The sequence below is a fragment of the Mya arenaria genome, chromosome 4 (assembly GCF_026914265.1).
Source record: "Mya arenaria isolate MELC-2E11 chromosome 4, ASM2691426v1".
Classification (NCBI taxonomy): Eukaryota; Metazoa; Mollusca; class Bivalvia; order Myida; family Myidae; genus Mya; species Mya arenaria.
In genome coordinates this window covers 50253461-50354712 of record NC_069125.1, presented here as the reverse complement: position 1 = coordinate 50354712, position 101252 = coordinate 50253461, and the positions used below count along the sequence as shown (strand labels likewise).

Here is a 101252-nt window from a genome sequence, read left to right as displayed (position 1 = left end):
AAATGTCAAAACTCGATGGATTTTACTGTTTTTCTTCCTTTCTGAACTAAGAATCACCTGTTTTATACAAAATTATTATTGATATAACTACCTTAATAGTTATTTCAATGAATTTATATCCGTATTACTAATAAATGAAATGCATCACTGTTCTAATAACCTACATAGAAGTTAGAAATGATCATAGTCATCATAAATGCACAGGTTTATACTTCGATTTGCATTATTAACAATGATAAATTCGTTTTATCTATACGAATATTCTTTTTGTGACCATTTGTAATATGCTATTAGATCATTTATCTAAAATCAATAAAAAATGTAATTCAAATCAACTGAGTTGTCTTTTTTACTAACAGTATGTCCAAAAAAAACCTCAAAAGCGAATGTATATTTTCGGATTTAAAACTTTACGCACATGAAGGAAACATTTTCAAAATAACAATAAATCGCATGATATCGTCAATATTATGCACTTATAGTCATAACGATAGTTCTTGTTTTAAGACTTACGGAAAATATACGTATATTATATACTGTTACATATTAAGACATTTGGAGGGTTAAAATAGTCTACTGAGAGGACTGTTTGTTATCAAACAAATACAAAAGAAAACAGCATAATTTGAGCAAAATGACAGTATTTCGGATTTCCTATATTTCAGTTCTGAGAAACATGTTTTGTGTTAAATGTATAAAAAAACGTAATTGCCAAGTTTTCTATAATAATCAGAGTAAATTTGGCACTCTAACATAACGCATCTAACAGTCTTGACTCTCACATTATGTCCGACAAGTATTTCATTTTTTTTTTATATTATCAATAACAATATCCATTAGGGACAATTAGCTTGGGGATTAGTACCATTTAAAACAAACATTAATGATAACAAAGTAGGCCGAAAGGACCAGGCCGAAATGATAACTAGGCCGAATCGACCTGAAACAAATGAACACAAGGTACAAGTCTATATACGATCAGATACCACTAAATGAAATTCTTATATATTCTATAGTCAATTGACCAGTTTGTGCCCGAAATAAAACGGATGTCTAGTGTTTTACAACCGCCATGACCACCTATGGGAAGAAAGTTCAACTTGTGTACTAAATTTAAACAACGTTAGAAAAAAAGTTACGTTTCTGATTAAAGAAAAAAAAGATTAGTTCAACGTAGCCACTACGTTTTGGATTAAGTGACCACATCCGGTGCAAATGTACAACAATGCGGTAAAAATGTAGTCATTGATTCTCCAAAAATTCATTTTTTTAAAAACAATTTCACCTAAAGTCAAGAAACCTTGGTAAATTGTTATTTGGGTTATGAAGTTTTTCACCCTTGGTTTCGTCTCCCGCTGCACTTAGTAAAACCAGAATTAAGGACCTTGAATTAGAACGTTATGGCATTTCTGGACTTGAGTCGCTCAAAACTTTATAACCTACAGTCAAGAAACCAAAGGGAAATGCTAATGGGGTGATGAAGTTGTGCACCTATGGTTTCGTTTCCCGCTGCTTTTGATAAAACTAGAGTTATGGCCCTTGAAGCAGCAAAAAAATAGTATTGGCGGGATGTTATTTAGGTGATGAAGGTTTACATGTGTTTGTTGTCGTTTTGATGTCGTTGCGCAAAGTATATCGAGAATTATGGTTCTTGTGAAAGCAATTGGTATTTTATGACTTGTGTCACTCTAGAAATTATATCATCTAGAGTCAAATTACCTTGTGGGAGTTTTGTTCAGGCGATGACGGTATGTTCCTTTGGTTTTTGTTTCTCGCTGCACATAGTATATCCAGAGTTTTAGTTCTTGAAAAAGCAAAAAAGGGGCTTTTATAACACAATGCAGCCAGAATGTCAGCCCTTTAACTAGCAAAACTTGGAAGTTTTTTTTATTGGTTGAACTTGTGGCACTAATATCTTCAAAATTATTAGTCATAAACTCATGACATCTTGCAGAAAGGTATTTGATGGTATAAAGTTGTGGGACTTATAACTTTGATGCACATTTGGACAAGCATGGACACAATAATGGCCGTGCACTTTTGAGAAACGCGGCATGAGGGGGCATTCGTTTGATATGGACACATTTCATTGTATGATCAGTATATTTTAACTTGGAAAAATAATGAGTTTGAATTTAATAATTGAAATAAGAGGATTACTTTTCATGTTTACCAAAACTGTTCTTTGTAAATTTAGATGTCTAAAGTAAGCCAAAGTACATTCTTAAATTGGAATTTGATTAATAAAAAATGGTTTATTGTGATTATCATTATGATAATTTCCATCTAAAGCATAAACACTTAAAGAAGTAAATATTACGCAATGTATTGAAGGAAAAAAATAGTGAACTTAGCTTAATCCTGTTATAAGGGTCTTATGAAGTTTCAAGAAATTGGGGCCAGGCGTGTAACTGACTGTACGAAAATACGCAGTTGCGTAAATTTTGACAGGTCCAAGTTTTTGTCATACCAAAACCCCCGAATTTGAAGTAAAACCCGAAGGGGGTAGGGGGTGAAGGAGTTAATGCTGCCCGTCATCGATCTGCGTAATCCCAAATTTCCAGTACTTATTTTGTCATCGTTCTTAAACATTCTATGTCAAGTTATGGAGTTAAATAATGATAATGATGTATTTATTTTGTTTCTTTGTTTTACTGTTATAATTTGTTGCGTATACCAAGTTTATTTATTTACTGTTTAATGTTTTGCCATAAGTATGTCTGCTATCTCTCTTTTGCGCGTGATCCATGAGAATAAATAAAACTTTAAAAAAACTTGTCACGACTTCCATTTCATCGAAAAATAGACTATTTAAAAAAAAATCAAACATATCATTTAAAACTAAAGACATAGTTACACAAAATACCAAGGTTGCAAGTTTTACTTTAAATGTCATGATTTATATCACACTTGAATATAACTTTTTCTATTTAAAATATGCATATCTCCAATGATCTCTCACTGGCACATTTGAAAAACAAAAGTTGTATTTCGTTTTATCTCTACAAAAAGTTGTCTTTTTACAGATAGATTAATGTTTTTTTTTATCGTTGACAATGTAATGAGGATCTCACCTACAGTACAAGATAATGCTAGAGAAATATACAGTTAAGACGCCGTTGTTGTTATTCACGGCCAATATAGGGATACATTTCGTCAATAAATTATAACACAAGGTTGTATAATGTAACCTCTAACAAACATCCCACAAAGGATCAGACCGAACGAGGGCCCCCATTGTTAAAAAAGTTACCAGTTTTAGTAACATCCTATATGTTACAATTTTAGGGTTTGAGCTAAAGATATAGAAAGGGTCTGCACCCTGTCCCTTTTCGGTAGCGTACTTTTGCCGTCATGGCGACCAGCATGTGCAGCCTTTTGCCTTCATAGAATTTAATGATTCAGACGCCTGCCCCCCATAGCAGCACCCTGTCCCCCTTAGCAGCACCCTGTCCCCCTAAGCAGCATCCTGTCCCCTTTAGCAGCAGCATCCTGCCCCCCTAAGCAGCACCCTGTCCCCCTTAGCAGCATCCTGTCCCCCTTAGCAGCATCCTGTCCCCCTAAGCAGCACCCTGTCCCCCATAGCAGCATCCCGTCCCCCTAAGCAGCACCCTGTTCCTTTAGCAGCACCCTGCCCCTCCTAAGCAGCACCCTGTCCCCCTTACCCTGTCCCCCTAAGCAGCATCCTGTCCCCCTAAGTAACACCTTGTCCCCCTAAGCAGCACCCTGTCCCCCTTAGCAGCACCCTGTCCCCCTTAGCAACACCCTGGCCCCCATAGCAGCATCCTGTCCCCCTTAGCAGCACCCTGCCCCCCTTAGCAGCATCCTGTCCCCCATAGCAGCACCCTGCCCCCCTTAGCAGCATCCTGTTCACCCTGTCCCCCTTAGCAGCATCCTGTCCCCCTAAGCAGCACCCTGTCCCCCTTAGCAGCACCCTGTCCCCCTTATCAGCACCCTGTCCCCCTAAGCAGCACCCTGTCCCCATAAGCAGCACCCTGTCCCCCTTAGCAGCATCCTGTCCCCCTAAGCAGCACCCTGTCCCCCTTAGCAGCACTCTGTCCGCCTTAGCAGCACCCTGCCCCCCTTAGCAGCACCCTGCCCCCTTAGCAGCACCCTGTCCCCCTGCCCCCCTTAGCAGCACCCTGTCCCCCTAAGCAGCACCCTGTCCCCTTAGCAGCATCCTGTCCCCCTAAGCAGCACCCTGTCCCCCTAAGCAGCACCCTGTCCCCTTAGCAGCACCCTGTCCCCCTTAACAGCATCCTGCCCCCCTCAGCAGCACCCTGTCCCCCTTAGCAGCATCCTGTTCCCCTTAGCAGCACCCTGCCCCCCTTAGCAGCACCCTGCCCCCTTAGCAGCACCCTGCCCCCTTAGCAGCACCCTGCCCCCCCCCCCCCCCCCCCTAAGCAGCACCCTGTCCCCCTTAGCAGCACCCTGTCCCACTTAGCAGCACCCTGTCCCCTTAGCAGCACCCTGTCCCCCTTAGCAGCATCCTGTCCCCCATAGCAGCATTCTGTCCCCTTTTGCAGCACCCTGCCCCCCTTAGCAGCACCCTGCCCCCCTAAGCAGCACCCTGTCCCCCTTAGCCGAGCCACACCCTGTCCCCCTTAGCAGCACCCTGTCCCCCTGAGCAGCACCCTGTCCCCCTTAGCAGCACCCTGTCCCCCTTAGCAGCATCCTGTCCCCCTAAGCAGCACCCTGTCCCCTTAGCAGCACCCTGTCCCCCTTAGCAGCAACCTGTCCCCCCTTAGCAGCAAACCTGACTAAATCTACACAAGTTCGTGAAAGCTAAGTATAACACAATATAGTGTTAACGTTTATTTTCAACATACATAGTTTGATTCACATTATTGTTTGTAATTATGAGGGTGTCCACATTCCCCCTGCCCTGCGGCATACAAAAATGGTGTGACGCCCTCATGAATCTGACTCTGTACAAATATTTAATTATAAAGTTGTGTACATTAACATGACTGACATCATGTGTCTGCTCCCGCTTCATGGAATGCACCATGTTTTTTTAAGTACAAGGAACATGCTTTTATTCTTTAAGTAGTCATGCATTATGAATAAGTAGTCATTTAAAAACCTGTATCTAAACAGTTTAAGAACCGTTTATATCACATTTTTGCTAAGATGCTTTCAAAGAATCAATTTTAAATATTTGTCAAACAATTAAATGAAAGAAGTTACAAGCTATCTTCTAAATTCTAAGTAATTTAATATATTTGTGTACATATAATCATTTATACATTTATACAATATACATTTGTGCATAAAATCACAATCAGTTCAGGTAGCTATCTCAAGTAATGAATTACCAGTAGGAGGTAAATCAAGTGGTATTTGAAGTATCATATATTAAAATTTAGAACAATACCAAACTGACTGAAACTTAATTATATCGGTACATGTATTTACAAAATACAGTAACACTTATGTTGCTTTCACAACACTCAAAAATGACTCCTCACTTATTATTCATTAAACCTGAGTAGCATAATTTGGTACTTATATACATGTGTTCGTACAAACAAATTGTTGAACAAAAATCTTATTTCTACCCAATGGATAGTTAAGGATAATGGCAATACTAGCTCAAGTTTAAAAACTTAAATAATTTATACAACATTATAAATGAAAGATTATGGCAATACTAGCTCAAGTTTTAAAAACTTGACCAGATCAGTTCTCTGAAGGCAAAACAAAAACGATTATTTTATGAAACAAAAAAAAAAGTGAAATAATTTATATAACATTATAAATGAAAGATAATGGCAATACTAGCTTAACTTAAAAAACTTGAAAAGATCAGTTCTCTGAAGGCAAAACAACAAAAAAAAGATTATTTTATGAAACAAAAATAAATTTGTGAAATAATTTATACAACATTATAAAGAAACACGACAGTGAAAGTTCAGAACAAACATCCAAAGTTCTATTTCCTGAATAATCCCAGCATGAAACCTCTAAGAACTTGTACAGTGGAGTTGACAGTACACAATAAACAGCTTCATGAGAACGATAACTTACCAAGATAAAAGGCTTGCAGAGTGAAAGCCAACAGTCTTTCCTTGAAAAGGGCCATAACTCAATAGTTGATAGTGATTATTAGTTATTCAAGTTTTTCAATTCTGACCAAAATTGAAGTTTTTGCACTACTATGATGATGATGGCTTCAATACCAATAATATGACAATAACTCACATCTTTTAGCTTTGCTAGCAAAACAATATTACAATAGTAGTTTATGACAGTTGAAAATAATCAGAAATTAATAGCATAATTTTTTTTGCTCTATCAACCCCAACTGTTTGCTCAACACACAAACAATCAACTGTTTGGTATTTTGATTATTTTTTAAATGAAACATGATACTTATGTTTTATAGTATAATCTACACTTGTTGGGTTTTTTTGTAAGCAAATGGCATAACCTCCATATTGTGATCTCTTTTATAACCCTAACTGTAGTACCTTCTGACTTTGCAAGGTATTTTTTTAATATTTCCTTTGCCATAGCAATAATAATTTTTGTTGCTTATAACAGAAACTTATATTTCCCATTTCGTTTCCTAAGCACATGTGAAGAACTTATCAACACTGCCAAAAGTAATACCTAAAATATGTTGCTTTTTCTGGCCACACAATAAAACCAGCATGCTTACTTCATAAACCATGGCCGGCATGTTTTCCAGAAGGACATTCACAACATTTCTGTTTCCTTAGCAACTTAAATTTTTGTCCAGCGAAATTTAAAATGACATGCTTATTCTCTTCGAGATCATGGACTTCCCACTTGTGACGTTTTCTTGAACTAGCGGAATTGTAACTAATAACAAAATCCTGTTGCACAAAAAAGACTTTGTGAACCAGTGAACATAATTTTTACATTTAAGTATTTTTGAAAAACTTGCTTTATAACCTATTATCAAACAGAATAGTTATAAAATATCTGTTAACCGGGATACATTGACTTGAAACAATTTATTATACAAAACAATCAAATGTGAGTTCAGTGAAAACATCTTTGATCAATATACAAATGGTTCAGTATCCTTCATTACGAGGTCACTTTCACTTCCACACGGCAAATGGGACATGTTGCATTTTTCTGGAAAACAAAAAATGTGCAATTGATAATTAATACTTTTCCTTAAACAGAATGCTAAACGTTAATTGCTTCTGCATCAGTTAGGTAAAATTGAAGAATTATTAGGCCAACCAATTAAGCAGACAAAACTGCACTATTCATAACATTAAATATGTTGCTCATTTATACATAATTTGGTGATCTTTGACTTAATATCTGTCAGACTGTGTCATTACAACTCTCTCACAATAAATGCATCAAATACCGCACTTGCACTTGATTCCCATGCATCAAATACAGCACTTGCACTTGATTCCCATGCATCAAATACCGCACTTGCACTTGATTCCCATGCATCAAATACCGCACTTGCACTTGATTCCCATGCATCAAATACCGCACTTGCACTTGATTCCCATGCATCAAATACCGCACTTGCACTTGATTCCTATGCATCAAATACCGCACTTGTACTTGATTCCCATGCATCAAATACCGCACTTGCACTTGATTCCCATGCATCAAATACCGAACTTGCACTTGATTCCCATGCATCAAATACCGCACTTGCACTTGATTCCCATGCATCAAATACCGCACTTGCACTTGATTCCCATGCATCAAATACCGCACTTGCACTTGATTCCCATGCATCAAATACCGCACTTGCACTTGATTCCCATGCATCAAATACCGCACTTGCACTTGATTCCCATGCATCAAATACCGCACTTGCACTTGATTCCCATGCATCAAATACCGCACTTGCACTTGATTCCCATGCATCAAATACCGCACTTGCACTTGATTCCCATGCATCAAATACCGCACTTGCACTTGATTCCCATATCAGTATTTACAAACATCTTTCTATCTGGCATAAGGCATTCATGAGGCATAAACCAGTGATCCAGACATTTTACATGTAAAGCCTTGATTTCGATTTTGAAATGAAAACCATATTGCAGCAATTACTATACCTATGTAAAAAAAACAATCATTGCATAATACTATTGATCAGTGATCTTAAAGTTATCAATAATTAGGCAAAGGAAAAAGTCTCATTAATTAAAAATGCACCTACACAGATCCACTGGTCAATGCAGAGGGAAAAGTCTCATTAATTATAAATGCACCTACACAGATCCACTGGTCAATGCAGAGGGAAAAGTCTCATTAATTATAAATGCACCTACACAGATCCACTGGTCAATGCAGAGGGAAAAGTCTCATTAATTATAAATGCACCTACACAGATCCACTAGTCAATGCAGAGGGAAAAGTCTCATTAATTATAAATGCACCTACACAGATCCACTGGTCAATGCAGAGGGAAAAGTCTCATTAATTATAAATGAACCTACACAGATCCACTGGACAATGCAGAGGGAAAAGTCTCATTAATTATAAATGCACCTACACAGATCCACTGGTCAATGCAGAGGGAAAAGTCTCATTAATCATAAATGCACCTACACAGATCCACTGGTCAATGCAGAGGGAAAAGTCTCATTAATTAAAAATGCACCTACACAGATCCACTGGTCAATGCAGAGGGAAAAGTCTCATTAATTATAAATGCACCTACACAGATCCACTGGTCAATGCAGAGGGAAAAGTCTCATTAATCATAAATGCACCTACACAGATCCACTGGTCAATGCAGAGGGAAAAGTCTCATTAATTAAAAATGCACCTACACAGATCCACTGGTCAATGCAGAGGGAAAAGTCTCATTAATCATAAATGCACCTACACAGATCCACTGGTCAATGCAGAGGGAAAAGTCTCATTAATTAAAAATGCACCTACACAGATCCACTGGACAATGCAGAGGGAAAAGTCTCATTAATTATAAATGCACCTACACAGATCCACTGGTCAATGCAGAGGGAAAAGTCTCATTAATTATAAATGCACCTACACAGATCCACTGGACAATGCAGAGGGAAAAGTCTCATTAATCATCAATGCACCTACACAGATCCACTGGTCAATGCAGAGGGAAAAGTCTCATTAATTAAAAATGCACCTACACGGATCCACTGGACAATGCAGAGGGAAAAGTCTCATTAATTATAAATGCACCTACATGGATCCACTGGTCAATGCAGAGGGAAAAGTCTCATTAATCATAAATGCACCTACACAGATCCACTGGTCAATGCAGAGGGAAAAGTCTCATTAATTATAAATGCACCTACACAGATCCACTGGTCAATGCAGAGGGAAAAGTCTCATTAATCATAAATGCACCTACACAGATCCACTGGTCAATGCAGAGGGAAAAGTCTCATTAATCATAAATGCACCTACACAGATCCACTGGTCAATGCAGAGGGAAAAGTCTCATTAATCATAAATGCACCTACACAGATCCACTGGTCAATGCAGAGGGAAAAGTCTCATTAATCATAAATGCACCTACACAGATCCACTGGTCAATGCAGAGGGAAAAGTCTCATTAATTATAAATGCACCTACAAAGATCCACTGGTCAATGCAGAGGGAAAAGTCTCATTAATTATAAATGCACCTACACAGATCCACTGGTCAATGCAGAGGGAAGTCTCATTAATTATAAATGCACCTACACAGATCCACTGGTCAATGCAGAGGGAAGTCTCATTAATTATAAATGCACCTACACAGATCCACTGGTCAATGCAGAGGGAAAAGTCTCATTAATCATAAATGCACCTACACAGATCCACTGGTCAATGCAGAGGGAAAAGTCTCATTAATTAAAAATGCACCTACACAGATCCACTGGTCAATGCAGAGGGAAAAGTCTCATTAATTAAAAATGCACCTACACAGATCCACTGGTCAATGCAAAGGGAAAAGTCTCATTAATTATAAATGCACCTACACAGATCCACTGGTCAATGCAGAGGGAAAAGTCTCACTTATTATAAATGCACCTACACAGATCCACTGGTCAATGAAGAGGGAAAAGTCTCACTTATTATAAATGCACCTACACAGATCCACTGGTCAATGTAGAGGGAAAAGTCTCATTAATCATAAATGCACCTACACAGATCCACTGGTCAATGCAGAGGGAAAAGTCTCATTAATTAAAAATGCACCTACACAGATCCACTGGTCAATGCAGAGGGAAAAGTCTCATTAATTAACAAGAGGGCCAAATGGCCCTAAATCGCTCACCTGTCATATATTGCACATTCTTCCATTATATACAAATATTTAAAACCTAAGCCTATGAACACGGGGCGTAGCCAATTTTGACCCCAGGGCTAAAGTTTGATCAATCTTAATAGTGGTCCGATAAACGATGCTTCATACCAAATATCTAAGGCCTTCGCCTTTTGGTTTCGGAGAAGAAGATTTTTTAAGTTTTCATCATATACATATATAAGGAAACCCATGACCGCCCGGGTGGGGCCATTTTTTTGACCCCAGGGCCAAAGATTGAACAATATTGGTACAAGTCAACTAGATGATATACCATGCCAAATATCTAAGCTCTTGTCACTACTTGATTTTACGTGTGTATCTATATATGTATATTTGTTATTAATTGTTGTATGTGGCCCATATTGAAAATTGGTATGTGTACTAAATATGTTATCCAGTTTAAATTCAGACGTTACTTGTCTTTGTGACTTCGGAGAAGATTTTTTAAGTTTTCACTATAACACATATAGAGAAAACCCATCAGCCCCGGGGTGTGGCCAATTTTGACCCCAGGGCCATAATTTGAACAAACTTTGTAGAGGTCCACTAGACGATGAATCATGCCAAATATCTAAGCTCTAGTCCAAGTAAGTTCAGAGGAGAAGATTTTTGAAGTTTTCACTATAAACATATAGAGAAAACCCATGACCCCCCAAGGGAGTGGGCCATTTTTGACCCCAAGGCCATAATTTGAACAATCTTTGTAGAGGTCCACTAGACGATGAATCATGCCAAATATCTAAGCTCTAGTCCAAGTAAGTTCAGAGGAGAATATTTTTGAAGTTTTAACTATAAACATATAGAAAATAACCTAACCCCCCGGGGCGGGGCCAATTTTGACCCCAAGGCCATAATTTGAACAATCTTTGTAGAGGTCCACTAGACGATGAATCATGCCAAATATCTAAGCTCTAAGCAACGTAAGTTCAGAGGAGATTTTTGAATTTTTTTACTATAAACATATAGAGAAAACCCATGACCTCCCAGGGGCGGGGCCAATATTGACCCCAGGGCCATAATTTGAACAATCTTTGTAGAGGTCCACTAGACGATGAATCATGCTAAATATCTAAGCTCTAGTCCAAGTAAGTTCAGTGGAGAAGATTTTTGAAGTTTTCACTATAAACATATCAAGTATACCCATGACCCCCCCAGGGCGGGGCCAATTTTGACCCCAAGGCCATAATTTGAACAATCTTTGTAGAGGTCCACTAGACGATGAATCATGCCAAATATCTAAGCACTAGTCCAAGTAAGTTCAAAGGAGAAGATTTTTGAAGTTTTCACTATAAACATATAGAGAAAACCCATGACCCCCCGGGGCGGGGCCAATTTTGACCCCAAGGCCATAATTTGAACAATCTTTGTAGAGGTCCACTAGATGATGAATCATGCCAAATATCTAAGCTCTAGTCCAAGTAAGTTCAGAGGAGAAGATTTTTGAAGTTTTCACTATAAACATATAGAGAAAACCCATGACCCCCCGGGGCGGGGCCAATTTTGACCCAAGGGCCATAATTTGGTAGAGGACCATTTGGTGATCCTACCTACCATATATCAACAGCCTAAGCCTTGTGGTTTGGGAGAAGAAGATTTTCCTTTTGGTTGCCATGGCAACCAGAGTTCTGCATGGAATTGAATTCTTTGAACAACTTTGATAGAAGACCACCCAAGGAACATCCCTATGAAGTTTTATTAATATTGGCCCAGCGATTAAGGAGGAGATGTCTTTTAAGTAAATTGTTGATGGACGACGCACGCCGGACGCCGGACAAAAGGCGATCACAAAAGCTCACCTTGTCACAAAGTGACAGGTGAGCTAAAAATGCACCTACACAGATCCACTGGTCAATGCAGAGGGAAAAGTATCATTAATTATAAATGCACCTACACGGATCCACTGGTCAATGCAGAGGGAAAAGTCTCATTAATTAAAAATGCACCTACACAGATCCACTGGTCAATGCAGAGGGAAAAGTCTCATTAATTATAAATGCACCTACACAGATCCACTGGTCAATGCATAGGGAAAAGTCTCATTAATTATAAATGCACCTACACAGATCCACTGGTCAATGCAGAGGGAAAAGTCTCATTAATTATAAATGCACCTACACAGATCCACTGGTCAATGCAGAGGGAAAAGTCTCATTAATTATAAATGCACCTACACAGATCCACTGGTCAATGCATAGGGAAAAGTCTCATTAATTATAAATGCACCTACACAGATCCACTGGTCAATGCAGAGGGAAAAGTCTCATTAATTAAAAATGCACCTACACAGATCCACTGGTCAATGCAGAGGGAAAAGTCTCATTAATCATAAATGCACCTACACAGATCCACTGGTCAATGCAGAGGGAAAAGTCTCATTAATCAAAAATGCACCTACACAGATCCACTGGTCAATGCATAGGGAAAAGTCTCATCCACTGGTCAATGCAGAGGGAAAAGTCTCATTAATTATAAATGCACCTACACAGATCCACTGGTCAATACAGACAGAATGGAAGGAATGGAAGCAGGGCAGAATTTTCTGGGGGTCGCCCTCCTCATACTCCGCCATACATATATTACATTCTTCCACCTGGGAGTCTGTCCGTCTGTATGAGACCACAGGTAGTCGACAACACTCCCCCTTAGTTAAGCCCTTGTCTTTCACTTCTCCCAGTGTCTCAGCAAGCCGCATCAAGTCCTGAATAAAGATATTGAGTTGAGTGATAATAAATTAAATTATGACATTTGGAGTTGATATTAACTAGAACTTCATGATACATCTGGCAAGTACGGTTCTTATGGCTTATGCATATGATATATGTAATGACTTTGATTCAGCATAACTGAATAACAAGACAGAGTCAGATCTTATAAATATAAGAATGATGTTTGATAATTGTCAATTATATTGCTCAGTTCAAAAGCTCTCTAGAGCTCATGTTATTCTGTTTTGTATTGTCATCTCTAGCTCATGTTATACTGTTTTGTATTGCCATCTCTAGAGCTCATGTTATACTGTTTTGTATTGCCATCTCTAGAGCTCATATAATACTGTTTTGTATTGCCATCTCTATAGCTTATATAATACTGTTTGTATTGCCATCTCTAGAGCTCATGTTATACTGTTTTGTATTGCCATCTCTAGAGCTCATGTTATACTGTTTTGTATTGCCATCTCTATGGCTCATATAATACTGTTTGTATTGCCATCTCTAGAGCTCATGTTATACAGTTTTGTATTGCCATCTCTATAGCTCATATAATACTGTTTGTATTGCCAACTCTAGAGCTAATGCTTTCCTGTTTTGTATTGCCATCTCTAACTCATGTAATACTGCTTTGTATTGCCATCTCTATAGCTCATATAATACTGTTTGTATTGCCATTTCTATCTCATGTTATACTGTTTTGTATTGCCATCTCTATGGCTTATATAATACTGTTTGTATTGCCATTTCTATCTCATGTAATACTGCTTTGTATTGCCATCTCTATAGCTCATATAATACTGTTTGTATTGCCATTTCTATCTCATGTTATACTGTTTTGTATTGCTATCCCTATAGCCAATATAATACTGTTTGTATTGCCATCCCTAGCTCATGTTATACTATTTTGTATTGCCATCTCTAGAGCTCATGTTATACTGTTTTGTATTGCCATCTCTACGGCTCATGTTGTAGTTTTGTATTGCCATCTCTACATCTCATGTCATACTGTATTGTATTGCAATCTCTATAGCTCATGTTATACTGTATTGTATTGCCATCCCTTCATCTCATGTTATACTGTATTGCATTGCCAACTCTAGAGCTCATGTTATACTGTATTGCATTGCCATCTCTAAATTCACTTCATGGATAAGGGTAGACTTTAAGCCATGATCATTCAATGTTTCACAATACTGAACGCTTAGTAAATAAGCCAACAGTAGTAATATGTTTCTTATTTTTAATTTTTTCCATAAAAATTAATTCCAACGTTAAATTGAGAGAGTACCTCATAATCATTTCCTTGACCATTAGGACTGGCAAGGAAGATGTTTCCCAAACCATGTCTTCGCTGACGGCCATGCCCCTGTGTATGAAATTGTATATATGTATGATTCAGTTTCAACCACTTTCTCGCTTACAGCATTTTTTTCTTTATATCAACAATTAAGTTATACTAAGAAAAAACAATTAATATAATAACTTCGCCCTTGCACAAAAGTCAGGCAATGAAATGAGATTTCTAGAAACAGATTTATTTTTTTCTACTCGTGTTGAGATACCCAATAAACACTTTATCTCTTAAAGTGAATATTTTCATCAACACCTTTGATTAGAAACACTGAATGGCTCGTACAGAAGTTTAAGTGACTTACACGTCTCTGATGTTGAACTGTTCTCTCTGAAAACAAGGTGAATAAGAACATTAAGAATGCTCTCATTAAACAAGAGGCCCATAAGGGCCTATGCTCTACTAGCATGGCTCTTGTGGTCATTTTCAATCCAGAGCATGTATGTATGGGTAAAAGGCAACAAACATATAGTTCATGTTTTGTGTCTGGGTTACCTGAAAACGTTGCACGTTCAACATCTGAGGACAGAAAGTGTTGTAAGCAGATTAGTTGCATGAACAATTTTATTATGTGCCAAGTAAAGGTCATCTGAGGAAAAAATAATAATTTGATTTCAAAACTGTACGGTCAAAATTTCATTTCTGTAGCTTTAAAAATAAAAAAAGTTGGTCAAAAGGTCAAAGTCAAGGTCATCCGAGGACAACATTGATGCTTGTTTGCAAAACTGTACACGTGGTCCTAATATCATTGCTGTAGCTTTAAAATTAAAAAAGAAGATCAAAAGGGGTGGGGCCAGCTTTGGCCCCGAGGGCATAATTTCAACTGTTTTGCTAGACAGTCATCATATGATGCTCCACAACAAATATCAAAGGTATGAGCCTTGTGGTTTGAAACAAGAGGATTTTGAACAAATTTCTTAAATAAGTCTCTAGGAAACTTGTGACCACCGGGGCAGCGCCAGTTTTGACCCGAGGGGCATAATCTGAACAACCATGGTAGCAGACCACTAAATTATGCCTTATTCAAAATAGCAAGTGTCTGCATAGCTGGTTCAGACAAAAAGATTTTCAAACATTCCCAATTTAAGTATACCAAACCTGTAAACCTCGGGGGAAGGCCAGGAATGACCCCAGGAGCATAATTTGAACAAAAATTCGCAAACAATTGATCTTAGATGGATGTGCGAACACACAAAAAGATTTTCAAACATTTACAAATTGAAGTATACCAAACCTGTGAACCCTGGGACATGTCCAGTAATGACCCCAGGGGCATAATTTAAACAAACATTCACAACCAATTTTGTTTAGATGAATGTGAGAACTACAGACACTTTGGCCAATAGAGCTAAAAAAAATGGCCTTTGGCCTTTCAACAAGAACTAGGCAAAGTAATTCACAAAATCAACTGCAGAACCAAATAAGCAAGTTGTCTCCCTTTCATCCTAGACTTGACTTTACATGTTAACTTGGCTAAAAATAGACAAATTCGGTCATGCAGACTTGGCTTAAAATAGGTTAGCTAAAAATAGTATTTCTTTAAAACTTTCAAGGCCCACAATCTAGGCAAGCATGGGTGGATCTGGCTGGTTTTCGAAAGTAATCAGGCTCTGATTGATATCTAAATACTGTACAAGTTTCATTAAGATACAATCAAACATGAAGACTGTATCGTGTTCACAAGCAATTGTTTACAGACACACGGATGCACATACTACGTACACATTACTATGGCATTAGCACTTCTGGCCTTTGGCCAGTAGAGCTAAAAAAGAGTACATGAAATGTATTCTCCAAACGATTTTATACCATTATTAAAATGTAATTTGCTTTATAACTAAAATGACCAAAATGTCATTATAAGCACATCTTGAAATGATTAAGAAGACATACCGGTAATATCATAACATGTTTTCAAAATGGTTAGCAGATTTGCTCATAATACTGCTCTGTTACCCATCAAAAGAATATAGAACCAGTTTGCTAGAGAAAGGTTTACTAATCTAGTTTTGTTCTATTAATGCTTAGAGCACTCACCAAAGTTCCCTATAAGCTCAAGAAGCTGAAAAAGACACAAAAGAGAAATAATCACCACCATAATCATTGAATTTGATTGTGAATGGTAAAATAATATATATTCAGGAAACAACAAAAGGAAAGTACTTTCCCTTGGCATTTAGTAAGGGTTTTAGCCAGGTTATAAAAAGGACAGGTAACTTCAGAATAGGGACATGGTGCTAAGGCAGAAAAGGACAGGTAACTTCAGAATAGGGACATGGTGCTAAGGCAGAAAAGGGCACATTGTATCCCGCTGTGAAGAACTTGAACATAATGAAATTGACAGAATGGGGACTCTGTTTAATTGAATTAACATTATGTTTCAACAGCCAAAATTTTAAAATTTGTATGTATATATTCATGTTATAAGTTTGAATCAGAACATAACAAATATTTGACAGTTTTAAGCATTTTATTCTATGAGGGCAGAAGGATTCCCATGCTGGTCAATGAGGGCAGGACAGGGTGGAGCACCATTCCATAACTCTTTAGCTAAGACCCCATAAGTCCATAACTCTTTAGCTAAGACCCCATAAGTCCATAACTCTTCAGCTAAAACAACTGACAACACACCTTCACTAACATTCTTCTGTTTATTGGAAGAGTATATACCAGTCAGAGAAAAATACTATAAATTTGCACAAGTATTGATAATATCAGTCATTTTACCACTAAGTTACAGTGAAGTGTGTATATACATCTGTAAAAATATACATCAGGAAACCTACTTCATTAGTAGCTGATGACTGAAGCAATCTGGTGACTGGCTCCCTATGGGTACCTAAAAACACACAAACATATATCTAAGTTTAGGTATCTAATGTATAAATAAGCTTGTCATGTCATTAAGGCCTGAGGTAATAATGCTAAATTTTGATGCCTAGTCACCCCATATAATTTTACTTACATGTACATGTAATTAAATCACAAAAAAACATTGATAAGAGTTATTGCAGTTTATATTTTTGATCTTTATTTCAACTGAAATCAGACATGAAGCGGATTATTTTTCAAATTTTCAAGTCCAAAAAAAATATATGTCATCTTCTTTTCAGTCTAATATTTACACTTTCGTTCTCAACCGTGACTTCCTTTCAAATGATAACAAAATAATATGGGGTCAACAGACATCCCAAACTCACAGGGTGGTAAATCAGATACCTTATAACATCACCATTGTCCAACATTAATAAGCCTGCAATTGGGATAATTATTGTTTTAGCATCAAATTAATCAGAAAACAAAAATTATGAAACTGATAAAGTGTATCATTTGACATTGATCATTCCTGATATGCTTCTGAAAATCAATACATTTGCACTTTAATAATTTAATAATACTCATAACCCGGACCCCAATATCATGAAAATACTCGAGTCAAATCTCAATCTCAGTCAAAAATATTTTTTTATCAAATTACAGCATCATATGATTCATATGATTCAAACATGACGTAAATGTTTTACCTCTTTAAAATGGCATTCTCTCATTCATTATGTTGATAAAATAAATTGGTAAATATTTTATAGAAAAAAAATTAGAGCAAAAATTGTACTTGAGTCCAATTTATTATTTTTGAGTTTTACTCAAGTACATTTTGTGCTGTAAAATCTTTTTTTTGGAGAAAATTGAGCAATCATGTTAATCAACATTATGCACGTGAGAATGACTGTGCTTTTAAAAATAGTAAAACATTAGTAAGTTTTAATAATGTCATAATGTAATGTGGAAAAATGAGTTGAGATTGAGATCGAGATTTGACTAAAGTATTTTCGTGATATTGGGGTATATTTGTTTGTTTTCTTTCATCAAAATTGTACACATCCCATTTAGTTCTACATTAATACCTTGATATTGATGAAGTATGTATGATAAATATAACATTCCTTTACAACATCTACCAGTAAGTAAACTGAGGACACTGAAATAACTACATATACACACCACCCCTCTGTCTAGAGTTCCTGGAGCGTGGCCGTACAGGAGAGTACATGTGCCATTCATGGCCCCCTGTCTGGAGCTCAGAGGGTGGGGATAAGGCGAACATGGGGTCGAATGTCTCATTTGGAACAGGTTCATGACTGCTGGTTGTATCTTGCAGAGCTATGGCGTATTCCCTATCCATCTCTTCCTGTTAAAGATGTAAATTAAAATTCTGTAATACTGATTCAAAAAACACAAAACCATACATTGTATGTGGCTATCTGTGTTTTGATTTTTCTACAAAGTCACTCTGTAATTCATAACAGCTTTCACAAAATATGAACTATGCCAATAGAATATACTCATGCATAAACCCCAAATCTGTTTAAAACTTATAGTTTCTTTTACAAGTAATGATTTCAGAAAATCTGTTTATCATACATGGCCTGGGGACATATGCAATAAACATCTAACAGTCTGCCCGAGGAAATATGAAACATGGAAAGAAATGATAGTGTTTTTCTGATAAATTGATTGGTTGCGTCTGAAATCAGCAATAATAGATTATATCTGGCAAAAATATATCATTTATTTAACCAGCACGCTGATTTTCTTCAATCCTCTCTTTATTTGCATTTGGTTAATTTCAGCCATTTTTCTCCTTTGAATTCATTTATATATTTGGAGGTTTTTATCGTTCACAATATGGCCGAAAGCGACAATAACACTAATAAACTTCAAACATACACATAAGCATAGCAAACGACAATTAAGCAATTGCCAAAAACCAATTGTACTATCGATAATTGGTTATTTGAGTGGAACCAACTATCTATAGTCAAACTAGAACCGATTCCCAACATTTATCAATTGGTATGCTTGATAATGTGAGTGTCGTGTTGTAATGCAACAGCAACAGTGGACCAACCTGTAGTCTCTTGGCCATAGCTTCATCACTCTCATGCTGCCTGATCTGATCAAGAGCTGCCTTTGTTTTCGGTGTCACTGAAACCGATCCAGTTAAGTCTATAGTTGCATGGTCATCTACCCTTCCCAAGGGATGGTCTGTAATACAATTGTAAATCTGCTCTTTGTAGTTTTATCTGTTTATTCACATTGAAAGGAAATGCATTCAAAAATCAATGCTGTAACAGAAATAAGTCACAGAGTCTGTTACACTGTTGAATGGTCCTTTTTTTAAATTTTAAATTTAAATTCATTCAACATTCAAAATTAACCTGACGAGTCAGCATGACATCATCTTGCTCATGATATTCGGACTTGAACTATTTATTTGAAAAGTAACTATTTATTATTACAAACCTTGTGGTACAGAACTTGCTGTTGAGGAGGCTCTGGTAGATACCCTTTTTCTTCTACCAATAGCACCTGAAGACTCCTTCGATTTCTTTTCCAGCCTCCGAGCCCTAACTGCTGGCCGAGCACTGAATATGGGCGATATAGACACACGATGGTTTGGACCCGTTGCTGACTTTGTTGGCGTACATGTGTCTAAGTTTAAAGGCAAAACTGACACCAATGGGTCACTGCATGAAGTAATAGTGGATGTCCTCTCACACATCAAGGAATCTGAGCTACTATGAGGCAAACTATGAGACTTTGGCACTGCACAGTCACTAGCAATAAAAGCTGGTGGAGCTTTTCTTTTCTTGGTAACTGTTTTATGTTTTAACAAGCTAAGTATTTCATTATCTGAGTCTGATTCTGAGCTTGAACTTGGCCAACCATATGACTGTTTTGGTTTCTTTCTTCTCATCGTTTCTTTTGACAAAAATATTGTTTTATCTATTTTTCTTTTACTGGTACCATTTTCTTCATTTGCAGAAGAAGAGGAATTATCAACTGCCTTGGGGGCAGAATTCTTCATTCGAATGGAAATTTTCATTGGTGAAATTAAAGTTGAAGAATTATCCACAGCTTCGGGTGTTGATTTTTTCATATGAATAGAAAGTTTTGTTGGTGAAATTAGAGTTGAACTTTTTACAAACCCATTAACGGGCCTATTCATATTACTATCAGAAAGCTCCCCAGCTGACTTCATTTTTGAGTCTCCGTAGGAATTATTGAAAGTACATGTACTAGCAATATTTACTTTGGGTCTTTTAAATGGGGATGATTTGAGCTTTTCCTTTTGCTTTTTGGATTTAAGAGCTTCTGCCCTTCTTAATGCGAAGTCAGACTGTCCCGGCAAAGGAAGGAATGGGGAAGATCCTGAGTGAAACTTGCTTGGAGACCGCTCTGAATCATCATCAATGTGAGGTAGGTTGTCTTCAAGAATAGCAGCATGCCTTTGCTTATGAAGAACCGGTATGGAACGTTTTGTCAATGGACTGAAGATAATAATGACATATTTTCTTTAAACTGAAAAAGGTATGTTAAACAGGGTATTAGACTGGTAAGACAAAGTAATTATACTAATTGATGGGGGTTAAAACCAGAAAGTAACAAAAACCTCTGTTTTTAATGTCACTTGGTACCTTCTGGTAGCAACCACACAAATTATATCCATTAGCAAAGGTTAATGTTGGATCTGTATCAGACTTTGATTCATATAGAATGTTATCTAATCTTAAGATTCTTAAATGTTTATAGGGCAATAAGTATTCTTTGTTCATTTAAAATTCATCATAGGTTCTCCGTAATCTTGAGTTTCTTCCCCATCCAGGGTGTTTATCTAAAACCTCTCTGTCTCATTATGGACAGTGGTATTGGTTCTATTCTTGAAAACAATCTTCAATCTTAATGATCAATGTTGTCACTAATGCATGAGCAAAAACACTGTCCAGTCAAATAAACTTACGGTATTATTTACAGTTGATATTACTATTAGACTGGTATATTTAGACTAGAATGTACCTTGGTGTGTCAGGCACCAAAATCACATCATCCTCATCCATCTTTCTGATCAAGATTTGTGTAAGCTGCAATGATAATCTGAAAATTGAATGATTCAGTCTTTCTTATTTTATATTCTACATATACATATATTCTCCCTCCTACTCTAGCAACCCCAGACCATTTTGTTAAATATAGCTTATTCATGAAAACTATCATGCAGCTCATTAAGACCTTTACAGAACATTTTGGATTCTTTAAGTATCTAAATAAAAATAAAAGTTATGGCATTTTTAAATCGACAATTTCTGGCAGCTTTTATGAATTTTTGCCCGTATCTGGGACCAATTACTTTAATCCTACTCTCCGAATACATAGAAAATTATCATTTTTACATTTTTATTTACATGTTTGTTTAACCTGCCTTTTTTCTTCATGGTTGCTTTTTACCACTTATTAATTTATCCGTAGTAATCAATGGTCATAAACTTATTTATTACGCCTATAAGTGTAAATCCTTCATCAAGTTAATTAAAACACCATTTTATACATGCACTGAACTGAATAAACACATTCTATCGGCTTCAGAGTCAAAGAGTCACACTGTGTGACATCACATAACTTACAGTTATACCCACGAGGATCTCGTGGAGAGCATGGACATTGCTATGCAGGATTAATGTATAACTGTACGATTATTGCTTCATATAGTCTATAAGTGTGGTACAAGTTTGAGAGTTTATTGGCAGATCGTTTTACAAACATGTCATGTCAATGTTTTCTTAATCCCTTGATTGCCCTTGTTGATTGTTTAATCCTCAAATAAATATATCACACTTCCTTTTAAACAGGCAATAAATTGTTTAGGATGGGTAGTAACTAATTAAATTGTCACAGTGGTGTATACGGTTAGGTAATCTAGCCAGGCATTGAAAAGAGAAAATCAATAATCTTCGTCTGTGAAACTTGGTAACTATGAAAGTTATGATTGATGTCCTTTGGGTGTCTGAAAATTAGGTAGGCAAAATAAATTATTTTGGGAAATAATTATGGGTGTCCAAATATTTAGTGTCCGAACTCTTAGGTGAATTACGGTTACTTTAATCGAAAAATATTTTTGTTGAAATTATAAACGTCTTACGATATACCGTATCCCGATCTTCAACTGCCGTTTTAACCCGTATATACTCGATCAATATGACGCGAGTAACATCCCTTTCTACATAAATCTAAACAAACTCTCCAAACTCCGCGCAGTGTTACTTCCCTTGCAGTACAGTAATCACTGCCTTCACAAATATCACGTGATGATAGAAACGGCACGTGATTGCAATTTACAAAATGGACGGAACACCTTTAAAAGAAATTCCAGCAACATGTTTCATTTGTTTAGAAAATAAACGATTTTATTCCATAAAAGGAAAAAATGCAACGGAAGATTTGTTTTGGTTTTGCTTGCAATCCTGGTTCAAAACGTTCGATACATGTCTGAATAGCTAACAACACATCCATGTTGATATTGTAATTTGTAAATCCTACTTTCAATTTGAAAAAAGACCGAACATTTCCGAATGTTTTTTTTAATTGTTATTTTTTTATAAAACATATTATGCCTATCAACTGGCGTAAAGTAATTATTTAAGAAAGGATATAAGAATAAATATATATGATTAAAAAAAATGCCATTAAAAGTTTTCATCCAATTTTGGATGAAAATCTTGTGGTGGCAGTGATTACTGTACTGCAAGGGAAGTAACACTGCGCGGAGTTTGCAAACTCTCGTCTTGAAATTGACCTCAGAAAAAAAGTTCAAAAAATTGTTACTGGGTATTATACGCAGGCATTTTTTTGCATCAAAATCTGAGGGAAAAAAGTGTGTCTAATACCCAGTCATTTACGGTACATACACCAATGTCATCCCAGTTGTTCAGGGGTTCTAACAGCTATTTACTCCTGAAAAATGGCCAGGGTCTGATTAAGAATGATGAATTTTAGTCCAAATAATTGTACATGGACAGACTTTTTAACATGCCCAAAGCAGGGTGATGGGGCTTGTATCATTTTTATTCACAGACATAATATTCATTTTGTAGTACATCCTACTCAGGCTACTGGCTTTGATGCAAGTCTTTGGCAATAAAATTTATCTTATAGCTCTCAATCCTAAATTCAGGATTAATCCACCCGTCATGTTTAACCCTCCAGGTAGCGTTCTGTGTAGGTTTTTATGATAGATTACATAACAAGAAATGTCAAAATGATTAAGAAGTATCCATGAATTGAAGGTTCATTATCATTTAGTCCAAACAATTGTACGTTGACAGATTTTTTTTACGATTTTTGATACGACAAATCCTTCACATACAAATTGTTTTGTAGCAAAAGCGGGTAGTTGTTCCGATTGGGATTCCGGGTTAAAGCATATTGCGTCCATAAAATATCATAAAAACAAGAAATATTACTAAAAAATGTTATTTTATATTAGTTCCGTACAAAAAAAAAAATCCAACAAATAATTATGAGTTTGATTGGATTTTCTTCATTTCATTCTTTCAAAACATATCGCAAGGCTGCAGTTCAAAGTTTTACAACAATCAGAGCACTTCTGTCATGGCCGAGTTGTTACGATCGTATTTACGAGGTCTATCAGGAAGCTTGTCAGAGGTGGCCGAGTTATTACGATTGGGTCGAGTTGTTCCCCATAATTGTTGTCTGTGTCAGTCAAGTTTTGTTTTATTGGAAAGGTAGATCATGTGTTTAATGCTAGTTTTGAGCAAAATAGCTTTGTACTTACATGGTAAAATATGAATATAAACCTTTATTATCCATTTCAAACATAAAATACTTCACTAAAGACAATTTCAATATTTTTCAAACCCACCCAGATTTGGCACAAACCCGTTTAGACGTTAGGGATTGAAAGAATCCTGTATAACACGTCTATTATTTTAGACTATATTATCGTTATGCCACAAGTATAAAATAACTTTAATAGGTCTGTGTTCAGTGCTGTTTACACGGGGAAAATTGAAGATTTTAATTTGCTGTACTCTTTCCGACTAAAGAAAAACATGAGAATTTGACATTGAATTATGCTTGTTTGTCTAAAGACAATATAGTTATACCAACATATCGCACACCATTTTAAAGGTAATTGACTCTTCTTTCCATGTCACTTATTTAAAAATCGGTCGGTGGAATTACCGAAAATCCGAAAATCCCCGTAAATACCGAAAATCCCTTCCATTCTCTGAGGTATATAGCGTTTTCTTAAATACGCCCGGATTTACTACTTTATTGTGTTCGAATGTTGTATGCCGTAATTGTTGGAGGTTGGAGAGGGGTGGGGAAGCCTAGGGAGGGTGGGGATGGGGGTCGTGGTGACTAAAACCCGGGACCCCCTTTCATTTTCAAAAGTTCGTACAAAAGAAGAGTATGCGAGGAGGTTCTTACGCCGTTCCTTCAAAATTGCATTGTGTTTTAGTGGGTTGTATGCTGTATATCTTGGTGGTTGGAGAGGGGTGGGGGAGTCGGAGTAGTTGGGGTGGGGCAGGGAGTGATTAAACCCCGGGAACCCCATTCATATTTCTAAGTACATACACAAGAGTATGCAGTATGGTTTAAAACTGTATGGTGTTTAAGTGGGTTGTATGTCGTGGTTGAGGTTGGTTGGAGAGTGGTGGGGGAGTCGGAGGAGGGTGTGGTGGCTACGAAGAAGTCTCAAATACTACTTTCACATATCTCATTTCAAATTGTAGAGAGGTAAGGGAGGGTAGGGTCGTACCTTACCGTATACAAAAAAGTATGCGAGGGTGTGTACGCCGATATTTAATACTTCATTTTGGTCGTCCTGTATGCCAAAGTTGTTGGTGGGTGGAGGGGGGTGTGGAAGTCGGACGAGGGGGATGGCTAAATCCCGGGAAGTCCTTTTAATTTCATATATGTTAATGTTTTAACGACTAGTTCAATATCACATTTCATTGTGTTTGGTTGCTATTTGTATTTTAAGTATATCGTATATTGAATGCTTTAAAGGTGTATTATTTGTTATTGGTATTTCCTGTAATAAGTTATCCGTTTATTTCGTTGTAAAGCGCCTTTGAACGTGTGGTTAAAAATGGTGCTGTATAAGTTAATCGATAAATAATAATTGTGTATTGTGAACAAGTTGTGTGTCGAGAAAGGTGAATAATTGGTATCAAGCGGGAGTTGATTATATTCAAAGTCAAAGTCAAACACGGTTTATTCTCTCATACCATAAACATGACAAATGAGGTCCTATACAAAACATATATACATGGCGGCAGATATAATGTAAATTTCTAACTACAATTCATATGATAACCAATACGAGTATCGGACGGTCATTTACATGAAGCCAGAAAACATTATAGTCAAATCACAATGAATAAGGTTGTATCAATAGTAGAAATATTACCTTTGAATCACTTGTACATAAGAAAAAGAATATCTTACAATTGTGTGCCTAGTTTATACAATTGTTCTTATGTGTATCATAACGATTTGTATGTGTCTCAACTGTTATGTGGAATCGCTTGGTATGTTTCATTGCACAATCTCGCGAAGAAAGAAATGCAAATTGCACAATTTCACATAAATACCATCACTGTACCTAAATAAGAATCATCAACATATTTTAACATTTGTCATGACAATGATAGGAAAGTGTATTTAATGAATAAAGGCTTAATATAAGATTTAATATCATAAAGCATACTATTTAAATTCATACATGAAATATTCGTCTCAATATCGATATGGACATGTCATTGTGAGATATTGGTCCATGTCCGATACCTATCAGTTATGACACCCCGCTGTGACAGATTCTTATCGTGCGGTCAGTACTTGGAACCATGCTGTCACTGATGACTATAATACGATGTGTATTGAACCCCAATGGCGGTCAGGTTCAAAACGGGATGCTCCTGTGAACCAGAAATTAAATCTTGTATTTACACAAAGGAGTATTTGAAGATAAACTTTAAATATTCACTTATAATTATAATAGTTTTGTTCATCCTCACCTGATGTGAATAATTTTTTGAATGTATTTATGATTCTATTTCATATTATGTATAACCTATGTCATACCATGTGTTTGTTTATTTATTATTCATTTGTGGTTAAGAAGATGATGTACGTTGTACAAGTCTTAATAAAATATCTGTTCTGTTTTATTTACACGAAGGTAACAAGTAAGAGTACGCGGTGTATGAGAGAAACATCTGAAGTCGGAATATTTATTTCTTAATGCAGTGCAGTTCAAGAGTACATTGCACGTCAGTGTTTCTATATATATGTATGTTTTATCAATTATATTCGTATTGTTCTTGGTATAATATTGATATGTTTATAGTTAAAACTTAAAAAATCTCCTCCTCTTAACTTACTTGGACTAGAGCTTATATATTTGGCATGATTCATCAACCTAGTGGACCTATACAAAGTTTGTTCAAATAATGGCCCTGGGGTCAAAATTGGCCCCGCCCGGGGGGGGGGGGAGGTCATGGGTATTCTCTATATGTTTATAGTGAAAACTTAAAAAACTAAGGAAATCCAAGAGTGTGCGTTTAATTACGGAATGAGACTACTAAAAAATTACCTGGTATTTATGTAATGATTCCGTTCTGTTGACAGCAGGTGACAAGTATAACTAAGTTTGGCATGTTATTTTTACACAGGAAACGCTACCGTGTTGGCCCTACCATTGAGTGGCGACTTGACCCTTTTCACACCTGTCAAGTGTTAATGACATTACTACATGTTCCTATCAGGATGACGTACTGTATCATTTGCATATTATAGTTTCCCAAATAGACGATTACTCATATCGACATATAGACGTTGCATATATCGACACGTTCAATTAACGTTAAATAAATGTACTTCGTAATATATGACTATGTACCTTGGTATACGTTAAATTCAAATAATGTTCGGCCCTGGTTATTCATCTTGTGAGTTACGGTTGGAAGGCGCTGGTGCTAAAACAGCTTATTTTTAGAACAGCAACAACATGTAAAATACAAAGAATGTGAATGTTTCGGCAACCTAACTGTTTTCGCAGAATAGGATGATTATTTCAAAATAAGTATCGATTTCTTTCGGGATTAATTGATGAATATTTTTAACATTGCATAAGCAGTCCGTCTTAAAATAATACGAAATGAAAGTCCATAAGGGAAGGAGGTTATTTTCAATTAGACCAATTTTTTTATGATTTTTTGAAGATGCTGTTGCATTTCACTGTTCTCTGAAGCTGTAGTACGTAACAAATTAGGAATGTGTTGAAACTTCTTCAACTAAATGAGGGTAGGTTTTGGGTGGGGGTGGGGGATGGGCCATGACGAGAGCGCCTCCTCGTGGTGTGGCCTGGATATGGCACGGTGAATGAACAATCTGTTTTCATCTAAATTAGAAAAAATATATATATAATACAAATCTTTGGTCCAATTCAAGTCCACATTCATCCTGCCATAACTGAACGCTCTCATATGGTCGAAAATTAGCAAAATCACTTCGCTTAAGATCATCCTCTTTCATATCATATACCACTTCGGGACATATGGCATTTTAATAACCGCCTACTCAGCCCCCGAAGGTGAACAGACCTCGGCTTACGCCTCGGTCCATATACCCCTCCGATGGGTAAATGGCCTGTCCTTATTATGTCATATGGCCCTCAGTGGTGTATTATATTAAATTTCTTTAATATCGTAAACACTGACGTGCAACGTACTCTTGAACTGCATTACACTAAGAAATAAATATTCTGGCTTCCGATGTTTCTCTCATACACCGCGTACTCTTACTTGTTAAGATTTAATTTCTGGTTCACAGGAGCATTCCGTTTTGAACCAGAACGCCATTGATTGGGGTTCAATACACATGGTATTATAGTCATCAGTGACAGCATGGTTCCAGGTACTGACCGCACGATAAGAATCTGTCACAGCGGGGTGTCATTACTGATAGATAACAGACATGGACCAATATCTCACAATGACATGTCCATATCGATATTGAGACGAGTATTGCATGTAAGTATTTAAACGGTATGCTTTACGATATAAAATATTAAGATTATGCCTTTATTCATTAATAACACTTTCCTATCATGACCAATGTTAATATGATGTTGATGATTCGTATTTAGGTGCAGTGATGGTATTTAAGTGAAATTGTACAATTTGCATTTATTTCTTCGCGAGATTGTGCAATGAAAATTACAAAGCGATTCCACATAACAGTTGAGACACATACAATTCCTTATGATACACATAAGGACAATTGTATAATCAACTCCCGCTTGATACCAGTTATTCACCTTTCTCGACACACAACTTGTTCACAATACACAATTAATTATTATTTATCGATTAACTTATACAGCACCATTTCTATATACAAAACCGCTTTCAACAACATAAACTGATAACTAATTACAAGCAATATCAATACAAAAGCTATTAAACAATCAATGTGCGACATATTAAAAATCAGAAAATCAATAAAAAAATATAATGTGATATCAATTGAATTACTAGTTTGAAGTTAAAACATTAAATATCAATATCTACGATAACAAAATAACTCCAGCCCATGTAAAGTACACAACTTCTGTGTATCTTTATTACCGTCTGCTGTCTTATCAGATCGCACATTTAAGTGTCTTTTGGTTGGTTTTGATTACGTTTAAGTCACCCCAACACCGACTCCCCTTCCCCTCTCTACAACCAACTATGCCATACAAGCGATGACACTAATAATAAGTAATTACTCCCGGCGTACAAACCACCTCGCACACTCGATGTAAAATGAAAGGGGGTCCCGGGTTTTAGTCACCACGACCCCCACCCCCACCCTCCCCAGGCTTCCCCACCCCTCTCCAACCTCCAACAATTACGGCATACAACATTCGAACACAATAATGCAGTAAATCCGGGCGTATTAAAGAAAACGCTATATACCTCAGAGAATGGAAGGGATTTTCGGTATTTACGGGGATTTTCGGTATTTACGGGGATTTTCGGATTTTCGGTAATTCCACCGACCCTTTAAAAATGGATTGTTTATATGTTGGTTGAGAAATTTGCATAAAACTGGACTCTACCGTGAAATCGGGTAAGTTTGAGTTACATACCTTGTTTCTTTTTTGTATATCAAAGACACTAAATATCTTCAGATGTGTTGTTTATCTCATTGTATGTACCCAAAATGGTTTTAAACAATATTTTAGTGACAAACAATGATTCAGATGCCTGTGCGTTATGCCAGTGGACACACTTTTCCTCCCAGAAGTAGGACACCAGAACAAGTCAAATACCATGAAAAAAGATACATCAAAGCAGAAATCCAGGGTTGAAAATACGTACTACAAAACCATTACATGAAACAAGACACATACTATTACGCAATTTAATATCCGAAAAGTATTATCCGAATTCAAATATCACAGATAAAAATTGAACTGTCAAAAATACCACGCGGAACACATCATTTTAAAAAAAAATATCGATTACATACTTACTAAAAGTTAATGTAAGTAAATCGTTCAAAAAATCACCATGAATTAATGCCCACTTACCAAACTCTTGGCGGAAAAATTTATGTATCCGTTACAGGTTACAGTCGACCTGAAATTTACTGGTATGTGACAAACATGGTAGAAATCATTACATTGATATTGCTCTTTGGGAATGAGCGGATGTCATACATTGATATTTGGCTCATACAGAATCCATATAGAAGAAAACTATTCAAAGCGACGTAGCATATCTTAATAAGTATACTGGTACATATTTCCAGTTCCTGTGATACATACTGGTACAGTACAAGAAAATATTTCATTTGATACTTTTTAATTTTCATATGATATTTACATTTTGGTCCTTTTTAAGGTTTATCTGAACATATACATCATATTGGTATCAAAACAGAGTGCCTTATTAACTTTACAAATTTAATGGAAAACATATTAAGCGGAAAAAACAACTTAAGTAAGTAAGTAACTTACTAACTGCCGGTTAACTAGATAAGATTCGTTTTACCAGTTACATGCCTATAAATGTATTCCAGATTCAGGCGCTATCTAGTAAAAAATATGGTTTGAGAATTCCACTTAGTAAGTAACATACTAACTGGTTAACTAGTTAAGATTCGTGTTACCACTTACTTAGCGAAATTCGCAAATGATAAGTAGATAACCAGTGGTATAAATCTTTGATCCGCCCCTGGTTTTGAGGTTCATCGTTATATAGTATGCGGGAAGGTTCCTTCATGATATACGTTTGTCATGGCATTCATTGCTTCAATAACAGTAATTTGTTGAAATCACACCAAATGGCCACCCAACCCTCAAATCAGTTTGTTTTTAAATTAACAGTCATGTTTATGGAAAATAACTAATTGTAACAAGTACACACACTTATCCAGTAAATTCACATAAAACAACAGGAATGAAAAAAGACCACCTTGAATGAAAAGGAAACACGTGTTCTAAAGACGCATATACAGTGTATGCTATAATGTCCCTCGAGCCCATAATATCCTTTGGGGCGAACCAATCATTCGCCTCTAAGCATATGATAATTAATGCATGTATGGGGTTATCACCTTGGAACGGGCACACTATGAATTTAAACTAGTTTATGAGTACTCAACCTTCAACTTGTCCCAACATCAATATAAAAAGTAAATATACGATTAAACAGCCATCAACGAAGACATCATGAGCAACAGCCACATTAAACAGAGATACATTAATATTCAACCATCAAATATACGCTCTACATTAGGATCTGAAGTTGACGATAGAAGACCATCTTCTCGCGACCATCAGAGGCATACTTAATAAAAGTGAGAGTATAACTTTAATTTATCCGGTATTCACATGGGATGCCAATATTGTTACACTAAAACAATGCTGGCATCCCATATGAATATCACATAAATTTAACTTTTTTACTGGCTTTCATATTTCAATTATGTAAGTTATTCGCAGCGTAACACGATTTTGCACGTGCAATTTACCTTGGTTTCCGCTTAGACCAAGAGCTAAATAATATACAAAACTGGTTAGTAGATACGTACTTCAACTATTGACTGCTATCGAACATCATTCGGCCATTTTCATTGCTTTCGATAAAAAAATATGGCCGAGGAGCTCCGAATGATCGAACATCCGTATTAGCGGACTGGGTACACAGGGTTAATATTTGGAGTGGGTGAAATAGGTACAGGAGACTAAGCAGTGGTACATTTGTAGGGAACAGGTGTTTTTTTGTTAATTAGTCTTACTGAGTATGCAATGTGTTTACTTTTAGTTAAGTAAGTATCATTCTGTGGATGTGGCCATTTGAAGCGTTAATTTATCGAAGCTTCTGTCATAAATAAGCATATATCAAATATATAGATATGTATTTATCACAAATCAGTATTGTAATCAGGGATATGACATCATGGATCGCTTAACATCATCATCGTATTCAAGGATGTCCAAAGCCTCTGTCATTTTTATGCATGTATTAATGTTATCGTTATACATGGATGCATATAGATATTTGTTTTTATCACAAATCAGCATTGTAATCCGAATGCTGTCATCATGGAACGCTAAACATCATTTCCGTACTCCGGGATAGTTCATATCCTCTGTCATAAATATGCATACATCATGTTTCCTATTGTACATTAATAAAGAAGGAACAATATTCTCAAACTATTTCCCAAGCAAAAACAATTCCGGGTATGTAACAAATATTTTTGTTACGTCGCCAAACAGTAAATTTATTCCATTCAATTAGTGATATTGAACTAGAAACGCCGCCATGCGACTAAACCAGATTTTTAATATGGGCAGTCAGAAATTATAGCCAATAAATTTCTTGTATGAGTCTGGAAAAGTAGCAGCCTCAAGTAAATGGGCGAAAATCATTGTTCTATTTTGAGTTACAGTTACCTTGACATTTGCCCCACTCCACTCAAATGCATGCCTAAGCTATGTAGCACAAGCAATCCCATGCTAGCTCTTCACTTAAGCTACCTACACACAAACTTCCATCTATATCCATCGAGTCTTACTAAAGTTATATGGCAGAAACCATTTTTCTATTTAAGAATAGTGACCTTACCTTGCCCTTGCCCTAACCCCCTCAAAAGCAATTCAAAGCTAGCTCACCACATAAGCTACCTACACACCAACTTGCATTAATATCCATCTCAAATATAGTAATTGGGTAGAAAGCATTTTCTATTTTAAGTAACAATACGCTTGACATTGACCCCATCAATTCCAAGCTAGCTCTTTTCATTAGCTACATAGTTTTAACAATACTGACTTCACTCAGACAGTACTTTTTACTTAATGTCTGGTCCCTACCCCTAACACCCCCCTGTGCTAGTGTCAGTGTATTCATAAATCAGGTACGTGCTTATAGAAAACCCTGAGACAAAGTAATAACGCATGTAATTCTTTGACTTAGGACTCCGGAGGACTTCGGAAGCACTTCTTATCCTTGATTGGCGCAAATATTTACCAGAGGTATAAAGTATTGGTGCTTATTAACTTGACTTGAATCAAGAAAGAAGCACAGTCATGAACAAAAAACTTGAAAAAAAGTGATAATATAGTACAAAATAAGCAGTAACAAATGATGTTGAGCATTTTCTAAATGCTTTAAAAGCTAAATTTAAATGAAGGACCTTGAGTAAAGCAAATGGTAAGATCATATTACAGTTCTAATTAGTTGATATATAACAGTGAATGATGTTGACAAATAACTTTAATGGTATAAATTTGGTGTAAGTAATTTAGTTTTGGTCGTTTGTGCAGAAACCTGTTGTAGTTCATTGTTTAGCTGCACTCTCACAGATTGAACGTTTTATGACAACTTTTTTTTTGTCTTGGAACGAGCCAATTTATGCGAAAATGCATGTAAACCAGTCATATAAGACTGCTGACAAAACATTAGATCGCAGATTTTTATATTTATGTGAAAAAACTGAAGTTTTGTGCATTTTTCTTAAACCGTTAGTAACGCCTTTAGCCATAAAACATTAATTATCGAACGGAAATATGAAAATCTGCGATCTGATCTTTTGTCAGCAGTCATTTATCACTGGTTTGAAGATATATACCCAAAATAATATATACATGTATACCCAAATTTGCTCATTCCAAGACAAAAAAAGCTGTAAAACGATAAATTTGTGCAGCCTTAAACGAAACGTGAACATTATACGACTTTTTTTAATACCTAAAACAGTGTGGACATACCACGTGGTTTGTGACGTCACATTTGGTTAGTGAAGGAAGCAAAAAATACATCTCGATTCAGATAGGAATATCGCTGTTCGTTGATTTCATATCATTGTTTACAAAACATAGCGCAGGCTAAGGCTAAATGTACAACATACTCTGTTACTGAGCGATAATTTAGGGGGGGGGGGGGGGTAAAAAAAATGTGGGCATATGCTCAGAATGTATAAAATATTTTTGTTATAGCGAAAAGCCAATTACGTTTCTGGTCCAAAAATATGTTTATACATATATTAACCATGTTTGCCTTTAAAACGTAAGTTTCGGAATGCATATTCTATCCACAGGGTGTATTTATACCTACAAATGAGGCTCATATAATATAGAGATATGTAATGTTTGCGCTTTGTTATTACGAAAAGCAATGTTTTGAGGTACAATGGTCAACCTCTTTGTACCTCAAAACGAGCCCAATTAAAGCATGTTTTCCAATAATTGTTTGCAAAGACAGTAGATATGAGCATCGGTTATAATTTACAGCAATTTAAAGACATATATATGACATATATACGGATTAAATGTTTCGGATTAAAAGTACTCTCTTAACATGCTTGATCCATTTTTGTGATTATATATTCATGCAATTGTTGTGTACACGCAAACGCCCGATTTGATTCACTACCGAATCTATACTTATAAGTAAGGTTTAAGGCAAATTTTGCGAGTGCTTTTAACGATTTTACTAAGATTTGTGCCCAATATGAGGCGGTAAGGGGGCGTGTCCCATACAACACCCAGTCTATTTCATTTCAGTCTTGTGAGTACTAGATCCAGTCCAGCAATGATACCGTTACGGTTTTTTTTATCTTGTGAGGGGGGAACTATGATCATGTTTTTAGCGGAAAAACGGTGTTGCTATCGTTTTGCGTTCAACTTCGCGAGTTTTTTTATACGTGTTCACCAATTTTACCAGAGTGATGACAGCTTTAGAGTGTAATCTACATTACCTGTTCGGTGGTACTCCGCTAACGTCACCCTAGCGAGTCCAGACCCGTCGGAAAACGTTTTCCTTTCGTTTGGGTACTTACATTCCGCGAGCCATACACGATTCAACGAGTTTTCTTACAGTTGTGACTTATATGGTGTGGTAATTTGGCGTGTCCCCTACAACACCCGCTAGGTGGTATTCTGCCTTCTTCACTTTAGTGAGTACCAGACACAGCCGGAAACAGGTGTTCTATCATGTCCTGGGGTAAACTTTGCAAGTGTTTTTACTGAGTTAACGTGTTTTCCAACAGTAGCGACCAATATGGTAGGAAGCGTGTACTTCACCCTAATGAGTCCCAGAATCCGCTGGTTAAAGGGTTTTCTATTCTGTTAACCAAATTTTGCGAGTACCTTAAATCATTGTTCGAGTTTTCCAAGAGGGATGACCTATATTGATGGTAGGATGGTGTGTCCTCCAATACACTGACTAGGCAGTACTCCGCCGTTTTTTTTGTATTTGCGTGTATCATAAAATGCAGTTTTTATGCCAATCTTTGCGAGTGTTAATGGTGACATATATGTCCATGCAATATGGGGTGGTAGGTGGGTGTGTCTCCTACTTCACCTACTACGTGGTACTCCGTCTACTTAACTCTATTTAGTACGATGCTAGTAAGTACTCATATAATAGATCCAGCATGGAAATGGGTTTTCTAAAGTTTAAGGCCCAGCTAAAACTTTGTTTCAAACGAGTTAACAGGTTTTCCAAAAGTGGAGACCTACATGAGGTGGTAGAATGATATGTTCGCTACTACACCTTCTATGTTATAGTCTGCATACTTCACTTGAGTGTGTACCAGACCCAGCCAGAAAAACGAATTTCATACCGTTTAAAGCTGCACTCTCACAGATTGACCATTTTAATATGTTTTTTTTTGTTTTTTTGTCTTGGAAAGTGCAAATTTTTCGTAAATATCTGCAAATCAATGATATAAGATTGCTGACAAAAAATCAGATCGTAGATTTTCATATTTCCGTTCGAAAATTAATGTTTTATGGCTTAAACCGTTACTAACGGTTTAAGAAAAATGCATAAAACATCATTTTTTTGTACTTAAATATAAAAATCTGCGATCTGATTTTTTGTCAGCAGTCTTATATAACTGGTTTCTATGGATTGTCGCAAAAATTGGCTCGTTCCAAGACAAAAAAAGTTGTCAAAACGTTCAATCTGTTGGAGTGCAGCTTTAAGGTCCAACTTTGCGAGTGCTTTATCAAGTTTTCCCCATATTGTGACCTATATGGGATGGCATGTCCCCAACTATACCCACTACTATACGCCATCTCCATTCTAGTGATTAACATACAAAGCCAGAAGTTTGTGTCGAATTTGGGACAATTTTGCATGTGCCTCAAGTGAGATTTTCCGTGGTGTGGTGACGTATATTGGGTGGCATATGGGCGTGACCCATTCCACACAAAGGTAATATTTGCGCATTGCTAAAACAAAGTGTTTGAGATAAAAACATAATCTGGATGAAAATATTTCCTCTGGGACCAATTTTTCGAAAGTTCTTAAGTCCCTTATAAAAGCATTTAGCTAAGCTTACTATTTTTGTTCATCAATAATTTGCGTAATATTTACTACTTTAAGAACGTTTATACTTTATATAGAAATTATCCTTATGATTATCAAAATAAACCATTTCCATTTATAAAAATTCAATTTAAGTAATATTTTGGCTAATTGGAATAAGCTTCTTATAAGCCTTTTAAGCTTAAGCAGTTTCGAGAAATTTGGGCCTGAACATATTCTCTGGCCGGAAACTAACGTTCGGCCGGAAAACTTCTCAAACTGTGAACCACAACGGCATTCGGAGCTCCTCGGCCATTTTATCGAAAACAACCTCGGATGTATTTGGACGGTTTACATACTCAAAAAGTGGTACGTTTAAGTCCGCTGCAAGTAGATCGCGTAGTAATTTTATTTAGCAGTTAAACTTTGTGACTTAACTCTTGGGATTCTTTATTATGTTTGCAATAATACAATTCAATGGCAATCAATTTAAACTTAGATCAATAAATACAACTCTAAAACACTACATTTAATTAATGATATAATTCAAAATTTTACGAACTACTTCAACTGATGTACCTGCATACATCCGAGGTTGTTTTTGAAAAAAAATGGCCGAGGAGTTCCGAATGCCACAACGGGTCCTTTGCAATGGCGACGGGCCTCAATAACTCGTGAGAAAATATCGTTTGTTAAGTTATACCCATCATTTCCGGTGCTTAATGTTATATTCTATATAACAGCTTGGATTGTTTGGATTTTTGCCAAGTAAGGGGATACTTTCGTAGAACTAAAACACACCAACTTTCTTGTCATTATGTGTTTGTTTTGTATTTATACTTATACTATTCTGCACCCCCACCCCCTCGATAAGTAGCGCCGAGATAATAAAAAAAAAAAAAAAAAATTAAGCCACACACACCTGAAATATGGCATACTGTGGAATTAAACTGTGGATCGAAAGGATCACGCTAACATTCCGTTATATAATTATAGCATTGAATGCATGTAGGCCTATTCGTGGTAAATGTCAAGTTTACACATATCTAAAAATAACACGCTCAAATGATTATACTGTACTTACCTCGTACATGGTGCTGTGTAAGTGTTTATAGCATTGTCACACGGGGGACCCCCATTTAACGTCCCTCCCGGAAGACGATTAGTATTTTTCGATGGGTCTGCCACCCTTATATTGCGAGTCATGTGTGTGACCACTAGACCACGGATCCGCCACATTTTCTGAATGACACACTTAACAGTGAAATTCAAACAGACAATATACCAGTGATTTATAGGTTAATTGGCATTAACCGTTAAATGACTGTCTACTAAATCATACATAATATGTATGACCAAGATATAGCACGCACATAAATCAGATATGTGGTCTAACAACATGTTAACCACCCGATAAGGCAGACGACCGACGTACAGTGTGTTTTTTCCCACTTTTAAGGGAACGCTAGCGGGTCCCTTTGATAGAGGGAAAATAGTGTCCTAGATGAATGACACTGTATTGCTAAATGTTAATACCACACTTCGTTCTCCTCTGAAAATGTTATACTTTTACTACCATCCTGTTTGTTATCGCTATAAACTTTGTAAGTTTTTTATGCGAAATAAACTACTATTGTATTGTATTGTATTGCTACAATAACTAAATGTTAAACGGTCAATGATCCTCTAAAAAAGGATATGTTTTTTACCTTGGCAGGGGAATGGAAAAATACAGTCGTACCCGCTGGCTCGAAATCGCTTGGCTCGAAATCCTCGTTGCTTCGATCTAGATGTACAGGACCGATTTCTTTAATGCACCAGTCAATTGCAACCACGCCCCCCCCCATGTCCGGGGATAGCCGGGGAAATGTGCCGTGGTTTTACTATCCAGGTGGCCGCGCAGTTCTGGGTGCATGCGGGGGCTTTGTCTTCGCGTCAAACATAGCGGGAAATGGGCCTTATCTAGGGTAACTGGGGTGCGGGGGCATTTGACGGGGATTTTACCAGCAGTTCGTCCCCGCAGAGCGCGGATTTTACCCGTGCTTGGCTAGACCGAAAGTCAAAGTTCCCTCTATTCCCCGGACCTGGGGGAGGGAGCGGGGTTACAATTGACTGGTGCATAAACTGAAGGTAAACTTGTCGCTTGGCTCGGATTTTCCGAGGATATTTTCGCCGGTCCCTGGGAGTTCGAGCGAACGGGGTTGGACTGTATATACATTGTAAGAAAGGGGAATGGGCCGATTTTAGGCCCCAAAAAGGGCCGTAAAACACAGATTGACCCTCAGATAATTATTTGATGGTGTTGTGAAAAAATGTTTCGAATACATGTAAAAACAACATGGACCGTATTCAAAAAGCATATCAAAAAAATCCTCAATTATACTTGGCAACACTACTACTAGTAGTAGTATTACTACCACCACTACTACTAATAATAATAATAATAATCATATCCGGGTAGTATTCACAATGGAAGTGTCAAGTTAACAAAGCATCACTAGGTGTACTGTAGCTAAAATTTGATCAGTTTTCCAATACCACAATTGCCTTTTTGTCTTATTTAACAACCAGAGTGCATTTTGCTATATTATCATTATTATGTCAAAGTTTAGTACGAAATTGAAAAATAGCTTTTTGATATTTCTAAAGACATATAATGGCACAGAAATTTGGGAGTGGCCAGGAGAGTGGTCACCTCGGATTGAAAACCGATTCTGGTCAATTCGACTTGCTAACTATGTGTGTTGACTACGCACTACCTTTCTAGCGGTGTGTTCATATAATTATCATGTTCGTTACTTTAGACGGTTACGGTACGAACATACACACTATATGGCGTATAGTACTTTTTATGCTAATATAAAACACTACACATTCCCTTATGTATGGACACTGCCTCAAACAATCTTAGCAGTGTTTGTTTGCAAAACGGGCAAGGCAGTGCTTTTAATACATGTAGTTTATTTCTTTTTTGTCCACTACATTTAACTGTTAACAGCAGGAATATGAATTATAACAATAAAATTATTGTTCGAGGTTGTTAGATTTGGGAATTATGCTAATTAATGACGTTTAAAAACAAATAAATTTAACTCACCTGCAAATATTAAACCTGACTGCCAAACGACTTCTTTATACCACGCGCGCGCTTTTTCAGTTATTGCTGTAATGCAAAACATTGACGTCATAACTCCCGAGTTAAGTATTTTTTACTATTACTGCCCATTACTGCCGATAGTTGAATATCAAACGAAATACTGGGAAGTATATTAATATTTGTTTAACCATAAACTGAACTGTCTCTTATGTCCCAGTTAAATGAAAGTACTCACTTATTTTGTATTACTTTTTTTGTGTTAACATATCTTGACTACATGTACTGCCAATAGTTCTACTTAGTTTTGGCCAATGTTTAATTTCAAAGGACGAGGCCAAGACGTTGTTTTTTTATGTTGAAACAAGACCTGTCACAACCACAGGAATTTTACTAATTGTTTGGTCTTAAATAAAATATTAAAGTCATTATATAACCAAATACTGACAAAAACAAAATTTTCAGTCACCAGGTTTTTGTCCGAAATCGTGGTTTCTGTCAGTATATGGTCATATATTGACTTTACCATATCATGTAAGACCAAACAATGAGTCAATTTCTTGTGGTCACAACACCTTACACAAGCCCCCCCCCCCTTCGGCCTAATGACAGATTCGTACATAGAATCTAATAAGAATGTTGAATGAAAGGTTTGGATGATTAAAATACAATGTGTGATTCACAATTCTGGGGAATTTCTATTGAAATCCCACCACCCTCAATATATATAAGTTTATGTCTGATCTAGGAAGAATTGCAATGGAACCCATATGATCCTTGAGAGGAAAGCACCAATTGTTTGCGCGAAAAAAATGGTCTTAGACCATTTATCCAGATATAAGGTCTATGGGTCTAAGAAGTTTTTTTATTGCGATTGAAGTATTGTTAACTTTCTTGCATCAAAAACAAATTTCCAAGAAAATGTTCTTACATATATCATACAAAAGTATACCATACCAAATGTTTTTTTGATGTACTATGGGAACACAGAGCGTAGGAGTTAACATCAACGCTTGTCAATAAGAGACAGAACTCGATTGTTTAAGCAAAATGGTTATTGGCCTTGCTACATGTGTGCACAGTCTCACTGGTCATGTTTGAATATGTAATCACAAGGTTTCATGTGAATGTCTTGACTTGTTAGGAGTAATGGCAAAAGAAGTTTTTGACTCACTTTTCACACTATAAAGGCCCGTAACTTGACAATTAATAAAGCCAACATCATGAGCCTTGCTACCTGCGCATGTGCAGTTTGTATGAGGCATCATGTGTACCGAGTTGCATAAATATAGTACCCTGAATTGTTATTTGTTATGGCCAATTTCAATTATTGCACAATTTCTACTATCATGAGGCATAACTTTACAATTATTAAAGCCAGATTTATGTGCCTCGAAGTTCATGTGCGCATTTCATCTAGAAGCTTGTCTACCATGTTTCTCTCAGATATCTTTAACAGTATTTGAGTTCTGGCGAAGGTAAAAACTCTTGCAGTAGGACGCTGACACACCCGCCAACACTATGACAATAACTAGACAAGGAATTTATTTTTTAAAGGAATAAGGAGACCGTTGAGTTGCATACAGTTTAATAAATGTACATTTAGACAGTATATAATCTCTGACAATCATGTTCTTTGGAAAATGTTTTTCAGATGATATATAATACATGAAAAACATTGGAAAATACAGGTCAAACATTGCGTCCAGTAATGTGTAATCATTTGCTGAAATCTCTGTGGATGAAGCACTTGCACTATCATCATTATTTTTCTGAATAATGACTTCACTCTCCATTTATTACACAGATGGAATGTACCTAATTGATCTTAAATGAATATGTCATTGCCTCAGTTTTGACAACAATATATGTTTTAATTATAACAGAACAAGCAATGATTATACATGTAACGATGTACATTGTTTACACAATAAATTAACAAGAAAACATCAACAAACAGGTAACTGGAGAATACATATTACTGGCCATACAAATAATTATACCATCAAGTATATTGTAGATTCAATATACTCAATTCAGAAGAATTTTGTCAATATCAAATTTCAATTTCACCCCCCCCCCCCCATCATTAAATGAAAATACCCAATAAGCTGATGATTGTGAACATGTACAGGAGTGGTAGTCTTTGGTTATTTCTGGAAGCCAAATTATTTGAGGCACTAGTTCTTCATTCATGTACGCAAGATTTATATAAGCTTGCAAAGCTAACATATGAATCAGGCTACTAGATCAATAAGCACATACCCAGTGTCTGCATATGCATTAAAAGTGTAACCAATGTGTAATCAAGCCATCCCAAAAAAATAAAGTTCAAAATCATTTGACTTACAAACCAAAAACATTTAAAGAAAAGGTTGGAGGCTTTTATATAATTTTCATGTAATTAAAAAACATTCAATGGAAATAAAAATAACAGAACAAGTTACTGCTATTTTAAAATCCACTGTGTGAAAAATAAATGAAGAAGAAAAATAATCCATGAATATGAAAGCATTTTAGAGTATACAAACATAACATTTATTTTAATTCTAATGGTAACAAATTTTTGAACTGCAGACTAATCAATAACTCTAGCTGTGAAATTTAATATGTATGGATTTCGTAGAATTTACAAGTATAATTAGCAATTGAGGTATAACATGTACCTTGCATCTAGCACCTTCATGTACCTTGCATCTAGCACCTTCATCATCATATTGTGACTAGGAAGAAATATTGTGACCAGGCCCCAATATACCATATATACCAAAAATCAAACCTCAATCTCTGTCTCAAGTCGTTTTATCACATAAAAACATAATATGATTCAAAATCTTGTGTTTTTATTCATTTATTTTCTCATAGAATGTGTTGATAAAACATCATGTCAGTATTAAAAAAAATCTAGAGAAAAATGTACCTTAGTATGAATTGTACTCAATTACATTTTTTGCAGTGGAATATTTTTTCTTTGGAAAACTTGACCATTGTTATTTATCAATGAATTCTATGAGAGATGGACATGTAAATGCAAAAACAAATAATTTAGACTAAATATTTTGCCATGTGGTAAAATGACATGAGATCGAGACATGCACAAACAGAGCATCGTAAATTTTATTATTACAATCTTATGAATATTTTATAAACAAACTTCATGAATTGCATTTTCAACATATCAAGAGTGCTTTATTTCTTAATAATTTTGTATTTACAAAACATGAATATGAAATAGAAATGATACAATTGGTTTCATGATTATGATGTAATATGATAAACTATGGAACAAAAAATTAACAAGAACATTCTTACTTACAAGTACATGTATATAACACACTAAAAAGCACATTTAATCAGGCTGAACAGAACTGCCCTTAAGATAAATTATACAGCTATGATTCTTCAATGTTGAACGGTCATTTTGTTCATAAACTGAACCAACTAACAAGTGAATACATTTGTGGGCATATGTTGAACATTGTGTCCTATCACTACCTCTGTAAAACCAAATCACAGAGCATTCAACAACCAAAAAGTCCATCTGTAAGGTGTCTTCATTTAAACCAACATGAGCACTAATTGACAGAAGGAATGCTTAAATGCCAAAGCACAACTTGTTTCTTGTAGGCAACATTCTGATTGCTCCAAAAATATGGCCCTTGACCAGGGCTGTAACCATATCAACAGTCATTTTACAGCTCAATTGACCACGGTTGCAGGGTTGCCATTGTCTTGTAAAGAAGGGTTTCCTTTGAAAGACCAGCGGCCATAGTCACTGTGTATCTATTGCCATGAACCATGCTGATATGGCAAAACCTCATGAAAACAAATAGGAGGCCTCGACATCCATGTTGCCAAGGTCACTGTGTGTTTGTTACTATGATCACCATGTCATAGTTGCCTGGCAACAGGTCATTTGTGCACTTGAAGACCCTGGAAGCCATGTTTGGACAGTTGAGCGTCTTCAAATGCCTTTTGTCCCTCATCACCTGGAAATTAATACATTATCTTATTAAAAAATTTGCTAATCTGGCATTTCCTGCATACCTCATACTTTCATGATGTATTCTCCTACCACAGTCGTTACCTTTTAATATGTTTATTTATTCTATGAGGAACATGACTGAATATGAACAGAAATGCTGTCATTCTTTTACTGACACTGGATACTCTTAATTGACCCCTAACTTTCAAAAAGAAAGAACATTAGTGGATTCAGTGCTTTGTAGAGGGTGAGTACAAAATGGTCTTACCAAGAGAGAGGAGGGCCTTCTTTGCCTGGTTCTGCACGAGCTGTGATGAGTCTGACTGCCACAGGTACACTAGCTGCTCTTTACTCTCACTGGCCTGGAGAACAAAAATATTAAAAAAAATTAAGCTGGGAAGACTTCACGATATGGACAAAAACTAGGTCAGTAAAGTATCACTATCTTAAATATAACAAACTATATAGACATTACACATTCAGCAATTCAGCTGCATATCAAATATTTTCAAATCATTTTATTAGAGCATCTTGATATCAAAGTGCTCCAATGAAAGTTAAAAGACTGTGTGACAAAGCACCTACCTCCAAGATAGCGAGAGCTGCACACGCCCCGGCCCTGATCTGTGGCGTTCTATCCTCCAATCCCTCCACATACGTGACCATTGCTTTGTCCCGCCCCTCCTTCTTCTTCTGGATCAGGTTGAGGTACGAAACTGTTTCAGGAAGATCAAATTTAGCATGAATTTGTTGAATTCATAGGCATAACTTACATGTTATTCTTGTTCTATAAGATGAATCTCCTAAAATACAGATTCAATGTCAGAATGATTTAATCAAACAACTGGTTTTAAACTGCCTGTTCTACTTATATCATAATTGAAATTTCCATTAAGTTAACAAACATATTATTTTGGCCAGCATATTTTTATAGAATGTTCTACATGAGCTCCGACCAAATTTTGTCAAAACCAAATACAAGTTTAAGTTGTTGTTTTCTTTGCAAGTAGTTAGTCGTCTTACATGTAGTTGTCGAACAAAAAACAATTTATACTGTGTCACATCTTTCTGTAATGACGATTTTAACTTAAGCTAAGTATGGTTGTGTAAAATATTGGCCAATCAGAATCCTCTAAATTACGAACTGCTTTTCTTTTTTATCAAGATGTCGATGGCATCCGCTGTGAATGCCAGCAACAAGTCTTTGTCTAAGCATTTAAAACTGATGCTCATTGAAGGTGAAATCAAAATCTGTTGTCTGAGAATTGACCTATCCAGTACAATGTTGTTTCTGAAATCGATTCCCTGGTCTCAAAGCAAGATTTAAAATAGAAAACAAATAACGTATTGTTAACAGACAGACACAGACAGACATGAACTGGACTATTCAGTTTTAATAGAACTTCTGTTGAAATTGATTTTATTTTAGTCAGAGTGCTCAATATGAGAATTTTATTTTTTATTTCTATTAAGTCAAATCGACCAATTTTTTCTCTCCTAAATTGTCTATAAAGCATTTAATAAAAAGGGTTGGCCTAACCATTAATGAAACCACTTTGGTAAAACCTGATCACTTACTGATGCATTGTTCCACCTCCGTATCCATGGTAACTAAGAGCATGGCAATGACCTTGAGGCAGGGTGAGGAGGGCAGGGAGTCTCGCAGGGTCAGGATGGCCTTGATCACGATATCTGGATTGCCTGATGTAAGCTTCTCAACAAGTTTCACTGTAATAAAATTGAGCAAGTTGCATAGGTTCTAACAGAAAATACCGAAACATTGCGATATCATGTACAGTTGTAAGTTAAGTATCATTTACTCAACACTACATGTTTTTAAAGAAAAACAGTACATAGAAATGAAAGCTATATCCTAAGGTCATTTAACTCTTGACAACTACCGCACAACAAGAATAACGGAAAACTGGGCATAAAACAGTCAATATTATTCTGCACATTCATGGGATTTAGTTTGATTATTTGAACATTTAAAGCCCAGGTCATAACAAAGCTTTTTAGAATTTTACATAAATATTTCCAAAATTTATTCTTTCAAAAGATAAAATGTAATATTATTCAATATCCTAAAACCAATTAGAATTCCTTTTTACTTACCAATCAGCTTCTCTTTGATTGGTAAATAGATTAGTTTTTTCTTATTTTCCCTATTTAATTCAAAATGTGAGGTTTTTGAATACGCTCGAAAAATTAAGAATATTCTCCTAATTTCTAGCCGGAAGAAACACAAGTTTCAGGCATGTTTCAAGACAACTTACTCTCTTTAGCTACATTCTCAACATGTGAGAGACCCCCCTCATCAGTGAAGTACAGCATGAATTGATGAAGAGTGAGGGTGAACCAGCTGCGACCACGCTCAGCATTGTAGTCCGGAATGTCCAACACTCGCGTCAACACATGCTCACATACTGTAATGGAGGGTAGAATTGGTTTAATCATGAATATAACATGAACTATAGTAATTTGGGTACGAACCAGATCATCTCTATAGTATGGGTCCATTATAATAAACTGTCTCAAGTACTAAATTGTTTTTATTACATTCTTTTTACATAATCTATGGAAATAATTGTGAAATGTTTGAGCAATAATATATAGAGCAATTACTATTGTTCCTCTGCTAGACGGTCCGTTACAATAATGTTATGCTTATCAGTTCTGAGTCTTGACAGTTTGAATTGAGACCATTGGTAAACATTCACCAAGAACACATGCTCGGTGAATGGGAAAAAATTCAGCAATTAAGTACCGGTATTAGGAAAAAAATTGCCATTTGTGGTAAATAACAACAGCGGAAAAAAAAATGTTCCAATTATTTAAATATCAAGGCAAATATTGAACTATCAATACAGCTATAGCTAAGCCATGTACATTGTCCGCTAACCTCTGGTATGGTCAATGAGGAACTTCTCGGCAATGATGGAGGCATACTTTTGTTCCAGGGCCGAGAGAAGGCGGTCCGGGTGGATGTACAGGGTGTGTTCGTCGGTACACTTTACCCAGAACTCACGCAGGGACTTGTCCTCACAAATACTTGACATCACTGGGGAGAAGATTGGAGAGTTACTGATAATTCTATAACTATTAACTCATAATCTGATACCATCAAACATACCTGACATAATTGGGCAGAAAAAATGTAGAGCTGTTACAATGAGCAGAATGAGAATTCAGGGAAAATTGTAGGTAGATACACGGTTACAGTATACTTAATTGATACGAACATTAGGCTTTTAAATGAGCAAGTAGAATTCTTACACTGTTGCTCGGCAAACAATTTTTTTTCCAAAAGCTCTACTTTAACTTAAAACACATGATTTGAGCAAGCTTGTAAAGCTTGCAAGTTTATGCTTATTTCAACCACTGCTGATATCCAGTCCTGTTTACATGAGCTAGAACAGCAAAGTTATTACAAAGTCATGATTGAGCATATTCACATTACAAGCTGATGTAAAAGACCTTCATTTGCTTAAAGTTGGTAATTAATTACAAGAAATGGGTCAAGAGTTTTAGCTTTTATTGAATACAATTCATGCAGCACTAGACCCGGAGTATAACTGTTTTACCTGAATGAAGGTCTACAGAGGGGCCGGCCTTGGCTAGATTCAGGAGGCTCTCTATCACACCACACTGCTTCTCCAGCTTGTCCAGGGCGTATATCTCTCGACACTTCAGGGGACCAAATGCTCCCAGATTCTAATACAAAGAAGGAAAATTTAAAATTATGCTTGGTACTTCAAGCATAACAACATGTTAAAAGTCAGCTTTAAACAAGAATCTTGAAAACAAAACAGAAAAAGCTGAATGCAGTACTGTACAAATCATGAAATATATTATTCTTTAGAACTACAAAACTAACCTAAACAATTATTAACAAGAGGCTCTGAAATTACGTGATTTCTGATGATGGTTTAATACTAGTACACTTATGCAACTTATTTTTGTTGAACAGAAGTTCTGGTAAAAGGCAGTCCAAAACTTGCAGTTTGCATTGTATATAAAAGTTCACCTCAAGTAGTCTTTCACAGTAGGTGAAGTGGTAGAGGAGCGACTGGTCCACTTCTTCATTGCCTGTAGACGGAGGTACCGGGCTCGAGCCAACACTGGAGCCCAGCTGGGTGTCCTCGCTGAGTCGTTGGGCGAGGCTCTCAATGCCTGAGTCCCCCGTCTTTGCCGTGGACTCGGGGCTGCATAACACATCGTCAAAACTAGTCTTCGTGCCTCTGTAGGGGATAGGGGGGATAATATGTAGGCAAGGCATACTGGCTAATTGGGAAGAGCAATGTACCACGGTTATATGATATTTAATACTATGGCTGTGTAGGTTAAGTCAAGCTTTGTGATGGACTTTGAAAATATTTGAAAGAGGTTAGTCAATGTATCTAACAAGTTCTCTTGTAAGTATAATGTAATCTTGTTAGTACAATTTAGTTGTTATATCAACTTCATTACTTGTGAGTTGTTTAGTACATTGTAAATATAATCACGGATGTTGGTAAAGATACACATTCCTTTCATCAAAATTTCATGTTAATAATATTTGTGAGAGACTGCAGAACTTGCACTGTGAAGGGAGGGTCAGATTAAATTGCTTGGGTATTAGCTGTGATAAAAAAAAAGTGAATACAAAATGTGTAAGTACATTTAATATAATATGTGCTCCCTCATACCAATAATACAAGTAATACAATGTGGTAATAAGTGAAAGTTTAACAAGAGCATGGCGGGTGGAAGCCAATTATCATCTTTTTGTTTCCATTCCATAAAGGCGTATTACGCAATCATTACTAAAGCATGATGGACATTGCTACACATGTGGGCATTATCATTCGTAATGTGTGCAAAATGTATCATGTAAATATCTCAGATGTTTCATGAGCTATTCGCCTATGTTAGAGTTTTTGCATGCCATCAGCAGTAACACCAAAGCTAGCTAAAATTTCTAAAAGAATAGTTTTCATTGAAAACAGACCAAACCTAACATATAAATTATGCACAACATGACCAACAATAAAAATATTGCAATTAAGATACCAACATATACATAGAACATGCAAACATGACATGGACAAACATCTTGCCTTTCAGATCCCAATATGAACCATTAGTAGGTTAAACATGCATAACATGACATGAAATTGTGCAAATCAGATGTGTCGCCTAACGGAGGTACCCATTATATTTCTTTTAAAGGTCACCTTGACTTTTGACATATGAACCCCGAAATGAATATGGGTGGATATACTAGCAAAAACAATTCATTTAAAATTAAAACAATCAGAAGCAAAAGGGCCTTAATTATTTATAGTCAAAGTCACCATGACCTAAAGTTATGTGCATAAACAGTAAGACCCTACACCAAGCCATATAAAGTAATTGATCAGAAATGAAATTATTCTAGAAGATGTCAACATGACCTTGACCCATTGCAGGGTCATCTACTGACCATGACAAATGGGCATTCAAAGACTCTAAACCTAGATGCCCAGAGGTTTTTAATCGGATACAAAAATGATGCTAATAACACGTACGATGACAGACAAAGTGATCCCTATGTGTCTCCCATGCTTCGCAGGCGACACAAAAACATTGCAACTAAGATCCCAATATGTGCTGTTAGGATGAAGACAAATTCTTACACTGTGGGGGATTTAGGTGAATCTTCCATGTTCAAGAAATCGAAGGTCGCAAGTGCCTTCTTAACGAATTTGCTAAAGGAGAAAGCATTAACACTTAGCAAAGCTGGGTTGTAAGGCCAAATAGCAAAATCAAGCTTCTACAACTACATCCAGCTCTGATTAATATGAATGATACAGCTATCATTAAAGCAAAAATAATTATACAACACTTTCACAAACAAATTTGTTAATTCGGAAATCATGAGTTAATTCTCTCTTTCTAGGTAAGAACATCTAATATATTGTTATATTCAAGCATGAAAGGGCTTAGGTGATTGGTAAACATTCTTTTCAAAACTGCAATTTATAAGAGAAATGAATGTTTATTATCATTTTATCAGTACCTAAAGACATGTTTACAAATCTTTGAAGGAACTCAAGGCTATAAAATTATTATTGTCTAAATTTTAACATTTATCCACTTTCGCCCTTTCAAAAACAAATAGACTGTCCCTAAAGAAGAGAGACACTAAATTTTGATCAGTCCACTTACTCTGTAGGGGAGGTAGGATCTTCCTGGCCCTCTTCAGACTCAAGGAAATCGAAGGCCTCTAAGGCACTCTCTATCGAAACACTGATACTAGATGAACGGGAACTGTTCCGAAACTGCTTCTGCAATATTGAACAGTCAAGTTACTCCGGCAATCAAAAACAACGCTTTTAGACGTAAAAATTAGCATTTGCCTGCACTCCCATAACATTTGAAATTTACATAGCCGGCTTATTTACATTTGAGAAGCTAAGCAGAAGTGTCATAAATCTAGTTTGTTGATCCAAAAGTCTTACATGTAAATCTTTTTTTGGATTAAATCTATTTGCAATTTCTACTTAATGACATTATTTACTTAAGCAGTTTATATTGCAGCACACACATAACATAATAAAATTACAAAAACTTATATTTATAATAGTAATATAACTAAAATAACTTACTCGTATCAACTTTTGTGTAAATTTCACTAAATCCTCAAGCTTTTGTAACACTGGATACTGTCCATGGTAATCCTCCAAGGTTGAACTTAAGTTATGAATCACATCCTCAATGTTTAACACACAATTCTCATCCCCATGTGAACTGGGCATGGGTTGTGAGGTCATACTGGGATAGTGTAATACAGATGGCATTGAGGTCACTAGAGCACTATTTTGATTGGTTGATTGTGACGATGTCAGTGGTTGCACAGTTGTGTCCGTTGATGGCATGAATGCCGGGCTTGAGTGGAATCCGGCCTGCATGTGTCCACTTGTCTGAGCCAGGATTGGCCCCGTCTGTTGATAAGCTGCAGGCATGTGCTCACTTAATCTGGAGACGTGGGGACTGTCCAGGCCATGGTATGATGGCATGGCGTGCTGGGAGGATGAAGCCATGTTGGTCCGCAGAATGAAGTTGTCATCCTTTGTCTGGCTGATTTGTACATCACCTGACTGGCCTGGTTCCATGGAAGACTGAAATACATAAGAGAAGTGAGCAAAGATGTTCATGAGAAAAGTTTGTAAAACATGTAATGACATTTTGTCAAGATATTTTTTTACTAAGAATAACTCCAAAAATATTTTGCAAAATAAAAAGTAAGGGTCCTTATAGGTTTGATTATAAGAGTGTGCTATACATTTTTGTAATAGAAACTACACACACAAGTTTTTCAAACTATACATGAGCACTCTAGCACAAGTGACGTAACTGTTTTGTACCATGTTGTCAAGACAATATTTCATAACTATTGTGTGATGTAAGTGAATAGAATTGCAATTTATCCCAAAAATATATTTTTTATGGCACAGATAAGGTCTGCCTGGTTGTTACTGTTCCGATATTGGAGATAATGTGTGGTCAAAAACAAAGAAATCACCCTCAAACATGGTAAAAGCGTAAACACACTGGTGACGATATTTTAATAGGTGCTGCAATATTATCTGATTTTGTTTCTTCGAATTAGCCACTCATTAAGTACAGCAAATATCAATATCGCAGTAAATGTACCCCTGTATACTTATCAGAGTAAATGTACCCCTGTATACTTATCGGAGTTAATGTACCCCTGTATACTTATCGGAGTTAATGTACCCCTGTATACTTATCGGAGTAAATGTACCCCTGTATACTTATCGGAGTTAATGTACCCCTGTATACTTATCGGAGTAAATGTACCCCTGTATACTTATCGGAGTTAATGTACCCCTGTATACTTATCGGAGTTAATGTACCCCTGTATACTTATCGGAGTAAATGTACCCCTGTATACTTATCGGAGTTAATGTACCCCTGTATACTTACATACTGCCCATTGAGGCCTATAACGGAGACAGGGCGTCGTCTACCAGCTGAACCAGAAACTCTCATCTGTGGCTCCATGAACGCCTGCGACTCATCAACACCATCAAGGGGACTGGAAGGCACACACAAAAAGTGTAATAGATATTTGAAATGAGATATGATTACAAGGGAAATTATTTATATCTATAATCAATCACAGTATTTACATGCAAAAGACATAAAAACATGTTGTGGGAATAGAATAGATCATAGCAATTGTTTCATAAGATTATCAAACAAATTGAAAATCATATCAGAAATGGCAAGACAACACCAAGAAAATATCTAATAACTGACTACAAGAAATATAAAATCCTGATATTTCAATTAAGAGTGATAAAACTGTTAACATAGGAAAAAATCAACTATAAAAACAAAACAATCTTACTTCCAGGTGATGACAATGCTGAGTTTGAGTGATCCATTCACATTGATGCTAACAGTCATTAACTGAGGGTTGGCCGAGAAAAGGTCCTTTGTCTCACAACTCTTCTGCCCTAGTAACACTGACTTGAAGGCTCGAACTTCCAGACCCTGCCAGAAACAAATTGTAGTTTTGTAGAACATTTACTGACACACATTTATTTAGTAATGTCAATATGTGCAAGCTCATAATTAGGTCAGATCAATTTCTCTGGCATTTCATTGGGAAAAAATCACAAACTTCCAGACATGATGTTGCAGTGTTTAATCACCTGAGTTTATAAATGTGTAGCATTGGGCATACAGGCTCTGAACATTCAAATTCAGGTTGTTTTTTTACACTGCATTAATTTCAAGAATGTTAACCTGGTCACCAAATGAGTCGCTTACTTACACCAAGCCAAAAGTCATTAATTACTCGCTCCTGACACCTGAACGTCTGGCTTATCAGAGTTTAACATATTTCACAGGTGTGACAACTGTCAAACATCAACATATGTACCTTGATGTTGAAGATATCTCCGACAACTGCCTTGAAGTTGAACTCCGGTGTATCCCATTTCTGGTTCCCTGTCTTCTCAATGCGACCTTTTGTCTTCCACTTCTGTGTGCCATGTCGAACTGTCACCTCGAAAACATCCCCTGGACACAACCGGGCAAAACCCGCCATACCTGAGCAACAAAGTACAACACTTTATTTCGTATAGGAAGACACTTAATGGGTTGTCTTTCATTTCAAATATATTTTACAGTTTATAAAAAGCAATATAAATAGGGCTGTATTAAAGGTACACAGATTAGCAAATTCTTTGTGTGCTTGCTTGCGTGCGTGCGTGCGTGTACTAGATACAAGTAAAATTTCATTCTACATATCATTTTACAATTGAATGTGCTCATCATGTCTATACAACATAGTCAATTTCAACTACTATCTAGTATCTGAATTGATGGGTCATCACAATTATTGAGACTTGTCCCACCTTTCATTTCACAATTGAACATTCCCCGCTGGGCCTCAACATTGCCCATTTTAGATGTATAACCAGCTTACAAGGAACTAATTAACACAGCGGTTTGAATTAAGGCCCTTTCCCACCTTATTATAACAATTTTCTCCACCTTCCATTTTACAGTTGAACATTCCCATCAAGGCCTCCAACTGGGCGTCATCATTGCACATGTTCTGTATAACCAATTTAACAGAAACTAATTTACACAGCTCTCAGAATTAAGGCCCTTTCCCCCCTTGTAATTACAACTCTCCCCCACCTTTCATTTTACAGTTGAAGGTTCCCATCATAGCCTCAAGCTGGGCCTCAATATTGCACATGTTCTGCGTACATTCCTTGTAACCATACTTCACGTTAGAGAGGGTGTTTCGCTGGTTGCCAGGGGATGTCACGTACGCTCGGTGCATTGTACGAACACCTGAAGATAAAATAACCCTATCACTACAACACAATTTCATTCAACATTAAGAACTGTTTTACATTATTTACATCCTTGTACTTAACATTTTTGTTACAGTTTTGTTGGATCAGAGCTTGTATAATTATAAAGTGCATTTATTTTATTAGAGTCTGAAGACAGATGGTGTTCAGTCATAAAAGTTACAAATAAACTTAACTTTACATTATCAGTTGTTTACTTATTTATTTTAACATGATTGTGAAAACAGTTAAGAAATTATCTGAGTCATGTTTGAATACGTTTCCTGGGTAGTACACACAGCAACTCAAGTCATTTTTGAGAAGCAATGAAAACATGCCCTGGGCGTCTTGAACCCACAACGACTTGGTTGAGAATATCGACCTTCATAAATATAGAAATTCTGACTACTATTATATACAACAATTCAATTCCTGTAATATACGGACCTTCCCTCAGCTGTTGTTGCAGCAGGTAAAACTCGTGAAGCTCATCCAGCTACAAACAGAAGGAAGTGCTTTATCATACTTACAAATATATGTACACAATATAAAACACATTCTTTAACTTTAAAACAACTTTGTGCATTGTTGGATAGACTAAATGGGATCATACTTCATTACCCGACAAAGTGAAAATGAAGCAGAAAATATTATGATTTCTAAGGCAGTAATATCGGATCATATTTCAACCTTTTTTTATTTACAATGAATGAAATTTCGTATAAACAAACGTGCAAGTTACCTTAACCATTTTATAATTTTCCTCATTTCCAAAGATAAATTCTTAACTGACATTACCTTTGCAAGGTGGAACTCTAGTCTTTTGAGGTATCGCTCAGCTGATTTAACTTGCTGAAGACAAAAAATATAGTATAAAGTAATGTTTCAGCAGTAAGTAGAAGCAATTTAGTCAGCAACAAACAATAAAGAATATGATTACAGTAATGTCTGGATACCTGTATAGGAATTAAGCAGACATTAGTTAAAGACAAATAAATTCAGACCAAATCTTAATATAGTATAGTAGTAATTAGTATAGTTACAGGCTTTGAATCATTTACAACCCGTCAAGTTCACGAACTTATAATGGTCATACTTTAAGCAAAACTTGACACTTCATTTGGCAAAAGTTTGAAATATCAAAATATCTGTGTATCCTAATCACCTTTTTTTCACAAGTGAGTAGCTAAAACGGAGATTTCAGGATATTATCTATGTAACCTATCCATGACCTCAGAGCTAATGGTGGCAGGCACAAGTTTTCATTTCATATTAATAAACAAAACTTTACAATATTTTAATGCATCTTAATGCAAAACAAAACATTAAAGGACTGCTAATAACACGAAATAGAAACATGAAAGCAATTCATTACAACAACAAACATTCAATCTTGCTCAGACCATCCAATCAGGGGCGATCCCTCTAAATCTGACAAAGCTACTTGGCAGTGATTACTTTGCTATTTTATGAAAAGGTATCAATTTTGAAAAAACTTCTCATCTTCACACTTAATGAAACCAATTTATAAGCCGTATGTATACAGATAAGACATTAGGGAAACACTTTGTTGATAAAAAAGAACGCAATATCAAAATGAATTATCAAATACTTGACCTATTTATGTTATTAAAAACTCCCCAAACCAATGTATTTAATGGCCAAGCACACCAATACATGCATTTGATTGCTGTAGATTTTCAATAAACCAAAGTACAACGTTGCCTGACAAATAACAATTATCATCCATGCACAATATGTTTGTCAGTAGCTTGAATTAAATGGGTCAGTAGAAAATTACTGGTAGTTTCATCATGTTTCTTATGAAAGTATTAAAATAAAAAATCAATATGTCCAAAATAATGATTTTTTCAATGTGTTTTAATTTCTTGAAAACTTTACTTCTTTAAAAGGATTGTTATTGGGACATCATTTTCTTGACGATTTTTGAGAATAGCTTGATTCACATTTTCCAAAGTAACCATGGCTTTAGTCCCCACCTTAATTTCAATAACATACTTTTGTTGTTATGTCATGTTTGTGAAGCCAAATTTAGTATTTATTAAAACGTGCAATGCATGGTTTTACTTGTAACGTAATTTTATAGATATCATCATGCCATGTTCGGTATCCAATGAATTGAAATACGAAATGAAATAATAAAAGCAAATGTATGTCTAAAGGCCCATAATCATGCGATGCGATGTGATTCGTTATTTTCACAGATAAGAACAATTTTCCATTGTGTTTTTAATGAACACACACTAATGGGTTAAGTCTTGTTAATTCAAGCCATGACTAAAATAGATAAAATGCCATGTAAATACAACATAAACACTGAATAAATAACAAAGACATCCATTCCCTTTTACCTTGTCTGTTTCATGATGTTTTCCCTATAAACAAGGTCTTTTCAATTAAAACAAAATTGTGGTTGTCATAATTATTTTCTACTTTGATTATATGAGGGTTTTTTCAAATATTATCAACAGACAAAGGTGTGTTTTCTACAATTGGGTATGAATAAAAGCTAATATTCTGTATTGAAATAGCTGAAGATGGAATAAAGATATGTTACAAAATATTATGAAATATTTCTTACATCCAATTTCAAAGCTCTGTTGTTGCTGTTTCTTTTATTATAAAGCAACCAAAATACCAGAAAGCACAAAACCATTCACCCAAACAACTGCGCAAATCCAAAAGCACAAATAGATGTTCTTAGCTTCAGGCAAGAAATACACATGACATTCTAAGCCTGCTCTAGAAACAGTGTACATGGGTTGCCATGGGAACACAGGTGAAGGTCACTTGGAGAGGGTTAAGGTCACATACCTGTGATGTGGAGGTGCCCTCCGACTGGCGGTACTGTAACTGTTGTATGTCTTCCTTGGTAGCTTCTATAAACTCTCTGCAGAAGAAAACATTCAAATGATTCAAATTACCCAGTACATTTATTTGAAATAATATTTCGGGCTGAATCTAATCAATGACCATATCTTAGCATAGCTTTTTTTATTATAAAATCCATTTATATTTGCAAGAAAAAAGTTTAATTAATTTTGATTTATTGTAATCGAAATAGACTTTTGGATAAAGAAGTCTGGATTCTTAAACTATGGCTTGGCATCAATTTTTTTAACAAGCCCTGCTATATAAAAGTCAGAATTTGAGCAAGCCCGCAAGACATCTTACCAGTGTAGGGCTTGCGGGCCTGTATTAATTTCGAACACCAAATTTATGACTCTAATCTTTTCGTAATTTTGTTTTATTTATTATACATGATGTCATACACTTGTTGATAACTGGGGGTAAACAGTATAATGGTTAGTGACAGCACATATATTCTAAATGATTCATTAATCCAAAGTTGTATTTTTTACTATCATTGCATGTTAAAAATCTGAACAATTCATCAAAAGGCAATTTGGCATGGCAATTAATCAAGAAATAAATCACAACAAAACTACAGCAGAATATATGGCATTATTTTATCAGAGATGGAAGGTAACATTAATGCAACAAGGTGAACAAGATATAGATCCTGCTCATGAATAATCAATGAAGAATGACATCATATCTTCTGTAAAAATTTATACAGCAAATTACTCAAGCTGTTGCCTAGGCTTTAGTTCTATTTTGTCATTAATATTTTTGTAGAACAAATACAGTGATATAAATGATTTCCTCACGCAACATACATCTCACATATCAAACAAGAGCATCAAAACGCTAACACTCGTCTATATTACTTAGCTTGCAGAGGGGCAAAACTTCAAAATAAAATATGAAAGTCACAGTGATGACCTTGTGACATGTGGATTGTCAGGTTGAATGTGAATAACTGATAAACAATAAGATATGTTTGATGGTTTTTCTCACATAAATGACACCAGCTCTATGACAATACCTGAACTTTTTTCTTCTTAAAAAACAAACACGCTTTAAACCAACCTGACTCCTCTTTTGACACTGTGGAACATAAGCAGGGCTCTGTTAGGGCGGGGCACCTTCGGGACTTTGGGTGACTTCCGGAAACTGAAGCCAACTGCCCCTCGTGCTCCTGGAACAGGGCGTGGAGGTGGGACTGGGGATGCCCGGTGGTGGCGAAATGAGTCGCCCAAAACAACTGCTTGAGCTCCATCCTTGCGACCTGTAGGGCAATCTTGTATTTTATGTAGTCATCAACCATAATCACATGCTTATTTATCAGAGTCAGACACTAGAAATATGTGTTAAACTGATAAATAAGTCAATAGGCGAGTGCTGTTTATCGCTTCCTTTATGCAAAGTAACATTTGGACAGGATTGTTACCTTGGTTAGCCATGCCGTTGAATGACTGGCTGCGGGTTACAATGATTGCTGACTTTGGTCGCTGACGTTTGGCTTCCTGCACGTAGCGGTTACCGCGGTACTCCTGGTTACCTTGGTGATGACTAACATCCTGCTTTGTCATCGACGGAATGTCTGAAAATAGTCAGGAGACAGTTGTTCAGATGTTTTGGGGGCTATAAGGTGGGCATAACCTGTTCCCTTAAATATCTATATTAATATTTATACTAAATTTCTTGACAACAAATATTTCACACAATTGCAATCCAATTACACATATTCCTACTGATCAACGTTTTTCAATAACATCTTAAGAGTTTTAGAAGAGTTCAAGTTTCCAGGTTTTTAGAGCTAAAAAATATGATGAAAAAACTGCCAATACTAAAACTTACCTCATCCATATCTCCATGTAATGATTATAAAACAGCATTAGACTGTTACATTGCTTTGTAAATTGGTTCACAAAATTTCCTGTTAAAGTATCCAATTTCACAAAACTGAAACAATATTACCCTTTGTCACCACACAATTAAAACCTAAGTGCACAAACTTTAACATGGAAATTAATTAAAATAAGTTGAGCAGTTGACCTCCAAATAGCAATCAAACAGCCATATATATATATATATACATATCAAATTGAAAGTAATGAAATACCACAAAATTTTGAAGTTACTAAAAACTGCTAACCCTTTGTTTAAATATTGACATCAAGTTGACTCCTATCTGTAAACTATATCTCCCCAAACTCAAACTTATCAAATAAATACTGAAATGTTTGTAGGAATTTGACAAGATTATGGACATACGGTTAAAACAAACAATGTAATTTATAGTCTTCTAACAGAATTAAATGACCATAGATGCTCACCTTTGTTCCTTGTGGGTTAATCTGATGAATTAATAACAATCTAACTTTCATCCTTTTTTATACAGCAGACATATTAATTCATATCAAATTTTACATTTGCTATGCATTATCAAATTATTTTCAAGATTTCACAGAGACCCACCTTTGTTTCGTGTACGTTTCTTTCCAAGTATTGCCATCTTAGTATTATTAAAGCTATCACTTGAAATAAATGCACAAAAATATAATTCTAACTGTAAATAAACAGTTATCCTATGGAAATAAACAGTTAAAATTATGGTGATACTGTTTGTAAGGTAAAATTCATTATGAAGTCATGACATGATATTTTACAATATTAGGAAATAGCTGTTAGGTGTTGCCATTAATCAGAGCTAGTCACATCAAACTCAACTAATGTTTTAGTCATTTATTATCAGGTATGTGACTTTATTTGCCAATCAATAGAACGGCGCGCGACAAAAGGTCAAAGAGTCGGAAGGTAGAGTTGACAGGGATTCGCTCGATGTGTCATCGTCTTTTAATGCAAACAAAATAGCTGACAATCTTGTTTATAATTTCACGCTCCATCACGCATGCCTGACTTTTAAAAGTGGGATGATATATATTACACAATTAAAATGTTATCTAACAGGTTACAAATCACTGTGAAAATATTTAAAATGGTTTTGAAACTGACAGCAGATAATGTCTGTTCACAAAAAAATAATGTTAGTTGCAATATAATTACAGTTTCTCACTCTTTATGGGCTTCTTTATTCATACAAATGTGCTAAAATGATATCTGGGAATGTTTTAAATGGAGCCATGGAGTACTTTACATTAGATATTGCAAAAAAAACGATTTATTCAGTGTACTGTTAGAAATAAGTCTTGATTTAATTGTAAATATTCTGAATAAGAAAAGATATATTTTCGGCATTAAACTTAGCTTAAAGTATTCTCCATTGTTTTAAGTTATAATAACTTTAACCTATGTATTAAGTGTTAATTCAATTTCAATTTTGTTACAGGTTCCCTTTGACAATTAAAAATTAAAGAATAATTTGACTTATTCTTACCAAACAATGGTAATGTAGGGAAAACATGGCCATCTGTATTTTTAGACCGGTTCAATCTTTCAATTAATAAAAAGTTTATCCCAAAAACAATATCCTCTTAGCATTCACCATAATGAGCACTGAATATAATTCTTAATACTTAAATGTACTGTCAGTGTTAGGTATCTAAAAGTCAATGCAATATACGATCAGAACCTTTTAATACTTCCTGCCTCCAGAAAAGGATAGGAGGAACTTCAAGGATATGCAAGCATACAGGGGATGCAATTTAAGGTACAACACCCCCCCCCACCACCACCCCCTTAAACACTGAATATTCATGTCAATGTGATAATACTTACACTTACTGTCAGCATAGGGCATCGTATCACTACGGTACACATGAAGCACCTTACTGCCTGTCCCTGGTAAGTACAGGAACCGGGGTAAATTGCCCGCATACTGGGGACGCATGCTTAACAATGTTTTCTACACTGTCAGTGTTACTTTGTCCAAATGGTGTTGTTTCTCAATCCTTCTCAATGTTTCTAAATCTCTCTCAAAGTTTGTCGCTTTTCATTTCCATACATTCACATATTTTGTTCACATACGTTCTAATGTTGTTATTTCAATTTATTCCTTTTTCATTAATTTTACACATTTAGAACTTTCAATTTTATAAAATCCAAAATCATTCAACTTACTACAGCACACTTAATGAAAAAGACAAATAGGATCTCAATATGTCCAAGAAATCAGCAAAAATATTGTTTATGGTGTTTTTCCTAAGGCTGAAACAATAAATTATTCATATTATACACACAAATATCGCTCCACACCTTCTACAGGTTGCTCTCTGACCATTCATAACCATCTGCTCCAATAAACAGGCAGAAATGTGATATTCTATTCCAGCTGATATTGAAGACCAAAATCAAAGAAAATCAAGTAATTCAAACAACAGCAATCAACAGTCGAAACAACAATACCAAATTAGTTAATGCCATGTACCAATATTGTCATATTTTCAAACCCATGATTTCACTATGCCAACCAGATACCAGGTAAGAGTTATCTCCCCATTAATCACCAGAATCAAGCTCTGGATGTCCACCAGTCCCTACTATCTAAATAAATGAGTGTCAAATTCCTCAACTCAGAGTAAAGCTACCATTAATTGTACAGGATTATCATCTCAGTTGAAAGTTAATCCACTAACAGTGAAATTATCTTCATATTTTATTTTGCTAACAACATAAGAGTCTGAACAGGCTGACAACTGATAGTCAAAGAATAACAAACAGAAGTTTCAGTAGCAAGAGCTGGCCAACCAAGCGTAATTTCCTGAGAACTCTGGTCCAAAGTTCTGAACCAGACACAAGCTCAGCTTCACAGAAGATAGGGAAACCCAACCTATTGAAGCCTTCTTTGGAATTTTCTAATCAATCCAGGATTTGTCAGGCTTATACTTCAATGTCACAGACATCACAAGATCAGAGACACTCCAAGGGACAATCCTGCTGAAGGATGGCTGGAAAACTGGAAAGTCTCCCTGGAAATATTAATTGGTCCACTTAATCTGCCCTGGATTGTTTTGAGTTCCTTGCATTGACAAATATAAGACTGAGATGATTATACACAGGCAAACATATCTTTTGGCTTCCTAATTCAACAAACCAAATAAATCCCCAGACAATCACACATAATGTTTAAACAAAACAAACACTTGTGAAACTCAGATCAAGGTTTGATTGTGTTTTTTCTACCATTGTCTGGTAGGCAAATAGTTAGAATGTAATGATACAATTATAAGTAACAATCACTCTCAATAAATTCTTGTCTTGAAATTGATGATGTCATTCATCAAGTTTTTTAAAAAGGAATACACCCACATAATAACAATAATAATAATAATAATAATTATAACACTAAAAAAATAAATAATGAATTTATAAAATAATCATGAAGTCAATATTAAAGACATTGTCCAATTATGGACATTTTAATTGACAAATCCCAACTTGCCAAAGATTCACTTTTTGCCTATATAAACTCCTTTCTAGTCCAATTATTCTATAAAAGCGCTCACAGTGCAGCAACACTAACATTCCATTAATTCCATATATAATAATTATTCTAAAAATGTTGTCACCATGACCACAATTATCAGTTAACCATATAATGATGTAAGTCCTGTGTTGGAAGATGTCAAACTATCTTGTTACTGCTAATAAAAATGTCCTTGGGACATTGGTGTGAAACCACTGTCAATCAAATACAATAAAATGATATTACGCTTCATTAGAATAATTGTAAAAGTGTCATTCTAAAACAATAAGAAAGAAAATTGTATAGAAGGAGATGACAGAAGACTTCATGATTTAATCATGATTGCCCAGACACACTAATAAATTGAGACATCATAAAAATAGATTCAGTCTTTAAATCATTATTTTACATAAAGTCATGCAATTATTGCATTATTTCAAAAACATAAATTTCCATTCCATGTGTGTTTACGCTTCACTTTTCTCTATTGTCCAGCAATCATTCTATAGAAAAAACACATAAAATCCCCAAACATTCTGAAGAAAAAATTAAAGTAAATAAAATCCTCAAAATCAACCTTCAAATACTTTTGTCAAATTTAGTCCTTCTAGTCCGAAAATTGAAGGCAATAAAATTACCAACAGGAGCCAAAATAAACATGAGAGCCACTGGTGTCAAGCCGATGAAATAGTTGATCAACAACCAGATACCATCATATAATGATCTTCAAGTTAATGAAACATAATTACTGGTGTGGGCACGACAATGAACGGTTTTGGTTCAAACGCATCGCCATTTCACAGCCAGTCCTCTTCAAATGGTAGGACAACCATTGTCCGGTGTTTCAGGATCAGTAGCTTATAATTGCCATATCAAATGTCTTGTTAACTTTCAAATGAACCTTACACTTTATGAAAAAAATGCAATCTATACATAAATTAGAGTTGCTAATACACAGTTATCATTGTATTTTCAAGGCAGCCTAATTTCATTTTCATTTAAGGTATTGAACAAATTGAATTGACTTTCATGTATGAACATTTCAGTACAAAGCAACTAGAAACCTAGCTGGTAACGGAATTAATTCTACCATTTAATTCTATATTATCCAATGAAATTATCCGAAAGTGAGAAACACCATTTAATTAACTGACTCTTATGACCATCAAGAGTTGGAAGACAAATGATCAAGTCAAGCCAGACCAGTGCTCACCCAACCTGACTCATTGAGGTAACAGGAGATAGGGAGAAAATAATTACACCCAAAATTTGTTGATACTGAGAAAAATTATAAACATAATATTCATTTTTAATTTATTATGGTTTATAAATGTTTGACTCTTTGGGATAAAATGATCGATAAATATGTATTTCAAAATTTAATGTCCGAGAGAATGATGGAGTCATACCAATGTAATGAGATTGAGGTGATTCGGCTAGGACTGTGTAGGAGGTGCCTGCTTCACACAGGTTGTGAGTTGAGAATAATGGACACGGTCCGACACACACGCTTGACAGTAATGGACAGGGGGCCATCACCAGTACTGGTTCCTACTTATTAAACAGACTTGAGAGTGATTCCATTAGCCATTAGCCTTAAATCCCACAATCAAGCTCAATTTATAGGTAATATTAGATATATAATAACTGTGGCTAAAAGCCCACTTTGCCTTGTTTGTTGATTTCCAGGGGCCTGTAAAACTGTTGTGTGCCACCTGTTGTTCAGACCTGAAGCCAGGAAGCACCTGACAGCATAATAACATAGGTGTTTAATTGGCCAATTTATCTTGAAGATGTTTTAAGCTCAATATATATATAATAAAAAAGCACTGCCATTCAAGATTTTCCACCAGGTATGATCCACCAACAGTGCAGAATTTATTCTCAAGATCTCAAGAACTTTCATATCACTTAAATGAGGTTACGAATAGATACTTTCTTTCTAAGAAAACATTTGTTAATTGTGGAGATCAGTCGCAGAATGGCAGCTTTCAGATTTTACCTGATAATGCATTTAGTTGCAACACTGTACGATTTATGGCTATTAACAATGGCCTCCAGTCTTCTAGCCTATATTTTGGAAATGTCAGCATTTAATGTGAACTATAATTTTGCAGTAGTGACCATTTTAATGAAAACAGTGCTATACATCATCATCATATATTCAGCCTACAATGTGCTATACATCATCATCATATATTCAGCCTACAATGTCTTGACAACTTACAAACATCTGTATACTCCTAATTTAACAACTTTGGTGTGAGTCAGCCACACAATGCATGTCAAAAATGTGAGGCCAGAATGCAAGTCAACAATGTCCTGGCCTTGGGCCATTTCCATTCAAAATGTTCACATTCTTCAAAAAAATAACATTTGTGTTTTTAAGGAGCATATCTTTGCGAAAATTTTAGACAGATGCATGGAACTTGCTAAACATTATTGCAGTGAAGGACTTGTGTACCAAGTTTCATGTGAATACCTTCAATAATTTTCCACAAGTGGCAAAAACTGAAAATGTTTTTCAAGCTGTTGCAACTGGCCTCAATTCTCTGAAAATGTCACTGGTATTTTATTCAGATATAATTCAATCTTTGGATATTAAATTTCTAAAATCATGTTTAAATGGAGACAAATAGAACGTTTATGGAGCATTGTGGCACAGTTTTAAAAGTTATCTTTTTTATGATACATGTAAATAAACCCTCAATTACAAAATTACTTTATATAGTTACATTTTACATAAGTTTATTACAGACAAAATAGAGCTGATCTGAACAAGCTGTAATTTGATCACTGAAGTTCAATAGAGAGAAAACCCAAACAGATCATCCCCAGGGAGGAGGATCAATAGACATGCTCTTGCCAGAGCACCACTTGGCGCCACTCAACATAGTGTTTCCTCAATAATTGGTATTATCTAATAAGCTTTCCTATATATACTTTCATATATATATATATATATATACAAAACTATGCAATCTGGAGCGATAAATCATGCCAATATCTGAGCTTTTAAAGAATCATCATGATGATGTAAGCGAAATTATATAACATTAAACAATTACCAGTGGTTTGTAAATGATGCATGCAAGATTTACATCAAATTCTTATGTTCAAAATCGTATTTATAGGAATCACATTACCATGTCCAGCAGCCATTTTTTCTGTTTAAACTCAATTAAAAAGTCACAAGAATGATATATAGTCATTGATTACCTATTATGTATTGTTTTCATGTCATTGCAGATGCTTACTCAGGTCAAAGTTTGCCAGCGGCTCTTTTTTAACATGATAAAATCTTGTTAAATTTGTCATCTATTGTGTATTAGGAACATTTATCAGAACAAAATCATCTGAAAACACAATTTACCCCAAGGGGCAGGTATAATTGTGGTCATTTTTCATCCATGGGTAATTTATATTTAGGTCACAGTTGCCTAGATTTTTAAATGATTTAGTATTTATATAGTTTAAACAGGTAAAAATGATAGCATTAATCTTTTACGGTTCTTTTATTAATGAAAGTAGAGTCAATGATTTGCTCACCAATTTGGAAGAACTGAAATTGGTAGTGCAAATGACATGTCCATAACAGTGGACAATTAAAGCATTTATGTCAATAAATCTACTAGTACCCAGTGCATGACAAACTGTTTTATTACATGACTTCCTATATTTACATATAAATCACTGGTGGATAGTTTTTCTATATGAATGGTCAATAGTTTGGTAGCTGGTCAACAGTTCCAAATTTTCTAGTGGGCAACAGATTTTTCTTATGCTGTATTGCATATTATTTTAGTTTGATATGTTAAAGTAAACTGGCACATTTCTAGAGGAGAATAACTGAATTTATATTGAATTACTTTTCAATCAATTAAAAGGCACGTAACTTTTGGTCGTTGAAGGGCTCAATGAACTACAGCCCTTGGACTTATGGCCTCAGCAATATTTCACTTGTCCTTCCTATTACCTTGTCAAAATATTTCAATAAGTGTTTATTATTATAAAGGCCATGGGCTTCATCTACGACCATAGATTCATTAGTGTGTATCAAGATGGCTCTTCTGACATAATAATATGCCTCTACGTGGCTGTTGGCATACATCCGTTGCTGAAGACAACTCTTCCAGGTCCTGCCAACATCAGCTACTGTCGACGTCCTGCCAACATCAGCCACTGTCCTGCCAACATCAGCCACTATCCTGCCAACATCACCCGTGCATTACAAAGTCTCAAGAAGATTACCTACCTTTTATGGAGAAACCGTTCAACACATTATTTTGTAACAACATTAGAAATAATCAAAATCAAACCCCACTAACCGGGCTGTGAGCCATCCTTTAGCGACGTGCCCGACCTTCGTAGGACCTTCACTTCCCCTCCTGAAAATAGACAAGGTCATGGTTAAGTAAAATTTTTCCAAGGTCAATATATCTAAGATGCACAGAAAATATTCAGGCAATAAAATGCAGTATTTCAACCATCTCAACCTGTCAAATAAGGGCAAGTTTAATATAAAATGCTTCTATTATTTTTATCTACCAAATCTTATAAGTCCTTATAATTTCAGCCTAAATCAGGGATTTGAACCAAGGTTCATCCAGCTCTATCAATTCAAACCTTACAAAAACATGACCAAAGAATGCCCTTCATATCAACCTAAAAAACTTTATCAAATGATACTTTCACATCAAACACATTTTTTTATTAAATGTCCTAGTCCCTGGTCAGTACATCAAGAACACTTACATTAATTACAAAGAATATTTACCCAGTGTAAGGATAGACAAAAATGTGTTAGTAATGAGATGGATTAATGGTCAACAATGGCTATCTGGCTGGACAAATGCCATTGGCCATTTCTTTATATAATGTCAACGCCCTTGGCAAAATGGATTAATTTTAGAACATTTTGGCACATTTTTAATAAAACTGTGAGTCAAATGTTTAAAGAAAAATCATAGATTGACAAGGACCACTTACATATATGTCTGATTTAAAAGATATCTCTCGTAACTTAACTATACTCTTTACAAAAGTTCATGACTTGGTTAAAAAACTGTTCTTAATTTTTAAATCAAAGACGTCATATTTCCAAATCATGAACATAAACATGATTTATAAACAAGAGCTGTCGTAAGACAGCGCGCTCGACTACGCTGCTTTGACTTAGAAGTGAATACAATAACGATGTATTATGTGCCTGTCAATAAAAAAAGCAATAAAACAATCAAATTGAAAAGTGAACAAGAATCGCAATGTGACAAAACCAGGTTTTTAATGATTGGCAGAAGAGATTCAGTTTCAACTGCTTTCTTCTATTTTTTGTAACAGTGACCTCGATCCTAAGGGCCCCAAACACAATCCCATGGAAGTCATCCATAAACTCTTCCTACATATCCAGTTTAGTCACAGTATGTCAACCATTACTGAAACAGCAATCTATTTTTAGAAACAGTGACCTTGACCCTAGGGGCACCAAACACAATCTCAGGAAAGGTCTCTATAAACTCTCCCTATATTCCTAGTTTGGTCACAATAAAATTATGTAGACCCTTACTTAAGTTATTCAATACCAACCCTTTTTCTATTAATAGTAACCTTGACCTTGATCATAGCGGCCTCAAAAGCATTCCAATAAAAGGTCTCCATAAACTCTTCGTATTGACCAAGTTTGGTCTCTTTATGTCAATCCTAGCTAAAAAAATAAAATTATTTGATACATATGGTGACTTTGATGCTGCCCTCCCACCAGCCCGCCCTAACAATGACGCAAGTCATTCAATATGAAAATGCGGTTAAGAATATAAAAATGTGCCTTTCAAAAGAAATTATATTAGAAAAAAAAAAAAAAAAAAATCATTCAAGGGCCATAATTTGTATGTAGGGTTAGAATGGAGTTATGTTCCTTGTTGTAAGATGGTCGTCAATAATTCTGCGTAGTATTAAGTGCATTGAATGAAAGGTATATAAGTTTTTTTATTAAAATTCCAACTTGCCCTAAAACTTTAACCTGCCCTTAAACTTTAACCTAAGTCAATCAGGGGCCATAACTTGTATTAAGGATAATATGGAGTTATGAAACCTCATTGTGTGATGGTCCTGAACAACTGTGTGAAGTATTAAGTCAATTAAATGAAGGGCATAGAAGTTATCAATAAATACCCCAACCTGCCCTAAAACTTTAACCTAAGTTCAATAGTCAATCAGGGGCCATAATTTGTATAACGGATAATATGGAGTTATCTAACCTCATTACGTGATGGCCCTGAACAACTGTGTGAAGTAATAAGTCAATTGAATAAAGGGTATTGCACTTATAAGTGAAAATCCCAACTTGCCCTAAAACTTTAACCTGCCCTAAAACTTTAACCTAAGTCAATCAGGGGCCATAACTTGTATAAAGGATAATAACCTCATTGTGTGATGGTCCTGAACAACTGTGTAAAGTATTAAGTCAATTGAACGAAGGGTACAGAAGCTATTAATAAATATCCCAGCCTGCCATAAAACTTTAACCTAAGTTCCATAGTCAATCAATGGCCATAATTTGTATAACGGATAATATGGAGTTATCTAACCTCATTATGTGATGGCCCTAAACAACCGTGTGAAGTATTAAGTCAATTGAAGGAAGGGTATTGGACTTATAAGTGAAAATCCCAACTTGCCCTAAAACTTTAACCTAAGTTCAATAGTCAATCAGGGGCCATAATTTGTATAACGGATAATATGGAGTTATCTAACCTCATTACGTGATGGCCCTGAACAACTGTGTGAAGTAATAAGTCAATTGAATAAAGGGTATTGCACTTATAAGTGAAAATCCCAACTTGCCCTAAAACTTTAACCTGCCCTAAAACTTTAACCTAAGTCAATCAGGGGCCATAACTTGTATAAAGGATAATAACCTCATTGTGTGATGGTCCTGAACAACTGTGTAAAGTATTAAGTCAATTGAACGAAGGGTACAGAAGCTATTAATAAATATCCCAGCCTGCCATAAAACTTTAACCTAAGTTCCATAGTCAATCAATGGCCATAATTTGTATAACGGATAATATGGAGTTATCTAACCTCATTATGTGATGGCCCTAAACAACCGTGTGAAGTATTAAGTCAATTGAAGGAAGGGTATTGGACTTATAAGTGAAAATCCCAACTTGCTCTAAAACTTTAACCAGACGCCGACGCTGGAGTGAGTAGTAAAGCCCTCCTTATTCTTCGAATGGTCGAGCTAAAAATATACACCAGAAAATTTCTTGAACCTGTTGCACATTAACCTTCCTCTAACAGGATATTGAGTTTAACAGTTAGAATAACTTTCAACTGATCTCTTGTGGAAATAGATTGTTGTGAAAATGAGTAATCATGATTGCATAGACTGACAAATATTCCTAGGATGTCTGCACTGTATCAAACCCTGCAGCACACCACATCACACTCACACCAAAATCAATCTCATAATTCTCATCTTTCTATGAGACTGCATGCAACTGCACAATATCAGCTAGCTAGCAATGCTGTTAACCATCACGAACAAACAAAAAGCTATACAATTTTCATTAACAATCTTTCAAAATCAGATTGAATGACTGATGAAACTACATTTAAGTGTGATATCAATGAGTTCATTACATCAAATGAACAATATGAACAAAATATAGAAAGAGAGCCCTAAATGAATGACAATGCTCATGTGTTGTGTGTTTTTTGGTTCAGTTTTAACGTAATTGTATTATACTGCTGTCACTGTACCTCAGATCTACCAAGTAATTATGAATTATTTGTGTCATCTCTTCATCATAGTAAAACATTGATGAAAAGAAACAATTTGATAATTGAACTATGTAATACTTAAACAATACTCACAAATTAACACTATAAAATGCTGAATGTAAATTCCAACTGCTGACAAAGCACAATCTGAAATTATTCTGTTACGCTGAAAAACCTCAGGAGTTGCACTTCTCTGAGAGTTGTCAGGCACGGCATTTTCCCACCATATTCTCTAATTAACTGTCATGAAATAACACACAAAAAAAACCATCAGACATTAATGACATAAACTTTAACCAGCTAACAACATCCAATGCTGTGACTAGAACATCAATACTGCACTCATTAGCGATTAAGCTTCCTCTTTCCACAAATACCACAGGAAACTAGCATGTCAAGTAGATACAGGTTCATAGTTTAATATAACTTTCTAAATTATTATTATAACTTCATGGGTTTGTCAACATTGAAAACTAAACATCAACCTAGAAGAGTTTGCACCAACCTAAATAGTTTGTTGAAAGTAACACCAATTACGTAAAAGGGTTTGAAATCAAAACACCAACCTAGAAGGGTTTGTCAACAACGAAAACTAAACACCAACCTAGAAGGGTTTGTCAACATTGACAATTAAACACCAACCTAGAAGGGTTTGTCAACAACGAAAACTAAACACCAACCTAGAAGGGTTTGTCAACATTGACAATCAAACACCAACCTAGAAGGGTTTGTCAACATTGACAATTAAACACCAACCTAGAAGGGTTTGTCAACATTGACAATTAAACACCAACCTAGAAGGGTTTGTCAACATTGACAATCAAACACCAACCTAGAAGGGTTTGTCAACATTGACAATTAAACACAAACCTAGAGGGGTTTGTCAACATTGACAACTAAACAACAACCTAGAAGGGTTTGTCAACATTGACAACTAAACACCAACCTAGAAGGGTTTGTCAACATTGACAATTAAACACCAACCTAGAAGGGTTTGTCAACATTGACAACAAAACACCAACCTAGAAGGGTTTGTCAACATTGACAATCAAACATCAACCTAGAAGGGTTTGTCAACAACGAAATCTAAACACCAACCAAGAAGGGTTTGTCAACATTGACAATTAAACACCAACCTAGACAGGTTTGTTAACTTTAACAACTAAACACCAACCTAAAAGGGTTTGTCAACATTGACAACTAAACACCAACCTTGTAGGGTTTGTCAATTTGACAACTAAACACCAAGCTAGACGGGTTTGTCAACATTGACAATTAAACACCAATCTAGAAGGGTTTGTCAACATTGACAACTAAACACCAATCTAGAAGGGATTGTCAACATTGACAACTAAACACCAACCTAGTAGGGTTTATCAACATTGGCCAAAAAACACCAACCTAGAGGGGTTTGTCAACATTGACAACAAAACACCAACCTAGAAGGGTTTGTCAACATTGACAATTAAACACCAACCTAGAAGGGTTTGTCAACAACGAAAACTAAACACCAACCTAGAAGGGTTTGTCAATATTGACAATCAAACACCAACCTAGAAGGGTTTGTCAACAACGAAAACTAAAGACACAAACCAAGAAGGGTTTGTCAACATTGACAATTAAACACCAACCTAGAAGGATTTGTCAACATTGACAACTAAACACCAACCTAGAAGGGTTTGTCAACATTGACAACTAAACACCAACCTAGTATGGTTTGTCAACATTGACAGCTAAACAACAAGCTAGACGGGTTTGTCAACATTGACAATTAAACACCAATCTAGAAGGGTTTGTCAACAATGACAACTAAACACCAACCTAGTAGGGTTTATCAACATTGGCCAGAAAACACCAACCTAGAGGGGTTTGTCAACATTGACAACAAAACACCAACCAAGAAGGGTATGTCAACATTGACAATTAAACACCAACCTAGACAGGTTTGTCAACATTGACAATTAAACACCAACCTAGAAGGGTGTGTCAACATTGACAACCAAACACCAACCTAGACGGGTTTGTAAACATTGACAATTAAACACCAACCTAGACAGGTTTGTCAACATTGACAATTAAACACCAACCTAGAAGGGTGTGTCAACATTGACAATTAAACACCAACCTAGAAGGGTTTGTCAACATTGACAACTAAACACCAACCTAGAAGGGTTTGTCAACATTGACAACTAAACACCAACCTAGAAGGGTGTGTCAACATTGACAATTAAACACCAACTTAGAAGGGTTTGTCAACATTGACAACTAAACACCAACCTAGAAGGGTTTATCAACATTGGCCAGAAAACACCAACCTAGAGGGGTTTGTCAACATTGACAACAAAACACCAACCTAGAAGGGTTTGTCAACATTGACAATTAAACACCAACCTAGACAGGTTTGTCAACATTGACAATTAAACACCAACCTAGAAGGGTGTGTCAACATTGACAACTAAACACCAACCTAGAAGGGTTTGTCAACATTGACAACTAAACACCAACCTAGACGGGTTTGTCAACATTGACAATTAAACAACAACCTAGAAGGATTTGTCAACATTGACAACTAAACAACAACCTAGAAGGGTATGTCAACATTGACAACTAAACACCAACCTAGAAGGGTTTGTCAACATTGACAATTAAACACCAACCTAGAAGGGTTTGTCAACATTGACAACTAAACACCAACCTAGTAGGGTTTGTCAACATTGACAACTAAACACCAACCTAGAAGGGTTTGTCAACATTGACAACTAAACACCAACCTAGACGGGTGTGTCAACATTGACAATTAAACACCAACCTAGAAGGGTGTGTCAACATTGACAACTAAACACCAACCTAGACGGGTTTGTCAACATTGACAACTAAACACCAACCTAGACGGGTTTGTCAACATTGACAATTAAACACCAACCTAGACGGGTTTGTCAACATTGACAACAAAACACCAACCTAGAAGGGTTTGTCAACATTGACAACTTAACACCAACCTAGAAGGGTTTGTCAACATTGACAATTAAACACCAACCTAGAAGGGTATGTCAACATTGACAACAAAACACCAACCTAGACGGGTTTGTCAACATTGACAACAAAACACCAACCTAGACGGGTTTGTCAACAATGAGAACTAAACACCAACCTAAAAAGGTTTGTCAACATTTTCTTTTAGGCTCTTTAGCAACTGCATAAAGTCTTACAGTTATTTTTCAGTGAGTCAGCTTAGGCAGCAAGGAGACATAAATATATTTTCCTACGTTTAATTAGTAATTAAAGGGTGGTACAGCATTAGCACAAAAAACACATCAATGTGCCATAAAACACAGACAGAACTCCTATTTGTGAAAACTAGCTAGTTTATCTGGAGACAAAAGGGATACAAATGTCAGTGCAGCTTCATCAACTCAATCATGAACATGTTGGCTGATTTTGAATGCAGTCAACCTGCAGCTCTTGCGACAGACTACATTTACTTCAATGACAATGACTACCTGTAATATCCAATTAAGAATAGACTTCCCCCGACTAATTATGTCCATAGTTCTAGGAAAGATGACAGAAATACTGACAAAGTCACAAACAATTGATGTGATCCTTAAGAAATAAAACTAAACTGCCTATTGTAAAAGGTATCAGGTATAAATGTCATAATTACAACCACTCACTTGTCTTCTATAAAAAGAAGTTTCATATAGAGTAGCATTTGAATATGGAAAATGTCATTATGCCTAATACTTATAAAGTCAAATTAATTCCCTGGAACTAGTTATGTATACATTTATTCTTAAATGAGGTCATTTACTAGAAAAAAGATATGTACCTGAACTCAGAAACTGAGTATTCTGCCTCAATAAATAATTCCAACCTTTGAACAATAACTTAGAATTCCTTGATGAAATATGTATATCTCAAGAAAAAAACAACATCAGAAGCACACTGAAAGTAAATCCAATCCAATAGAATAAACAAAATGAGCTTTTCTGCATATCTAACCAGTCTTACAGATGATGACTGGTTTTCAAACGTTGGGAGTCATGTTAACAATAATCAATATGATATTCTCCCATCTTCTTGGCATATTGCATATCAGTAAAGGTTTTAATAGTGAACAACAGATCATTCATAACTTGCTTTACTTCTAGTATTCACCTGCAAATGCTAGTAAAACATCATCTGTTGGCCTTTATTGCTTTACTAGAATATCAGTAATGGGTTTTTAAAGTACTTTACTATGCCTTTCAAGGTTTGCATGACAATCAATTGGCAAGGCATGAGAAAAAACATTTTGTTTACATTTGCAGACTAAATGCCTCATAAAAAAGCTTGAGCTCATAAAAAAGATCAAGAAAATTATGGAAGCCTTTAATATGGAACTTATTTGATAATAAATTGACTGAGAGACTTACTAACAATAATAAAACTTCGCCTGAATCTCAAAACTATGGCCATTCTAGCTGATATCAACTGATGCTATCAAAGAAAACTCTTCTCTTACCCACAACAAACATGACAACCATGTCCTTATCTTCATTTGCGTGTTTAGCTGTCTCTTTCCTGATGGCTTCCACAACAGTATCCATATCAAAAGCATCTTTCCCCTTCTCCACCTCAGGTCCACTACAAAACAGCAGGTCTTCCATTGAAATACTAAGAAAACTTGCCCGCTCTTTCTTTTCATCTGTATGGTGAGAAGATTCCAGGGAACTGCATGTACCAGACCTATCTCTATTTACACCATTTGGTTTCAATTCAATGTTGTCATGATGTTCCACATGAAAACTTTCATCCTGCAAAGCCTGGGATTGTTCGTTGTTATCATGGTTTTCAGTATCTAAAGTTTCATTACTTACAGTGTTAATGTTTTCTGTTTTTCTTGTAAATAACTCCTCTATCTCTTCACCTTCTGTTACCTTAAGACTATCAACATTTTCTTGAATGTCTTTATCAGTGACAATAATTGCACAATCATCTATCCTATTTGAATCCAGAGTCAAACTTTCAATTAGATCACCTTGCTCATTGCTGCTTCCACTTTCACATGCCAAATGCATATATGTAGATACAAAATGTGTGTTTCCACACTCAGCATCAAGACTTGGAATATTCTTCATACAATGGCTCTGATTTTGACATTCTGCAGAAATGTTGTCTTTGGATTCAAGTTGTCCATTATCTTTAGCAAAATAACAATCCTTGTCCATATCTTCAGTGCTTTCAAGAGTGCCTGGGTCTAAACTATAATGGTGCATTTTGTTTTCACCACTTTGTATGGTCACACCATCATCTTTAAGTATCTCACAAGAGCCACTGTGATTATCAATTTCCCTAGTAAAGCAATTGTCAGCTGGGGTGTGGTCAAAGGAATCTTGCAAAATACATGGCATATTGTAATTGGCAAAGTTGTTTGTAGTAGGGTCTGAGTCTTTGTTTTCATACATAAGTTCTGTTAAATCATTTACACTTTTTTCAGAAATACTTGTATTGAAATACAGAACATCTTGTTCTAATTCTCCAAAGAGAATTGTGTTCCATAAATCTATAATTGAACATGGTTTACTGTTAAAACCAGAACATGAAAATGTTTGGAAAGATCCACTCCCTCTAGTCAATAATGATTTGTCATTGTCCTCCAATGAAAGGTTTCGAAATGAACCTTCGTAATCAAGTTTTTCTTCAACATCTACTTGTTGTTCATCCGCCTGATAATTAGAAAAGCATTCAGTGCCAATTGACTTAATACCTTTAATCACAATTTTGTCAAAGCAATCATAAATTATATCTGTAGACAGTTTTTCAGACCATTCGTCTAAATGAGTAGCAGTTAACACTGTGGGGGCTTTATCTTCAGTTTTTTCTTCCATAAAGGTTTTACACAAATTTGCATCAGTTTTGGAAGAAATCCAACCAGAATCAACATCAGTCCCACAGTCGCTGCCATCTTCATTAGGGTAAGTCAATTCAGTTACATTTAATAATTTGTCAATGAAAAATTCTTGTCTTTCAACTAGACACATGTCATTATCCTTGTCAAATTTTATTCCTCCTTCATTTATTGTTTCTTTCCTTTCAAAACAATCGTTTTCAACATCTGAAAGCTTTCTTTCTTCAAAATGCTCACTTTCAATTTCTTTAGCTTCACTATTCTCAATTCCCTCAGTGTCAGTATTGCCCTGTCCACATATGTTAAATTTGTTTAGGTCTACTAAATTGCATTTAGTAACTAAAGCCCTTATTTCAACATGATCATTACAAACTTTATTTACTGAAACACTATCTATCATTCCTGCGGTTGAATCAAATTGGGAATCTGTATCAAAAGACCTGCAATTTTTGTTTTCTTTATCTATATCCAACTGCTGATCTTCAGTTAAATGTCTACTTGACACTTTTTTGTCAAGAAAACTTTTATTTTTTTCCTGATTGTCAAAATCTGGTTCATCTCTCTCATAGTTGTCAGCTAATTGGTCATCTATACATGAATAGGCATTATTACTTTTTCCTGAAAATGAGTTTGTTCCCTGTGAGCTGCTTTCTGTCCCAGAATTGATATGACTTTCAGAGCTTTCCTTTGGGTCTGCTGTTGACTCACTATCATTTTCAGAGTCTGTTTCCAGAAATTTCAAATGACTGTCTATGAGTGCTTTTGAATGTAAGTGTTCCAATCTCTTTAGCACTTTTGAGGGCTGCCTTTCCAGAGATTGACTTCTTTTAACTATGCATACTTCTCTTTGCCTAGTTTCATCAGAGCTGTTGGATTCACATACGCTCTGAGACCTTCTCAATCTTGCTGTTCTTTGAGACCTAGTCTGAGATAAGCGATGTCTACCTTTGTCAACACTAGAGCTAGTTTCCTCTACATGCTTTTCTTGCTTAACCTCAGCTGCACATTGTTCTTCTACATCACCTATCCTATGTATTTCCTGACATTCTGAGAGAGTTCTTCTTGATAATCTATTAAGTTTAACATTCAAAAGAAAGGCTGAAGAGGTAGAACTGTATGAATACCTTCTTTTACATTTATCAATTCTACCAGAGTCAGAATAACGCCTGTGCAATGTACCATCAATATACAGTGGTAAAGGTGGTTTCAAAGTATTCTGTTGTCTTTCATTTGACTCAATAGGTCCATGATTTTCTGAATCTGTTCCTGGTAAGCGGAGGTCCCAGTAGGAAGTGTTAGTGATTTCTTCAAGTACAGAAGTTTTGCTGCCATTTATGGACAATGGATCATCTATTCCAGGGTTATACTCAGAAAAAGAGCCCTTTTTATGTAACACATCTGAGCTCCCAAAACTTGATGTTCTTGATCGGCATGGAGAATTATCATAGCTTGTTGATTCATCTAGACTGACGTTAAATGCAAATTTCAATGGTGCACATGAGCCACAACAGTCAATTGCTTCACTTGGATCATCTGAAGAACTCTGGTTATTGTCAATACTGGCATATTGTCCAAGAACATCAAACTTTGGACTAACAGCATCGTTTCTTCCACTTTTCTTGTGCTCTTGAATCTGTTCCTCTTTTAATGCAGAGCCTATATCAAAGCTCTCTAATGGTGACTGAGAATATGCGTTCCTAACATTCCATACTCTTGCACGATCAGTGCCTCCTGATATAATGGCTTCGGAGTGGACTCCATCTTCAACATTGATAGAGTCAAATAACCTTCGACCCTTTTTGGATTTTCCTGGCTTCAAGGAGTATGAACTGCTCTTCCTATGGAACAAGCTTTGTAGACTTTTTGAAAGACTTTTTCTCTTTTTGTGTCCAGGTGATGCTTGTGCAGCCATTCTGTTAAGTTACCATCAGGTGCTTTAGATTTTACTTTTAAATAATATTCCAATCCAGTTCCATCCCTTCTTAAGTATAAAACTATTGTGTTTGTATATACACCATAAAACTTCCACCATTCATATAAAAGCCAGAAATATACTATGAAAATGAATAGGTATATTAACTAAAAGAGGCTGTCATCTGCCATCCCACATGTGACCATGATAAAAGTAATTACTTATGCCATTATTGTTTTTACCTGTACTCTTTTCCTACAATGTACCTTTCATTTACCTCATCAAACTGACAGTACAATTAACTCTCATGAACAGACCGTTATGAAACATGGTTCAAATTATGACAGGACAGAGGCTGACCAAGTTTACAGCCCCAGTAATGGCAAGTGCAGTGTCTCAGCTGTGCGAGTGTAATGCTTATTTATGGTAAAAAGAAATATATTTTGACAGGAGGTAGGCAAAGGTTGAGATGCTTTACTAAATGCTGATGAAAGCAAACTGTGCATTCAAATAGTATGACCAAATTATGTGAACACATTAAATGCATTATTCCCACTTAACTCTTGAAATTACCTAAAAAAATATATCAACAAGTCAGTTATATTCTTCATGGTTGAAAATAAGTCCTTATTTTCTCCAAACTCCAATGTGTCACCAGAGCAATCAATTGAGTCCTCAGAGGGAGGCCATTACCTTGTCAACAGAGCACACTGATGTCATTTATTGCCCAAACCAACTTCCTCCTTGTACTATAATGAGGTCAATACTTGAAGACAACTAATTAACTGAGTATTTTTTTAGTAAAACCAAATGTGGAAACACGATTTTTTAAACAAATTGTAGAAACAACAAATATTGTTTCAAGACCACACAAAAGCACAAAAAGATGTAAATGGAAATTTGTCTTATATTAATCTAACACTAATTCACTAGGAAAGAAATATTGGTTGTGAAAACTGCTAATAAAGACCAACAAAAAGACAAGCAATACAAAAACATCACTGGATTACTATGTAGGTATACCTGAAGTAGTTAATCCACAACTATTGTCATTGGCATTGCAGTCCAGGTCTTCAATGGGGCACACAACTGGCAGCTTGAGCTCACTACCGGAGATGAGCGCTATATTCTCATAGGACACTGTGTAGAGGCAAAACACATCATGCTTATCCACAGATATGGAAAAATCTCGCTCCAGGCGGGTCAAAGTACAATCCTCGCAACTATCTTCCCCCTCATTGTCATCAAATATCGTATCCATGGCAACACTTCCAGGTAAACCAGAACTCTAAACGCACTTACAACTATTTCCAATTATTGACTCGATATTTGCTTTCACTTCAACCCAGTAGTATTTCTATGCCACTCACATTGTAAGGTTGTCATGATGAATAAAGAAAAATCATCAAGAAAAAATGTCTAGAAACTTAATATTGGTAAAAACTAATGAAATTGATAGGTAATTAATCAATCTGCTTACTTAAATTTGTACTAATTTACCATACTTGTCCTAAACCGGTATGTTCAACATTAACTTATCATTCAAATCAGTTCACTTTGAAGAATCCAAATAATTTTGTTCTTTTTTGGAAAACGACAATAGCGATATGGTTTTATTAAGAGTTATGGGAACATAAAATTCTTTAAATAATCAAATTATTTGTTTTATAATACTAGGGCAAATACAAAGTGTCAACAGTACAACTACGGTAGTGAACCAACCTCAGTAGTATTGGATTGAATTTCAATCAAAATTGACAGTTTTCTCATAATCAATTAACATTGATGGTAGGTAACATTTGCTCACCAATTAGTGTGTCAATTTGATACACTGGTTCACTTGACAGCTTCCTCAAACGTTAAATATAGATCTGACTTGAACCTTCCCACATGGACCTACTTTTTAATTGTAAAGTTTTAAGTAATACACTGTACCTTTCAACATTGAGAAGGAACACCAGACATGCCGCATATCAGCAATAGAACTTCAGAAAGTCCCCCAAAACTCAAAATATTAATCGTCAATAACTGAACAACAACAAACAAATAATAATAAAGAAAATGGGAATAGCTCAACTAGAGGGATTGACCATGCACCTTCAATCTCCAGTTGTAAATGCTGAAGAGCACTGTCTGATATGACGGGTCTTCTAGGTGAACAAATCAGGAAGAATTCTAGTAAATCAATATTTGTCAAACTCAATGAAATATCTTCATAACTTGTTAAGGCAACAAATAATATTCTCATCATTTATTCAATTGACATTGAACAGCAGAACAGATATATCACAACTGATGTAACAGTGCCAATACTGATGACACTGCATGGTCCTTTGTCAACTATCTCTCTGCAGAATAATTCCATAGAGAGGCGTCAACAATTTATGGAAATAATGCAATAATGTACAAATGTATAACTGATAATCTATTTGTCAATTCGTAATATTGGAACCAAAGCAATGTCCAGAGGTAATCAGTATTGAAATTGAACGCTATTATTATTAAACAATAAAAGTATGCTAGAATTCAAATTCACACAGCTACAATAAGTATATTCTGGAAAGGAGATCCTTTGGAAGCACATACAACATCCAAAGTTTGATAACATCAGTCTAGGCTTTATTGCAGTGTTCATTAACAGTAAAGTTGTGTTCAACACTGTCAATGCTCCCTAGCTCAGACGCACTAGCAGAGGCAGTTCACTATTTAAAAGAATCACAAGACATACTCAATGCTCCTAAAGGGTCAACACATAAATAAATATACTTTGTAGGGGTTTCATTTGGTTATTAGAAAGCAGGGTAAACTACTAAAAAGTAAGCAGGTCTGGGGGACCTTTCCCAGTAAAGTTCAAAACGACAGGAGAAAAAAAGTAGCCTGTAGCCCATTGAAAATAAACTGGTTAATTCTTTGGTTCTGGTTAAAGTTAGCCAAAATGTTCATTGATTGGTCAATATTTATCCAATAATTACTATTATCCAATGGAATCATTTTAATGTGCAAACTATAGCTCAAAGATAACCGAAGGAGAACTTATCAAAGTGTAATGCACTTGACTGCTGGTGGACAGACGCCACTTGCCATGGTTTTTATTTGCCTCCCTGTTGTTTTGAAACCTCTGCTTTGGATGAAATATAAGTAAATTTATATTGAAAACCTTGATAAACTCCAAGGAATTTTAGAAAGAAACAATGAAGCATTACCTTTCCATCGAGGCTTTGGTGACTTTTGTCCAAGGTTGAAGGTCACAGACCTTTTCAGCCCCTTCAAGAACTTAGGTCTCTGATTCATGTCCGGGAGGCAGAAGAATTGCTTTTATATTAATTAATATCCAAGAACAGAACACTTAAATCCAGTTATAATCCCTATTTCAATGAATGTCTGAGACAGTGTTCAGTTGTCCAACATCTATCAGTTCATGTTTGAAAGCAAAAGTTCATCCTTGGACAATGGAAGATATCTATCACGTATTTTACTGAAATACTGATTCAAATGCAAAACCAATTAGTGAAGGTGAAGAAATTGTTTTCATCCTAGGGTCTTAAAAGTTTCAACTGTCTTTCAATGCCTACAGAGCTATGCATTAACTGACCCCATCTTCAATTTACAATGATTATTTACTTATCAAGTGGTCATGACATTGAATATGATTTAAAGCCCGACTAACAGCACTTTAACAGCTTTTATAATGGGTTTTGTCCATAAAACCATAAAATCGGAGCTAGTATAAAAGTCACTTATCATAACAATAATTATGGTATCACAGTGTACCACTAATTCCTATCACTAATCTAAAATTTCAGCAGAAGTTTAAATATAAATCCAGCCACTGGACAATTTAGTTAAAACCAAATCAACCTATATTTTTCAGTTTTCACGCATCTATGTATATTTGCGATATTTTACTTAATATCTCTAAATCCACTGTTGCTGAAAATTGGTTATTTTGAATACAGCCTTGCTTTATAGTGTTATGTACCCGAAATAAAATGTTATAGTTTAAGTTATGTGTCAAGATTAGCTCATTAAAATCATATCAGAAATCCATGAAAATTGCTTTACAATTAAATTTGGTACGACGTTTACGCACCTGTATATAGTTATATCTATATTGAGGCATCGATAAACGACAACTTTATTATCTCAGTAATATTTTTCATCTTTTAAGAATGTTATTTACTAATTTTATTTTGAGTCACCCTACCAACCAAACCATAAAAATAAAATTCTGCAGCCTCCTACTAGGCTTTTCACATTTATAAAGACTCACATTTCAAATTAATATACAATCCGTCCATAATAAAACAGTGTTTGCCTCCACTGTGAGTCAGCTTCATGTAGTTGAATATGATCAACAAAATGTCACTGCAGATGTGACTGCAATATCAATATGCATTATTCCTTTCCAGAATTACCAGGCATTATTGTCAACACCTCAGCTAATACTCAAGAATGTTCAACAACCAATACTTTATTTTTTTTCTAAAAATTCAAACTTATATTTGTTTTTGTTTTTGGTTTTGTTTTTTTGGAAAAACATTTTTTTGAAAAATCAGGAATCATGGAAATTATTTTCCAGTGTATGATAAAGACTCATTGAAACAACAACAACAACAACAACAACAACAAAATAACTTTGTGACATTGAACTTAATTATGACCAAACTACATGAACTTTGAATAAAACTAGCTGAAAATTACAGTTGTTTGTATTGTAATTATTTCAAATCAGGTCTGTCCAAGCAAGGAATGTTTTTTGTATTCAGTTTTTGGTCATTGTTTAGCTGACATGGACAAGGTCCCTGACAGTCAGGATCAGATATACAAGATCTCAAATGTCAGCTGAACTTGTAACTTACATTCACTACACTCATTCACTAATGTTTAGGTTTTTGTCATTTTATAAATACAGAGACTTTTTGCCATTTAAGAAAAAAATTGGAAAAAAGAGCCAATTTGAAGACTAAATTAAACAAGAGCACCACAGAACAAACATTTTGTTTTTCAGTTAAAGGGACAAAACACTAGATGAAACAATTGCAAGAAAGAAAGATATTGTCAACAACTTACATAAGATTCATATCATTGCGTACATGCAACTCATTGAATCTTTATTACTGATGTATCACATCTCTCAAACGCCACATGTATCTTATGATCTATCTGTAAGTTTTTGCGTATTTTTCCTCTTCAAAATTTACTGAGTTTGTCGACCATCGTAAATACCAGTAAATTGTGTTTGTACACTATAAACTGGGAAACCATTATGCGCTATTTTTAAATGGGTAAACACAGCTGAGACAGCGACAAAAAATAATGTAATGTGATGTATTATAGGCCTTATACTAGCCCGTATTGACAATTCTAAGTTTGTTTTGAGGAAATAATGTATTGCCAATTTTGGGACCATCTGGTGTCGAGTCCCTTTAAACATGAGCATAACCCAATAATAGTTACAGGCAGACTCATCGGCCTTGCAGTATATGTACATAAAATCTCTGGCAACATGAAGACCAAGTTTCATTCAAATATATTAGCAATTTTTTAGTTATGGTCAATGTTAAAGAATTTGCACTATGTATTTAAAACATCACAAATCTGCTGACCACACAATCAAAATACACTGACCCTTCTCTTAAAGCTGCACTCTCACAGATTGAACGATTTGACAACTTTTTTATATTTTGTCTTGAAACGAGTGGAAACCAGTTATATAAGACTGTTGACAAAAAATCAGATCGCAGATTTTTATATTTAAGTTCAAAAATTGATGTTTTATGTGTTTTTCTTAAACCGTTAGTAACGGTTTAAGCCATAAAACATTAATTTAGAAACAAAAATATGAAAATCTACGATCTGATTTTTTGTCAGCAATCTTATATTATTGATTTGCATATATTTACGCACAAATTTGCTCTTTCCAAGACAAAAAATAAAAAAGTTGTTAAAATGGTCAATCTGTGAGAGTGCAGCTTTAAAAAAACAACAGACTAGCTTAAAAAACTTGCAATACAATAGTCTTTTTGCTTAATCATACCACAGAATTCACTATACATTTTTTTCAATTAATGGTGCTCAAAATTTCGAAAGGGTACTGTTTTGACGCTATATATTAAAGAACTAAATAATTAATAAGAGGCAGATCATAATAAAGTTTCAGCTAAATAAACCACTCCACTGAAGTACCTATATTTTGACATAGAATATGAGAAAACCCTTCCAACAATATTATGACAATGAATGATGAGCTTTATATTAATACCACTTAAAACTAAATAAACAGACAGATTTAAACCCAAACATGTAATTGAAGTTCAATATAGTGCAATTAGTCTTCAAGTACATTTTTCACATTTATATGTTGTTTTCACAAAGAAAGATAACTCTCACAAATTTGGTAGAAAGCCTTCATAATTATCTGTCTGTAGATCTGACATTGGTTTTACCAGTCCCAATGGTAGCATTTCCCCATACTGACAGTTTAACACTCATACTATTTGTTTATGCACTTGCTCTTTATGTCTACAGGCAAGAATGAATAATTAACATTATCCAAGAAATAAGGTGTTACTTTGAAGTTTTCTCTGGAATTCCAGGCACAGATACCAAATGAATGAGCCTAGCAGTTTCATGAATATAAATTTGTCCTTGGAAAGATTTGCACAACAACAGTGTACAGACATCTCGGCCTCCCACATATCAGCTACATTAAGTCTCTCCCCCACCCACACAGAAGGTATATGTATATATTTTGTAGGGTTAATTCCAGAAGGAACTAAGCAACATTAGAATATTGAAGGTTTTGTTACCGTCAAGCAATAACCCCACAAATTATAATATTTAAGATGGAAATACAAATAGACAAATTTTTAAGATTTCATTCATGATAATCATTCATTAAAATGATAATCAGACTTGTACATGTAAACTGAAGATTTATTTCCCATAGTTAACGTCTTCATCATCATCATCAACACTCAAATGAAAAATGTATACAAATTAAGAATAGTTTTTATTTGCATTTCCGTTGACTCATTCACTCCTCACTTCCACCGGAGAGAGTTTGTGATGTAGGATCATTTCTAGCAGTGGGTTTGTAATGTCTGAGAGTAAATGACCCACACAGGCACTGATGTATAATCCAGCTACAGAATGATATTTACAGAAGGATTCTTTTTCTGACAAACACCATTAGGGGGGACTTGGGCCATCTACTATAACAGGTCAATCAACTTCCTGGGGTTCATATGGTGCTCTTACAAATGCTGTCCTGGATCTGTATTTCGCTAACTCGTTCAGTCTGAATTTCAGACTCACCGAGGCTCAGAGAACTGATTTCATAAATGTTTCAAAATTTTATAATATAACTCACTTTTTGATAATTTTAAAAGAAGTGCGCCTGATTGTATAACAGATTATTTGTCAAACATTCATCATTTTTTACCATGTTTACTTCCAGGGATCGAATTTAATGGTCGCTAACTCGAAAAATGCGAGTAAGAATTGAAAAATGCGAGTAGAAAATCCTGGCACTCGAATATTTTAGCGACCGCGAATAAAATCGTCGAAATCGCTCAAACTCTCCTTAAATGCCCTTTAAAAACTTCTTTTCGCAAGTTTACCGCATAATAGATAATCACGCGACCCGGTATATGAACGCTTGTCGCTGCATACAAATGTTACTATCGGATATTTAAGTAAGCGCCTCGAAGATAATCACGTGACCGTGTATGGACGCTTGTCGCTATGCTTAAATGTTATTATCGGTTATTTAAGCAAGCGCCTAGGAGATAACAGATAACTGTTTTCGTCTGGTTTGTGATTCGCAACTGCCAAAAAAGAAGAGGAAATTAACCACGTTTTGTTACGCGAAAAGGCCTGGAAAGGTGAAAAGGCTGACAGCGACGTGGGGATTGACCGAAAAGCCCCCCAATAAAACCAAACCTAGCGAAAAGTCATGAATTGTCGGTACTTTGTCGCAAACCAAAAATTCTCGGTCCGATTCTACGGCATCTTTCAGAACCGTCAAAAAATAGGAAACGGAGTTGAACACCAAACTTTTGTATGCAACAACAGAGAATAATGGCAATGTTGAATTCAAAGTGTAGTGTGATGTTTGTAAAGAATTCACCAGCGATAAAACACCAACTGTAGGCATTACAGTATTTTATTTTTTATTTACTAAGCAACAGTTCGCACCCTGCCCATATTACTTGCTAGATCCTCCATGCTTTGGTCACATGTGCAACATACATTACCATCGAAAAATGTCAGCGTACATATATATTTTCAAGAGAAAAACATCTACTCTGTGTAGGATTCGAGCCTATGAACCCCTGCTTGCAAGTCTGGTCCTCTACCAAACTTGACTTACCAAGTACTTAGCTACTCAGTCGCATTGAATGGCTTAGAATAATGACTGTTACACTCCTCCCCACTTTACATTTTGAAAGTATAAACTTAGGTGGGAAGGAGTGCAGTCACTTACTACTAATGATTCAAGGCTTTTGAGTAACCAGGAGCTTAGTTAGCCCAGCTGGGTATATGATTTATTTATGTAAGAATTAAAAACAAAATGTAAACGTTTATAGTTTATTCTTATCTCAGTGCACTTGACAAACAATGAACATAATGCTACAACAAAACTACTTGTTTATTTGGCAACTTACATGAAGTAAAACAGCCTTTAAATAACTGCTAGTGGAACCCACCATTTTGCTAGTTGAAAAAATGACACTAGCAAAAACTTGCTAATGGCAAAAAAAGTTAAATTCGATCCCTGTACTTCTAAAAATGCATTTGGGCAACTTAATTGAATTTTAGCTTTTACTGAATCTGAGTCTCAAACTCACCATCAGAATGTGAATGAATACATGAGTGAATACATGAGTGAATACGGGGCCTGTATCTTTTGGAATTTAACAGGCCTCTCCCTCCAGTGTTTACAAAATGATAAATTTGCTGACTGGTATTGTTACCAATTAAACTTTGATCCCTTAAATCAGATGAAACATCCACATGTAAAGACACCATATCAATACATTTCAATTATTGGGAGATAGCAGAGATGGTACAATAATGGAGTGTGAGAACCCTCTGATATCAATTGATTTCGTGCATATTCATACATATTTTATGGCAATCACTAGGATGTTTTCAAGAAGATTGGTGATACAATTCATACATTATTGTGATATCATTTGATAGATTACTAAAAAATGTCACAATAAAGGTTATCCATATTTGGGGGCTTGTTTTTGCACTGCAAGGGCAGACTGTTAAGAGCAAATTAGTTTCATATGTGACAAATCAGAGCAGCTACACAGGTACATTGTAATAACAGTTTAAAGCATATTAAAGAAAAACAACTGTAGGCTAAACTCACAGAATAGAATTAAATGACAATATAACTTGGTGGTCTCCTACTGGTTCCTACCCAGGAAACTGACTTATATACTATATTAATATTCAATCAAATAAGAGAACAATTTAGCTTCACTTACTCGTGAGTGAATATTTCAACTGTCTGTTTATTTAACTTGTCCATAAAAATCATTACCAAGTTTGGTAAATGCTCCCATAAGGCTGGTAAAAATCGGGGCTGGGCGAATGGCGTGTCATTAAAGGGTCTTTGTCCTATTCAAAAAATATTTTATCGGTAGGAACATTATAAATTGCAATAGATTTGTTTGTTTTTATTTCTTCAATTTCTAATCAGCTTTAATATCCACAATTATATAGCAAAATGACAAAAAATATAACACGGAAATCATTTCAATTTACGACTATGATCGCCATCGATCTTTATCAAAATGGGCATCAATACTCCAGAGGATTCAAGTGGTCTGGCTAGGTATCAAACTGGCTGAGACATTATGCCTATATTTATAATTGTTACCAAGTTTGGGAGGATTGGATAAGAGCCAGGGTCTGAACGAAATGGTGTTTTGATGGGACATTTAAAGAAAACCCTAGAAAACATCAGTGATCCTTATAATAACACTATCAGAATCTGCCATGCTATGGACACAGAGTTACAGATAAGATGCATATTTGCGTAAATACGCAATTCATATCATAGAAAATGCAATTGTTTTAAAAATCAATGACAAACAAAAGGCATAAGAAAAAGCAGAATACACAATTAATTTAAAAAAGGACGCATAATGAATTAAAAATGAGAAAAGCAAATTCATTCTGTCTAATTTGGCCATTACCTGGTGCTCCCCGGGGCAGACTGTGGAGGGAGTATTCATTCGCCTCACAAACATCCCAGTCAAAACTCCATGACATTCTTCCAGGTCTTCACGTCACAATTTCAAACCTGTAATTGCTACCTCCATTCTTGCTGTAAACACTTTAAATCCACCAGGAACAACACTTCTCAGATCTATTTTCTAATCTAATGTTTGTTTAATCATAATTTACAACACCCTTGAAAATAAAATAGAATTGTAGATAATAACTTTCGAGACAGCACTAAAACTATTATTTACCATAAATTGTTTTTTGTTGTGTGTTTCATGTAATAAAAATGTGACTTAAGTTGTACACTTAAATATAGATCTGCCTTCTATTTCCACTGTCTGATATCAAAATAACATCTTCCTTGTTTTCAACTCAAAAACACTTAACAATGTTGTCATTGTCTCCACAATTGTTTCAAGAAATGTAAAATATCAGAAAAATATAACATCCTCCTCACTGCATGGGGGAAGAACCATCCTGAATCATAAGGTACCACACATTTATATCAACAGACTATCAATGTTGCGATAAATATCAAACATCCAAAATAAAGGCACTTTTTTTTCTTTAAGAAATTAGCATTTAAAAGTTCCTCAAGATGAGAAATGCTGATCAAAGGAGGGCAATCACTAATCAAACTTTAATACAACTGTTATCCGCCCAAAGGCACACGTTTGATTATAGGCAATCATGATACAATTATTGCATAGTGGAAGATAACCCTATCATTCCCTGGGTATCACAAGCTCGTTTTTCCACTCACGGTAATGTTTGCTTTCAATGTTCTATCCTATCAACGAACATTCACGGAATACTTTCACCCTACTGTAAAATATTACGTGTACTCAAATATATTATTGTAATTTATTGTTTCAACTTATCTCGGGAATAAAGGTTATCGCATAATCTTGAAATTCAATATCAAGTCATGCATTTCTAAATATAAAATTCATCTGCATCTGAGAATTCATTGGAAATGTAGTACCAACACTTCTGCTAGACATTTTTTGTGTATGATATATTCATAAAAACCAATAAATGTATATGAAATTCAATGTTTATGGCATTTAAAACATCGGTATCATATCACATTGTGATGGGTTAAAAAGTTGAAATGCAGGAATAATCTCCCCCAGCAGACAGACTTCTGCAGATTTTATCTCCCAGATCACATTTACACAATATCTTAAATATTTATGTTCCTAGCACACAGTTCAAATCAAATGAAACCTGTAATAAACTGCAATGATCCTCAGCCTGTATCTAATCCAACATGTCAAGGTTCTCCAGAAAATAAATCACTTCATAACATGATGATCAACCATGATGGATTTTCATACCTCTCAACCCTTCATTTTACATGTAGTCATAATAAGGAAGAGTCAACTTGAGCACGACTCTGACATTTCATTTTAAATCATTTGAATTCCATGTTGTATTTGTCAATGATGAATCTTGGCACACAATTAATGGACTGACTGCAAGGATCCATCATTTTGTAAATTAGTAATTTGCATGGTAATTTGTGAGCCATCAATTTCCATTGCCAAAATTGCAGGTTTTTTTTTGTTTTATTACAGTGACAAAGATTCTCAACCAATATTTTTTGTCAGAGAGATAGGACTTTAAATGCACTCTGTCAATGTTATAGCAAAAACTAAATTCCTTTAATGTTGACAATGACCACAACAACCAAACTTATCACACAAATGATACCAGCACAATGTCAATATAAACAACACTTTTTTCTTTGAAAAGACAGATAGGCTAAAAATACTCCATGATGACACAAGCTACACCATCCTGCAGACAAATAATGACAGCATGATAGCTCTGCTGCAGAGACAATTTCTAGAATGCATTGTAATCATTCCCACATCACAGTCATTGCTACACTCAGATACAGGTTTAAGACTGGAGTAATACACAATATTTTGACTGGCATAAGTTCACAATCCTGGTTACATTCATATTATTGCAAGCAGACATCTGGCAGCTTTGGGATACATGAAAAGTTCTTCCTTTTTGTAGAACTACATTATATATCATCAATGCAGCCTGACATACTGCGTCTGTCTACAGTTTACTAGATTTAAGGCGCACAATATGGGTGGATGTTTGATACTGCGTAAAAATAAAAAATTTAAATGTCACAAATTAACAAGATTATAAAAGAGCTCATTTCAATTTTTTACGTACAATAGTTTCAAAGCAATCTTGTTGTTTTTTTTCGCATGAAACTAAGTACAAAATGTACGAGAAGTACGGAGGCAAAAATATAAAAGTATTTGGCATCCTATGTCACTAATTTGATGGTCAGTGTGAACAATTACCAAGAATACCATGTTAACACTAATGCTATCTGGATGACCTTGTTCTCCTCCCTCCTTACAGCAGATCCTGGACACAAATATGAAGAGAATGACTCAGTAACACAAACAATGCCAACAAATGCCATATGGGAATGCAAACTTATATAACTATGCTAACAAAATATTGAATACCTGCCTCGTATACGAAGTTATTTATATCAGAATCGGACTATGAATATTAAAATTTATTATTATTCAAATATTGGTCAATACAAAAAAAAAAGATGTTCAAAATAAAAGAAATCAACAGTAGTCATCCCAGGTATCAACAAGCATATTTGTTACATTAATATCAACTGCTGGATTAGGCAAAGTAAAGATTTTATAAAGGCAAATATTCTAATTAAGTCCCATGAAGATTGATTTTTCAATAATTTGACCTAGTGGTCTAGTTTCTTACCTCATGTGAGCCAGTTTCAAACAAGTCAACAATTTCATGAAGATTTTACCTCATGACCTCAATTTTTTATTACATGTGACCCAGTTCTGATTAAGTTTAGTGAATATTGGACAAAATACTATGTTTAACCTTCTGTTCTAAAGATTTTTCTTAACCAGTGGAAAAGATTTTATCAAGGTTAACATTCTGCCCATTGAACATTATTTGACCAATCCCTATCGAGATATGGTAAAAAAAAAGTGTCAGACGGAATAACAGACAGAAGGATGGATGGACGGACGGACGCCCCAACATCAATATCCCCCTCCCAAACCTTCTGCTCCTAATTGAGTAGATTTTCAGTAAAAATGAACCGAATTTTCTGGAATGGTAACAGCTATTTCTAATTGATGAATGATCATAAAGGATTAAGTTGTGTACAAAACAAGACCCTATTTCCGGTAATTTCTATAATAAAAGGGCAATAACTCTCAAGTGACTCGAGTTATATGGCTGGTTATCAAAATTAGTCTATACACATTCTCATTTCTGAGCAAATTTGTTATTGATGGGACCAGACTGATTTTAGATAAATTCTATAGTAAAGGGCTTGTGACTGGAACGTACAGCTGGTTATCAAATTTGTCAGATATCATGCTCATACACATTCTGACCAAATTTGGTAATGATTGGACAAACGCTTCTAGAGTAATGGAATGGACAACATACTGGATGGTGAGTATGTTGTAGCTGAAACTATCATACCTATGGTTCTATGAATGGGCGTAAAAATACTTTGCGATATGCCCAGAAGAATACAAATTGTCATTATTTCTTACCTTTAAACACCATTTATTCGGGTTTTTTTAGGTCTTTGCATAATAACTAAGTACTTTTTGTAGACAACATTACTGATAACTGTTACATTTTCATTGTAGAGCAAATCTTCTGAGGAGGAATCCATTATCATCATCAGAGATAAAAAAAGAATACAATAGAACCTCAACAGTTACTTCAAGCCATCTGAAAACAGCTGCAGTTACATGGCATGCACTGCCATTGTTTTTCCATGAGCTGTTACTGTATAAAATGGCTCATACAATTATTGTGAGTCATAGAGAATCAGTCACAGATGTTAAATATATAAAATAACATGTGTTATGTTTGATAAGTTCTAGAAGCTAACAAAACTATGTCAGCAAATAATCATAAAACTCCAGACTTAAAATTTAAAATTAGATAATGACATAGCAGTTAGACAATAAGGACAAGGAAGTTGTAAAAATTCAAAGTAATTACAAATTCAAAGTAATTACAAATTCAAAGTAATTACAAATGCATTGAATTCTCACCTCAAGTGTAATGTATTCTATTCCAACACCCACTTGGAACTTCAATCTGAAAATAAGACATACAATTGTTTTACACAAAATAAATTATCAAAAGTTTAACCTGAATTTATTCATATTGATATTTACCATATATTCTCAAATATTAAAATACTTTGAATTATAGACATTATGTTCATGACAAGCCTTTTTGAAGAAAACATACATTTGTATACATAAAGTTCTAAATTTATAAACATTTTGTTCAAGCATTTTTGAAGAAAAACATGTATGTATAGTTCTAGAAAATTTGCTTATTTTTACTTTGCTATAAACAGAAAATCAGAACTGCAGGAACAACTGGAATAAAAAGACCTAGAAGATTTTCAGGATGGAATGTTTGAATAGCAATAATTATCACCAAACCATCAGGGAGCAATGTTGCACAAAAATACTAAAGAAACAGCTATCAATAGGCCTAGACTTAACTTCACTTATATCTTGAGAATCTGCCAAGTGATTGAATACTGATAGATGGATCGAGCTTGCATTATCATGTGTTTTGGTGCAGATGGAAGTTTGCTATCAAGCCCATTACCTTAAAACTGAAATGAGTTTGGAGTAAACCCAAGTAAAAGATGTGGTATACCATACCCAAAGAAAGGTAACTGCTATCTCAATAATCATAAAACAAGGAGGAGTTATCTTTTCAGCATTCCAAAACTGTTCAGTTTGAAACACATATTCTTTGGTTTGACCAAAAAGATAGGTCTTTACTACCATTTCATTTGCCTTGAATAGTGAAATAACATCAATGCTTTGAAACTTCTTCACAACTAATACAGCTTAGAGCTAGCCTCCATTTTGTTCATTTCATTTCAAACACCTTTAATGTAAACTTCACTTTTTTCTTCTCACTTCACAAAGAAGCATTCAACCATATCTATTATTTGACCATCTTTATTTATCATCTGAAAAATGCCAAGCATCTGAAAAACATCTACAAGAAAAACTGTCATTAACATGGACTACATGTATAGTAGTGTTTGAAAACCGGACTCCATTTGCTATCAATAATCGAATCGAATCGGACCAAGCATTCTGATTTACTATTGGACAATAATCGAAAAATCATAATAACAGTAACGAATACATTCTTTATACAAAGTATCATCATGATCATTTAAATGGTTAAACCTGGAATCAGTATGTGTGATGCTATAATCATGCTTTTTGCAACAGTAAGTAAATTTCCATAACCATAATTGTCTTAAATAACTTAATGAAAAAATATTAAAAATACAAGACAAGACAAATATAATAATTGCACATCAATCGCAAAATGATGCACACAGCATCAAGAAAGTTATCTAAGCATTTTATCCATGTAAAAGCATATTAAATATTTGTGAACCAGCTTAACATTCAACAACCTGTTATATTGAAAATTTTATTAGAATATCTTAATTTCATAAAACGTTCATAAAAAAGTAATTGAGTTAATTTCAAACCATACCAAAAATGGTTATCCCCGGTATTTGCAGGTAAGACCGGATCCACTACACCCTAGAGACATGGTATTGAAGAAAGTTTCTTGAAATATATAAACAATTAAAAAATAATGTATCTTAGGGATAGTTTGTAATTGTTTAAGCAAAAGTAATACATTCACCGCATTTGTGTAAGAGAGTCACCTCCCTTGTTAAAATTACCTCAACGAAAATTTACCGGATTTGACTTTTACCACAAAACAAAAATTTGCAGTTACCGGAAGTAACATTAGCGACATCGATTTTGGACAACCACTATCGATTGTCACCGACATGGCATTGTCAGCGACGATTTATCGATTGTACTCGATAATCGTTTCATCACTAATGTATAGACAAAATTTGAATGTTCAGTGTTCTGCCAAGGACGCGCCCTTGCGCCATTGGCGCAGAAAAAATCGGGAAGGCGCAAAGAAATACCTGTAGATGGGCCGATCTGCGCGCCCTTTCTTCGAAAAGCCGTTTTTACTTAATCAAATTTTCGAAAAGCCGTTTTGACTTAATCGATATCTTTTTCAGAAGTTTTACAGCACAGCGTTCATTCGATAAAACAACGATTTTCATTGGTCCGATACGTGTAACTATCCAATCGCGAGGGGAAGTGTATTTGTTTTACTAAATTGTAAATTATTGTGGTTTCTTCTGAAGAAACATTATAAAGATACATTCCCAAACCTACTGACCCTTGCTGTACTAGCTCTGTCTACACCAGTACACACAGCAGACTGTGAAAGGGGTTTAAGTGCCCAAAACTTAGTTAAAACCTCACAGAGGAATAGGCTATCACCAGAGGTTGTGGATGACCTGCTTGTCATAAACTTAGAGGGGGAGATATTTTAACAAATTCAATTTCAATGAGGCCTTGGTGCATTGGAGGAATGCAAAACAGAGGAACATGTTCCTGGGTGCGGAGGGTTATAAAGCATAACAACACATTGACATGTGAAACTGATTATTCACATATAACATTGTGTCTCATTTGTGGTTCTGTCCAATATTTGAGAATACTGATGTCATGTGGATGTTACACCATGTATATAATGGGTAAATAAAACACTTTCATTTACAAGTTTTCAATTTTCCCCTGGCAAAAGTCATGGCCCTTCACTTTTGAAAATGGCCCCTAATTTTCATGACTGCTGGGCCATTCGGCCCGTCTTTTTCAATTCTTGGCAGAACACTGAATGTTTTTAAGCTTTGTTATTGTTCGGAATCGGTTCCACTCAAGAAACTGATTATCAATAAAACAATCGGATTCCGACAAGATCTTAATAATTGTAGTTTTATTATTGTGCAAAAACTTGTAATCCTTAACTATGCTTTTGGTATGTGAATGTTTGAAGTTGTTTTGTATTGTTGTTTCTTTCAGCCATATTGTTAACAAATACAACTGAACACTTCAGAATGTATAATTCACCAGTCAATTGTAACCACGCCCCTTCCAGGTCTGGTGGTATGCCGGGGATAGCGGGGGGAATAGGCCGTGTTTTTACCTTCCATTAAATCCAGGTGGCCCAGCAGTGCCACAAGAATGTTGTGGTTTTGTTTTCACACTGTAAATAGCGGGGAATGGGCCCTCAGCTTTGTGTCTGGAAGTCTCCGTTCTTTCAACAAGATTTGTCTGTGTTTTAGCAAAGCTTTTACTGGAGTTTAACGAGATCTCGTGAGATATTTAAAAAGATGGCGCCTTATCCTCATTTTCTCCCAATTTAAAAGAAGTCAGTTTCAAATTACAGGATGACCATAGCAGGGCTTGAATTTAGCTTATTTTGATACTCGCAAATTTTTGCAAGTGCTTAAATTTTCAACTCGCAAAACCAGACACTCACTCGCATTTTTTAAGGCAAATTTTTGTTTTTGCTAGGAAAAATATATTTTGTATGGAAAACAATGATTTAAGGTATAGTTTAATTGTTTTAATGAATTATCATGTTATTGTACATTAAACAATATCATCATATATGTAACACTGACACTATGTACTGAGGAAGTCCGATGAGGCCAGTATTGGTCTGTGCAAAATATTTTGAAAATGTTCCTTTTGTCAGCTGTGTTGATGGTCAATTTAATGTTTAACTCCCTCTTCCACTTCGAAACAGTTTTAACGGACGGATTTTTTCATTTTGGCTTCTTTATGGGAACTGAATGATCATCGTCATCAGCCGTCAGCAATTTTAAATCAACACACGTAAAAAATCTTTTTGCTTGTCATCATTATACAGACTGTGTCTCAAAACGATAATCGCTAAATACTGCTGCCAAAAATGGAAACAAATTTGAAAGACCAGTCTACAAAACTACATAGTTTAACAAGTACCTGCCACATAGTAACAAGTACCTGCCTGTGCGCATAACGTTAATCTACGTCATCAATTTCTGTGTGTTTATCGGAAAACGAAAGTAGGCATTTCTAAAATTAGTTTATATCTAGTGTGCAGGAATTGATCACCGATAATGTTCATATCTATGATTTCAAGGATTGCATATTTTCTGCAAATTTTGAACTCGCAAATTTTTGCAAGTGTCTTTAAATTCAACTCGCATTTTCCAATTTTGGCTCGCATTTTGCGAGTGTGTGAGTGCTAAATTCGAGCCCTGACCATAGGATGTTGCTGGGTCATTTGGCGGGGATTTTACCAGAAGTTTTTCCCACAAGGCACGGATTTTACCTGGGATTGGCTTGACTGAAAATCAATGTCCACGCTATTCCCTAGTCCAAATAATTGTACGTTGACGGATTTTTTTTAGATTTTTGATATGGCAAATCCTTCACGTACAAATTGTTTAGTATCAAAAGTGGGTAGTTGTTCCGATCAGGATTACGGGTTAAAGCATATAGCGTCTATAAAATATCATAAAAACAAGAAATATTACCAGATAATGTTATTTTATATTAGTTCCGTACACAAAAAAACAAATATCCAACTTATAATTATGAGTTTGACGGCTTTTCTTCATTTCATTCTGTCAAAACATAACGATATATACATGAAGGGCACCTGCAAGGCTTCAGGGCACAGTTTTAAATCGCTCGGAACATTTCGGCCATGGCCGAGTTGTTACGATTGTATAACGAGGTCTATCTCGAAGCTTTGTCGGAGGAGGCCGAGTTATTACAATTGTATCGAGTTGTTCCCCTTCGCATAATTGTTGTCTGTGTCAGTCAACTTTCGTTTTATTGGAAAGGTAAACAACTTGTTTTAATGCATTAAATGCTTGTTTAGTGCAAAATAACATTTCACTTACATGGTCAAATATGAATATAACTCTTTATGATCAATTTCAACCATAAAATACTTCACTTAAAAACAATTTCAATATTTTTAAAACACCCCCGTTTTTTGCACATTCCTGTTTAGACGTTAGGGATTGGAAGAATCCCGTATAACACGTCTAATATTTTAGACTACGCTATTCCCTTGCCCGGGGGGACCCCATTTCAAATGACTTGTGCATTAATGAAAGTTCTCAAAATTAGGCAGACATTTATCCAACACAAATAATCAGAGGAAAGAAGACAAACTATTTCCTGGTTAAATCAATGATCAACATTGACCAAAAACAATCAATTGCCAAGGATTTTAGGCCCAATCAAACAATTTTTTTCTTATTATCGACCATTTGAACTTCAGTAAGTTTTATGTACCTGTATTTTATATGATGCTTTCTTTAATATTTTCATTGGCAAAATCTGATATCTTGATGCGAGGCCATCAGACTTTAGTCTAGACAGTAATTTGTCAGGCCTAATGTCACAAAAACCAGGGAAATGCACATGTCCAGACTCTTTGTTCTACCATTACAGTAAGAAACCTGACGTCAAACATACTCTCAATATGGTAAGACCCTAAGTATGACTATATATTCTTAAATTTATCTAAAATGATGTAAGCGTCTTTGCCAGCATCCGAAGCAACAGAGTCTAATATTTACATAAGCAATAAATTCATAATACACATACCAAAAAAGCCTCACAATTAAATATGTATAAGCATCAGACTGAAGAACAGATGACTTTGTAGGTTTGGTAAGAGATATACACATAACCGTCAATTTTCACCAATATTTGCTCGTTTTATTTTTTATTTATCCCGCGGAATGATGTAAGCGACATTGCGCATGGTAAGAGGCTGTGGCAATTATTTTATCGGCAATTAGAAACTGATATGATTAAAGTAGTTAATTTTCTTTCTTTTTGGGATAATAATTTCCTTTTTAACATGCATAATAGTATGGTTTATAAAACATACACCTTAACTGAATCTTAGTTTAAATGTCTTCATAAAATCACCCATATGTAGAATGAACTGTTCCAAGATACTGACTAGTTTTATCGTTGTCGGTTTTAGGTTACAAGTAACTAATATACAGGCATACAAGTTTTTAATATAGCAGTTGTTTTTTTTACTGATTTTAGGACACTAAACTTTAATGCTGTTTAAGAATCACCTTTGAATTAAGAGACTTGAATATTTTTATATTTTTTTGAATTTTGGAAATTTGTTTCCAGCCAGCATTGACAAATAGAAATGTATGTAGTATGAGCAGCATGCCTTAGAAGTGAAAAAAGGCAGTCTTATATGGGAAACAACAGCAGACGGGCCAGTTCGCCAATGTGTCACTGGCATAACCAAAAATACTTGATAGTGTATTTAGCATTTAATATTTATTTATCATTAAAAGAGTGCCTAGTCTAAAATAGTAGACATGTTATACAGGATTCTTCTAATCCCTAAGGATAAGCAACCATAGTCATAATGTGACTAGAAACCATAGACATAATGTGACTGAGCAACCATAGGCATAAGGTATTGAGCAACCTTAAGCATAAGGTAACTAGCAACCATAGGCATAATGTGACTAGCAACCATAGGCATAATGTGACAAGTAACCATAGGTATAATGTAACTAGCAACCATAGGCATAATGTAACTAGCAACCGTAGGCATAATGTAACTAGCAACCATAGGTATAATGTAACTAGCAACCATAGGTATAATGTAACTAGCAACCGTAGGCATAATGTAACTAGCAACCATAGGTATAATGTAACTAGCAACCATAGGCATAATGTAACTAGCAATAGGTATAATGTAACTAGCAACCATAGGTATAATGTAACTAGCAACCATAGGTATAATGTAACTAGCAACCATAGGTATAATGTAACTAGCAACCATAGGCATAATGTAACTAGCAACCATAGGTATAATGTAACTAGCAACCATAGGTATAATGTAACTAGCAACCGTAGGCATAATGTAACTAGCAACCATAGGTATAATGTAACTAGCAACCATAGGCATAATGTGACTAGCAACCATAGGCATAATGTAACTAGCAACCATAGGTATAATGTAACTAGCAACCGTAGGCATAATGTAACTAGCAACCATAGGTATAATGTAACTAGCAACCATAGGCATAATGTAACTAGCAACCATAGGTATAATGTAACTAGCAACCGTAGGCATAATGTAACTAGCAACCATAGGCATAATGTGACTAGCAACCATAGGCATAATGTGACAAGTAACCATAGGTATAATGTAAATAGCAACCATAGGCATAATGTAACTAGCAACCATAGGCATAATGTGACTACCAACCATAGGCATAATGTGACTAGCAACCATAGGCATAATATGACTAGCAACCATAGGTATAATGTAACTAGCAACCATAGGCATAATGTGACTAGCAACCATAGGCATAATATGACTAGCAACCATAGGTATAATGTAACTAGCAACCATAGGCATAATGTAACTAGCAACCATAGGCATTATTATTATGTAACTAGCAACCATAGGCATAATGTGACTAGCAAATATAAGCATTATGTGACTAGCAACTATAGGCATAATGTAACTAGAAACCATAGGCATAATGTAACTAGCAACCATAGGCATAATGTGACTAGTAACCATAGGCATTATGTAACTAGAAACCATAGGCATTATTATTATGTAACTAGCAACTATAGACATAATGTGACTAGCAACTATAAGCATTATGTGACTAGCAACTGTAGGAATAGTGTAACTAGCAACCATAGGCATAATGTGACTAGCAACCATAGGCATAATGTAACTAGCAACTATAGGCATAATGTAACTAGCAACCATAGACATAATGTAACTAGAAACCATAAGCAGTATTATTATGTAACTAGCAACCAAAGGCATAATGTGACTAGCAACCATAGGCATAATGTAACTAGCTAGCAACCATAGGCATAATGTGACTAGCAACCATAGGCATAATGTGACTAGCAACCATAGGTATTATGTAACTAGCAACCATAGGCATAATGTAACTAGCAACCATAGGCATAATGTGACTAGCATCTATAGGCATAATGTGACAAGTAGCCATTGGCATAATGTGACTAGCAGCCATAGGAATAATGTGACTAGCTACCATAGAAATAATATGACTCACAACCATAGGTATAATGTTACTGGCAACCTTAGGCATAATGTGACTAGCAACTAAAGGTATAATGTAACTAGCAACCATCGGCGTAGCTCCAATAGGCACGGTAGGCCCGGGCCTACACATCGTTTTCAAAAATGAAAAATACAAAACATCCAAATCTGCTATAAAAACTGAAAGGTAAGGGGGTGACAGCTTATGCCTACTTGACATTCAAGTTAACACTCGAGGTTGACTAAGTTTGTTTTTTCAAAAAAGTTTAGTGCCTTTTTTTTGAAGACAGTCGAACCGTTTAACAAATCGATTCGATAATATTTTTACAGCAACCGGCAATCGCATGATTTCAATGAGCATGTGTTTAACTCGGTTTTGTTTACGAATATAAGTTGCGAAGCGGGAGTATATTTTTAATGTCATTCAACATGTATTCCCCTTACTCCGACCCTGGAGATTCCGATGGATCGTGGAATGATGACTTCAAACTCAGACCTTTATCACAGAAGTGGAAGTTGGTCAGTGATTTCAAATTTCCATCGAAGTACGTGTGGGTGACAAATGTTTAAATGGAAACAATTGGGAAATTTCGGACAAAAATAATAAAACAAATGGTAGTAAGGAATTACATTATAACCTTAATATTTTATATTTTGCATTATCCTGCTGTATGGATATATTATGTTCGTAGTTACTTTTTAGTTTAATAAACTTACACCCATTTATGTAAACAATAACGCTACACTACAGTTCTACAGTTCATTAATAATCAATCCCTCCTTTCCTTTTATCACAATGGCCTATTCACCTTTTCATCTGTCAAGAAAAATGTATAAATATATACTGCTCAGTACTATGTTTTACTGTTACTTTGCCCTTCCGTTCGTCCGTCAGATCGTCCGTTCGTTCACCCATATATCCAATTATGCATACGTCTGTACACACGTAAATGGGCTATGGTCAGGGATAGGATTTTAGGGTTTCATTTAATTGTTCAGTCTGTCATTGTTGGATAAAACCATACAACTGGATAGTGGGGTTAAAAAATATTGTGGGATTAAAAAGATAAAAATACAAGAACCCAGAATATATGTCTCGTCTCGTAAGAACGACCGTCCTAACACAATCCGTCCGTTCATCCTTCCATCGACCCATTAGTATATCCATCCAATTGTCCTTCCGCCCATCTCTCCGTTCCTGTCGTGATTTCATTCCTCCCTCCATCCCCTCTTCCATCCACCCGTACGCAAACCAATCTACCCAACAGTCCGTCTTTACTCTGTCCATTAATCTGTCAATACATGCCCGTTAATACAATATCAAAAGATTTACAGTTATTTTGTCTATATTCTTTGGTGGCATATTACTGCCGTAAGATAACCTGATAGTGTTTGCGAATTGTTTCGTGTTAACCATTTAACTTTCGCGTTAATTATCTAGCTATCTAGTTACTATTCGCAATACTTTCAGTTTGGTAAAATAGATATCATAAGACTAAAATGCCTTTAGAAGCCAGCTGCTGTTTCAACGCATCTATCTCGCTAAAAAGACGCTTCTCATCTCCATGGGCCCTTTTCTCTTCAACTTGCCATCGTAAAATGTCCCTCCCTCTCAGCAGTTCGTCGAAGTCAAATTCGTTCGATTTCCTTGTTGATTTTGCTCTTGGAGTAAGTTCTAGCAATTCCCGAGACAATAGCTCACCCTTTTCCTCTAGGTCGCGGATGGAACCCTCAACATCCACCGCGTTCTACAATCTCGCACCACCAGACGCCATTTTTCAAATTTAATATCTTATATCTTCAAATTTAATATCTTAACCGCTCGGCTGGGGGCGCGCTTAACAATGAATTAAGCGCTAAAAACAGCGCCACCTATCAGAGAATTATGGGAAATGTGTGACGTCAGAGAGCGCTTAATATATGTTTAAATACTTGAAATAGGCCTGGAAGGAATGACGAAATTCTTGCAAATTATCTTGCAAATGTTCAATCAAACGCAAATTACACTTCGTCGGATATTCAAAACGCACTGTTGGGTATCTGCGCCGATCAAGTTGTCAGTACAATCATATCTGACTGTAAACTGT

At 35.4% G+C, this 101252-nt stretch overlaps 2 protein-coding genes across 12 annotated transcripts; both read right to left on the bottom strand.

Annotated features, from left to right (window-relative positions):
* Positions 1 to 4802: 4802 nt before the first annotated feature.
* LOC128229798 (uncharacterized) lies at positions 4803 to 29843 on the bottom strand. Its single transcript, XM_052941618.1, has 11 exons — positions 29801 to 29843; positions 21211 to 21275; positions 19657 to 20684; positions 19262 to 19398; positions 18355 to 18541; positions 17139 to 17191; positions 16390 to 16414; positions 14657 to 14682; positions 14290 to 14367; positions 12773 to 12988; positions 4803 to 7110 (listed from the first exon to the last, which is right to left on the bottom strand). The coding sequence occupies exons 2-11, from the start codon at positions 21249 to 21251 to the stop codon at positions 7060 to 7062; spliced, it is 1842 nt and encodes a 613-aa protein (XP_052797578.1). The 5' UTR covers positions 21252 to 21275; positions 29801 to 29843; the 3' UTR covers positions 4803 to 7059.
* A 10857-nt stretch (positions 29844 to 40700) lies between these two features.
* Positions 40701 to 96838, bottom strand: LOC128231365 (rho family-interacting cell polarization regulator 2-like). Of its 11 annotated transcripts, none has more exons than XM_052944099.1 (24): positions 96696 to 96838; positions 91209 to 91254; positions 65599 to 65658; positions 57293 to 57445; positions 56932 to 57130; positions 55813 to 55888; positions 55350 to 55373; positions 53776 to 53829; positions 53425 to 53473; positions 52817 to 52975; positions 52050 to 52219; positions 51513 to 51658; positions 51086 to 51197; positions 49744 to 50256; positions 49304 to 49422; positions 48772 to 48843; positions 47142 to 47355; positions 46699 to 46828; positions 46017 to 46175; positions 45391 to 45540; positions 44693 to 44842; positions 43700 to 43830; positions 43383 to 43476; positions 40701 to 43118 (listed from the first exon to the last, which is right to left on the bottom strand). In XM_052944099.1, exons 4-24 carry the CDS (start codon positions 57432 to 57434, stop codon positions 43042 to 43044), a joined length of 2940 nt encoding a protein of 979 aa, XP_052800059.1. In that variant the 5' UTR covers positions 57435 to 57445; positions 65599 to 65658; positions 91209 to 91254; positions 96696 to 96838; the 3' UTR covers positions 40701 to 43041. The 11 variants fall into 11 exon arrangements, with proteins under 11 accessions (XP_052800059.1, XP_052800061.1, XP_052800053.1 ...); XM_052944101.1 differs by having other exon boundaries at positions 96710 to 96764; XM_052944093.1 differs by lacking the exons at positions 91209 to 91254; positions 96696 to 96838 and adding exons at positions 87075 to 87582; positions 88336 to 88592.
* Between the last annotated feature and the right edge of the window lie 4414 nt (positions 96839 to 101252).

Excerpts from the sequence above, each read along its gene's own strand:
- LOC128231365 (XM_052944092.1), bottom strand. The coding sequence starts at position 80,148 with ATGAATCAGAGACCTAAGTTCTTGAAGGGGCTGAAAAGGTCTGTGACC. Across the intron at positions 57,131-57,292 it reads CAACGGCATGGCTAACCAAG|GTCGCAAGGATGGAGCTCAA; the intron begins GTAACAATCCTG and ends ATTGCCCTACAG. Across the intron at positions 43,477-43,699 it reads CAGCTCTCGCTATCTTGGAG|GCCAGTGAGAGTAAAGAGCA; the intron begins GTAGGTGCTTTG and ends TTTGTTCTCCAG.
- LOC128229798 (XM_052941618.1), bottom strand. The coding sequence starts at position 21,251 with ATGGATGAGGATGATGTGATTTTGGTGCCTGACACACCAAG. Across the intron at positions 18,542-19,261 it reads CTATGGCCAAGAGACTACAG|GAAGAGATGGATAGGGAATA; the intron begins GTTGGTCCACTG and ends CATCTTTAACAG. Across the intron at positions 14,683-16,389 it reads TGAGCTTATAGGGAACTTTG|AGAGAACAGTTCAACATCAG; the intron begins GTGAGTGCTCTA and ends CCTTGTTTTCAG.